This window comes from Crinia signifera, chromosome 2 (assembly GCF_055691185.1).
Source record: "Crinia signifera chromosome 2, ASM5569118v1, whole genome shotgun sequence".
Taxonomy (NCBI): domain Eukaryota; kingdom Metazoa; phylum Chordata; class Amphibia; order Anura; family Myobatrachidae; genus Crinia; species Crinia signifera.
In genome coordinates, this window is record NC_139218.1 from 110,107,831 (window position 1) to 110,238,860 (window position 131,030).

At 45.6% G+C, this 131,030-nt stretch overlaps 1 long non-coding RNA gene across 1 annotated transcript; it reads right to left on the reverse strand.

The window, feature by feature from the left end:
- Positions 1 to 46,621: 46,621 nt before the first annotated feature.
- Positions 46,622 to 115,162, reverse strand: LOC146058812 (uncharacterized). The gene is made up of 3 exons (XR_014469971.1): positions 115,117 to 115,162; positions 48,102 to 48,320; positions 46,622 to 46,770 (listed from the first exon to the last, which is right to left on the reverse strand). It is a non-coding gene; the product is annotated as an uncharacterized LOC146058812 (long non-coding RNA).
- Positions 115,163 to 131,030: the final 15,868 nt, after the last annotated feature.

A 131,030-nucleotide genomic window follows, 5' to 3' on the forward strand; every position in this document is an offset into this window, starting at 1 on the left:
GCATAATTTATTTCTGAGAACATAATATGGCCAACATGTGTGCAGTGGCACCAAGGAGGGTGGTACTACTTACCCAGGCCTGAGCTGAATGGCGGGGCCTTGGTCAATAGCGCAACAAGCAATGAGAGAGACAGAATTGCCCAGCAGCAGTTTCTCTTTACAGCCCAGAACTTGCTGCTTTGTGCTGGTCCACAGAGGGTCTGCGGAGGCTGCGGCAGCAAGTGATCTGTGTGGGGCCGGATCTGTCACCTAGCCAAGGGGAACAAAGCCACCTTTTTTCCAGGGAGCAGCCCAACAACATACTTTTTAAAAACATTTTTTGAAAAGGGACAACTGGCTATACGTATCTGCCCAAATTGGTCATGCTCCAGTACCAATCCTATCCCATTCTCAGTGGCAAAATAGTAAAATATTCTTTACACAGTATAGCTGAGTGAAAGTGCAAAGTAATAAACTGATATTTCTGTTATTTAATTTTTATAACGTATTTTAATATACTGGGCAGATTAAGCTCTGAAAAAGGATTTAGCTTTTTTTGTATATCGTGTGTGTCATTATGCTAATAATAGGCCAGATGGAAGAAAAAAATTAAGGTACAAAAGGGTCATGCTGTAATACTGTGTAAATATATATATATATACACACATAATTTTTGCATATTTACAGCGTTTGATAAATATCACCTGATATGAACAAACTTTTTGTTTGTTACAATATGAATTGCTTTATCACCCCCAGGACAGACTTCTGCTTCCAAAGAAGACCAACAGGTGCAGTCTGTCCATATAATCTCCTGAATATTTAACTGGCAAGAAATCACTTTTCAAAAGAGGTAAACAGCTGCAAGTGCTCATGATTTTGAAATTATGGTCAACAAAGCCAGTGATGCAGTCATCTAAAAGGTGTTGGAAATAGCTTTGTATCACAAAAACACTATTTTTCAAAGCAGAAAAAATTATAACAAGAATAAACCAAACTCATTCTGTATAAATTATTTAGCCACAATTGCTTTCACAGCCAGGGGTGTAAATACAACTTTGTGGGCCCCATAGCAAAATCCTGAAAGCCCCCCCCCCCCCCCCCCCTGTCACTACAAGGATGGGGGGGTCAGAAGAAACAGTGGGTAGAGTGAGAGATAAAGGGTGTCGGGAAAGCGAGTAGAGAAAGAGAAAGGGAGGAGTGTGGGCAGGAGAGAGGAAGGAGGAGAGACAGGGGGAGAGGGAAAGGGTGTCAGGGAGAGAGAGAGAGAGAGACAGACAGAGCCAAGTGTATAGGGAGGGGAGAGAAAGAAAGTGTGAGACTGTTAGAGAGGGAGAGGGAGGAATGAGGGAGAGGGGAAAGAGGTGGGTAGAAGAGAGATAGAGGAGAAAGAGACAAGGGGCATAGAGAGATAAAGAGATGTGAGACAGCGGAGGAGTGAGAGAGGGTTGAGAGAAGGGGGCAGGGGGAAGAGAGCTGGGGGTGGGTTAGAGAGAACATGGAGGGGAAAAAGCAGAAGATACAAAAGGGAATGGTGAGCGTCCGGATTCCCCCTGACAGTGGCAGGTCTGCAAATGCACTCACCAGATGCTCTTTTCACTGGTGCTGGGCTCCGCTACTCTTCTGTGCTGGGCTGAACCGCTTCCCAGCACAGCGGTCCCTCACTCCCCTTCTCCCTTCCGACTCTGAGGCGTGCTTAACTACGGCAGTGCTTTCTGGGCTGCAGCGGCGCCGGGATTTAGTGCCCCGGAAGGCATTGCCTTTAATGCTCACCGGGCGGCGCTTGTTAGACGCACTGCTCCCTGGGCAGCGCCATGAGTTTTACTTCTCCCAAGTGACGCCGGGCTCCATTGCTGCTGGGGCGGCACCGGGCTCCACAAATACCCAGGCGGTGCCGGGTTCCACTACTCCTCGGGCGGCACTGGCTCTGATCTCCAGTGCTGCCCGGACCCTCTGAATTGTGTACAAGAGGGCATCGCGGCAACTGCCCGCACTGCAATATGAAAAAGAAAACTGATCAAGGGGGATAGCCCGCTGGGGCCCCGGGCCCCCCCAAGCCCCGGGCCCCCATAGCAATTGCATCCCCTGCACCCTCTATAGTTACGCCACTGTTCACAGCTATAGATATCGTTCAGCTCATTAGGTTATTCAGCAGCGATTTTCTGCACAGGTATGTTTAATAAATGATTTAAAGGGGCTCTGCGCATACGACCCGAAAATATGAAGGAGAAATACAACAAATTTACTAAGCTGTTGTATTTTTCTCATTTGATTTTTCTGCCGAATGCATTCATATCCGTTGATATTCATACCGGATCGTATATGTATTTGGCTGCAGTATATAGGCTGCCAAATAAGTATGAAGTGGCAGCATTGCACAGATTAGTGTGATGCTGTCCAGTTTTAAAAATACAACGAAAAAATAATAATAAAAAAAAAACGCTGTCGGTTCCCCCTCATGGGAAAAAAACGGTCCTGGTTTTAGAAATTGAGGTGCCAAAAATGTTGGAGTCCCCCTGGATTTCTAAAACCAACCAAGGGACGGTCCTGGTTCCCAAAATACAATGGACAAAATGAGTAGGGGTCCCCCCGTATTTTGTCAACAAGCACTGGGCCCAAACAGTCAGCAGGGTAATGCCACAGCCAGGGGAAAATATTTATACTAGTTCCCCCAGCCAAAGCTTTAAACCACTTTAATGTTTAGCCCAGGCAGGGACCCTGGGGAGTGGGGACCCCCAAATGAATGGGTTTCCCCCTCCCGGATACCCCATGCCTGGGCTGAAGCTCGTTGCTGTCCCCGGTGCACCTAGGCAGTGGGCATCGGTCTAATGTTTTGGTTTAAAAATCTGATATTAAACTACAAGTCCCAGCAAGCCTGCACCACATGCAGGGACTTGGAGAACCAGAAGTCCCAGTATGCAGGGTATTAAAGAGCCCGCTGTTAATTGTACTTCTATAACATAACAAATAGTTAAATAAAAGACAAAGACATATAAGAGTTATACAACTTTAATACATTCTACAATCATTCACACTATACGCACCTATGGATTCCATCGCTGGCCCGCCCCCTTGTCCAGTAGAAATCTACTCAGTACTTGTGGAAGGAAATTATTAAATTATTACCAAGGCCTCTGGTGTAGATTCAGTCCTCTTCGTTCCATAGTATATATATCCCGGGACATAAAATTAAAAACCGGCACACTCGTAACCTTCGGATGGGACAAACCATGGATGTTTGTTTACATTTACAGCTCCGCCCCCGCACTGGGGGTTTGGCACGCCCCCAGCCAATCAGGAGCAGTCACTGGGGAAACTCCACTCCTGATTAGCTGTGGGTGGGGGGGACAAGTACCAGTAGGTGAGACTGTGAATGAAATGCACTGCAAACCCAGGTTCAGCATACACATAGGTGACCTGTGAATGACCTGTCTGAGCTGGATTGGAACCATGTCTTGAAACCCGAGTCAGATATGGGTCTTTGGTGGAAAAGTATTATAATACCAATCACCCAGGTCTAAAGCATAGGCGTGCATGCAGGGTGTTCCAGGTGTGCACAGACACTGGCACTCCCGGCGACTTGCACTCCCGGCGACTCCCGGCGACTTGCAAGGTGTACCCCCAGCATCTATGGTGCTTCAGTTGCGCCAGATCATGAGCCAATCAGAGCTCGTTGGGCAGCCGTGCTTGTCTGCCTGTCAATAATCTTGTGAACGGCCAGCAATGAAATGGCATCGCTAGCTTTATTCGTGGGAGGACCTCGCGCATGTGCAGTCCTGTGACTGGTCTGAATATGGCCCATTGAGTAATGTAATATCAGTATGCAAGATAATTTGAACATATCCAGTAGAAATATACAAATGTAGATGATTGTTGTTTCCTATTTCCAATAGATGTCTTATGACTGGATATCTTATCTCAGATTACATCGCAGAGAATGATCTCATACTAAAGACTTATTAGTGAATTATTGGCAAACTGACTGTAATGAAAAATAAGAGCTGGACATTTCTGTTCTTGACCATCAGTCATGTAATCATTAGATTTATAATTTCTCTTAGACTCATTTATTGAAGACATTTTTTCAGATACATGATTGGACAGACTGACGGAATAATCATTTTATCGGACAAATAAGAGACTTTGAATTCAGAAACAGAGTAGAAGCAATTGTATTATAAGTTGTATTATAAAAAATAAATGTCAGTGTTCACCGTTAGACAAATGTGCATGGCGAGACAGCAATATGGAAGCAGTCTGCTATCTTAAAAGGACATTGATGACTACCTCAAGTTTACATTTAACTGAAAAGCCCACAGTCTTTGTATATTTTATACAGTCAGGTCAATATATTTAACTTTGCGTACCATTAGAATATAAATAAGAAGATAAGAACTGTGCGATTCAGAATTTCTCAAAGCCCTACATCTGTATTTACGGAATTGGGATGGAGATGAATTATTCAGTTTCTGCCAATTTACTGGACCCAGTGCCGGTGCAAGGCGCCGGAGCGCCCCAGGCGGGGGGGGGGGCGCCCCGGCGCTCACCCGCTCCACGGGTATAATTACTCACCCCCCTTCAGGAGGAGCTCGGGTCTAGCTCAGCGGGCGGGAGGGAGAGCTGGAGTTCTGGCTTAGCGGGCAGGAGGGAGGCCTCGCAGTTCAGTCCCGGCGCAGTGTGACTGACATCTTCCTCCACCCGCACCGTGTACAGCCGCTCAGCCGGGCAGCGCTGAGCACTTGGCTCACCCTCAGACGCTGCCCGGCTGAGCGGCTGTACGCGGTGCGGATAGAGGAAAATGTCAGTTAACATGCACCGGGGTCCGGGACTGAACTGCACACAGCGCAGCGAGCCCTCCCTCCTGCCCGCTAAGCCAGACCTCCCTCCTGCCCTGCTCCCAACTACCGCCCCCCAGTGGCCGGTGCCCTAGGCAAATGCCTAACACTGCCTAGTGGTGGCGCCGGCCCTGACTGGACCCTTGCCCTATGGCCAACCATGGTCACCGGACTTATAGAATATGGAAGGAGATTAAGATGCAGGGACATTAATCAAGATAAGGACAGAGCTATGTGTGTATATATATATATATATATATATATATATATATATATATAGGCAGGTAAACGGACCAGCACTCTCCTCAAGTTTCCTTAAATGTGGCTGCGTGCCTTTGTCAGGATACATACACAGCAGGGTTTCTCCTCCTCAAAGAAAAGTTGAAACGACACGTCACTGCAGCAGATGAACAATTCTTTATTAGGGCCTCAACGGCTCGTTTCGGGGCATCAGCCCCTTTCTCAAGAGGCAAACAGAATAGCTTACAAGCAGCAAGATGACACAGTATCACACATGGCTTTACCTTTTAAATGTTTCAAACAGGCGCCAAATCAGTAGCTTTCACGTGGAAATCGACACAGCTGCGCTCCGTCAGGCACCAGCCGATGACGCGTACGGCTCCCACCCGCCGCGTCATCACCATAGTAACCCGACAAGCGTCCCGGCATGACACTGACAGCGCGGCTCCCACCCGCGCTGCCATAGCAACAGGACGCTGCTCAGCTGATTGCCGCACACAATGAAATATCCTGTGTGAGCAATCGGCTGTCAGTTCTATGCAGCCAGACCGACCTCAGCAGCTCACACCTGCTTAGTCAAGCCCCTGCCATCAAACTCACAGCCTATGCTCAAAACACAGTGATGCGCCTGTACAATAAATACATTCATATTATATTTCATCAAAATGTAGAATATTTAATATTTTGTATCACATATATCCATGAATAGAGAATGGTTCTTTGCTGTACATTTATTCATCAAAAAATCGAACTGTGAAATACAATGAAAAAAATATGTCATAAACCCACAGATATTAATTGAATGGTTGAATCACAAAAACTGGACCGGTACGCTTATATCGCACCAAGTGGCTCTCACTCACCAGGGTAGATAGTAGCTAATACCAGAGCAACAAATGGATACCATTCAATCACAACATCATGGGCACCAGTACATCCATATAAATCAAAAAACCGTATTGTGAACAGAAAAAACCCCCAAAGTGATAAAATAATTATTCAAAAAATGCAGGTCACTTTTTCTTCAGTCTGCGACCTGAAGTACAAAAAGTTAAAAACAACATTAAGAAAAACATTCAGAGAAATTAGGAACATGAATGCCATAAAGTTATAATAAGGACAACAGTATGGTTCCTAGATCACCAATCTACATGAACGTACTCCATACAATACGTTCATTCAAGCCATTTGGGGCCACCGTATTTAATCGGTGGATCCAAGTGGCTTCCAGTTTTAATAATTTTTTAATTCTATCTCCTCCCCTGTTTGACATGGGGACTTGGTCAATAACTTGGTATCTAAGAGATGCCAAAGTGTGTTGACACTCCTTGAAATGGATAGCCACCGGTTGGTCAGCCTTTTTCCCGGCCAGTGCCAATTTAATGGCCGACCGGTGCATGGCCATTCTTTCTTTAAATTTGCGAGATGTCATGCCTATATAAAATAAGCCACAAGGGCATACAATTCTGTAAACCACGAACTGCGAATCACAGCATAAAACATACCTGATATGGTGATTTTTAGAAGAGTGAGGATCTTTGAATTCACTCCCCACTATCATAAAGTTGCATGTAGTGCATCGAGGGCACTTATAGCAACCAGTTTTTTTATAAGATGTATTGGGTTGTTCATTAACCCCATATCCGGTGATATCTGTGTGAACTAGAATGTCACGAAGATTGCGCCCCCTAGTGTAGCAAGTTAAAGGGCGAACATTTCTAAATATAGGTAGATTGGCATCAGTAGCAACTATGGGCCACAATGCTTTACTTGCAATGGGCACCACAGAACTCGATGTATCAAATTTGGTGATGAAAGGAAAAACAGAGGCAGGGGACTTTGTCACAGGCTTAAGTAAATCATTACGACATAGTCGCAAAGCTTTAGTTTTAGCTGTCATAAGTTGTTTAAGAGAATATCCTCTGTTGCGAAATTTATCAATGATGATGTTAAGTTCATCCTGCATTTTTACAGGGTCACTACATATCCGCACCGCTCTCACCATCTGCGAATATGGGAGACCCCTGCGCAATGCAGGAGGGTGGTGGCTGCTGGCATGTAACAGGGTATTACGATCTGTAATTTTCCTATAAAGCTCAGTACTAATTTTCCTGTTATTCAAATTGACAGTTACATCCAAAAACTCAATGGATGATTGGCTGGATTTATGGGTAAATTTTATGGGCGTTTCCGCCTCATTAATTTCACCCATCATGTCGTTAAATAACTGTGCTCCACCATTCCAAAACATAAATAAATCATCGATGTATCTACAGAACGTCCGGATGTGCTGGCTGTATCGATGTTCAAAGAAAAACTCGCGCTCAAATTTGAACATGAAAATGTTGGCATAAGCCGGAGCTACCGCCGCTCCCATAGCACACCCGGACGTCTGCAGATACATCCCTCCATCAAATAAAAAATAATTCTTCGTGAGCACCAGCTCAAGCAATTTAAGGTACAGATTGATGTTAAACTCAAATCCCTCTAAATCGATCAAAAATTCTTGCATGGCGAGTAGACCCTGCTGGTGAGGGATGGACGTGTACAAACTGCACACGTCCATCACACACATGAGGGTGTGATCGCAGATGTCATCCGCACTAGCCAACCGATTAAGGAAATTTGTGGTATCCTTCAGGAATGATTGCTGGGAAGGAAGGTAGGGCTGGACCAACATGTCCAGGAGCTGGGAGATGGGTTGATATAGACTCCCCCTGGCAGAGATAATTGGTCTGCCAGGAGGGTCTACCTGGTTTTTATGCAACTTAGGTAGAGAATATAGCGCCGGGATCACCGGGTTGGCTACCTTCAGCGCTGTTGCACATTTAGCATCAAGGACCCCCTCCAAAACAGCCCCATCAATAACAGCAAATAATTCTTTCTGAAACATTTTAGTAGGATCACAGGTTAGTTTTTTATACACTTTATCATCACTCAATTGCTTATATAGCTCTTTGCGATAATCAGACACATTTTGTATAACTATCCCGCCCCCCTTATCGGCGGGGCGGATAGTTATAGACTTGTCCTTGCTGAGTGACTTTAAAGCACTCTGTTCGGCCCTGGACAAATTACAGTGTACCGGGTGTTCAGCAGCATTAAACCTGGTCATAGAGTCATTCAGCAAGCGGACATAAGTCTTGATAGAAGCATTAGTACTAGGTGGATCAAATTTAGAAAGATGTTGGCTTCTGATAAATGCTCCTGTGATACTATTGTCAGGGGGTAATACAGAGCCCTGGAAATGTTCCCGCAGCCGTAGATTCCTACCCAGTTTGTAAGTGTTACATTGCCATTCAAAACTGTCATGGGGATTGGTGGGGATAAAGGATAATCCCTTACCTAGGATTTTTTCTTCAATCGTAGTGAGCGGACGATCCGACAAATTAAACACTAGGTCCTCTTTGAACCTCCGGCTCTTGAAGATCCTTTGGTTTTGTCCGCTGCGGCGGGTTCTTTTATCCCGCGACCGGCTCTTTTGCGGGTGGTTACCCCTAAAGGGGGACGACCTGTGGAGGGGTCATCTGATTCTGGCCAGCCGAAGTCGCTGTCACTGTATGAAGAGTGTCGATACTGGTCAGGTCTCTCTCTGCGATTCCGCCAGTTTCCATTGTTGCGCTGTTTGAAGTTGCGTCTGGAAGAGCTCATTCCAGAGACCCAGCGATACACCGTGTTGTCTTCGTAGTCCTGTTGGACAGTGTGCAGCTTGGTCTTTTTAAACTTTAATAACTCCAATTTATAATTTTCACATTGGGTTTCAAGCTTCTGCCACAGTTTCTCGTGCTCTTTCCCTGTGAGCACATTCTCATGTATGTTAGTAAAGGCCTCCAATTTGTCACGGGTGGATTTAAGTTCACGCCCAGCTTGCTCTATCACTAGAAGCATTAGATCTAGCCCACACTTATTGAGTACGGCTACCCACCGTCTACAAAAATCGGGGCTGGATCGGCCTATTGTGGGAACATTGTGGCATCGAAACCCACGGGGAATCATTTTGTCCCGGAAATAGTCAGAAAGTGACTGTCCATGTAATAAGAAATCAATTTCTTTTTTACGCATCTTCAATAAACGGAAATAAATATCTTCAGTATTAGGGCTGGAATCACAGATAGATTCGCCAAACAGCATTTGAGCAGCATCTTCAGCAGTGAAGGATAAAGTCTCACCTTTAGGCAGATTCAGGTTCCCAGAAGAGAAGGTGCTTTCCATTCCTCTATCTGTTTGTGAACTTTCCATCATGCGTTGTAGCTATTAGAGTCCCAATTCAAATTCTGGGATGGTATAGAACAATAATCAAGTAGGGGTGCCTTGTCCCTGGTCAGAAGGCAGAAGTCTTCTTAGATACAGGCAGGTAAACGGACCAGCACTCTCCTCAAGTTTCCTTAAATGTGGCTGCGTGCCTTTGTCAGGATACATACACAGCAGGGTTTCTCCTACTCAAAGAAAAGTTGAAACGACACGTCACTGCAGCAGATGAACAATTCTTTATTAGGGCCTCAACGGCTCGTTTCGGGGCATCAGCCCCTTTCTCAAGAGGCAAACAGAATAGCTTACAAGCAGCAAGATGACACAGTATCACACATGGCTTTACCTTTTAAATGTTTCAAACAGGCGCCAAATCAGTAGCTTTCACGTGGAAATCGACACAGCTGCGCTCCGTCAGGCACCAGCCGATGACGTGTACGGCTCCCACCCGCCGCGTCATCACCATAGTAACCCGACAAGCGTCCCGGCATGACACTGACAGCGCGGCTCCCACCCGCGCTGCCATAGCAACAGGACGCTGCTCAGCTGATTGCCGCACACAATGAAATATCCTGTGTGAGCAATCGGCTGTCAGTTCTATGCAGCCAGACCGACCTCAGCAGCTCACACCTGCTTAGTCAAGCCCCTGCCATCAAACTCACAGCCTATGCTCAAAACACAGTGATGCGCCTGTACAATAAATACATTCATATTATATTTCATCAAAATGTAGAATATTTAATATTTTGTATCACATATATCCATGAATAGAGAATGGTTCTTTGCTGTACATTTATTCATCAAAAAATCGAACTGTGAAATACAATGAAAAAAATATGTCATAAACCCACAGATATTAATTGAATGGTTGAATCAAAAAAACTGGACCGGTACGCTTATATCGCACCAAGTGGCTCTCACTCACCAGGGTAGATAGTAGCTAATACCAGAGCAACAAATGGATACCATTCAATCACAACATCATGGGCACCAGTACATCCATATAAATCATCCATTTCAAGGAGTGTCAACACACTTTGGCATCTCTTAGATACCAAGTTATTGACCAAGTCCCCATGTCAAACAGGGGAGGAGATAGAATTAAAAAAATATTAAAACTGGAAGCCACTTGGATCCACCGATTAAATACGGTGGCCCCAAATGGCTTGAATGAACATATTGTATGGAGTACGTTCATGTAGATTGGTGATCTAGGAACCATACTGTTGTCCTTATTATAACTGTATGGCATTCATGTTCCTAATTTCTCTGAATGTTTTTCTTAATGTTGTTTTTAACTTTTTGTACTTCAGGTCGCAGACTGAAGAAAAAGTGACCTGCATTTTTTGAATAATTATTTTATCACTTTGGGGGTTTTTTCTGTTCACAATACGGTTTTTTGATTTATATGGATGTACTGGTGCCCATGATGTTGTGATTGAATGGTATCCATTTGTTGCTCTGGTATTAGCTACTATCTACCCTGGTGAGTGAGAGCCACTTGGTGCGATATAAGCGTACCGGTCCAGTTTTTGTGATTCAACCATTCAATTAATATCTGTGGGTTTATGACATATTTTTTTCATTGTATTTCACAGTTCGATTTTTTGATGAATAAATGTACAGCAAAGAACCATTCTCTATTCATGGATATATGTGATACAAAATATTAAATATTCTACATTTTGATGAAATATAATATGAATGTATTTATTGTACAGGCGCATCACTGTGTTTTGAGCATAGGCTGTGAGTTTGATGGCAGGGGCTTGACTAAGCAGGTGTGAGCTGCTGAGGTCGGTCTGGCTGCATAGAACTGACAGCCGATTGCTCACACAGGATATTTCATTGTGTGCGGCAATCAGCTGAGCAGCGTCCTGTTGCTATGGCAGCGCGGGTGGGAGCCGCGCTGTCAGTGTCATGCCGGGACGCTTGTCGGGTTACTATGGTGATGACGCGGCGGGTGGGAGCCGTACGCGTCATCGGCTGGTGCCTGACGGAGCGCAGCTGTGTCGATTTCCACGTGAAAGCTACTGATTTGGCGCCTGTTTGAAACATTTAAAAGGTAAAGCCATGTGTGATACTGTGTCATCTTGCTGCTTGTAAGCTATTCTGTTTCTCCATAATTCTTAGTGATAGATTCAATCTTTTTTTCTTTTATTGCTGGATGTTATAAACAAAATATGAGAACATGAAAAGCTTCTGCTGTAAGAATTCTTGCTGCCCTATTTGAATTAGAAAATTGTTAATAAAAAAAAAAACTTGGTTAAATAGAACAATAGTCTTAATATTGTGGTTATGTTCAACTAAATATGGGAAAGTCAGTCATCAAAACCAGTTTTATTATATTTGCATTCTTGTGAATTCATTCAAAAGAACATATGAGAAAGGGGGCCTTGGACAGCACCCTTATCCCCTTGAGTGGTTGATTTTGCTGAAGCAGGACAAACCTACCAGGGCAGGTTTGTCCTGCCCCGGCAATACTCACCATTCAAGGGCAGGCACTGCAGTGGCCAGTCCCGACTCCCCACCAGCTCCAGTTCCGGAGCTCCCCTACCGCTGCACCCACCGCAATTCGCACCAGTGACCAGACAGCAGGCCCCAAACTCTCGAACACTTCGAAGTCCCTCTCACCCCCGAGCCGACTCAAACCTCCATGAGTGGGGCCTGCCGCCTGGTCACTGCTGCAGTGTGAATGGTGGCGGGGGCAGCAGCAGGGAAGCTCCAAACTAAGCTACGCCACTGCATAGGAGGTTATTCAGACCTGGTTGCAGCAGGTGATTTAGCAGAGCCCTGCGATCGGATATCCCCCACCCAGACCGAGTATAAACCTGCGAAAATAACGCCATCGCTTAATAGCTGCAAATCTATACACAACTCACTCACCATTGTATGATTTTCCCAGTTTGTGCATAATCCAGAACTTACTCTGCCTGTGCGATAGAAACGTGCCGAGCCTGGAGCTGATGTCATACACCCTCCCAGGAAACACTTGGGCACGCCTGCGTTTTCACTGACACTCCCAGAAAAATGGCTGGCTACCACCTCCAAACGTTGACTTCCTGTCAATCTACCTACAAACGTCTTGCGATCAGAAAAGACCCTGGATTTTTTCGCTGTTTGGCCTTGTGCATGCATGCTACGTTCCGTACACATGCATAGTCTATCGTTACTTGGCTGCCTTGTGAAATCGCAGGGCAGCGATCAGATCTGAATAGCCCCCATAGTCTGCATATCTGGTCATCAGGTCCAATGGCATAATCCGTTATATTTATCGGGGTACTTATTTCCTAGCACGGCGTCCGTCGCAGGTGATCGCATACCTTAACTTAAGGTATGCAATGGACGCGACCGACGCGATTTCAGGGCTATTTCTAGCCTTTTCCCCGACAATTAAAAAATCACGTCCATCGCATGCCTTAAGTTAAGGCATGCGATTGATGCGATGGACACGATTTTACATAGGGAACAATGTTAAATGGGCCAATGGACCAGATTTTTCATTGTATACCCATCCTTATGGGTATTTTACATGTGAAATGCACCCCCCCCCCATTGTTAACACCACCCCACGATGAACGCCAACCCGAAGCGTGGCGAGCGCAGCGAGCCCACGAGGGGCGGTGGTACGTGTCCTCCGACCTTTTCATACCCCCACTATCCACGTCGGCGTGGAGTTGATTATATATAGTGTGGCGAGCGCATCGAGCCACCGAGCCTGAAGCGTGGCGAGCGCAGCGAGCCCCACGAGGGGACGCGTAATACCGGTGAAGTAAGGTGTGTCCCCTCGCGGGGCTCGCTGCGCTCGCCACACTATATAAAATCAACTCCACGCCGAAGTAGATAGTGGGGGTATGAAAAGGTCGGAGGACGCGTACCGCCGCCCCTCGCGGCCTCGCTGCGCTCGCCACGCTTCGGGTTCACGTTGATCGTGGTGTGGCGTTAACAATGGGGGGGCATACCATGAAAAATGGGGTATGGGGGGCATTTAACATTGGGCCCAATGTAAAATCGGGTCTCAGGGACCATTTTACATTGGTTCCAATTTAAAAATCGCATCGATCGCATCGATCACATCACATGCGATTTGGTTGCATGCGATGCGATCAACGCGATTTTTTAGGACCCGATGGATACAATCAAAATCGCAGGCGCCGTGCTAGGAAATAAGTACCATTATCGGTATAATTATCGGCTGACCTAACGTCTCTATTGGACAGATCTGTCTTTGATGTGACACAGAGCAGGTGTTAGCAAAATAAATGGCAAGTTTCTGGCTTGGATAAGGAAAGTACAAAGACGCCAGGTCTGTTGATCTACCATCAGTTATATAATGCACATATATTTACATAAAGTGCTGCATGTGTATGTATTAATGTATCACTGCATTCTTCCCATTACAAATAATTAGCTACTAACACAAACTTGCAATGCATAGAATTGTTGAAAATGTTTAAATTTGGAATCTGCATTATGAACATTTTGATCATAAAAGAATTACAATCAAACAGAAAGTGCCAGGATTTGGATGCTCAGCTGTCTCCACTGTTATTACAGATGGTGTCACAGTGAGTCTGCGGCATTACATAATCATCATGGTCATGTTACAGTGTCTACCCTAGTGTAGTAGGGACATTAGCGCTCGCAGGACAACATGACATTCCTCCAGCAGCATCTAGCATTTTATTGCCACTGCAGTTGCTTTTGTCAGTTTCCTTAAAAAAATACTTGTTGTATATAGCAAATATTGGGGGTTATTCAGTAAGGGTTTTAAAAGCAAAATCTTTCTCTAATGGGCAAACCCATGAGCACTGTAGTAGGTGAACCCGCATGAACTCATCAGTTCCTGAGCCTCTAACTAAATATGACATCATCATAAACTGGGTTCCTGAACCTGTTCTGGGCCAAAATGTGCGTTCCATAAGATAAATCAGGCTTGCCTACCCTCCCGGAATGGCTGGGAGGCTCCCGGAATTCGGGTTCCCCTCCTGCCCCCCCTTCTCACCCCAGGATGGTGGGCGAGTCTCCCGCATCAGCCACGCTGTCCCCGCAGCCCCCCTACCCCGCTGTCCCCGCCCCCTGTCATGCTGCAGTCTGGTTTCCTCTCCGGGCTTCTTCCAGAGAGGAAAATGAAAAAGTAGGCAAGTATGAGATCAATTTTATTTTAAAGTCACCTGTGAGTGCCTTTGTTTCTAAATACAATACATACATCTCTCTCTCTCTCTCTCTCTCTCTCTCTCTCTCTCTCTCTCTCTCTCTCTCTCTCTCTATTTTTTTATTTAATCAATCCACCCACAGACCCGGAGTTCCTGGACCTATATTCCTGAAAAATAGTACTTAGTAGTTATGCCCCATACACACTGAGCGAGTGAGTCTCCGTGCTGAGAATTTCAGTGTTGCTCAGATCGCTCAGCACACATTGATGCACCAGCGATGTTTGCTGAGCGATCTGTCACGGACAGTGTTTTCTGGAGAGAGAACATTGGCAAAGACTAGGGTTATACTGCATGCAGTATAAACCTATTCAGACAAACTTGCTTCACCATCGCGGGGGCCATGCACACAATCGAACAAAATAACTAGCCCAAATTTAACTCTTTATGTACATGTTACTTCTGCCCCACCTGCAGTGCACATGGTTTTGCCCATTTTGAGACCAAATTTAATCTGCAATCAGGTATGAATTAGGCCCCATGACCTGATCTAACTGCACTATGGGGCTCATTTAGACTAAATCGCAGGCCGGTGAATTTGCAGCCTGGTGATTATCGGAGGACCGCGCATGCACAGGGTCAGTAGTGCGTACACCTGAACCCTCCATGTGCTCACATCTATCTAAATGTCTGATAGACAAGGATTAGTCTGTGGCTAAAGGGGGTGTTAGGGTTAGGCACTAGGGTGGGTGCCAAGGACATGCAGTCAAGGGAGGCAGTGTTTCCCCTGTCATAAATAAATTAACATAAGGTGTGCAGTCGGTGGGGGGGGGGGGGGGGGGGGTCTGTGTGCAGTGGCTCTCTGTACACAGCCACCACCTCACATCACTGGTGGCTGTTAGACTGTGGAAGAGGATAGTTAGGCTGCGGGAGGGTATGGTTAGGCTGTTGGGGCAGTTAGGGTAAGGCACTAGTAGACTTAGGGGGGTATTCAATCACCGGTGACCATCTACCCACGGGGGAGATGGCCGCTTGGCCCTATTCAATTCTGTCTTCCCCCCGACAGCATTGAGCAGGGTATCTCGACAGAACGAGTCCAACTTCACAAGTTGTCGGGCTGCAGATCTCCTCTTCCCAGCCGCAACTTGCGGCCACGCCCCCTTCTCATCCCACTGCAGGTGGGACATTGAATCCCGCCTGCGTGTTCTCGGTCGAGCTGACCGAGAATGCGACAGGGTCACGGCGGTCGAGCAAGCTCAACCACCGTGACCTCCAGATTGAATACCCCCTTTAGTCTGCAGGATGGTAGGTTTAGGCTGTAGTGGGGTCAGAGTTGTGGGAGGGGAGGGATAGGCTGTAGGAGTGTGGAGGTAGGGTTAGGCACTTGTGGGGTTTCGCCATGTAAGGGAAGAGTTTAGGGTTAGGCCATGGGATGGGAGGATTGGGCTGGGGGGGGGGGGGGGTAAGGGTTAGGCACTAGGGGAGTTAGGCTGTGGGATGATAAGGTTTGGTTACTTTAGAGGATGGTGTGAGAAGTGGAAAGACCCAACAGCTCTTTGCATCTCTGTGCCAGGCACAGCAGGTGGTTTGCCCTTTTATCTTCCACTTGCTGACTGACTGCCTTTCATTTCTTACCAAATCTCTCACTTTTTGAGTCTCTCATCCTATTAAATTTTACCCCAGGTATTTATGTTATACCCCATAGTAGGGTGTTACTTCATAATGTGCCCCATAGTAGTAACCTAGTTCATGTTTTGCCCCATTGTAGTATCCTAGTTAATATCATGTACCCTTAGTAGTAATCAAGTGATTTCTGTGCCCATAGTAGTGCCCTAGTACGTTATGTCCCATAGTTGTGCCCTAGTTTATATTTTGCTCTATAGTAGTGACCTAGTTCCTATTGTGGCCCATAAAAGTGCCCTAGTACATGTTATGCCCCATAGTATTGCCCTAGGTGATATTCATGCATTACTAAAAGTTATACATGAGTTAAACAAATAGAAACAGTAGGATAACAGAAAAGAGTGGGTTACCAAGAGCAGATGTATATAATTTAAATCTGCTGCTGTCCTTTAATAAGGGAGTACTCCACCCCTTAGAAAAACAAAGCAAAACAAGAAAAAAGAACAGCACTAATCCAGAGATATGTGAGAAAAATGTTTTACTTAAAATTATATCTTTTTACAAACATTACATTTAGAACATTCACTGGCCAGTAATATAAAATACACGAATTACATTTAATAATAATTCCTTATTTATTGTTTATTGGTGCTTTATCTGAAAATGCAGCCCTTCAGGGTTCCTCCACGGGACGGTTTATTGGGTAGCAGGTGGTGGGCGGCTGTATGGTTAGTGCGAGCGGCAAGGTAACAGTGCTTTGGGTAGCAAGGTAACAGTTCTTTAATGCGTTTCTCCGCCTTAATTGTTGGCGGCTTCCTCAGAAAGATGTCAGTAGGATAACAGTCTACAAAAATTCTGTAAATCTACTTTGCAGAAATAACTTTATGGCTTCCCTCTAGTTTAAACTCCTGGACAAAACTTGGTGGGTACCCTTTATGTACATTGCCAGGAGATTACACTTCCTCGATAATTGTTTTTAGTCTTTGCCCTATGGCTCCTGTACTCCATCCTCGACACTCTTCCCAGCTGGTCCTTGGCAAACTGGCTGTTGTAATCCAGGGCTCTGTTACCTGACCACAGGATGACTTAACTTTGTCTGCACCTCTATTGCCCACACAAGAGACGCGACTTGCGGCATTGACATGAATCCACACTCTCTTTCTACAAGGCTACACCCTTTCCTGTGCTGCTTGTCTGAACAGAAGTTTAGACTACTAAACCTATCCATTAAACAAACCCTAATATCCTAACCCAAACCACTAGATCAACCCTAATACCCTATCCCTAATACCCTAAACCTATCCGATAAATGAACCCTAATACCCTATCCCTAATACTCTAACCCTATCCGATAAATGAACCCTAATACCCTATCCCTAATACCCTAACTCTATCTGATAAATGAACCCTAATACCCTATCCCTAATACCCTAACCGATAAACGAACCCTAATATCCTAACCCAAAGCACTAAATCAACCCTAATACCCTATCCCCAATACCCTAACCCTATCCAATAAACAAACCCTAATACCCTATCCCTAATACCCTAACTACTAAACAAACCCTAAAATCCTAACCCAAAGCACTAAATCAACCCTAATACCCTATCCCCAATACCCTTACCCTATCCGATAAACGAACCCTAATACCCTATCCCTAATACCCTAACTACTAAACGAACCCTAAAATCCTAACCCAAAGCACTAAATCAACCCTAATACTCTATCCCTAATACCCTAAACCTATCCGATAAATGAACCCTAATACCCTATCCCTAATACTCTAACCCTATCCAATAAATTAACCCTAATGCCCTATCCCTAATACCCTAACTACTAAATGAACCCTAAAATCCTAACCCAAAGCACTAAATCATCCCTAATACCCTATCCCTAATACCCTAAACCTATCCGATAAATGAACCCTAATACCCTATCCCTAATACTCTAACCCTATCCGATAAATGAACCCTAATACCCTATCCCTAATACCCTAACTCTATCTGATAAATGAACCCTAATACCCTATCCCTAATACCCTAACCGATAAACGAACCCTAATATCCTAACCCAAAGCACTAAATCAACCCTAATACCCTATCCCCAATACCCTAACCCTATCCAATAAACAAACCCTAATACCCTATCCCTAATACCCTAACTACTAAACAAACCCTAAAATCCTAACCCAAAGCACTAAATCAACCCTAATACCCTATCCCCAATACCCTTACCCTATCCGATAAACGAACCCTAATACCCTATCCCTAATACCCTAACTACTAAACGAACCCTAAAATCCTAACCCAAAGCACTAAATCAACCCTAATACTCTATCCCTAATACCCTAAACCTATCCGATAAATGAACCCTAATACCCTATCCCTAATACTCTAACCCTATCCAATAAATTAACCCTAATGCCCTATCCCTAATACCCTAACTACTAAACGAACCCTAAAATCCTAACCCAAAGCACTAAATCATCCCTAATACCCTATCCCTAATACCCTAAACCTATCCGATAAATGAACCCTAATACCCTATCCGATAAATGAACCCTAATACCCTATCCCTAATACTCTAACCCTAACCGATAAAGGAACCCTAATATCCTAACCCAAAGCACTAAATCAACCCTAATACCCTCTCCCTAATACCCTAACTCTATCCGATAAACGAACCCTAATATCCTAACCAAAACTAATAAATGAACCCTAATGCCCTATCCCTAATACCCTAACCCTATCCTTAAAACAAAGCCTAATACCCTAACCCAAACCATTAAACCAACCTCAATACCCTTTCCCTAATACTCTAACCCTGGAGAACAGACTGGATGGGCTTTTGGTTCTTATCTGTGCCAAATTCTGTGTTTCTGTATTTAGCACTTCACAAGCTGTCTGCCTCAAACTGTGCATAGCGCTTAAACTTCAGCTATAGCCAACACAGAGATACACCTTTCGGTACTTGTTTCCTATCTGGGCGCCCGTCGTGGTGATCGCGGGTACATTTATGTCTGGCCGCGACGCGACCGACGCGATGCCCACGATTTCCCATTGAAACCCATGTTAAACATGGAAATCGTGTCGGTCGCGTCGCGGCCAGACATAAATGTACCCGCGATCACCACGACGCGATGCTCCCGATTTACCATAGGATTCAATGTTAAAAGGCCCGATGGACCCGATTTTACTGTTAAATGGCTCAATGGACCCGATTTGGCCATAGGAATCAATGTTAAATGGGCCACATAGCCCATTAACCCTTAAATGTCCCCCCAAATTTTTAACGCCACCCCACGATCCACGCCAACCCGAAGCGTGGCGAGCGCAGCGAGCCCGCGAGGGGCGGCGGTACGCGTCCTCCGACCTTTTCATGCCCTACTATCCACTAGGGCGTGGAGTGAGAATAGAATAGTGTGGCGAGCGCAGCGAGCCACCGAGCCCGCGGATACCTTCACAGTTATACGCGTCCCCTCGCGGGCTTCCCAGGTGTCCATGGCGACGCGGACACCTGGGAAGCCCGCGAGGGGACGCGTATAACTGTGAAGGTATCCGCGTCCCCTCGCGGGGCTCGCTGCGCTCGCCACGCTTCGGGCTCGGTGGCTCGCTGCGCTCGCCACACTATTCTATTCTCACTCCACGCCCTAGTGGATAGTAGGGCATGAAAAGGTCGGAGGACGCGTACCGCCGCCCCTCGCGGGCTCGCTGCGCTCGCCACGCTTCGGGTTCGCGTTGATGGCGGGGTGGCGTCAACTACTTTTGGGGGGACATTTTTATGTTCAGGGGTGTTTTTGCCCCATTTCCCATTGTTCCCTATGATAATTTGGGGAAATTGATCCATTTTACATTGTTTCCTATGGTAAATCGCGGTCATCGCGGGTAAATTGAGGCATTTAACATTGTTCTCTATGGGAAAATCGCGGGCATCGCGTCTGGCACATCGCACCCGGTTTTTTTATCGGCCGCGATGCCCGCGATGGCCCCGATTTTACCCCCGATGACCGCGATTATGATCGTGGGCGCCCAGATAGGAAACAAGTACCCACCTTTCACATCACTATGCCGGGTCTGGGGATTTCACATTAAACCCAGGTCATCCATTATACAGAGCAAATTAACCCCTCTTATGCCTAGTTACATATTATGCCAACCTATATAAGTGCCACTTACCCTTATGCTCATTGCTAGGAGATTCATTCTCAATGCCAGGGGCTTCATGCTTGATGCAAGGGGCTTCATGTTCGATGCCAAGGGGATTTCATGCTCGTTGCCACTGGGGATTACATGCTTGTTGATACAGGGGATAACATGCTCTGCCAAGGGGGTTTCATGCTTGTTGCTATGGAGGATTACAGGTCCGCGGTGACAGCCGCCAGCCCAACAGAAATGCAGCACCGGCACTGTGTTCACTACTGCTGCCTGCCGTGCACACTTGCCTGGCACTGCCAGTCGGTGGGTGACTAGTTGGGGACTCTGGAGCTTTAAAGCAGGGGACTTTCCTATTGGCTCCTGAGGTGCGGGAATAGGAGCGATGGGGAGGGAGCACCAAGATAGCTGTCATCAGCCAGGAGGTGGCAGCCGCAGGCTCCCCCATAACGAGGTGGGGTCCTCCAAGGCCACAGGAGTGATGCGGCAATGACTCCGGGAGCTGCCATGGAGCTGAGCGGCCGGCCAGGCGGAGAAATGGAGGCCCCGGCTCCATTAACGAGGTAGGCCGCAACCGGGTCCCCCGGCACTATACAGCCGGGCATCGCACAGCTCTTGCTGCCTGGCTGTTATTTCTTTAAAATGTGTGCGCGGCCGGCGGTCTAATGGGTAGTCCGGTGCACCCCCGGACCACCCCTTAGATTCGCCTATGTTAGTAAGTTCTAACTTATTTTCCATACAAGTAATCTGGAACAGCTGCTCAGAAAAGTAACACTATGTTGCTATGTCTAAAGATTACATTTATGTTTAGTAAAGGATGTTCTTATTAAATGAGCTGACAGATGCTCATGAACCACAGAAATCATCACCACTGCCTAAAGCAGAGAGGCCATGACTGTTATATTGTACGCTTAAATAGAACTATTAGCCTCAGTTCATTGGCCTTAATGACAGGATGTCCAGAAACAGGTGGAATGAGCCAGGAGCTTAGGAGGTGCTTCCTTTGTAGTAGAAATTTCCACTTCAAGGTCACTAATAATTGTGGAAACTTCACTCTGCACTATGAGTAAACATATTTTAGTCTCCATAATCAAAAAGTCCCGCCTGCTTATTTCTATAAATAAGCACATAGAGTAGAGACTTTATAAAGTAACCTTGCAATATAATCTATCCACACATTCCATAAACAAGGCATCTGATAGTTATCTGAGCATATCGAATAAAAATATATTGTGGCTGGTTCATACGGATCTCTGTTCACGGACGTAAATGGCAAGGTTTTAAATAAATAGTTTTGCATAGCGTACATTTTTTTTTTTTATTTGTATGTGCGACCTAGTTTGAGTAAGACAGGACTTGGCTGGATCTGTCTTTCTGTCACATGGGGAGTGTCGTGAGCATGGTCTTTAAACGTTAGGCTAACCTGTTTCCGAAGTATCTCTTGCACCTAGCATGGAGCTTGGGGACATGCCAATACTAATGATGGCGCTTGCAGTGGCCGGCGTAACACCAATGGGCAGCACCGAGTCCTGCTTGCGCATGCACAGACACAAGCATTAGTTAAATGAATACTCGTAGTAGCAGGAGGTAGCAAAGCTGAATTAAGGCCTCAAAGGTCCTAAGGAAAGGTTCTGGTTTGGGGACAGCAACTAAGCTCTACCTACAAAAATATTTTAGGGTCATGTTTATTAAATATAGGGTATTGGGGTTTAAGCCCAATAATTATAGTTTCCTTTTGTCAGTTATCACAGCTATACAACATTTTGTGCTGCCCAAATTTATTAAAAATCATATCCTATGACCAGCTTTTCTTTGACCCTGTAGTGAGCAGCTATTGCCAGAGAGGGACCCTTTGTTCCCCATTCTCACACCGCACCTGCACAACCCTTACGTCTGGACTCCCCTTTCCGTTCATGCCCCCCCTCCAGCTGGATACAATACCCCACTCATAGTCATGCCATCAGGGCCGCTGCTGATGCCAGTGGCCCTCCCTCCGGGCCTGCCTGCTTTTTTTAAGGCACTCCCAGAAAATGCTGGGGTGCCACCCATAAACACTGGCTGGCTGTCAATCAGCCATTCACAAGCAATCACTAACTGTAGCTGCAAGGAGGGCTCACTCATGCACACTGTGAATCGTGCGGTTGCACGATCCTATGATGATTGGCAGGGCTGCTAATTCAGTTCTGAATCGGCCCCAAAGAGGGACAGAAAAAGTGACATAAACTTAAGTGACACAGTTGCAAATTAAAAACATGGCTTCTGGCACACCCAGTGCACGAATACAAAGTTCCCAGACGGGTGGAGATTCGCTCAACTGTGTTATTACTAAGGGGATGTAACTACACTTGCACATACCATTACCTAGTAACGTAACTCCCCCCCCATAAAAATATCTTGGTGGTCCTATTTGTTGCAGTATAGTTTGCACACACAGATAAGAGATGCAATACATAAAATCCTAATCTGTATTAGCGTGCTTACAAATTAATAAAAACGAAAGCTATACAAACTATCGAAGTAAGTATGAGCATGTGTTTTGGGGATTACTCCCTGTTTTACTTCTCCCATCTACAAGCATTGCAGATGTACTGTGTGGGGGACATAACTCAGTTTACAGGCTGTATGGACTATGGCCCGATTCAGGTCCTGTCGCAGGGCTGCAAATTCTCAGCCCTGCCTATTATCAAATGATTGTGTTGTGTGTGTGCACGGTACGCTGTACCGTATGAACTAATCGCGGGCTGATAGCAAGTTGACTGACAGCCGGGGGGACGTTTGTAGGAGCTGGAGACATATACAGTACCTCAAGGGCCTTGCCCCTTTTAGATTAATTTGGCCCAATATGCGGCTGTCTGGTACTACTTGCTGTGGCCATTGGCTGCCCACGTATAGCCTCTGCAGCTGCATCTCTTTAAACTCTCCACCGTCTTAATCAAAATAATCTCTTTCTCCTTCTTCTAGCCAGGGTTGAACTGGTTAAGGGGGTGGCCCCACTTGAAGAGAATCCTGACCTTTACTATGGGAGGGCAGGCCCCAGGATGGGGATATCCACATATTAACCCAAATAATGGGTGGCGCAGAAGGAGTGTAACTCGAAAGGCACAAATAATAAAAAAAATATTGGAGTGCAAAGCCCTTAACCTCCTCCTCTATTGGCCAGGATACCATCTCTACAGAGTAAGTATTTTAACATCTCCCCTTAACCTTAATCTCCCTTCCTGTAGCATAACACTAATCTCCCTCATACAGCAGCCTAACCCAACCTTGTCATAGGCTAACTCTAACCAACCCCATGCAGTCTAACCCTCACGTATAGTACATTCAGGATGTTGGCTGGTGGAATTCCAGCTGCAGTATTCTGACAGGAGTCCAACAACCTGAGTGCTGGGACTCCAACTACATCCCGTTCAGAAGAGTATATCGGGCTCCTAACAAAATATAAAATACTGAAGAGAGAAACATAACTAAATACACCTTAATGGGCATACATTAATAGTGATGATGAAATATTTATACAATGTGGCTTGCCAGTAGAAAAGTTCATTATTTAAAATAAAAACTAATGTCGTAAAGCATAAATTATTAATTTATTTAAACACCATCAAAACATCTCAAATGGCCATATAAACTCCACATACTATTAGAATAGTGTATTATTAAAGAGTTAAGAGGCATATCCAGTCCCAATAAGTAATTGATGAATGGGCTGGGCTAAACCTTTAAATAATGATTAAAACACAATCACAGCATGCAAACAGAGGACAATGTATTAAGATCAGCAGGCTTTGATGAATAGCAATGCGGCTGGTTACAAATGGGACTGGAAACGTTTTCTGTCCGAGAATGCGGCTTATTTACAGAGCTGCTGAGTTCTCTGGATTCGTTTTTTCCAATGGTGAAGTGCTTCATATTTGGCTGCCGAGTTTACCGGGAGCCAAATACGTGCGACCTTGAACAATTACACAGATCTGACACTTCTATGTGTAAAAGTAAAAGGAAGGGTTAAAATTAAAGGAAAAAACAGTGTAGGGTCCCCCCTCATAAGCATAACTAGCCCCGGGCTCTTTGAAACATTGCTGGTTCCAGAAATACTGTAGAGCGGCAAAATTATGAAGGGGCTCTTGGATTGGTCCTGGTTCTAAACATCCGAGGGGCAAAAGATGTAGGGGTTCCCCGTATTTTTAAAACCAGCACTGGGCTCCACCAGTCAGTAAGGTAATGCCACAGGGACCCTTATATATAGGTCCCGCTTCTGTGGTATTAACACTCCCAACTGGTAGAGATGATAGTCCATGAAGTGTAAAAATTTTAAATAATAGTGGGTTGGCTGTGTAAGTAAAAGTCCCAGCAAGCTTCCCCCGGATGATGGTATTTGTGAACCACGAGTACCAGCATGCAGAACATTAAAGGGCCTACTGGCACTTGTAGTTCTACAGTCGAACGAATACTTGTCCTGTAGAAATCCAATGGGGTACCTGTGGAAAAAAATACCTAAATCTAGTGTAGATCGGTCCTCTTCGGTCCATTTAGGCATCCAGGGGTTTAAAAAAACTGCTGGTCACTGGGTGACTTATGTCACTGCATGACCCAGTAGCCAATCGGGGAGTACCACTGTTCTATGTGGAATTTATATGGCCATGTTTTTATGATGTTTTATTAGGCAAAATATTTATTCTTTAGAACAGTGGGTTTTCAAACTGTGGGTCCCGACCTTCTCAGCATGGGGTCCCCACTCCATGTTGCTAATCATCAAGCTGATGATTTTTCTAATCTCAGTCAGTGATTCAAGGAGTCTGAAAAATCTGTTAAATTGTCTGTTACTTCAGACTCCTCCCATCATTTTGTGCCTCCACAATGCTGCCATGTATGTGCTGTCTGCTGACTACACGTGTGACGTGATGACCTTCTGCAGTCACATGCTGGGGTCCTGTCATTATTTGTATTGTCTGATGGGGACCCAGAGTAAAATAGGTTGAGGACCCCTGCTTAAGAACATTGATTTTTAACATTAAAGAATTAACTTTTTTTACTGACCAAGTCACATTGTGTAGTTTCGATCATCACTTTAATAAATACCCAGTGCGGTGTAATTACCCACAGAGCTGTTCCTCTCTTCACTACCATAGGTGAATCTAGGGGGTGGTCCGGGGGTGCACATGACCACCCATTAGCCCATTTTGTAGCTGAGGGATGGGGCTTTCCAACGAGTCCAGCTCCGTGTCTCTAGCCCCCTGGGAACCGGAGATACTGCCAGGCAAAGCTGGAACGTTTTCCCTATAGGATAACATGAGACCCGCTAATTCCAACCCCCACCCAGTTCAACAGCTGCCAGTTCCCCCTTCGGCATCACTGAAGCTCGAGGTTGATCTCAGTCAAACCCAAATCACTGGGCCTTCAATCTGATACCAGGCTGGATCCATATGGGTTAATTGGTTCCAGGGATATTGAGGTTAAACCGTTTTTTTAATTTCTTAAATGTAATTTCATGACTGTTTATGTTCTTTGAGGGCAGATTTCTCTGGAACCAAACAACCCAGTTTCACGGGACCAAAATCATTCGACGCCAACTCAACAGTTCAATATGATACTGGTCTCATGTAAATGGGTCAGTTGGTTCCGAAGATATAGCTGGTTGGTTAAAGGGGGGTAGGGAGAGGGGAGTGGTTTTCTCTCCCCCTTACACCAGAAAATGCAGGGACTAGGCTGGTGTATAAGGGGTCAGCCTGGGAATGTCCCTGCATGATCCTGGGACCATATTCCCAGGTAAATCCCTGCATTTTCTGTTGTGAAAGGGGTATTATTTCAAACAGCCATGACCTGCAGTGCTCTGAATACAGCCGGGCAGCCCCCTGCTCTCTGCCCAGCTGTCAATTACTGTCACCCCTGCAGCTTCCGCTCCATTTCTTCTCCCCGCTTTCACCTCAGCCCGCCCCCCCCCCCCCTTTAATCATGTGCCAGCGCCCGGCGTGCTCCCCCGACGTCATGCACAACAACAGCGCGCACAATATTTAAAAAGGCCACTCAGCTAGAGGGGACACCAGGAGGGGAGTGGGAGCGTGCTTTGCGCTGCGCTCTGCTTCTCTCCCCATAGAAGCAGCTGCACCGCTCTCCATCTCTCCCTGCAGCAGCAGCGAAGGCTCATATAAAAATTGACAGTAAGTGGCACCTTTGGGGACATTGCTTAAGGGACGCTACAAGTGGCGGTGTGTGGGGGCATTACGCATAATGTGTGGCTTAATGTGTAAGGGGCATTAAGGTGTGCAGCATCATGCATAAGCGGCATTATGTGTGCAGCATCATGTGTAAGGGACATTATGTGTGCAGCATCATGTGTAATGGGTACTATGGTGAGCGGCATCATGTGTAATGGGTACTATGGTGTGCGGCATCATGTGTAATGGGTACTATGGTGTGCGGCATCATGTGTAATGGGTACTATGGTGTGCGGCATCATGTGTAATGGGTACTATGGTGCCATCAAGCAAGAACCCCCTAACAATAAGCACGTACAGTAGGTAAGCAGCACTTATGTGGCAAATATGTAATGGGCATTACGGTTTGTTATATAGTATGTAATGGGCATCATGATGTGTGGCACAATGTGTAATGGGCATTATGGTGTGTGGCCTTATGTGTAATTGGCATTACGGCGTGTGGCTTTATGTGTAATGGGTATTACGGAGTTTGCTAAAATGTGTAAAGGTCCCCATGCTATTATGTCTAGATCTGGGACCACCCATTACCATAATTCTACATTCGCCTATGTTCACTACCTGTGCTTGTGCTGCCCTTTTAGATGCTTTTTCCAATGGGGAAATTGGTACCAGATCTAACTTACAGGAAAAACAAATGGATATTCACTAGGAATAAACAGGCGCTTTGACAGAGGCTGTATCGCTAAAAAAGCAGCTGCTCAAATGTGGGGGTAGTCACACCCCACTCGAAAAACACCAAAGGGGACAAGCACAAGGCAAGTCGAGCAGCGCTTATAATGAATGACAATACCAGATGATTGGAAATGTGTATCAAATTTTTACTAACATAAAAGTATACCTGAGGATACAATAATTACATTAAAAGCAATACAATAAATGAAAAAATGAAAAATAAAAAATGGGGTAATAAAAAACGTTTATAAACAATTGCCAAGCATTTGTGGATGGATTTTAGTGTGGAGAGGTTGTTTGGGGGTTACCACTTGAAATAACAAGGTATGTGCACATTACCAGATGGTGAATCCAAATACTCCTCTAGTTGAATAAAAGGTGGTGTCCTCTCGATTGTCACGGCGCTGTTAGCTGCCGCTGGAGGAAGACTGGAGTTTCCGCTCACTGAGCTATTTCTGCGTTCTCAGGCAAATGCCTTGCGTTTTTATGGGGACGCCCATAAATGCTGGGTGTTCCTCTGCTGCCGCCACCTTCCCTCCCCTCACAGTGTGAATGCTTTGGCGAGTGTGATACTCACCGATGGCGTTCCCATAGGGGGGGTTGTGTATGCAGATATTCGCTCATGAGCCGACCCCCACCATCGAAAATACGGGATACGGTCGGTTGGTTGACTTAAAGATGGTCCACCGTCATTAGGTTGACACCACTGGGTCGACATACTGCAAGGCCGACAGGGGTCTAGGTCGACATGGGCCAAGGTCGACACAAGCATTAGGTCGACAAGGTCTAGGTCAACAGTCAAAAGGTCGACATGGGGTGTTTACACTGTTTTTTGAGCCAACATGTGCTGACAGGCGGTATTTCATGCCCTGCCATCCACTACCGCATGGTGGGAGAATAAAATAGTGTGCTGAGCGCAGCGAGGCACCGTGCCCAAAGCATGGCAAGCTCAGCGGTGGACTTAATCCTGTGTCTATGTCGACTGTGTCGACATTCGGGTAAAAAAAAACAGTGAAAACCCCCATGTCGACATTTTGACTGTAGACCTAGCCCATGTCGACCTAATGCTTGTGTCAATTAATGACATGTCGACCATGACCCATGTCGATCTAGACCCTGTCCACCTTGCAATATGTCGACCCAGTGGTGTCGACCTAATGACTGTCGACCATCTTTAGGTCGACCCAATGATCCATGCCTGAAAATACCGCCAGCTCCGTCCCTGCATGTGATAATTACTAAAACCCCTGCGATGTATTCAAATATCTTAATGCGAATTTGGGCAAATGTATCCCATCCCATCCGCATCGGTGATGCACATTGTGATAAATATGACCCGTTGTCACAAGTTTGCTCATCTCTACAATGTACACTAGCTATTGGACTATTAATTTTAATTAAGCATGTTTTAGTTACTGCACTTTTACTCATGCTACTGTAAGTGACACCAGGAAATATCAGCAATACAAGAGACTGATCCCACACAGCCAAGGAAATTTGTTTTGCTAATTAATGTAATGAAGTCTACATTATTGACCTTGAGCTGAAAATTCTAATTAGATTTTTCCTCTATCCACTTAAGTAATCGCTCCTCTCTGATACTGTTCCAATATCCAGAAAAACGTTAAATGATATTAATCTTATTTTGTGGGCGAAAATTCATTTTAGGGTGAATGGATTTTGAAACGTGGAGCCAAGTTTTTTTTGTTTTCATTAATTAAAGACTCTCAGAAGCTAAATTAGAAGTCCAGTAAAAGATGAAAGTGATCTTCTCCAAATGAAGTGTTTAGAGCATTGTACGGTCTGTGCCAAAAAGAGACTCATACTTTTGTTAATGTGAAAAAAGTGTGTAATCTATCCCTCACACCTGTTTTTTTTTACCAAGCTTTGTGAACCATCACCACTGACGCAGAGAAGGAGGACTTTCAAAAGACAACCTTAAGCTTAAAAAATAAATGGTGATATGTGCACAAACAAGTAACATGCTCACGCCTATGCAGAGGCGGAAGTATCGAGTGCAGGCCGAGGTGCAAAAATATGCTCTCCCCCTTTGTATACTTCAAATTTCAAGTATAAGAAATATAAATATTTACCATAAAGCTGTGAACATCTTCCCTTCCCCATAAAATTTATTTTTCTTCAACTTCAACAATTCAACCCGGGTCATTAGAAGGGTTAAACCCGGGTTACCCTGTGTTTAATGGGCGATCCAAGTTTTTGTGAAAGGGTCAGACCCGGGATCAAAATTCCTGGTACTATTTGGGATAGCAATCTGAATGAGCCCCTTAGACACACTGCGCCAGGATCACTCACACCGTAACTCCCATTACACAGTGCCTCACACTGTAATGCCCATTACACTTTATGACACACACATAATGCCCATTACACATTATGCCACACATGTAATGCACATTACACATTATGCCACACACCATAATGCCCATTACATATTATTACCCCAGTAAAGACCCCTACACATAATTCCTCCAGTAGTGTCTCTTACATATTGCCCACATTAGTGCCCTTACTGAATTTCCACATTAGTGTATGAGCGCTCACGCCACAGCCCTGTGTGGTGTGTGCGCAGCTCATTCCAGCACCGACATATATTGGAAATGGTGCATGCCCGTGAGTCAATTGGAACTCGTGGCCTGGCAGCCAATTGCTAACTGTGGCTGCTCGTCCATGAGCTCTGATAGGCTGAAGGGCAGACTACATTTCAACAGTCCCTCGGCGTTCAACAGCCAAGGATGGCGGTGGGTGGTGAGTGGTCATGCGCTGTACCCCCATAGGACCCAGTGCTCTAGGCTGCAGATCAGCCCATTGGTTTATTAGGCCTTGGCCCCCTTCCTGTAGTTTATTATTTAACAGGGGTGCTGGATGGGGTCCCGACAGAGGCCCTTATTCTGGTTGGTGCGGTGTTTGCCGCTTGCGGTCGTACCGCCGATGTTTTTCGTCTGCGCATGTGCAGAGGTCACTCTGCGCATGTGCAAACGGTTCCGCCGTACGATTTTTTTAGACGCCGCACAGGGGGCGGAGAGGGGCGTGAGGGGCTACTTAGCCTCATTACCCTATGCATACGCCCCGCGTTTCATGGGCGTTCCCATGCAAACGCTGGGCGTATGCATGGTAATAAAGCCGTGACGCATGTGTAGGGGGCGGGCATCTGACATCGCCGGATGTCAGCTGCCCGCCCCCATACATGATTTCATACGGACAAGTGTCCGTGTGGTCTAGGGTGGCGGGAGCTGGTGGAGCGTGCGGCCCTGCATTCGATGGTAGGCGACCATCGAATGCAGGGGCTGCTCCCAAGATGGAGGAGGCGTATCCCCGTCCACTTTCATGCGGACCGCCACATATCCGCGTGCGGACGGAGGTGGCGATCCGTATGGAAGGCGGGGATTCGCCTGCACGGTCCTGGCCGCATATTCTGATCTGGCCGCACAGATCAGAATAAGGGCCAGAGTCGGGATCTCGACAGGCATTTACCCGACGTCGGGATCCCGACTGTCACAACACCGACAGCCGGGTTCCCGACGGCCACCTGCTATTATCCCTCGTGGGGGTCCACGACCCCCATTTAGGCAGATTAGAATAGGTGGCAAGTGCAGTGATACACCATGCTGGCAGTGTGGCGAGCGCAGCGAGCCTGCAAGGGGCTTTGCTGCGCTCATCATGCTGTCAGAGTCTGGGCAGTCGGGATCCCGACTGTCGGACCCCTATACCACACCCATTTGACAGCCCCTCCCTGTAGTATAATTATTACAATTTTGGCAGCTTTGTAGATATTTTATTTATTATTTCTGTTATAATTTTCAGTTATTCCTGTGCCCCGCCCCCTGTTATATTTTCCATTATTTCTGCACCCCCCCCCCCCATTATTTTTACTTTTGCAGCCCCCCTCCCCAAAATTAACTTTCCTTTGCTGCATCCATGTCCAAAATTGTTCATCATCCAGCTGGCCGTATTACCTATGACCCACGCTGCACATTTAAAAAAAGAAAGGAAACTCCCCGGGTACACTGCACTGTCTGCACAAGCGGTATTTCAGCCCCTGTTCCTATACCCTTCATCTGTCACAATTTTACAGAAACAGTCCTGGGGCCGAATGTAATGTGGTGCAAAACCATGCATTTTAAATGAAAGCCCCTTTATTAAAAAACCTCTGAGTTCTTCCAGCATCCCACGCGGTTGCCGGACTCGCACCACAATACATCCAGCTCGTGGTTTCCAAGGAAACATTGTTGGGGGTGTGGGCAAGCAAACAGTGTATGAGCCAGAACATGACCCAGGGCCACTTTGGGGGAGACACTGCAAGACAGATGGCCCCACAATGTATCGGTGCCCAGTTGATCTTAGTCTCGCTGGATTTTGTCATAAGACAAAAGTGCGGTGGTGTGCTGGATTTTGGCTGAATCTGGGTGTAGCTTTGGATCATAAGGGGTGTGACATACTTTGTTAACTGCAGTATGCTGGCTGCTTTAAGTAGTGACCGTCAAATGATTTAGCCCCCATACGAATGTACACGCCGCGGGTATTCACTCACCCGGCGGGCAGCATTAGTTGGCTTGCTGAACAGCGAATTTGCACTCCTTAGTGAATCAACCAGAATCAGGCCCCAAATGTGCTTTGTGAATGAACCTGAATCAGGAAAATAGTATATAAGAAAACAAACCTATAATATTGCAATGTTGTTCAGCATTGCAGGAGTGTCAGCTTTTTTTTTTTTTATCCTGAGCTACACCTTATTTGTATTAAGACTCTCCAAGTCGGACACGAGAGTCACTTTCCAGCCACACAGATTGCATGGTTTTATAACACTTATCAACAAATGGGAGGGCTCAAGATCCCCATCAGACTTCAAAGCCAGGGTCATAACTATTGGTGCCTTTTCTCAGGGTGCAGGAGCCAGCAAAATTGCTGCACTAGGCCCAGCTAGCAGAATGACAGGAATGGAACCTGCAGGCTGAACAGCCAATCCGAGCATTCTGAGGATGTCCTGGGCAGTGCTGCATTTGTAAGTGCTGACAGCCCCACTCCATCTGCGTTACATCAAGATGTAATGCACTGTAGGGGGTTAAGCCAGCACAAGGTGCTCTACTGTCCTGTTACAGCAGTAATTTTATTGTTAAATATCAGTATTGTCTTAATTTGTTAGCTCGGAGAACTATACATTGGGTTTGAAAATGACAGTTAGGAGCTGCTTGGCTGGTAGATTATCACTCTTTACTTTTAAAGCTTGGTGCATCTGGCCCATGGTCTCATGGCAAGCCCACATGTACTATAATCTGGGGGTGCAGCCTCACAGGATGGGGGCAGGGTTCAAGGGTAGCCAACACTAAATTGCTCCAGGGGCATGGCCAGCATTCTTGGAGGAGATGAGCAGATGTCCACAGAGACACTGGCTGCACTGCTCCTCTTCAGTGACTGGAGCTGGCCAATACCCGAGAATGTCACTGTGCATATCATGGTGCATGAAATGGCATTTTAATATCATCCCCTGGAAGGGTGACTATAAGGTTTGTGATACACCCATGTATGTGATGCATCTGGCTAATGTTACTAACTGCACATTTTTTTATGACATTTTAACAAACAGCTGACTGGAATCTACATTATGCAATAGCATGTCACTGTATGTTACAGCATGCCTTCTACATGATGCATTATAAATGTCCAGCGGCTTAAACAAATATTTCAACAGTTACAGCTTCATAGCCGATGTTTGGCTTCAACTCGTGGAACATTGGCAGATAAAATATATAATGAGGTGCTATTGTACAAAATGCCGATGTTTACATAGTTGACTGATTTTTTTTTTTGCAACTGCAAATGCACAACAAAAATTCTGACATCTCTTACGGCGCATGCCGTACACATGAAGATGCTATTTTTACCAAGTTAGTTGTTATTAGAAATGGATTAGTGCCCAAGTGCAGTGCATGGGAAGTGGCTAAAAGTGCACCCAAAAACTGTGCATCTCATGGCCTTGTAATAGGAACATTGCCCAGGTGTCAGTGAAAGTGTCTGCATTCAGAGTTCCACAGACATGCCCATAGTAAGCCAGTCACATGGAGAAAGTGCACTTGCCATAGCCTTGTAGTATGGATTATGCAAGTGATGGTGATGTCTAAAGAATCACTGGTGTGATTCAGTGAGAGATGGAGAGATCTTGACAGTGGGAGTCTCAGTCCCCGCGCAGGCTACTACACCAAGGGAAGTGTGGGTCTTGCATTTTCATACACATGAAGAAGCAATTCTGGCAGCAGACGCAAGACCGAATGCAGCTGTTTCCATCTCTGAGGCCCTTTGTGTGGCCCCCCAGCAAAAAAAAAACTGAAAAAAATGAATGGCAGAACAAAACAATTTGGTCTACTATTTATATATTGACCTCACTATTTGTTGGCCAAACACAATTTCTATACAGTTATATACTGAACAGTAAGACGACTTAAGACGGCTTCTTTTCTGGTTAGACAAACAGTAATTTAGACCAATTTCTTTGCAATAACAAATAAAAATTCAGACTAGAATACCAACTTTGTGGACCGGCTTATGTTATCACAGAATATGTCATTATGTGTACAGTTAAATCACCATGCTTTTGCTGCAAAAATCAATAACACACCTTTAATAAACGTTATTGCTAGATGAAAGAGCTGACATTGCATTGTAGCACAGGATAGTTATAATGATCGATGATGTAATTAAAATCCTTGTTTTCTAAGCCACAGAGCACAGTGATGGACACTGCAGACAAAACTCATTGAGAGAAATTGGGCAACTTTAACACTTTGAGCACTTTTTGCACATCACTTTTAGAGATGTTGGCACTCAAAGGGTTAAAATGGCCTCATTATGTTCATTGGGTAATGATGAAACCACTGCCATGCTAGGAACTCTCTGACTCTTAACCAAGCTCCTATCTAGTAGAGAGGGTCCCTATGTTTCTATATCGGGAGGAAGTTTAAAAATTATATATCTGAAGTTTTGGAGAATGAGAAAACAATAAAATCATGCCCAATTATGTATCATAAGTTCTAATATGGGGCTTTATTCAGACCTGATTGTCACAAACCTGCTTGTTTTGTTGCTCTGACAGCAGCCTCTACACAGTTTGGATCATTGCAGTCTGCTCTCATGCTGTCAATCATGGTGTGAGAGGCTGTGCTCAGCTTTTCCCTGATTGTGCACCTGAGGAGAATTCAGTATATATCTGACTGAATCCTGAATCCACGCATTTCATTACTGATTACCTTCCGCCCTGTCAACCAGTCAATACAAGGCAGGGGGAATAAATATCCTACCTAAGACTCAGGAGTTGCCTTCAGCAACCGTTGCTTTTACGTGCAGTTACCAGGCATCCTGTATGGTGATTCCAGGTTCCAGTGTAATCGGGGAGCTACTTGTGTCCAGTCGCAGTGTGCTAGTTTGCCACTATTCGGACTTCAGCTACATTCCATCTTTTGCTGTGTACAGTCTCCAACAAGTCCCAGCTCCAGTTCACCCTCGTCTTCTTTGTGCTAACCTGACTTCTCTGGATTCCTGCCATTTGTATCACCCAGTGACATTACCTACCGATACTCCAGAATCAGGTCCAGTCCATTCCGGTATTCCTGGATCCAGCATTATTGCCAAAGAGACATTCCTGAGATGTCTCACATTGGGGCAGATGTATTAAGCCTGGCGAAGAGATAAACTGGAGATAAAGTGGAAAGAGATAACGCATCAGCCAATCAGCTGTGTTTGAAATATGACAGTTGGGATCTGATTGGCTGCTGCATTATCTCCTTCCACTTTATCTCTTCACCAAGCTTAATACATCTGCCCCAATATTTGTTATATTTCACTAAGCAATAGTTAGTCTCCAAGTCAATCGTTCGCAACTGAGTCCTCAAAACCGTTACCCGTGACACTGATCAGATGGCTGCGAATTGACAGACTGGCCGATAATAGAACAACTATCAAGAAAAGGAAATGGTGCACTGTACTGGGTGCTCTTCCTTTGGACAACCTGGATGGGGAAAAAACACACAGATAAGAAAAATACTTCCCTTACTTCCCCGTGTGTCTGATGGTTCCTTTCATGCGTTTTTTCATATTTTTCCTCCTATATGGGTAAAGAAAAATGATACAATTTGTAGTAAGGCTGTGATAAAAGAGGATAAGATTGCGAGTAAATGAGGGGCGTACCCAACTCACAAGAGACACAGCTTTAAACAGGTGTATCAAGGTATCTTTAACATCAACATCAACACCCAGATGTTTAAATGATGTTCATCGTGGTATCTTTTTTTATCATAGGATGATTTATTAGGTTTAAAATACAATGGGATAAAAACAGCTGAGAGCTTGAGTGTGGGCTATGTTAAATGTATCATAAACCAGGGTAAACAAATCCAAATAATGTCCCATGGTAATTATCCACAAATGAACTTACCCATTACTCAAGTCTTCCTATGTATATGGACACACTACATCTGGATCAACATGTTCTCTTCCACTGGATTCTAGATTATTGTGAAGGTGCCAATACACGGTGCTTTTTTTGGCGCAATGCGATTCGCACTCCCACGCACAGCACATCACACACAAAAAGTCTGTGCACTCCGTGCTTTTAGTACTAGAGTGCATCGTATCTATAACAAAAAGCACGGTGCTGTAGCACATTGCATTGTATCTAGTACAAAAAGCATACAATCTAGTACTAAAAGCACGGAGCTCATCGCACCGTGTATGGCACCTTCACTTCAAAGAAGTTTTATAAGGTGTTTCCGGTTCATACTTCCGGTCAGGTTATCGGATGCTGGGAGTGTTCAGTAAAAGGTCTTCAAAATATTTTCTTAATGTTCTAAGGACCTTATTCTGGTCCATGTGCACCACTGCAGATTCACAACAGTGCGCAATGTTTCTTTACTGCGCATGCACATTTGTGCACATGGGTGTGAGTGGCCATGGTGAACAGAGTGTCAGCTGCCACCATGTTCCCCTCCAGAACATACGCAAAGCTAAGACACCTGAGAGTGTCTTAGTTTTACGTGTTCCTTCCACACCATTCGATATGAGTTTAGCCCCATAGGTGGCAAAACACCCATTTGCAGCCTTGCAGGCGATTTCAATTTGAGACGATGGGCGGTGGCATGTACGAGCGGTGGGCGGGCTAAAAATGAAATAAATAAGTCCTGTGCAAGAAAGGTATTATGAACATAGTCCGTGTTGTTATATGCCCCTAGCCGGAAGTTTGGGCACGGCCCGACTCCACGTGGAATCCATGATTTCTGGGTAGGATGCCAGAAGTATTAAGATGAAGCACTAGGTCCTCCTTTGATGGAGCTGTCATCTGGTTGTTTCTCTTGGTAACTCAATGTTTTAATCACCTATATCTATCCAAAATCACAGTAGAAAATGCGGGTAGTGTTCAGATGTTTTACAAGAGCCGTCACTCAGTTGTTCCTCCCAGTAACCCAATGTCCTCAAATTATCAATATTCATAATAAACTTCTATAATAGGTCTCTTTTTTCTTTTATAATTATAAAATATAGTAGTGATGTTTTTTTTTTTTCTAACCTTGCACAGCAATTTGCAGCCTTGTACAGGATGGGATTTAACTCTGACTGCTTGGCAATTACCTGATCACTGCTCTGCAAATTAGCAGCCCAGCAATCAGGTCTGAATAACCCCCATGGCCAGGGCTTACAAAAGGCAAATATGTTCTGCGGCTAGGGCCGATCCTACCATCACGCTGAGTATGCAGCTGAGTAAGGTGCCAGAGTAATCAGAGCACTGACAGCATCTACTATGGCGCCACACTCAGCTGCCGCTAACTGCAACAGGACAGCCACCAGCCAAGCACAATTGAAAGCCATGAAAGCCAGGCACAGAGCAGTGGGCTGCCCAGCTGTATTCAGACTCAGAGCAGGCGGCAGCTATTTTGAAATCTTCTGCTGGCTTGCGAGTCAATCAGAGCTCATGGTCCGACAGCCACCACTGCCGCTCCTGATGGGCTGTTGGACTGCGAGCTCCGATCGGCTCGCTAGCCAGCGAGAGATTTCAAAATGGAACCGCTCTGAGTCTGAATACAGCTGGGGAGCCCACAGCTCACTGCTGGCCTCTCGTGGGGTGCCCGGCTGCCAGCTGTCCTGTTACAGCAAGCTGCATCATTTCATTCCCCTTGGGCAATGAGCATTTCACTCCACTTTGACATTGAACATGTAATCCCTCTTGGCAATGAGCACTTCACTCCCCCTTGGCAATGAGCATTTAACTCCCCCTTGGCAACGAGCATTTAAGTCCCCTTTGGCAATGAGCATTTAACTCTCCTGTGGCAAACCCCTAGAATTGAGCAAGAACCCCTAGCCATGAGCATGTAGGTAAGTGGCACTTATGTGGCATGATATGTAATGGGCAACACTGTGCGTGGTATAATGTGTAATGAGCATCATAGTATGTGGCATAATGTGTAACAGGCATCACAGAGTGTGGCACAATGTGTAATGGCCATTATGGTGCGTGGCACAATGTGTAATGGGCATTGCGGTGTGTGGCACAATGTGTATTGTGCAGTGTGTCTAAAGAGCTCTAGCTGACGCAGTGTGTCTATGGGGCACAACTGTGTGGTCTAATGTGAATTGGTACTATTATGTGGCAATGCCCTAATTTTTTGCTGTCCATATTTTTGCTAATTGATACTCCACCCACATTGTAGCTCCACCCCTAATGAAGTCGCTAAAATCTATATTTGCTTACCTAAACAACTGCCGCTCCACCCAAAGGGAATTGAACCCATGACTTCATTGCTGTGAGGCAGTGATGCTAACCATTACACCGTCTGTCTGGCAGTGGTATTGGAGCTGCCATGCTGTATCTGACACGATAGTGCATTACAGTAAATGACTTCTCTCCGCAGCCCTTGATACCTGGCAGCAAGGGCTGCTGAGAACAGTAGTTTATTTTACGTTTCTTCAGAGAAAGTGGCACAACAGTCACAACAGCATAGCCGGCTATGAGATTATCCCATTCAGCACGTTGTGACTGTTGTGGGGTATGTCTAAGCCTGCAACTAAGGCTTGGTACACAGTTTATAGATTTCTGCAATTACATTTGGTGGACATTCTGAGCAGCTATGGGGTTGCTCCGGGGTCTGATCTTGCAACTCATGGTATCTTTGTACACATGTAGCAAAGGGTGGCTTAGAAGTTCAATGGTGAGGCTGATGTTCAACTAATAGTGTGCATTTGTGCGCACTACAGCGTATTAGAGCAGCAGCTAGTGGGAGTCTCAGAAGACAGCCCATTAACTGCAGCATTACCCTAAATTCAATGTAGCATCTGTAAATAAAGTTGCTGCTGCTACTAAATACCGAGCCTAATTCAGCTTCAGTTGTAGTTTTGCAAATTGAATCAATCGATAGCTTGCAGGGGACAGCCCATCACAGGCAGTGGTGTAGCTTGGTACCACGGTGCCCGGAGCAAGGGCATGTTTTGCGCCCCCCCCCCCCCTCTACTCTGCTAGTAAAACGCACAGATGGGGGTTAAGGATTAGTCCTGCCCGTTGAACCTCTGGGTACCTTTGGAGATAGGGCCACACTGGCCAACTCACGTGCCCTGGGCTGGTGTCTGGGGTGGTCTGAGACCTTCCTATTCAGTGCCACCGGATGCTGGGGGCCATCACTGGTCGCTGCCTGATGTGGGGGGGTCAGTTGCTGTAGCCAGGTAGGTACTGGCTCCCTGACGCTCTGGCTGTTGCCCAGGTGACACTGTGTACCAGGGCCAGTTGCTGGGTGCGAGGCCTGGGCTCTCATTCTCTCCTGTGGCCACCAGGACTTGCGGATCAAGGATGACACATTGGCCATGGAGAGGAGAAGTGCCTGGTCCCTGGAGAGGAAGCCCGAGGTCAGGGGTCAGTGCGACGAGGAGGAGGAGAGTGAAGCTGCATGGCGAGGGGCAGGAGGAGGAAGAGCAGCCAGCAGTGTTGCCAGCAGCGCGTGGGAGCAGAGCAGAGAGAGGACGGAGCGGAGATTGACAGCTCCAGTCCCCGGCACCCGGGCCGACAGCAGCGCCCGATACCCGGCAGCGCATGGGAGCAGAGAGAGGATGGAGAGGCCCACATTAGGAGAGGAAGTGATAGCCTGGGGTCGGGGGTCAGCGCGACGAGGAGGAGAAGGAGAGTGAAGCTGCGTGGCGATGGGGCAGGAGGAGGAAAAGCAGCCAGCAGCGTTGCCAGCAGCGCGTGGGAGCAGAGAGGACGGAGCGGAGATTGACAGCTCCAGTCCCCGGCACCCGACAGCAGCGCCCGATACCCGGCAGCCAGGTGCCGTGGGCTGGTGCGATGATGCGGCTGCCGGGTATCGGGCGCTGCTGTCGGGTGCCGGGGACTGGAGCTGTCAATCTCCGCTCCGTCCTCTCTGCTCCCACGCGCTGCTGGCAACGCTGCTGGCTGCTTTTCCTCCTCCTGCCCCATCGCCACGCAGCTTCACTCTCCTTCTCCTCCACAACGGGATCTACGGCCGGGCACAGAGGGGAGCGGGCGAGCAGGGCGGGGAGCCGGCGGCAGAGCTCCGGCGCCAGGTGACATGTCTGCGCCCGGAGCTGGTGCTCCGCCGGCTCCGCCCTAGCTACGCCTCTGATCACAGGGTATGGCCACCCACATGCTAGGCAACTTCCAGTAATGCAACCGCATAGGGTTGTCAATGGTGTGCCGTGTGCAGGCCAATTTGAGGCATGTCAACACAGTGCCTCAACACAGTCCTTCAACTCTTCACTCTTCTCTCTTCCTTAGAGGATTAAGGGGCCAGTGGCTGCCTTTATGAGTAATGAGTTTTCCCCTGGACATGTCTGACTTTTCTCAAAATGACCAGTGAAAACAGTACTGGTCTGGGCTGCATCAGGGAGTATGATCGGCCCCCTTGTCTTTAAGAATCTGCTTCTTACTTTAGAAAGGTGAAGCTAAACTCCAGACATCCTTTTGTTCCACCACAACAGTGCCTGGAAAGTATGAAGCTGGTCTCATCCATAGTTGCCTACCCTCCTGCATTCTTCAGGAGACTCCCTGAAATTGCAGAAATCTCCCTCTCTCCCTCATTAGTCTAGCAACCTAGCTCATTAAACCTAGCCCACATTACACTGTTACATTTTGGGGGAAAAAGGAATGAGAGATAGATACATTTACATTGAATCATCGATTCAGCACCATTTCCCAGCACTTTAGCAAGTACAGTATAGTATCTCTTACTAACTACTTTGGGGATCATCTACATTTGGATCTAAGTCATTTTAAAAGATTCCTCTCAGATGTAACAGTACACACTCACGCTTCTAGGTGCCCCGTTCTCAATCTTTTTCACAATCTCTCCATACAACACGCCCTTTGGGTGGAGCATGACACGCCCCCTCAATGGGGCGCCGAGCAAAATTCTATTACCAAATATAATCTCCCTAAAACTCGTTTTCAAATGTAGGCCTCATCTCACACCACACGTGGTGACAGCTTGAAGATGTAAGGTAGTGAGGGGTGGGGGGGTTCAACTTCATTAATATATAAGGAGAGCAGGGTACACAATATAAATATATAAAAGGGGGCACTAGGAGCACAACTTAAACATATATATATATATATACATACAAAATGTAAATCCAGACTGCGCACAGCCTCAAGCTTCAGAAAATAGGAGTGCGTCCTTGGGTCAGGATGTAGTGCAGCTCTCTCCAAATAAAGCCAGACCTTAGCTTTAATTATCCCAATCACATGTAGAAAGAAATTGGAGAAAAAGCGCAGATATGAGCAAAAAAGTGTAAAACAAATTTTACTAAAAGTGCAGGCTCACATACATCATAGATAACAGCAAACAGCTTGCCACAGTGATATCCAACATGGTGCACCAACGACTTGAATAGCCGGGACCAGCCTTTTCGCCGCCGCCAGGGCCTCCATGGTCAGGAACTCCAAAAGCACAGCGTTGTAAGTTTAGGCCACGCCCAACGCGTTTCGTCATCTGAGGACTTCGACACCCCCTGACAAAGTCCTCAGATGACGAAACGCGTTGGGCGTGGCCTAAACTGACAACGCTGTGCTGTTGAAGTTCCTGACCACGGAGGCCCTGGCGGCGGCGAAAAGGCTGGTCCCGGCTATTCAAGTCGTTGGTGCACCGTGTTGGATATCACTGTGGCAAGCTGTTTGCTGTTATCTATGATGTATGTGAGCCTGCATTTTTAGTAAAATTTGTTTTACACTTTGCTCATATCTGCGCTTTTTCTCCAATTTCTTTCTACATATATATATATATATATATATATGTTATATATATATACATAATATATATATAGGCAGCATTTCCTACCTGATTCTGCTGTGCCGGTTGTATTGTATTGACTATGCTGCTCCAACTTAATTTTGTTGAATTTTTCATTAAAATCCACAGCTGGTTTTTATCTTATTATTAAAACTGGAGAGTGCTTCCCAATTTTTTCTATATATTCTGGACTGCATTGTTCTGGATGACACCCCAGTGGTTGTGTACTTTTGGATGTGAGTGCGATCATTCCCCCTGTATATATATATATATATATATATATATATATATATATATATATATATATATATATATATATACACACAATAATACAATTGGCCAAAAAATCGTTCTAGCGTGTGGGGGCCTTAAAGAACGATTTTTTGTCCGATTGTCCGATTTCCGACCGATTGGTTGATATCGGCCGATCGGTCGGAAATTGGACAATCGGACAAAAAATCGTTCTAGTGTGTGGGGGCCTTAAAGAACGATTTTTTGTCCGATTGTCCGATTTCCGACCGATTGGTTGATATCGGCCGATCGGTCGGAAATTGGACAATCGGACAAAAAATCGTTCTAGTGTGTGGGGGCCTTTATAAAGAAATAAATTGTATATATAATTTTGTTGTTGGATATTCAATTTGATAATAAAATTATTACATTTTTTGTGGAATCCCCTTTCTACATGTAGTATGGGTGTGGATTATTAGGTCAACAGTGTCTAGGTCGACAATCATTAGGTAGACAATGAAGGTCGACAGGTAAAAGGTCAACAGATAAAAAAGATTGACATGCACACAGTCGGCATTGACAATAGGTCAGCACGAGAATGGTCAACGCAGGAAAAGGTTGTCATGTGTTTTCCAGTGTATTTTGGGGGTGCTTATGTTTACATCTGTCAACATAGACCACCAATTAGTGTAACGCATACCTTGGCATGGTTCACTTCGCTCGCTATGCTTCAGGCATGGTGCCTCTCTTCAATCGGATAGTAAAGTTCTGTGAAATGAAAACATTGTGAAAAATGCATGTATCAGCCATTGCCATGTTGTCCTATTGTTTGTGTTCACCTTTTGTCGTTGTCCATATAGCACATGTCAACCTTCCGACCTTTTGCCTGGCGACCAAAATCGGTCGATCTAATCACTGTCCACCGAATCACTGTCAAACTAACAACCGGATTTATTTCGTACATGGACCTGACTCCCCATCCGTAGCCACTGGCCTTGGGGAGGAGGCAAAGGCACAGTGAAGATGGTGACCAATTTAGTTACAGATGGGGACCGGAGTCAGGGGAACACATGGGGAAGATGGTTAAAGAACCATACAGAGCAGGGGTGATGGTCCGAGGAATTTGGCCCTTATTCTGGTTGGTGCGGCCGGAGCCGCATATGCGGCTCCAACGCACCAGGCGAATCCCCGCCTTCCATACGGATCGCCACGGCCGTCCGTACGCGGATATGTGGCGATCCGCATGAAATTGGACGGGGATACGCCTCCTCCATGGTGGGAGCAGCCCCTGCATTCGATGGTCGCCGAACATCGAATGCAGGGCCGCACGCTCCACCAGGTCCCGCAACACAAGACCACACGGACACTTGTCCGTGTGAAATCTTGTATGGGGGCGGGCAGCTGACATCCGGCGATGTCAGATGCCCGCCCCGTACCCACGCGTCACGGCCTCATTACCATGCATACGCCCCGCGTTTGCATGGGAACGCCCATGAAACGCTGGGCGTATGCATAGGGTAATGAGGATAAGTAGACCCTCACGCCCCTCTACGCCCCCTGTGCGGCGTATAGAGAATCCTTGCGGCGAAATCGCCTGCACATGCGCAGAGTGACCTCTGCACATGCGCAGAAGATAAACATCGGCGGCCCGTACGCAAGCGGGAATTTCCGCACCGATCAGAATAAGGGCCATTGTTAGGTGGTGGTCAGAGGCACGGTTTATCAAAGTATGGCTTTTACCACATATTGCTTATTAAAGTTTACTGCTGCTTTTAAATGGGGACATTTTCTGATATTTTAATAAAAAGATATAATACGGATATATTTGTTTAGATAGTAATACAATCGCACAATTCAGACACATTAATCGCATTCTTATAAATACGAATGTCCCTGTTAAGTAAACATATGTCAAAAAGCAGCATTAGCCTGTTACAATTCTATCCGCAGCTTCACTCTTTATATAATTGGCCTGATCTGAGTACACTTCTGTAATTATGCAGTACTTGTACTGAAAGATTTAAGCTTTCCTCCTCTTTCATAACATCTTCTCAGTGACACATACTGTACAGGATCTCTCCAGAACTGTGCGGTATCTTTGGAATTAGTTACTGTCATTTCTCATCAGGTTTGCTCTTAGATTTCCGACATTTAACTACTGCTGTAAAAAGACATTGAGGCAGATTTATGGCTCAGTGAAGTGATGAAGTGTCCGGTTTTTATCACTGGCCAATCAGCTGCTACTTGTGAAGTTACAGGCTTGGTTTGAAAAATGACAGGTAGAAACTGATTGGCCGGTGATAAAAACCAGACACTTCATCACTTCACCGGGGTTAATAAATCTACCCCAGAATTCTTAAAAAAACAACAACAAAAAAAAACAATATTAACCAGGGCAAGAACACAGCAGTTGGCCCATCATTACTCAATATAATATGACATTGTATGTTTTTACACAACAGAGCTTCTACCATTATCTGTAATAATTATACAGTACTGTGTCTGCCACTGATCTTTATTAAAACAAAAATAGTATGCCATCCACAGCAGCATAGCAATAGACGTGTCAACAATAACAAAGGTATTTAAATACCCTTGGGACACACTGTTGTGACAACAATATGTTATGCTGCCTAGTTTTGTTTCTATGTCTTTTTATAAATACAGAGCAACAACCATAATCAGTTCAACTGTCTCGTTAACACCCTGTTAATCCCTAATGCAGTAAAAAAAACTTAACACTAAAGGTGCCCACACACTAGAGATCTGCGATCGTAAGATGTACGCATAAATTAGCCTTGAAATCTTTTTTCCATCCTGGACAAAAGATTTCAGGCAAGCGCACATCTTTACCAAAGATTTTTCTTAAGATCCCGTGTGCGTTCCTATGGATCTTTTGTTAAATCTTCTGATCTTTTGTGCAGCACGTAATATCAGAAGATTCAGCTAAAGATCCACGGGAGCGCGCATCGGATCAAAACTGGCCGATTTTCGACCGATTATCGGTAAACATCGGACGATGTATCGGCCGATTTATCAGAAATTGGCCAATTGGCCCAAAACTCATTCTAGTGTGTGGGCACCTTAACTTATCTAAAAAAATGATGCAGATAGACATGTTGCTTTTTTAAAAAAAAGTTTTTCTTTTCATTAAAAAAAGTGGGGTACACACCACGACGACCCGCTCACGATGCACATTGTGAGCGGGTCCGATCCTATGGCGACCCGCGCCCGGCTGTATGGTCGTTCTTCAGATCCTACCTGCTGCAGGTAGGATCTGAATAACGACCGACTGACCTGCGGGACTGCGCATCGGATCGGTATCGGTCCACACCAGGACAGAAAAGGGCCCAATCACCACACAATCTACATCCAATTGGTCGGAATTGGATCTAGATTGATGGGATCGGGCCCTAGTCGTCCTGGTGTGTACAGGCATAAGAAGGAAAAGACAGTTGTCAAATTGCAAAAACACCAAAATACTATCCTCCACCAAAACTTGCAGGGTCATTTGCCCCTCTCAATGGTAAGCTGGTTTGCCATCAGAAATTTTGAGCCTATGACTGAAAAATAGACAGCCTAACCCCACCCTTAAAAGAAAAAAAAAATGTAATAATAATACTAGTAATAATATAAAGTAAAACAGGTCACCACATTGTTATCTTTTGAGAATGTCAATATTGGGTCCATTCATTCTATGCATTAAAATATAGGGCCTTATTCTGCATGGTGCGGTCTTCTTTCAGAGGGAGCTTTTTAGCCATCGGCGCATGCGTAGGCAATGCAATGCGCATGTGCAATGTAGTGTCTCCGCACTCGTTCTTTCCAATACCGTCTAGAAATGTGCACCGAACTCCCTCGGGAAATATGGGCGTAACATGGGCGTCATGTGGGCGTACACAAGGGCGCGGTTTCAAAGTGGGCAAAACAGGGTGTAAATCTGGGCGTACACGTAGGAGTGCACGAACAGTGGTAGGCATGCATTCGGACAGGACACCGAGTGCAAGCAAACCAACACGGCAGAAATCTGCGGAGTCCATAAGCAAGTTTCAGTTTTCGGAGAGCACTGGTTCATGCGCTAGGCATTCGGATCACCCAATTACTATGCCCGCACCTTAAGCACTCGCAGCTGACCACAATACAATCCACTCCTCTTGTCATTGTGTTTATAACTGTAGTTATTTGACATTTAGGGGGAAATTTACTAATATGAAAAACCTAGTTTTTCGTATTAGTATTTCCCCTACGACTGCATACGACTGTTTCAGTCGTATACACAGTCGTGTTCCGGAGGGGAATGTACAAAGCAGTCAGATACGACTGCTTTGTAACCCTCCGATGGTGTAACGATTCGTATTAGCTGGCCATATATATGGCCGCTAATACGAATTAGTGTAGGCAGTCTGCACGGATCAGTCAGATCCGTGCAGGCTGCAAGGTGTAAAAAAAAAAAAAAAATTTAAGAAATAAAAAAAAAAACGGCGTGGGGTCCCCCCCCACAGCTGTAACCAGCACTAGGCTGAAAGAGCCGGGGCCGGTAATTTAAAATCAGGGAACGCGACAAATAGGGGTTCCCCGATTTTTAACAACCAGCCCCAGGCTCCAGGTCCGGGGCTGGTTCCCAAAATACGGGGGACAAAATGACTAGGGGTCCCCCCGTATTTTAAGAACAAGCCCCAGGCCAAACCAGCCAGCAGGGTAATGCCACAGCCGGGGGACACTTATTATATAAGGTCCCGCGGCCAAAACATTAACCCTACCGACCAGTCAGCCTGGCCAGGGGCCCTGGGGGAGTGCGTCCTCCCGAATGCCGCTATTGGCCGCCTTGCGGCCTAGCGGCTTCTGATTGGCCGCTAGACCGCAAGGCGGCCAATAGCGGCATTCGGGAGGCGGAGCCGCACGATGTACACAAACACTTTGGTGCTTTGTTCGCGTACTCGGATTGTTTTTTTGCAAAGACCCCTTACCTGGACTACGTCGCCCTGGGACAGGTGAGTATAGTTTCCTTCCACAGCTTCCACCATGGATTTCGTCAGACTCCGGACGCCGACGCCATCGCCGACAGGGATGCCGACATGGATCCAGAAGACGACACAGGACCAGAAGACCAGGACATCAGGAGCAGGGCTACCTACGGGATGAAGATAGGTAAGTATCAGTATGTAAGGGCTTTGGATGTATTAAATTTATTTTAAGTGTGTGTCAGTGTGTTTTATTTTACTATTTTTTTACTGTGGAACTACAAGTGCCAGCGGGCCCTTTAATGGCCCACAGGCTGGAACTTGTGGTTCTCCAAGTCCCAGCTTGCGGGGGAGGCTTGCTGGGACTCATAGTTCACCAGTATTAAACAATAGTTTATTCTTTTTTTTACACCACTATCAGCCCGGTGACCACAGCCCAGAGTCACCGGGGACAGCACCAGGCTTCAGCCTGGTCAGGTAAGCCCTGGAGGGGGGGACCCCTTCATTGGGGGGGTCCCCACTCCCCCAGGGCCCCTGGCCAGGCTGACTGGTCGGTAGGGTTAATGTTTTGGCCACGGGACCTTATATCATAAGTGTCCCCCAGCTGTGGCTTTACCCTGCTGGCTGGTTTGGCCTGGGGCTGGTTCTTAAAATACGGGGGACCCCTAGTCATTTTGTCCCCCGTATTTTGGGAACCAGCCCCGGACCTGGAGCCTGGGGCTGGTTGTTAAAAATCGGGGAACCCCTATTTGTCGGGTTCCCTGATTTTTAATTACCGGCCCCGGCTCCTTCAGCCTGGTGCTGGTTACAGCTGTGGCCCCCCCACGCTGGTTTTTTATTTTATTTAATTTTTCTATTTTTTTTACACTGCAGCCTGCACGGATCTGACTGATCCGTGCAGGCTAAAGCCAAATACGACAGGAACATCAGGGTGTATTTTCCTGTCGTATTTTGGTGCCTGTTTTACACCAAGTAGCAGCCGTATTATCAGTACGGCTGCTTAGTAAATCAGGAACCACCATTCTTTTGAATGGTGATTTCTGTCGTGTCCTATTGATGGTGTAGACATTCGTATTTGTAAAAACAAATACGAATGTCCCATCATTAGGAATACGAATTGTTGTATTTTCGGGATTGTAAATCCCGAAAATACAAATGTGTAAAAAATAGGTGTATTTCTGCCTACGAATACACCTATTTTTTACGAATCCATTTGGGTAAATTTCCCCCTTATTGTGTGTTAATCACAATTTGCACATTTTTAAAGATTGCATTTGACGTGCAATTAATATATAGTATGCATACATAAAACATAGGTAAAGGGGCAGCAATGAAGTAATACCACTTAACATGATGTAAGGGTTAATCTAAAGTGCAAGTAATGTGTTTAATTATCAATTAGGAATTAATTGATTACATTTAAAATTAATCTATGTGTTATGAGGTTGCCTAATTGGATAAGTGTGTCATGTTGCAGAAGCATGAGTTTCGAATAGATTACCGAGGATTGCGGAAATACACCAACTCGGTGAGTACGGTCAGCTTCCTGTCCGTTCAGACGCTGTAAGACCAAGCAGAATCTTTGTGTTCCCACCACACACGGACGTTTAAATGTAGTCCGAAGACACTCCCTCTTCTTAGCCAGTCCGTCCGAAGGGATGCGGTCGACCTGTGGGCGTGTGTTCTTAGAATGTCCGCCGTGCGTGGCGTTCAGTCATTTCTGAAAGAAGACGGAACGGACCGCAATAACCAGATTAAGGCCCCATAGTGTAATTGAGTAAGACACAGTGGGAGTCAGATAGGTCGATAGTCAATAGCTTGACATCATATAGTCAACATGCATATGGTTGACGTGGTCAAAATGCCAACACAAGTAAACGCTCGCCCTGGCTATGGTCAACATATGGAAAGGTCGACATGAGTTTTTGAGGATTTTCTTTCATGCTTTGAACTTTGTCTATACGACGTTACCATCCACGTGGACTATGATTGTGAAAGGTAAAGTGTGCCAAGTGCAGTGGTGACGCGGAAAACTAATTGGGGGTCCACGTGCTCAGGTGTCAACATTGACACAAAAAAAATTACCTTTTTATATGTCAAACTTTTCCATGTTGACCTTTATCATTGTCAACCTTGTGAAGATAAGTTAAAGAACCACATGTGGACACTGCACAACGTTCTTATTATGCAGTATAAGGGAACAGCAGTTTATTGATGACCAATAGATAGTGCACAAGGTACTGTACTGTCCCCCGTCCCGATGCTGGCCCTGTGTGTAGGGTAATGCTTTTAATAGCTTCAATGTAAGGTAGTTTTGTAAATGATAATAGTATCGGGTAGTGCTGTAGTAACTATATATATTCTATTGAAGTTTTTTTGTTGAGCGGGTATTTCTGGATAAAAATTTGCATGAAAATTATACAGGGTTTCTATATTTAGAAATAGAGAAGAGGACACACTGTGCAGTACAAAGCATGATGTTATACAAACATTAATACTTCTACAGTTGTTTATTTTGCACCACCTACACTGATAATTTCCATTTAAGCATAACATGCCATATATACAGTATGTATGGTAATGATAAAATAACCATCTAGGCTTTTAGTTGCCTCAAAAAGCAGTAAAGATTATGGGCAGTATTCAATGTGAATACTGGCGACGTGCAGCGAAACCTGTTTAGGATTCGCTGCACATTCGCCACTGCTCGCTGCGTTCCAGAGCCTCGCCGGCTCCGGTATTCAACGAGTCAGGGGCTCGCTGCCCCTGACCGGCGAATTTGAGCTCCTGCGGCGGACGCCGCAGGGAGCCTGAGGACGGCGGCAGGCAGGGAGATGGAAGTCTCCCTGCCTGCCCCAGATTTTTTTACACCAATTGTAAAAAACAAAACACTTTATTTTAAAAGTTCACCTTCCACTTCACCATAAAAAGATAGCGATTGCTACTCGGTGAATCATGGTGAAAAAAAACCTTGAAATGTATTCGCCATCTGGTCATTGAATAGGGTGATTCACCGTTTTAGTCAGAAATTCACCTTACAGCACAAAATCGCCATAAAAACCTGGCGAATCAGCCTCATTGAATACCGCCCTATATTGGGAGAGGGGCATTTTTCCAGGACAAGACTGTGGTTGTACTTATATAATGTAGTCTCATTTGATATTTGTTTTTATCCATATGTTCTGTCTGTTGTATAAAATATGCTAAAATGCCACTTCAGGTTGGAAATATCCAATACAGTACATACTGTAGTTTAGTTCAGTAGTAATATGGCACAAATGTTGGGAGCCACAGTGAGTGGTGTAAATGGTACTTGATCATAACAGTTCATCCTTATACGAAAGACAAAAATGCACAGGGCATATAATCAAAAAATAAGATCTTCTATTTTCCTGCTAATGTGGAAAATACATTTATTGCCAGATTTCGCAAGTACATACCTACAGGAAACCTGGAGTTCTGAATCTATATAATAAGTTGAAGAGTCTGTGTGCGTGTGTGTGTGCGTGTCCGTCGCATTGCGGACACACCGTGGCACTCAGAGACACCAAATTCAGCAACAAGATACCTCTGGACCCGGTGGTGTGCACCTCGAAGCCGTTTTTGGGAAATTTCACTTAGAAATTTAAAAAACACCAAGTTTCCTTCATTGATGTTCTGGGGAAAAGATCGACGATCTGGAAAACTGTTGCGAAGGAACAACTCCACACCTGATTTCATTGCTGTCATTGAGTATGAATGAATGACACATTCTAACATTATGGTGAAGGCTTTAAACAATTAGGAAATAATTGAGGATATACATAGACCACACATAACACACACACACGTACACACACAAACATTGTACACGCACACACACACACACACACACACAGTACACCACATACACACACATAGCACACAACACACACATTTATACGTAGAGCACCTCACACACCTACACATTGGACAGATACACACACACAACACACCACATGCAGTACAATACAAATCCATACACACTACAACACACACCCAAAAACAGTACAACAAACACACAGAACACACCCACTTAAACATTGCCAGGATACGCACAGCACACTACACACACACACACACACAGATTTATACATAGCACACCTTACGCACTTACACATAGGGCAGATACACACAACACACACACACATAACATACCTCTAACAGCACAACACACACCCACATTCACCACATACACCCAAAAAACAGTACAACACACACACTTAAACATTGCACAGATACACAAAGACCCAACACACACATACTGTATATACGTAGCACACCTCACACACTTACGCATTGGACAGATACATACAATACAAAACACACAACCACATACACTACAACACACACACACACAAAAACAGTACAACACACACAAACACACAGAACACATAAAAAATAATTTGCCGTTTATTTAACCGTCTGTACCGGCAAATAAAAACTGTACCTAATGTACCGTTTCTACTTTGTTCCCCATATCCGTCTCTCCAGTCCTCCAGCCTGTCACTGAGCTCCCCGGCCAGTTGCACTGAGAAATCTTTGTCCTGGCCAATGCACCCATTGTTCAATACAAAGTGGGTACACTGCACTCACCCTGTTAGTCAGTTGGATATCAGGCACTGCTCTGCCTTAAGGGTTTCCCAGACTCTTTTGGTTCATAGATATGTTTGGTCAATAGGCATGAGCGCTGCATGCATTTGTTTGAATGTTATGAGTGTAAGAAGTTAAAGAATAAGACTGAAATGAAGATTTGTCACGTTATAGTGTACAATTTACTCAATAATTGTGAAAAAAAATATGTGTACATAGAAGTACAATCAAGAAATGAAAATAGGATTAAAAAATAAATTCGGATTCAAACTGATAATTGTTTGGATGGTGGTGGGTTGCGAAACAAATCTAGGTGGAGGGGGTATGGATATTGTGGGCATAATTGGTGTTTGGTACACCTACAGGGGGTCCCCAGTCGATGAGAGATTTTCACTACAGTGTCACCGTAGGGGGATTTCCAATTGGTGTTCAGGTGGTCTTTTAGGGACCCCTTTACAATCCCGTTGGTCTCTTCTCCTGGAGCCTACGGTCTCCCTCAGTGATTGACTATCATTAAGGGAGACCGTAAGCTCAAGGAGAAGAGACCTACAGGATTGTAAAGGGTCCCTAAAAGACCACCTGGACCCCAATTGGGAATCCCCCTATGGTGACACTGTGACTGTGACACTAGTGAAAATCCCATCAATTGAGGGCCCCCTGTAGGTGTAACAAACACCAATTATGCCCACAATATCTATACCCCCACCTATAGATTTGTTTCACAACCCACCCCATCCAAACAATTATCAGTTTGAATCAGAACTTATTTTTTAATCCTACTTTCATTTCTTGATTGTACTTCTATGTACACTTACATTTTTTTCATGATTTAATGAGTAAATTGTACTCTTTGTAACATGGCAATTATTTTTCTCAGTCTTATTCTTCAACTTCTTACACTCAAACCTTATCAATGCACCCATTTATGATTGTGATGGCTGGATCAGTGGATTGGCCCGGTGGGTGTAGGGAAGAATTTGGCCCATTGCATTTTTGTGCATTACAGTGGTGCGGGTGGTGTGCGTTGAGTCATGACATCATGTGGCCAGGCCCGCGGACCTGCTCCCACACTCAGAGGCTGCCCCACTGTTTGGTATGCCAGATGCCCGGTGCATGTGCTTTACAGATCCCCAGACCTCAGAGACTGCTGCAGGCAGGTTCGGTGAGGGGAGTGGCAGGGAGAAGTGAATTTTTAATTAATTAACGCGTGGTAAGTAACGCCCACCCCGGTCCCCACGCACTCAGCGCCTGTAATTACACACCCTAGAAACTGTACCATTGAAAGTATAGAAATGGATGTGTGGCCACGTCCCTTTCTGATTTTGTACCAATTTCTGACCCTCAGATGTTGGAGGATATGTCATACAGTAGGTGCTACATCTCAGGATTGGATGTGGAATTCATCAACACATACAAGTTATCATCAGGAGTGTTGTGTTTCAAACAACAACACCACACCTGATTTCATTGCCGTCATTGAGTATCAATGCAAACACATTCTAACATTATGATGGAATCTATAACAAATTACATTCTTAGGTCTTTGGCACAGCATGCTGTAAGATGACATTTTTCAGCAATTTTGGAAATAAAGAAACCCCAAGGTTTTCCCGGGCAACGCCGGGCGGGTCAGCTAGTCATATGAATATTTGTAAGACTAGAAAGAGAAAGCCTTGTTTTTGTTATACTTTACTGATGTTTAGTTTACTGCAGTGATATGCGGTGGTGGCTGTGTACAGACAAGCACTGGGGGAAATTTGCTAAGAATACGATTCTTCGTATTCGTATTCTTAATACGAATGAATACGACTGCTTTGTAATCCCTGATGTCGTATTCATTCGTATTGGCGGCCGTATATACGGCCGCTAATACAAATTCGTATAGGCAGTCTGCACGGATCAGTCAGATCCGTGCAGGCTGCAGTGTGTAAAAAAAAATAGAAAAAAAAAATAGAAAAAAAAAATAGAAAAAAAAATAAATACATTTAAAAAAGGTGTGGGGTCCCCCCCCCACGGCCGTAACCAGCACCAGGCTGAAAGATCCGGGGCTGGTATTAAAAATCATGAAACTGGGCAAATAGGGCTTCGCCGATTTTTTTAAAACCAGCCCCAGGCTCCAGAGCTGGGGCTGGTTCCCAAAATATGGGGGACAAAATGACTAGGGGTCCCCCATATTTTAAGAACCAGGCCCAACCAGCCAGCAGGGTAATGCCACAGCCGGGTGGAGACTTTTTTAACAAGGCCCCCCCGGCCCGACCAGTCAGCCTGGCCAGGGGTCCTGGGAGAGTGGGGATCCCTACAATTTTTTTTTCAGCCTGGTACCCACAGCCCACCCCTGGAGGGGCCAGGACTTACCTGGCCAGGCTGAAGCCTGGTACCCACAGCCCAGGGGTAACGGGCACAGTACCAGGCTTCGAAATGTGGCGAGAGAAGCGAGTCTGCGAGGGTAAACATTTCAACTAATGTAGCATTTGCATCGTTCAACATGACCTTTGACCCTGTTGACCAGTGGCGGAACTTATGAGTGGTTGGCTCAGGTGCAAAAATATAAATTGGGCCTCTCTCCTTCACTCCAACCCCAGTTCACAATATGCCACACAGCCGTAGGTGGTAGCAGTGGGCTGCAATGCACCTGATGCATCAATGGTAGTTCCGTCTCTGCTGTTGAACATGTGCATGTTAACCATATGGGGTCAACCTGCTGACCCAATACTGGTCGACCTACGGATCTATACCCACAACAAACACCCCTTTTGGGTTAATACAATTTTTTTTTTTTTCACGTCCACTTCACATTCCTTGGAGTTATTCTGCAACATCTTTGGGAATTGCAAGAATGTGAGATGGGACCTGCCGTTGAACGTGGATACTGTCACCTGGGTCCCCGTCATTTTCATGGAAAAGAGGCATGTGGAAACACATGCTTCTCCTCAGTCCAAACTGGATTGTGTGCGGTTTGTTATTTTGGTACTTATATGTTAGTTGGGCGCCCACTATATTAAGTACGCTCATACCCCCCACTATCCATGTCGGCATAGAGTTGATTTTATATAGTGTGGCGAGCACAGCGAGCCACCGAGCCTGAAGCGTGGCGTGCGTGGCGCGCCCCGCGAGGGGACGCGTAAAACTAAGCAAATAGCTTAGTGGGCGCCCAACTAACATATAAGTACCGTTATTTTTTTTAACCATATATGTTAGTGTGCAGGAAATATTTATTAGTTATACTGTCACCCTGTGTTTGTATTGTCTTTATTGCAATATTTCTTATACAGATGGAACTACAGGTACCAATGGGCTCTTTTACACCCCACATTATGGTACTTGTGGTTCTCCAAGTACGCACATGCGGGGAGGCATGCTGGGACCTGTTGTTACACATGTAAAAGACAGTATTAAGTATTTCTATTACACTTAAGAGGCTTTCAACATGGCACCCACAGCCCAGGGACTAGCCCAAGTCTTCATAGTTACATAGTAGTTATGGCTGAAAAAAGACTTGCGTCCATCGAGTTCAACCTTGGTTTTAGTGAGTATCTATTAGCTTATCCCTTGTTATACGTAGTGTATTCTGATGTCTTTAAAGACAGATTATGATTAGTGTTTGTACCCCTGGATGTTTTTAACCAATAGAGGTTTGTCCAATCTTATATTAAACATATTTATTGTGTCAGCCAACACCACCTCACCCAGAAGAGAGTTCCATAGTTTTGGTGCCCTGACCGTAAATAATGTTTTCCTTCTAAGGGAACGAAATCTACTTTCCTCTAATCTAAACTCATGACCACATGTCCTACAGTCCTTCCTTATAGTAAAAAGGACGCCTGACAGTTCCTTATATTGGCCCCTGATACATTTGTACATGTTATGCATGTCCCCCCTTAAGCATCTCTTCTCTAGCGTAAACAATCCCAATATGTTCAATCTGTCCTCATAGCTTAAATTCTCCATTCGCTTAATTAGCTTTGTCGCTCTTCTTTCGATTTCCAGTTCTATGATGTCCTTTTTATAGTGTGGTTCCCAGAATTGTACTCCGTATTCTAGATGTGCTCTAACCAATGCTTTATACAGTGGCATAATTATTTTTGAGTCCTGAGTTTCCATACCTCTTTTTATACATGCCAGTATCCTTATTTGTTTATATGCAACATTGAGCACTACACCCAGTTTGTTATCAATTTTGACCCCTAGGTCCAATCTGAGTTCCAAATTACCCGATGCCTCCCTGCTTAGGTTATAGATAGCACATTGGTTCTGTCTCCCGAGATGCAAAAATTTGCATATATCTACATTGAACCTCATTTTCCACTTTTTTGCCCCCTCATCTAATTTATTAAGATCACTCTGATGCGTGGCGACATCCTCTGTTTATCTAATTACTCTGCTCAGTTTTGGGTCATCTGCAAAGATGGAAACTTTGCTGAGTATTCCCACCCCAATATTGTTAATAAATATGTTAAATAAAACGAGCCCAAGTACCGACCCCTGTGGCACTCCGCTTAGTACTGGTATCATATTTGATACTGCGCCGTTCACAACCACTCTCTGTTCTCTATTACACAGCCAGTTTCCTACCCATCTACAAATTCTTACCCCTAGTCCCAGTTCCTACATTTTATTTATCAACCTCTTATGTGGTACTGTATCAAAAGCCTTAGCAAAATCTAGAAAGACCCCGTTTACAGCTTTTCCATTATCAAGGTTGTTGCTGATATCCTCACAGAAGCCTAGCAAATTTGTTTGCCATGAGCGATTTTTCACAAACCCATGTTGAGTAATACTAATTAAGTTATGAATATGTAAATATTTTTGGATACCATCCCTTAAAAATCCCTCAAATAATTTACCCACTATTGATGTTAAGCTCACAGGTCTGTAATTTGCTGGGGCATCCCTTTTTCCTTTTTTAAATGTTGGTACAAGCTCTACTATTCTCCAGTCTTTTGGTACCTTACCCGATGAAAGTGAGTTCTCAAATACGTAATACAGAGGGATCGCAAATTCCTCCCTTAATTCCATTAGTACCCTAGGATGAATCCCATCTGGGCCTGGCGATTTGTTTGTTTTGAATTTGCTGAGCCGCAATTTTATCTAATCTGTCGTGAAAGGAATATTAAGGTCTAGTTTGGTCATCCCGTTTGTGGTACCTGTAAGCTTCTCTGTCTGCTCTCCCCTAGTCCTTGAGTGCCCTGGAGGGAGGGGCCCTTTTATTGAGGGGTCCACACTCTCCATGAACCCTGGCCAGGGCTGACTAGTTGAGGGGTAATGATTCAGCCATGAGAACCAACATTAAAGTGTCCCCAGGCTTTCGCAATACCTTCTTGGCGCATAGAGCCTGGTGCTAGTTTAAAAAATACAGGGGACCCTTACGTCCTTTTTCCACTGTATTTATTGGAACCAAGACTGGTCCAGGAGCCCAGTGCTAGTCAAAAAAATACAGAAGGACCTGCATTTTTACAACCAGGATAAGTTCAAAGAGCTAATTGTCTAATTGTTCTTTACTAAAATCACCAGAATTTGTATAAAATGTGTGTTCTACTCTTTAAAACTGAAACCTATTACATTTGTGATTTCGTTACAAAATCGTAGCTTTTAAAAGTGCAAATTGATTACATTTTTAAGGCACATCAAAAATCGCTATTACATTTGGCCCTGTGTCTCTAGGTGTGCGCTCATACACAAGAGAATCCATAAACTCCCATCTTAGTAAATTTACTACACTGTGTTATAATAAATTCTTGGATGACTTTTGGCTCATATAAATCATAAGAGATAGGTCCCAGGCTAACTGCATCTATTTCACACCTCACTATTCTGCATTTAAATGTTTTTATTACATTGACACGGTATGTCATCTAGAAATGCCCTTTCCCAACTGGAAAGTACAAATGAACACTGTAAATCATTATCCTGGACATGCCAGGGATCCTGTGTATGGAACGCCACTGTTAATACTGTATGTCCACTCCATTGTGATTAATGCATACTAATTTACACATATGGACACCCGAAGAGGCTGTTTTCTTGACATGTAAATCAATGAGCTTCTTTACAAAATAAGGTACAGATACAGACGGGCAGAAGATACAGACGGGCAGAAGTACATGTGAAGGTGTCATAAAAGCACATACTGGGTGGGTTTGAAATGTGTGGTTTGTCAATAACTGTTTTGTAATAACAAAAATAGCATTCCCATTTTAAGGCTTTTGGAATGAATTCTATGCAAGATTCATTTCTGCAGAAGGGAAAGGATTTCTGAAATATTTTGTGTGTTTATTATAGGTATTGCATAATATTCTAAGTATTTCAAGAATGCAGTTTCACTACAGAAACAACATTTTTTTTAGTTTAGAAAATTTATTACAGTGTATTAAAAAAAGCTCCCATTTCAAATACCTATATGATATTCTATCTGATTTAAACAAACATTTTATTCTAAAACTATTTCCCTGAATGATTTCTAACTATTTGCCTTAATTAATGCAAATATATATATATATATATATATCAATATATATATATATATATATATATATATACTGTGTGTGTGTATATATATATATATATATATATATATATATTATATATATATATATATATATAGATAATCCAAATCTGCCGGCACTCAATGATAAGAATAAGGATAAATGAACAGCGGGCCCCGGTGCCCAATGAAAGATCAATGCACAAACTCCAAAATAATGGCACTCCAGAGGCAAAGGTACAGCATATGAAAAAAGCGTGTATTAAAACATCAAGCTTTCGGGGTTTGATCCCCTTCGTCAGGATACACTACAGCTGTAGTGTATCCTGACGAAGGGGATCAAACCCCGAAAGCTTGATGTTTTAATACACGCTTTTTTCATATGCTGTACCTTTGCCTCTGGAGTGCCATTATTTTGGAGTTTGTATATATATATATATATATATATATATATATATATATATATATATATATATATATGGAGTAAAATTGTAAAGTGGCGCCCCTTGCATTGACCATAACAATTAGTGCAAGTAAGCCTTAAACAACTTGAGCCAAGATGAATAAATCATCATCCGCTCTGTGGATAAGGGGGGTGGAATAGTTATTCAAGACCTTGATGCTTTTAAATCCGAAATCTACAGACAACTAGAGGATCCAGGGGTTTACAGAGCACTGGAGAATGATTCCACACAGCTCTTCAATTGAGAACTGGACATTGTACTGGAAAATGCTGTCATGGATGGCACGATAACTCAGTATACTCGTTAAGCTTTATTTCAAACACATCCAGTGGCTCCGGTGTTATACACCTTACCCAAAATCCATAAAACCCCTGTTGTTCCCCCTGGATATCCAATAATATCGGCGCATGACTCTATCTACTACACGGATTCAATTTATTGGGACTCCTACCTACAGCCAGTTATTCAAGCTCAGCCGACCTACCTAAAGGTCTGATCCTCAAAGTACAAGACCTACCTCAACCTCTGCCCAATTGCTTCTTGTGTACCCTGGATGTGGTCTCCCTGTATTAGTGCATACCACATGACGCTGGACTGCAAGCTACCCGTAACCTTATCATGGACAATGAACTGTACCAGGGTCCCAACATTGATCTGTTTATGACATTGTTAGAATTTACCTTGTAAAGGAACTATTTCTTATTTGATAAGAAATGGTACCTTCTATTACAGGGGTGTGCCATGGGTTCTTGCGTGGCACCAGCATTTGCCAATGCATTCATGTTCTCCATAGAACGGGATGCTTTCTTTAGTGATCCTGAAATTGCTGGGAATATTTTATTTTTTACACGTTTCATCGATGACCTCCTGTTAATTTGGTCATGGAGGAGTCGATTTTCCATGATCTCATGGTGAGAATTAACAGTACAGCTAGCTCCATAAAATTCACCTACAACCTGACCAACACATCAGTTCATTATCTAGACGTAGCAATCTCAATAGTCGACCAAAAAAATCAGTACCCGCTTGTACAAGAAACCCACCGATCTCAGTGTCACCCTCCATTCCAAAAGCCAACATCCCATTGCTACAATCAAGGGTCTCCTTTTTTCCCCAATTTCTCAAAACCCACGCATAACGGATGATTTGGCTCAAACTGAAGCTGAAATTGACGGCATGATTACTAACTTCTTATCAAGAGTTTACAATTACGACAAACTGCTTTTACAGTGTGAGTACAAATGGATACACAAACTGAAAACATAACTCTAATTAATAGTTATATCTTCCTACCATGACGTGTTGCTTTAAGTCTGCTCCAGTTCTTCATATTTTTTGTTGATGCATTTACCTGCAGCTGTTTAAAGCATAACTAACCACGCTCAGTCTCACCAGATGTAATATGAGACAGGCAGCATTATGAATATTGACATTTCCTGTTATACCGCTGTTTATGTATTTCTAGATACACGTTTTACTTTTGTTTATGTTTTGTGTTTTTGGTGTTTGCTAGGTGACATAGACGAGCCTTCCTGCCTCTAGGAAGCACGGTAGCGTGCATGTCGCAGATGTGTGACGTCACGGCCGGCACTGAACCATGGGCGGTCCTGGATCACGCTGGACTCGTTCCCAGGGGTGGGTGGCGTGGATGTGCACCGGAGCACTCAGGTATTTATATTGTATGACTACAGTGTGTGGAGAAATAAAAATTTTCATCTCATCTACACTTATGGCCAGAGGTGAACAGGGACGTGAAGGGTGTTCTTATGTAGGACATTTTCAGGACCGTTTTTAAGTTATTGCATCAAATTTAGATCTAGATTTATGATGGCAAACAACATTTAGGGGCATATCATTTCCCACTAGTACAGGGAAGCTGTACATACTCAGAAGTTGTGAGTACCAAGATTCAAAAAGCAATTGATAATCTGACCAAAACAGGTAAATGGAGCTGGAGAGATGGAATGAGTTAATGGGTATGGGGGAGATTCTCTAAACTAAAAATGCGGAAAAACCCCGTTATCGGACAAAAGATCTCTGAGATACTGTATGACTCCCACCTCTTGTCTACTAAATTTCTATCCAAGTGGAATGCCTTTTTAGACTCATTAGACCCTGTTCTAAAAACTCAGATTATATCTACAATTTTTTCAAGGTAGATTCACAGTCTTTAGCCAAGTCAATGGTCACCCCCCATAAACGACCCATCGCCATATATCGCCTCACAAACACCCACTCTTGACACTCATTCCTATACACTCGGTACTCTTCTCCTCCCCGCCCCATACCCTCCTTGCCCTCTCTGTTCTTGTCTCGTGTTTTATATGTCATCCCTAAAATTGTTGTATTTGCAATCCATTTAAATAAGAATAATATAACTTATCTCGTATTGATATTGTTACGCTAATGTTAGGTCACCATGACCATATTGTTCTCTTAATTACAAGTTATTGTTTACAGGTCCAGACTAGTGGTGGACATTATTTTGTATAATTACATTTCCTCGTACTATGGGGGGAATTTACTAAAGGAAATTTGTAAAAAAATAGGTGTAAAAATAGGTGTATTTGTATCCAGAAATACACTTATTTTTGACATTTACTATCCCTAAAATACGGCAATTCGTATTTGTATTGATGTTCTATCAATACTAATACGAATTGCCGTATTTTCGGGATAGTATATGTCAAAAATAAGTGTATTTCTGGATACAAATACACCTATTTTTTACAAATTTCCTTTAGTAAATTTCCCCCTATTTGTCTACTAGTATTACTGTGCTTTTTAAGCAATTATTTATCTCAAAATATAATAAAAAAAAAAATTGAAAGAAAAAACCCTGTTGTCAGGGTTTTTACCGCATTTTGGGATGCGCCGGGTTACCCACCGACCCACCACCACCCGCATCGTCCCCCACCACCCCGCATCGACCCCCCCCTCACCTGTGTCCAGGCAGCACAGTGCTGTGCTGCTCGGACCTGTGACCTCCTCTTCCCTTCACTATGATCCTATTCCGGGTGCAGGGAGGAGGAGAGCCCGGCACAGCAGCAGCAGCGCCGGGTAAGGGAGGAAGGGGTGAGCCGCTGGGTCCCGATGCGACCCGCTGTTTCTCACCGCAAAGGACAGCTCTTAACGAAAGAGCATAAGTGATAATTATGTAGGCGATGGGGGGTGATGTGCGGTGGTAAGGGGGCGCGGATATTAGAGCATCCCCCCTATGGCTGAGAAAAGTGTATGAAGGAGCTGATGCTTAAATTGTTGTAATTTCCATGAAGTGTTTTTTTTTTTGTTAGACTGAGGGAGGTAATGAATATAAATGCGAAGAGTTAATGTTTAAACATTATAGGAGTCAGTTATGTTAAATGGTGCTGTTATGGTCACCTTGAAGGTGTTAATAACTTTTCTTTGTATCATATGGCGGTGGTCATAACATTTCTCTCTTTAATGGATGAGGCCACAAAAGGTCACAACAATGGTCTCCGTATTGTCTGACAGTGACAACAATGGCATGTATTCTTTGTAAATAAAAATGCTGTCAGTATTCTATGGCACTCTCAGAAATGGCAGGATTTGTTTCAGTGCTCTCAGTATTCTAAACCAGTCACAAAAATGTGTGATTATTGTATGGCAGTCACAAAAATGCACGCAGAATTGTCTGGCAGTCACCGAAATTTACATGCGCTCACATAAATAATCTTAGAATTGTGGTAAGCGCATATGCAGCAACATGGCTTTCTCTCAATTGATACACCCCTGTGTAATTAGCACAATGTGATTTTGAGGAAAATATGCCCCTACATTCACTGACACCCAGAGATATATTTACTAAAGGTCGATTTTGGTCAAGGCTGGGTGATTTTTGTACAATATAAAACTAATCTTAATCGATGTTGGACTTCCAGAGCTAGAACACACATGTATTAACATTTAAAATAATAATAAGTTTAAATCTTTGTTATTGGATTGGAATTTGCCATGAGAATGTTTTTGTTCCATATACTAGTATCAGATCTTTCTAAAAACTTTATTCGGGATCAGATCTCTGGGACTCATGATTCTTTCTCTCAGTCTGCAGTGAGTGAATCATGAGCTTCATCATCCATTTCGTATATATATATATATATATATATATATATATATATATATATATATATATATATATATATAGTATTGTGTGTAGACCGCACTCACACTTAGTTCAAAACAACACGGGGTGCCAGACAAAGGGTGCAAGTATTAAGCCTGCATCCAATTACAGTCCAAGAGGTATCCACACCTAGTCCAGGTTGTGGAATGTCAGGCACTCGCCTAATAAATCGTCCAGAATAATCTGTGTAAAATCCATATAAAGGAGTTTTATTCCAATAAATTTAGCAGATTTTAATTTACATGCAGTAGGACATTGCCCCGACGTTTCGGTCCTGTGTGGACCTTTCTCAAGGAGCTTAGTCAAAAAAAGTACATCGCAAGCAGCTGCTCCGGGTACCTTAGGGTTTTACCACCCCAACAACGCTTTATATGGATTTTACACAGATTATTCTGGACGATTTATTAGGCGAGTGCCTGACATTCCACAACCTGGACTAGGTGTGGATACCTCTTGGACTATATATATATATATATAGGGATATTGGAAGTCCAGACTGCGCACAGCCACTTTAAGATAATCGTGTGTCCTGAACAGTGTGTATTTGCAGCTTTCTCCAATGAGCCTGACCACGGCTCAGTTGTCCTGCAGCATATACAAGAAAATGGAGAGGAAGCGCACACATGAGCAAGGTATTAAAGCGTATTTACTAAAAAGTATAAGCTCACATACATCGAAGTGAACAGCAAACAGCTTGCCAATCACTTTATCCACCACCGTATACCGCTAACCGGAAGGACCGGGACCAGTCTTTATCACTGTCGGTAACTTCTGTTGGCAGGATCTTCAAAGCACTGCATTGTGAATTAGGCCACGCCCAACGCGTTTCGTCATCAGAGGACTTCGTAGTTTACCCCATGCACCCCTTCCCCATTAAAATGTAATTTTTGATCTGTCTAGTTATAATCTTAGCGGAAGTGCGAGTGGTCTCCGGACCCACCAGTCTGTACGGCTGTGGGGCGCAGTGTGTGATGTCCAGCACTGTGACCTCTGAGACACCAGTACATAGGATGATTACACGGCGGCTTAGTGCCGAGTACCGTGTTCTCATGCATACCTGGCAGCTATACTTTACCCGGCCGCCTGTTTGGCTCCTGACTACATGCTGATACTAATCAGACGTGATATCAGAGTCTACAGAACTATGCTTGCCATTGTGCATTTGTGTCTACTGGTGCAATATACCAGAGACACAAAACCCATCTTCAAGATTCATATACTCATGGGTTGGGGATCGTAGTTGAGACCTACATGAACAGGGATTATAGTGGCCTTATCAGCCCACATAATTGGTTCAAGGGTGTTACCTCAAATTTTAAGGGTAACCCAGATAATACCGCAAACTGATTATTAAACATAATTTGGTTGGTTAAATACATCCAACTAGACAGCATTTCTAAAATCACCATTAAAGTGACCAATATAACATACTGGAATTGTGGGGTCCCACCTACGTCGCGAGGATAGTGATAGCCTATTTTATTACATGTTTATGTCCTTATGTTTATCTGTCTTTTATTTTGCTAAATTGTATCAATGTTTTAATAAAAGTTATGTTTTAATATTTAACACTCCCTGGTGCCCCACACTGAGACATTTCTTTGTCTTTCCAATTTCTCTGAACCAGTATAAGGCCCATAGTGATAAAGGGATATTTTCTAAGCGATCTGACATAATTTGTCTAGATCACTTAAAAATTAAACACACATCGCTGTGTGTAGGGCCCATAGCCATAGCGATGCGCGGCTCCGTGCATCACTTTTGCCAGGAGATGTAAAGGCCCCCATTCATTAGTCCGACTTGTCCTAGGGACAAGTCGGACCTGCTTTCACCCTGCAGCTCCCCGGGAGGGGGACACACGATTAGGCACTTGATGTGCCAAGGTTTGCATATGATAAATCGCATGGATTTATCATATGCAGTCCCCGGTGAGCTGCGGGAGGAGGGAGCCATGCGGGGGACATCAGCGGGCGGGGGATGCTGGCTAATAGAGAGCCGAGCAAGGGGAGGTTGTATAGGGAGCCGGGCAGGAGGAGGCTGTTGTGGTGGGGTGACAGCAGGAGCAGGGCGCCGGGCAGGGAGGATGACGCATGCTGGCTGCCTGGCAGCGGCGGGAGCCAGCCCGGGAGGAACAGATAACTTGAAGGAAAAAAAAGCCCATACAGATGACTAGCAAGCCATTGATTGGCTGAGACCTCTCTCAGCCAATCAGCGATTGGCTGAGAGAGGTCTCAGCCAATCAATGGCTTGCTAGTCATCTGTATGGGCTTTTTTTTTTCAAGTTATCTGTTCCTCCCAGGCCAGCTCCCGCCGCTGCCCAGCAGCCAGTGTGTGTCATCCTCCCTGCCTGGCGCCCTGCTCCCGCTGTCAACCCACCACAACAGCTTCAAGTGCCTCCTGCCTGGCTCCCTATGCAGCCTCCCCTTGCTCGGCTCTCTATAGCCGGCATCTCTCACCCGCTTTAATCCCCCGCACGGCTCCGGTGCTGGGCTGCACATAAGATTTAGCAAATCTTATGTGCAGCCCATCCGACCTCGATCCGATGTGCACTGGACCGCGCATCGGATCGGAGGGGGTGTCTGCAAGTGCGATTTGGGCCGATTTCACGACCCGATTCATCTGAATCGGGTGAAATCGTGCCCAAATCGCATAGTGTATGGGGGCCTTAAGACCAGCCTGTTGGATAAATCTAGTCAGATCACTTAGCAAGAGAGACTGCACATTTCCCGTGTTTTGTGTAGTGTTGTGTAGCAATCAGCAATTTGTGTTAGTTTACTGAATTTAAATCTCACATGCTTGCTTAATCGGTTTGATTAATCACTGATGCACATCACTGATACTTTCTGAGTGATCTAGATTCACGGACACTCAAGGGGAATCTCTCATGCTGAAACTCCCTTGCGAACGCTCAGGCACAAATCTCAGTTTAGGGATATTTGTTTGTGGAGATGTTATTATTTTATTTGAATAATCTGTGCTTATTGTTACATGGATTGTATTGTGCTGCTATCTCAGTCATTTGCATTACCTCTCTTTCCATTGTTCATTTTATTGGGAATTATATTTGCCTGCGGAAATGAATCATGTTTTGTGACTTTTATTACCTGCTTGTTATGCATGTTATACATCTTGGCAGCTGGGATCCAGTTGGCATTACTTTTATGTATATTTTTGAGATTTTTGCTTGTGGCAAAGATGCCATTTGACTTCAATAACCTGTGCTCAGCAGAACATTTGTATCATGGAATCTGATTTGAAATAGTTGCAATTGTTTCTGTTTACATTCATATTCTCATGTTCCACATTTTCATTTTTTTTATACATTCATTTAGTATCCATTCAACTATGCAAGGGATTAATATTGTTATTTATTAACATTTTCTTATATAGCTCAGCAAATTCGGTTGCACTTTACAAGTGGAAACAGTGATACAACAAACTGGGTTAAACTGTTAAAAAGGTAGATGGGCCCTGCTCGCAACCGTAGGGATGTGCACCTGCAAGAGTAAACACATGCTGCCCTTTTTTTTTTTCTGAGGTGGCTACAGCCCCTAATCTGTAGTGCCAACCAAGCAGTGCTGGGTGGAAACACAGAACACATATACTGTAGACATGCTTGTTATCATGCATGTATTATATGTGCTGGATCAGTCCCCCGGCGATCTCCAGCGCTGATTGCATCAGGTACCTAGAACCACCCGGGAATCAGTATAAACCAGCGCAGTGTTAAGCACTCCACCGGACTCCTATTGTCAAGTGGGCGGGCTTCACACTGTAATAGCTTATACTGATTCCTGAGCAGCGCTGGCGATTCCCAGGGGAACCACCCAGCACGTATGTTAGATGCATGATAATATGCATGTATATATGGGCTGTGATCCCCCCTTGCACTCCTTGGTTGGTGCTGCAGCCGCCTCTGGCTGCAACTGTATGTAGTAATGTCTTTTTTTCAACCTCACCAACTACAGATGGAGATTATATCGCCATGTGCCATTCCCCTCCAGCAATCTGACAGAATGGGGCGTGTGCGCACAAGACGCTCATGTGCCCCATTCTGTTGGATGCCCTGACTGTCTCCCTAAAGTGGAGACAGGAAGGGTAGCACCCTGTCCCCGCTCCCTGCCGCCTTGATGATGGGGACACCCAAGGGAGTGGGTCGTTCACGTGTCCCTGTCCACTGGCCCGCACATTGCCACGTACAGGATATATATATATATATATATATATATATATATATATATATATATATATATATATATATAAGAAAACCGTGTATCCTTAAGGTACAGACAGGGCAGCACTCCGTTCATCAAGTGAAAAAAGATAGTTCCTTATTTATTCAAAATTTTCAAAATATGGTTTCAGGCCACCAGCATGACAATAAGCATAGTCAACAGCGTTTTGATTAGGAATAGTGGGAGTTAGATACATTCACCCATCCATAGTTTGGCTGTAACGGCTGTGTGGCTGTGGTCGCAGTCGACGAATCCGTTTCGGCACAACTTGCCTTCCTCCAGACTGACTCACAAATGCACTTGCCAACAAGCCTTTTTAAAGCCACCATATGTGAAAGTGAGTTGTATCACCTGTGCAGGTAACGTATGCAGGCCAATCAGTTAGGGTCAATCAGAACAGCGTTCCTTCCCCGGATCTCCTTATATGGGCATAGCAGTTCTATATTGCTTAAGACTCAATCAAGTGAGTACAAGTACATATACATAGATAAGACCTAAGTGCTAAGTGTTTACATACCTCAGTCAACGTGTGGTTAGTAGCGGGGGTCTGGGGGCGAGCGAGAGCCGCCGGATGATCTTAGCACATCGCGCCAAGGTCTCCGGTCTCTGTATGCTCAGCCACATTCGCGTCTCAGCTCCATAGCAACACCAGCGTGCGCCGCACTTCGTGCAGCGTCACTGGCCCGCGTCGTGGAGTGCAACGTGACCCGCACCGCTTCAATGCTTACACACGGACTTCCGGCATTGAATGACACGCACAGGTCTATGTGTGAAGCGCATAAGCTAGCTGAGTAACCGGCGGTACCTGGGATCCATAGTGTCTGTCTAAGATCGTACCCATATAATTTGGCCTGCATAGTTATTGGTACATCACTCTAAGAAAAGTGATAATCAGGTCATATACAATATCAACAAAAAATAAGCGAAAAAGGATATGAATGAAAAAACAAAAAGAACGAAAAAGAATAGAACACAGCACACATATATACATTATGCGCTTCACACATAGACCTGTGCGTGTCATTCAATGCCGGAAGTCCGTGTGTAAGCATTGAAGCAGTGCGGGTCACGTTGCGCTCCACGACGCGGGCCAGTGACGCTGCACGAAGTGCGGCGCACGCTGGTGTTGCTATGGAGCTGAGACGCGAATGTGGCTGAGCATACAGAGACCGGAGACCTTGGCGCGATGTGCTAAGATCATCCGGCGGCTCTCGCTCGCCCCCAGACCCCCGCTACTAACCACACGTTGACTGAGGTATGTAAACACTTAGCACTTAGGTCTTATCTATGTATATGTACTTGTACTCACTTGATTGAGTCTTAAGCAATATAGAACTGCTATGCCCATATAAGGAGATCCGGGGAAGGAACGCTGTTCTGATTGACCCTAACTGATTGGCCTGCATACGTTACCTGCACAGGTGATACAACTCACTTTCACATATGGTGGCTTTAAAAAGGCTTGTTGGCAAGTGCATTTGTGAGTCAGTCTGGAGGAAGGCAAGTTGTGCCGAAACGGATTCGTCGACTGCGACCACAGCCACACAGCCGTTACAGCCAAACTATTAATGGGTGAATGTATCTAACTCCCACTATTCCTAATCAAAACGCTGTTGACTATGCTTATTGTCATGCTGGTGGCCTGAAACCATATTTTGAAAATTTTGAATAAATAAGGAACTATCTTTTTTCACTTGATGAACGGAGTGCTGCCCTGTCTGTACCTTAAGGATACACGGTTTTCTTATATACTTCTTTTTTGGTCCGGCACCCATACCATATCTACCTATGTTTAGTGTGCGAGTTGCATATGTTTTCATATATATATATATATATATATATATATATATATATATATATATTGTTTGAACCACTTTTTGTGGAACCTGGTTCAGCTGCAAAATTTGCCAAATGTACCACAAGGTGAATTGTAAACCCATCAGTGGAAAATGTCTGGTGTTCCCTTTCCTTTGATGCCCTAAGACAATACACTATACAAAATTGTAAGAATTAAACAAACAACAACCATACGGGGCACCCTCTTTTCAATATATTGTGTATTACTTGCTGTATTAATACTGTTGAATAGATCCCATTCTGTCAACATGAAGGAACAACATAACAGTAATGTCGGTGTTGGTGGTTGTGCGCGGTTGAATGGAGAAACACCTCTATTGTTCTGTTGGGCCAGTAGCGCACGCAGGGGGGGTTTCTGAGTACCCAGAAACCCCCCTAGGAGTCTAAGGGCCCTAGGCTGAAAGCTGAGGGTCCCCTCTTTCCATGGGTACAAGAATTTTAAAAATCGGCTCTTGGGAACCAGAGATATCTGACTTCAAAGCAGTGGTCCCCATCCAAGCCTGTTAATTGCTCTTCCCAGTCAGATATTTCAGGTTCTGTCTGACTTACAGTTGTTCTGGTATATTCCAAAAGCTGGGACTCTCCCACTTTGATAGACACTAGTACATGGGTCTTCAACCTGTGGCCCTCCAGATGTTGTGAAACTACATGTTCCAACATGCATTGCCACATTTTTTCCTATAAGAGCATGCCAAAAAATCTCAGGGCATGCTGGGACATGTAGTTCCACAACATCTGGAGGGCCACAGGTTGAAGACCTGTGCACTAGTAGCTTGTCTCTACTCTCTCCCAGAACCAGAGAAATCAGCCTTCCAGCAGCTGGTTACTGCTCCAGCTCCACACACCTGGTATGTAGTTTTATATACTCTTTTGTGGATTGCTCTGCCTCCTGAACTCTGATCTCCTAGTCCCCAGTACCATTCGGTAGGTGGAATTCTCTAGTTTCCATTAAAATCTAAGAAATCTATTTACGGGAACTGGAGATATCTGCAGTCAAGCAAGCTATCCTCCCACCAGAAAATGATGAATAATAAGCCCACTCCACTATACACCCCTCCTCTGCATATTAAACATCCTCTACCACACTGGAAGTTATGTATCAGGGCCCCTACATTCAGCCCAATGCCCCCTTCTCCCACCATCTGTGCAGTAAAGGGGTAATTAGTGGAAATTACTGATCCAGGCCCTACATGCTGAGCGGTTGATATAATACCCCCTACCACCCGTGGGACATCAGAGCTTCCCCCACCCCTACCACTGGAGGATCGGTAGGGGCCCCAATACATTGCTATGCCCAGGGGCCTACACTGCTGTTAATGCCCCTGTATGTATGTATATATATATATATATATATATATATATATATATATATATATGTATGTATATGTATGTATATATATATATATATATATATATATATATATATTCATTTTTTTTTTTATTATTATTATTATTTATATACATTTGGTCTATCTATAATACTTTAACTGACCCGGCATATACTGGGTCACCTAAGTGTCCATCCCCGTGCTTTGCTCCGCCCCTCTGGAAACCCCCTTCTGAAAATCCTGCGTTTGCCACTGTGTTGGGCTCCATCTAGTTGCCACTGGCATGCAAAACACTTGAGGTGAGGAGCATTAGGCTTATTATTAAATAGGATATGACATGCATGACCTGCTTTTTCTCTGATGGTACTGAATGGTATGTGGTATAACCACCTTTACTAATATAAGGGGTAATTTAGATGGGGTTGCTATTGCGCTATCATCTGCAAAGTACCGATGTTTGGTACTTTGTTCTATCATAGGACCCATTATGCATGTGCGCAATTGGGTCCTGTGACATCACAAGCAACCCAGCACCAGACTGTCGGTGATTAATACTATTGCGGTGGTGGTAACATATTCTATTTGGAAAAATGGTTGCATGCCAATTATTTTCCGTAAGGGAGTAAGGAATAGAAGGATTTCCGTATTTGAACTGAGATTTCCTAGCCTCTGTAAAGGGCAACTTGTATGTCCCCATGGGTGCCTCAAGCCACTCCATGAAGGGTGCTGATGCTCGGATCCCCACTGCAACAGGAGGCGTCTGCTTGTAAAAGAAGCCCCCCTGCTGTATTACCTTTATATTTTTTACTAGTTACTAGTTCTGGAAACATAAATAAATCAGTGAAACATTTCACAAATCAATAAAATAAACATCTCAAGTATGGAAGCTATTATAAATCATGCTCTATCAATACATTAGATAAGTACTGGTACCTATTCTGAGTACCAATCTCTTATCATATTGTAATATAATGCATAATGCATCAGCCATTGGATTGTCATTCTAAGGATGGCATTCCAAATATGCAGAGTTATAACTGGAGTTTAACCCCTTCCCGACATTTGACGTATATATACGTCATGGACTGGATGTACTTCCCGACACATGACGTATATATACGTCATGGCTTTAAACTGTCCCCGCGTCTATAGACGCGGTGACAGTTTGGAAATGTCTGCTGTCCCTGACAGCAGACATCCCCCCTCGCTGCCCAGGGGGGGCAGGGATGCCCCCCCCGGTCGGCGATCGCTGTGATTGGCTGTTCAAATGTGAACAGTCAATCACAGCGTTTCCTGTGTTACCGGCGGCTAAGCCGCTCGGTAACACAGTGATCGGTGGTGATCGGTGCTGTTAAGTACAGCACCGATCACCACCGATCGCCAGCCCCCCCTCTCACCCACCCGGCAGCTCACCCGGCAGCTCACCCGGCAGTCCCTCCTTCCGGCAGCCGCAGCGCACGCAGCGCTCCCCCCCTCCCACCCCCCGCCAGCCGCAGAACAAATAAAATAAATAAAATAACTTGTAATGTACTGAATTATATATATATATATATGTGTGTATATATATATATATGTGTGTATATATATATATATATACATATATATATGTGTATATATATATACACATATATATATATATATATACATATATACACTTATATATATGTGTATATATATATATATATACATATATATATATATATATATATATATATATATATATAGACAGATAGATAGAAAGATATTCCCGACATATGACGTATATATACGTCATGGTCGGGAGGTACTTCCCGACCGAAGACGTATATATACGTCATGGTTTTAAACTGTCACCGCGTCTATAGACGCGGTGACAGTTTGGAGATGTCTGCTGTCCCTGACAGCAGACATCCCCCCTCGCGGCGATCGCTGCGATTGGCTGTTCAAATGTGAACAGCCAATTGCAGCGTTTTCTGTGTTACCGACGGCTAAGCCGCTCGGTAACACAGTGATCGGTGGTGATCGGTGCTGTTAAGTACAGCACCGATCACCACCGATCGCCAGCCCCCCCCCTCCCACCCGGCAGCCCCCCCTCCCTCCCACCCACCCACTCGGCTGCCGCAGCGTCAGCACCCCTCCCACCCCCCCACCAGCCGCAGCACCAGCCCCCCTCCCAAAGCTGGTGAGCAAAATGGGGTCACATGTGGGGGGGTTCCACTGTATTGGTGCTTCGGGGGTCTTGCTAATGCGACATAGCACCCACCATTCATTCCACCACCAAATATCACTCCTTCCCTTCTGAGTCCTGCCATGCACCCAAATGGTATTTTCTGGTCACATATGAGGCATTGCCGTACTCGGGAGAAATTGGGGCACAGATTTTGGGGTGCTTTGTCTCCTTCATTCCTTGTGAAAATGAAAAATTTTGAGCCAGAACTGCATTTTTGTGTAAAAAATTACATTTTTTTACACAAAAATGCAGATCTGGCTCAAAATTTTTAATTTTCACAAGGAATGAAGGAGACAAAGCACCCCAAAATCTGTGCCCCAATTTCTCCCGAGTATGGCAATGCCTCACATGTGACCAAAAAATACCAGTTGGGTGCATGGCAGGACTCAGAAGGGAAGGAGTGATATTTGGATTTTGCAGCACAGATTCTGGTTGAATGACCCCTGAAGCACCCATACAGTGGAACCCCCCCCACAAGTGACCCCATTTTGCAAACTACACCCTTTAGGGAATTCATCTAGGGGTGTAGTTTGCAAAATGGGGTCACTTGTGGGGGAGGTTCCTAACTTTTAGCATCTTATGGTGCCTATAAACCTACATGGTGCCTAAAAAATAATCTCATAAAAAGGAGGCTCCAAAATCAAGTAGGTGCTCCTTCTATTATGAAGCCTGTGGTTTGGTCAACGTGCACACTAGGGCCACATATAGGATATTTATGAAAACAAAAGAATTGGGGGAATCAATTTTTAGTCACATTTCTCTAGTAAAATCTACTGTGTTCCTTAGAAAAATGTATTAAAATTGAAAATCTGCAAAAAAAATGAAGTTTTGAAGTTTTGAAATTTCACCTACACTTTGTTTTAATTCCTGTGAAACACCTAAAGGGTTAACAAACTTCCAAAATGCTGTTTTGAATACTGTGAGGGGTGCAGTTTTTGAAATGGCATCATTTATGGGGGTGTCTCACATACAAGTCCCTCAAAGTCACATCAGAACTGAACTGGTCCCTAAAAAAATCAGTGTTTGAAATTTTCTTGAAAATTTGAGAATTTGCTATTCATATTTTAAGCCTCCTAGTGTCCAAAAAAATGAAAATGAGGTTGAAATAATGATGGCAACATAAAGTATACATATGGTCTATGTTAGTTATTAACTATTTTGAGTGGTAAGATTATTTGTCTCACAAGCAGAAAATTTAACTTTTTGCAAATTGCTAAATTTTCCATTTTTTTACGACATTTTGGTATTTTTCACAAAAAAACACATCTGTATCGACGAAAATTTACCACTAACTTGAAGTACAATGTGTCACGAGAAAACAATCTCAAAATCACTGGGATAAGTAAAAGCAAAAAAAAGTTATCCCCACTTAAGTGATACATGTCAGATTTGAAAAAAAGGGCTCTGTCAGGAAGGCAAAAACTGGCTGTGTCAGGGAGGGGTTAAATCCCATCTTTCCTTTCTTCATAGGTAAAACCAACTTCACCTTTTATAAATTAGATTTTCCTTTTTCTCTGAATACACTTTTCGAACTCCAAGAAAGTTTGTCTTTCTGCGACTTGGATCCTGTTTTCAATGCAGCATCCCCTTGTTAATTAGACTGCTAAACTTCTAAACCTTAACACTTGCTCAATAAGAGGTGTGTCACTCAGGTGCCAAAAGGGAGGGGTAATTCTGACTAGAAAAAAGAGTGAGAAATATCTACATCAGTGATTTTCAACCTTTTTTACCTTGCAGCACACTAAATAAGATTTTAAAATTGCCAAGGCACACCATGAGATTCCCACAGGGCAAAACACATAGGCCCCCACAGGGAAAAAACAAACCTATTGGCCCCATATAAAAAACAATCACACTGGTCCCCACAGGTAACAGAAATAAAATACATTGGCCCTTTACATGAAAAGAAAAGACCAGTAAATAACAGTTGAACTGGTGGTGGCTATAAAGTGGTTTGGGCATCTCTAGATCTGGGGGCACACTTGAGAACAGCTCAAGGCACACTAGTGTGCCATGGCATAGTGGTTGAAAAACACTGATCTAGATAATAATCAGATAATACAGAGATCTTGGTTGCATATATCTGCAGATATAGGGCTAAGCCCCCAGGCTGTACATCAAGGCGTCTCTGTGTCACTGAGGTCCTTAATACTGGGTATGGGTCGGGGGTGTGGGCCCCCAACATGCCGGCACAGGCTGACTATTCCAGGGCAGCACACAAATGAAAATTAGGGTACTTGTGTAGTTTCACGGCGCCATGTTGGCGCCGTGAAACTACACAAGTACCGAAATTAGTAGGGGTTAATAAGAAGCCCATAAATGCTTTGTAAGGAAGTGAAGGTGTGATTAAAATAAATACAATATGATTGGGAAAACATAAGTGTTAATAAAGTGTTAGGGTGTGTTAACCTGGAGCAGGGGGCTGGTCTGCAGGGGGGCTGGACAGCATCCTCTCCCTATCATGATGACACCCCCCCTCCGTGCTGAAACTCCCCACTTACCAACCCCAATGGATCGGCTCCTGCTGCGCTACCGGTCTTCAGGGCTTCCTTCCAATGTCATCCCATTGCTGTAAAGGGATCTGCAGCATGGCAGAGAAAGCCTCTGCTTTGTCTACCCTTTTTTACATTATTTTAGTAAAAATAATGTTAATAAATGGGCCTTTAAACCTCTGTATTATTTTCAAACTATATATTAAGCGCCTTGCATCCATATCTCTTACATATTTAGCCAGATCTGTCAATCACCTGTGTGTATTACGCTGGGAGGAGTTAAAGCCCTCCGGTTAGCGTTATACACACAGGGTGATTGACAGACTGCCTTAGAATTATTCTGCCCCCCGCCCAGCGTTATACAAACATACGCCCAGCTTTATAACACCGCTGACTGAGCTTCAGTAACACTGACTGGAGCGGGATTTGGCTGCCCCTCTGAATCCCCGGTCCTCAGTACTGCCAGTTACAAATGTCTCCAGTAGCGCTGTTACATATCATGTTCCCAATACTGCCAGTTACAAATGTCCCCAGTAGCACTGTTACAGTACATATCATGTCCCCAGTAGTGCCAGTTACAGATGTCCCCAGTTGTGCTGTTACAGATGTCCATAGTAGTGCCAGTAACATATCATATTCATAGTTGTGCCAGTAACAGATGCCCCCAGTAGTGTAGTTACAGATGTCCACAGTAGTGCCAGTAACAGATGTCCCCAGTAGTGCCAGTTACAGATGTCTCAGTAGTGCCAGTTACAGATGCCCCCAGTAGTGCCAGTTACATATCATGCCCCCAGCAGTGCCAGTTACAGATGTCCTCAGTAACACTTTTACATATCATGTCCCCAGTAGTGCCAGTTACAGATGTCCCCAGTAATGCTGTTACATATCATGTCCCCAGAAGTGCCAGTTACATATCATGTCCCCAGTAACGCTGTTACATATCATGTCCCCAGTACTGCCAGTTACAAATGTCTCCAGTAGTGCTGATAAAGATGTCCCCAGTAGTGCCAGTTACATATCATGTCCACAGTAGTGCCAGTAACAGATGTCCCCAGTAGTGCCAGTTACAGATGTCTTACTAGTGCCAGTTACAGATGCCCCAGTAGTTCTTTTATCAAAAATATATATATATTTTGGAAACTATGGTTTTGGAATAATTTGGATAATGGATATCTGGATAAGGGAAAATTTCCGGGCATACCACTTTGCAGTAGGTGCGCGCCAGTGGTGCCTCCAGTGGAGCACCACTGGCGCACTACCTTTAGGGGTCAACCCCCCTCCTGTAGCCCCCCTACCCCTCCGCTCTGGCGATCATACGCCAGAGCTACCCTGCCGCCAGCCGCCATTCACTATTTGCATCAGTGACGTAGGCGGCAGGCGCGGGGATGGCCGGCGCAGCTCAGGGGGGACTCAGGAGTGCTCAGGAGTTCAGGCACCCGAGTCCTCCCGAGCCGTCGCGAACATCCCCAAGCCTCCCGCCTCTGTCACTGCTGACTGTGACTGGCAGCTGGGACAGCGGCGGCAGGGAAGCTCCGGCATACAAACGCCGGAGCGGAGATGAATGGGGAACCTTTCTGCATCCTGTGGTGGGTTTTGCTGGGGCAGGACAAATGCCCTGGTAGGTTTGTCCTGCCTCAGTAAAACCCACCACTCAAGGGGTTAATTGTGAATAGTTTATATACATTGAGGTCACGTTTCTTATGCTTAAAACAGGTTGTCCTAATTATCTTAGTTTAGTCAGTAACTTAACAGATGTCACTGCTTCTACTGTTTCAAAGCAGACGTAAGCTTTAGCTCCGCAGATATAATTGAGATGCATTATGCACTGCTAGGGAGAAACTTACATTGCCTGTGTAATGGCTCCTTTATCTAATATCATGCAGATCCTGCTGAACAGTCTAAAGTGACAATGTTTCAAGGTCTCAATGTCTTTGTTCTTGAAGTGATAATATCTTTTCCCCATATTCTCATTTTACAAAGATTATTATTTTATTACTGTGTGGAAACAGTGGTTCTATCCAGAGGGCTATTCGCGTGGGTATTACAATTGATATGCACACATCTTATATTTTTCAGAAACAACACATGCAGTATATTGTACTTAAGGAAATAATACTGGTAATGATAACAAATTAAACATTATTAAAGGGTAATATGCAGGGCTTAAAGTGGTCCTGGAGAGGTGGTGGAACTCATTTCCCCTGCCCCCCCCCCCCCCCCAACATACCACATTAGGTGAGCCGGGGCCAGTTCCAGGGTGCAAATACAAACGCCCTCATATTACACCACATATTAGTGCTCCTTACTATGTTATGATACACAGTAGTGCCCCCTATTTATATTATGTCACTTAGTAGTGTCTCTTGTTCATGTTACGTTACACAGTAGTACTCCTCAACAATGTATGGGATGTAGTAGTGTCACTTAGTACACAATGCCCACTGTCGTATTGCCCCTTACACATAATGCCCACAACAATAGTACCTTGTGATGGCATGACATCACATACACTGTGCCAGAAAAGGAAGCTGCTGGGACAGGCTTTGGGTTGGAATTGCTGTGCAGGGTTGTGGTGGAGGGGGAACTTAGCTCCCCCTACTATTAGACGTGGTAGAACTCAGTTCCACCTTGTTACCACCCACTTTAATCCCTGCTTTTCATACATCCCATGAACAGCAGGCAAATGAGTGGATAGTAGTTGGTAGAGTCACCAGACAGTACCACCTTGCTTGCAACTTTTTGGCCTATTTTGCTACACCTGCTCTGTTCCTAAAATGGCTCTTTAGGGGGATATTACGTATATGCAATACATATATGGCATATATGTATGTATATTACATATATGCATTACATATATGGCACTACATTGGTAATTAAGTATATGGGACTATGGGGGGCATTACATATATGGCACTATGGGGGGCATAATGTATATGAACTATGGGGGCATTAGGTAAATGGCACTATGGGGGCAGTATGTATATGGCACTAGGGAGGGGCAATATGTATAAGGTACTATGGGTGGGCATTCTATAATGCACTCTGGCTGAGCATTATGTATAGTATATTGCACTATGGGGCACTGCATAAATGGAAGACAGACACAAAATTTATAGTCGCACCATATAGTATATAATTACACTTTACTATGATATATATTATATATACATAACTACATCCTTTATTTTTCCATACCCCCACTAAAATTTCCACTTCGAGCACTGATATAGGCATACCTCCCAACTGTCCCATTTTTGGAATGGTCTTGCATCCCTCCGAGGGCTGGCAGTGTCCTGTGGTGGAGGAGGGGGCAGTTGGGAGTCCCATCTACCACATGCTTTTCTGCCTAGCAGAGCAGCGGTGAATAGACGTGTGCGCATGCCCACAGCAGCAAAATGCTGGAGTGGCTTCGCGATCGCGGACATCACCGCAAAGCTATGCCCCCTTTCTCTTAAGCCAAGCACCTTTTTGGACCAGTGCATGGCAGGCTGTGCAGGAGTCCTGACAAGGGAGATATGAATGTTGGGAGGTATGTATAGGGCCTAATTCATAATTGATTGTTGTGTCAATTTGAAAACAAGCTTGGAAGAAATTATGCCTTCATTTTATTTCTCGACTGTCGCCTACAATACCACCCATTCCTGGCCACCCAGGCTGCAGACTAATCAGGCATATTTGCCATGGCTTGTTGTCTTCATTTGTTTCTGCTGTCGCTATGTGACCAGGACTTCACCTCACTTCCACCAAGTGTTCCTGTTCTTTAAGCAACAGGGATGCCGGGAAGCTAAAAATAACGCCAGGGCTGCTGACAGCCATTAGTGTGTGCATGCAGCTCTACAGAAGTAGACAATATCTAATTTCCTCGCTGCTGCTTCTAATTGGCTGTGGTGTCCTTTAAAAAGTTAGTCAGTTTCAGCCTTGGAGTCAACTGCTGGTCCATGTCTGAGTTGCCTGCACCCTGTGCTCATCCTGTTTATACTCTGCCCATCTGCTGAATATCCTTCCTATCAGCCATTCCGAGAGTAATCTGCCTGTCCTGTTTCTAGTCTGCCTCCTTCGTGTATATTCTCAGTCAATTTGCTAGTGGTTGTCATCTGTACTGTTCCACATATCCACAAAAATGGAGAAAGAGAAAAGGGTTGCAAGTGTTGGACGCACACATTGGTATACAGTAATTTTATTAATATTTAACTTTAATTAGTTTTGATTAAAAAAAATCGCTTTGTTTCCTATTTGTTTCATGAAAACTTGAGGGGAGAAATATAATAGTGAAATATAAGGGTTAAAATGACATACATACACAACACATATATGTGCTCTGGAAAAAAGAAAGAATGTTGATAGTGTTAAAATCACTGGCTCTTGGTCTACAGAAAGTCTCTACACAAGTATAAGCCATGAAAGAGGTATCACAGCGGCAAGGTATTTTCTCCACATGGACTCCAACCAAGATTTTAACAATTTCCTCATACACGCGCTAGAATTCATACTCACCAAGAATTTTTTTTACTTGTAATGAATCCCAGGTTAGAGGAACAGCGATGGGGACGGCTTGTGCCCCCACATACACTAACCTCTACCTGAGATGGTAGGATAAATAGATGGTCTTTTAAGAGGCATATGAGGCATACACAGAAAATATATTGATGTACTGTACCTACGGTACATAGATGATATATTAATTGTGTGGGAAGGACCGAGAAAAGAGTTGGAAAATGTTATCTCCCTACTAAACTCAAATGACCTCAACTTAAAATTAACATATGAGGTGAGTAGGACAACAATGAAGTTTGTGGACCTTACAAATAGAATCAATGAACATTGTACCTTAACTACAGTCATATACAGAACAAATACATCAACAAACAGCATCCTACACACTCAACAAGTGCACACTTACCAGCAACAATAAGAGCAATCCCAAAGGGAGAACTCATACAAACCAAACAGAATTGCTCAGATCCAGAGATATACAGGAATAGAGAGAGAGAGAGAGAGAGAGAATTAGAGAGCAGACTTTTAAATAGAGGATACAGTCATAGACTGATTAAGAAATCAATTGAAGAAGTAGAGAAAATCCCATGAGAATCTCTATTACAGCCTCGAATACAAATACAAAAAGAGGAACCAGTGAGGTATATAGGAACAGTCAATAAAAATTGGAGAGAGATAACAAACATCTTCCAACAACAGTGGCCAATTATAAATACCAACCATGATCTGAAACATATCATACCATCCGAAGTACAAACAAGCTGGCGAAGAGCCAAAAGTATTAAAGGGTCGAGTGGTTCAGAGCCATCTATCACAACTAAATGTGGAAGGTGCAAAGCTTGCCGCAACATGGAGACAACAAAGTCCTTCCAAGATAGATATGGAAAGGAATGGACACTTCTGGAATATATTACATGTACTGCAATAGGGGTAATTTACCATCTCAAATGCCCCTGCAATAAGATCTATATTGGAAAAACAACTAAAAGTCAGACTACTGGAACAGGCAGGGACTATACATAATGCTCAATGAGACAGGAACAACTTTTTGTGTATACGTATTTGGTTGTCTAGGACTGCACCGCCGCAAACACAAACTATATGGAATATTGTGGAACCATAAGCCTATATCATAGGGCATAATATGTGAGTGTGCAGATTCTTTTATTTTTTTCTGTTCCACATATCACCTCACAGTGCTGTCTCTGTGTTGCTGAGATCCAGACCTGCTTATGATCTTAGTCGTGTATTCCAGTCCAGCCCTCTACTCTCCTGCTCACCAATCCGCTGTCTCTAGGCCATTGTGATAGCCCCTACTGCCCCTGGCAGCCACCAAAGCATGAAGGTCTTTAGTAGTCTCACACGATTGTACTAGTTCCATAACACTAGGAAAGGAGGGAAAGAACTGCTGCAGACAGTCAGTCACAGCTGTCAAATGCTTTCTTTATTGAGCATAAACTGGAGCTGCAGCTCTAAACTCAGGGGTAGATGTATGAAGCAGTGATAATGGAGACGTGATAAAGTGCATGGTAGTTTATCACCAGCCAATCAGCTCCTAGGTGGGATGCTCTAAAACAGGAATACGGTAAAAACGCCGTTATCTGGGTTTTTAACTGCATTTCTGTATGCTCTAACTCCCCTCCACAGGGTCAGTGCTGCAGAGGCGATTGCCAGCAAAAGTGTATAATAGAGCATACCGCCCCATGTCTCAAAAAACAGTGGTGGGTTGCCTATATTTCTGGAGCATGACAAAGTCTGCAACTGGGCCCTCATATTTACTAACACCAGTAATTCAGGTGCAGTGGCCATTTTTCCACAAATTTTGGTCTTTAGAGCACCCCAGCATTAAGTTGTCTGGGTTGCCCAAAGCCTATTTACACCTCTAACTCCGGTTACTACAAATGGAATATTAGCGGTGGCATAATGCAATCATATGCACCCTGATCCCAGCTAAACAACCAGGGTGAGTTAAAATGTATGTTTCATTAAACATGTAGAGAGTACAAAAATACATGGTACTCTGCACCCCATATGTATGTTTCTCATTTAACCAGTAACGTGGCTTAGTACTGGTCTTTTTTGTGGTAAGGGGAATATGGTCTCATTAGTCTTATACATTACTTTGTATTTCTGGTTATTCTGGTTCACTCGCAAAGGCAAAAACCTTCTCAAATGGACCATGTGCACTGCAGGTGGGGCAGATGTAACTTGTGCAGAGAGAATTAGATTTGGGTGGGGTTTTACTTAAAAGTGATATCTATATTGCAGTGTAAAAATAAAGCAGCCAGTATTTTCCCTACACATAAACAAAATAACTCACCCAAATCTAAATCTCTCTGCACATGTTACATCTGCCCCACCTGCACTGCACATGGTTTTATCCATTTGAGAAGGAATTTGCCTAATTTGCCCTAGAATAAGGGCCACAATAAGTACCTCCAAGCACAATGTTGTGAAACCGTAAAATAAAATGTAAGATCTGTTTAAATAATCCTTATTTTGAAAGGAAAAGAATTGAGCAGTTTTAAATTTTTACATATTCTACAGATACCGTATGCTGTAGTCAGGGTATTAAAAAATAAACTATATTAAAATGTAAATTTTAATATTTTGTCTGAGTCCCAAAAGCTCAGAACCGTTGGGAAAATATGGAAACATAAGTTTCCCTGACTAATAAAATATTAATTCTCACATGGAATACTAACATTCCCACTGCTCCCAGAACACATGCAGCACTACTATGCTATTCACCTGTTGACCTTGGTGTATATTGGGCAGAATTCTTTTTATTGCATGCCATGCACAGTAATACACATTCATTTGCAATAAAACTATCCTCTCTCTGATCGTTTAGCCACTGACCAGGTAAAGTAGCTGCTAGAAAGCACAGCACTTAGTTAATGTAATGTAACACTTTCCGGTCAGATTATTCCTGGGTTGTGGTTATACCATTTGCTTCTGTTAATGGTAGATTGCTCTAAATACATTTCCTAATGAGTAGTTTGCAGGTAGCTATTGCAGTCTCCACTGTTTCCTTTATGTAATATTTCAATGTATATTCATTTAAATAAAACTCAGTCTGCCATATTGATTTGTGTCCCTTGCAGGGCCGCCGACAGGGGGGTGCTGTGGGTACAGCTGTCCCGGGCCCTGGCAGCTCATTTTGCCCACCGCAACCCCCCTACCCCCGACTGCCTCCGCTGTGCTGCTTGTGCTGCACTCAGTCCAGGTCCCGAAGCACAGGCTTCTTCAATGCAGGACGCTGGCGGCCAATTAAAAGGCTGCACCGGCTTTTGAGCCAATCAGAGCTCATGTACCGTTAGCCAATCAGAGTGGCTGCTGGTACACAAGGTCTGATTGACTCACCAGCTGGTGCTGCATTTTAATTGTCCACCGGTGTCCTGCATTTAAGAAGCCTGTGCTTCGGGATCTGCTGCGTTCAGCAGGAGGGGATGAGGGACTCGGAGCAGGAGTTAGGCGGTAAGTGAAGGGAGAGGAGATGAGGGGGGGAGGGGGCCCGGACTGGAAATCAGTATCGGGCCCCAAAATTCCTAGTGGCCGCCCTGGCTGCGGCACTTATGTCAGTGTGTGTAAGCGGCGGCCGGGGGAGCTGCGTATCTCGACAGGCCGTCCCCAGGCAGCTTCTGCCACTGCAGTTGGAGGCCTCCTCTCTTCTCCCCTCCCGAGTCCCAGTGGCGCCGCGGCTGCAAAAATTATTGTTAGGGGGGGTGTTTATGTGCCAGCCGCCCACAGCAATTGAAAGCTGGGCGGCTGACTGCGGGACAAGTGGCTGATTCTGGGGCCCCTCTGAACGTCGGGGCCCGGGTCAGCTGTCCCCTTTGACCCTCCCTGTCGCCGGGCCTGACCGCAGCAGCACCTGCTCATTTCAGTGAGTGTGTGTAAGTGGCGGCCGGGGGAGCTGCGTGTCCTGACAGGCCGTCCCCAGGCAGCTTCCGCCACTGCAGTTGGAGGCCTCCTCTCTTCTCCCCTCCCGAGTCCCCGCGGTGCTGCGGGCCGGTACAGGAGGCAAACAGAATAGCGGCAGGATGGGAGGACAGGAGCTGAACAGAACGGCAGATGCTGCTGCCGCTCCCACCCGCCTCCATCGGGAGCAACCCGGAAGCTCCACCTCCATGAGAGCTCCTCGGGCTGCAGCAGAGCAGACAGCAATGAACACAATTGTGACAGCACACCACAGATAGCAAAGGTAATTTTGCTGTGGGTAGGGGGTATTGCTGGGGCTGAAGAGGCTACAGTCAAGGTGCAAGGTGTTTTTTTATTGAAGGGGTGCTGAAGTGGGACTTTGAAGGTATTGGGGAGCACTGAAGTTGGATGGACATTGAAGGTGCGGGGCGGGGGGGGGGGGGGTTGGGGTTTGACACAAGGAAAACAGGTGTTTTTCTTTTATGGGGGGAGTCAGAGAAGGTTAAAGGGGCCCCAGCGATATTGGTGTATTGGGCCCCAAGATTTCTGTTGCCATCCCTGCAGGCATGTGTATCAGTCTAGATTTGGGGCTCATTATAGAACAGCTTGTACATCAGCAAGGATTGTTATCCCTTACCAATAGAGTATAAATAAACACAATGTGGAATGTAAAGCACGCACAAAGAATTCAAGATCCAGAGGTTTCTCTGAAATGAGAAACCTATTTTTTTTTTTAGAAATCAGGTACACACAATGGGGAAAATGGGGCTGTAGATATATCTTAGCGTGTTTTCCAAACTATAATGCTGCAATTTATTAAAGTAAAAACCAAATAAAACACCATTGTATCAAAATGACAGTTTACAGCCCAGCCCACATTGGTAATTTTTCTATCCTTGTATCGATACAAACAGTATTGGTTAACAGACGTTACTAATGCGGTAACTGCCGCTGGGCCCTACGAAAGAAAGGGGCCCCACACAGGGTCAGTCTGAAGCACTGATTACAAAGAATAGGTACCCAGTGGCAACTTTTCTCAGTGCAGAACACAGAGCAGCTTCTTCTGAGTACCCTGAGATTTATGGCTCACTGTGGCATTCAGGACATGCACTGGAAAATTATATTTTAGTATAAGGTCTCTGTGTGGCTTACTGGGAGCCATGTGTGGCATACTGGTTGGACATTGGGACATAATATTGTTATGGGGGGCTCTGTGTGCCATAATCTTGGGGCAATGTGTGGCACAGGAAGTGAGGTGGCACTGAGATATAATAATATGTTGGCTTCTGTTTCACACTGGTCAATTATAAGAATCTGTTTAAGCATAAGCTGTGAGTACAGCTGTACAATTCACGTTACTGCTGAATAAACCACCCCACTGTTTAAGTACTGGGCTTTTCATTGACTCAGGGCACTTGCTGGTGTGTACCAGGCACAGAAGCTAAAGTAACAAACGCATCAAGGGTGAAATGTCATAGGGAATCAGAAAGTGAGAGATTTGGTAAGAAATCTCCAGGCTTTTTTAAAGCAGCAATCATTTACATCGAAAAAAAAAACACTTTGAGTTTGCAGTGTAAATGATTGCCGCTTTAAGAAAACTGGAGATTTCTTACTAAATCTCTCACTTTCTGATTCTCTCATCCTATTACATTTCCTCCCAAATGTCTTGAACACTCAGCATACACAGACACCATTAGACACCTGCAAACACACAGTGAAGACAGCACAGAGAGTTTCCAGGACAATCTGTCAGCACAGAAAGCTAATCAAAGCACAGGTTATGGTGATAGTCCAAACCCAGATCATGAAGAGAGCCACGAGAGAGTATGAATGGTGTAGTCTTAGGCATATGTAACATAGGGCCTTATTCTGATCGGTGCGGCCCGATCAGAATATGCGGCCGCAACCGTGCAGGCGAATCCCCGCCTTCCATACGGATCGCCACCTGCCGTCCGTACGCGGATATGTGGCGATCCGCATGAAATTGGACGGGGATACGCCTCCTCCGTCTTGGGAGCAGCCCCTGCATTCGATGGTCGCCGAACATCGAATGCAGGGCCGCACGCTCCACCAGGTCCCGCAACACAAGACCACACGGACACTTGTCCATGTGAAATCATGTATGGGGGCGGGCAGCTGACATCCGGCGATGTCAGATGCCTGCCCCGTACCCACGCGTCACGGCCTCATTACCATGCATACGCCCCGCGTTTGCATGGGAACGCCCATGAAACGCGGGGCGTATGCATAGGGTAATGAGGCTAAGTAGCCCCTCACGCCCCTCTACGCCCCCTGTGCGGCGTATAAAGAATCCGTGCGGCGAAATCGCCTGCACATGCGCAGAGTGACCTCTGCACATGCGCAGACGATCAACATCGGCGGTCCGTCCGCATGCGGGAATATCCACACCGATCAGAATAAGGCCCATAATGACAAACAAGTGAATGCAGCTATATCCATGGCTACATTGATAGCAACTAACATTTATAGGAGTACAAGTAGATGATGTAGAGATCACTACAGCAATGCTGCAAAATCTGATGCCTTAGTTTGCTTATTAGCAGTGTCATTAGGAGAAAACAAACACAAGTTAACCAAAGATTGGTTTAGAGCAAAGCGACTACATTACTGCACTACATACTAGAAGTTAAGAAAATTCAAGTACAAGTGCTACAGTATACATAGCCAAAGGTGACAAGTATTGGTTGTCTGCTTCAGAGTTTGCTACTTCAGTGTTTTTAGGCCTTGAGTAAGATGTTATTATTACAAGCATTTCATAGGGTCAAAGGCTTTTCACAATTACTTTAAGTCTATGCAAATAGTTAATGTTTGCAGCGTTGACCCTTCTTTTCCAAGACCTCTACAATTTGCCCTGGCATGCTGCTAATCAACTTCTGGGCCACATACTGACTAATGGACACCCATTCTTGTCTAATCAATGCTTGCAGTTTGTCAGAGTTTATGGGTTTTTGTTTGTCCACAGGTTCTCAATGGGATTAAGGTCTGGGGAGTTCCCTGGCCATGGACCCAAAATGTTCATTTTTTTGTTCCCTGAGCCACTTAGTTATCACTTTTGTCTAATGAGGAGGTGCTCCATTGTTCTTAGGCAAAATTGTGAGTGAGCCCACTTCCTTTGCTGAGAAGCAACCCCGCATATGACTGGTCTCTGGATACGTTACTGTTGGCATGAGACTGATGGTAGCATTCACCTTTCCTTCTCCCGACAAGTGTTTTTCCAGATGAACAATCTGAAATGTGATTTATCAGAGAAAATTACTTTACCCCAGTCCTCAGCAGCCCAATCCCTGACCTTTAGCAGAATAGCAGTCAGTCCCCGATGTTTTTTTCTGGAGACTAGTGGTTTCTTTGCTGCCCTTGTTGACAACACACCATCTCCTAAAAACTTCACCTCAATGTGTACAGATGCACTCACACCTGCCTTCTGTAATTCCCGAGCAAGCTCCGCACTAGTGGTGCCCTGATCCTGCAGCTAAATCCACCTTAGGAGACAGTCCTGGTATTCTTGGGTGCTCTAAAATCTTCTTCACAACAATTAAACCTCCCTCTTTGAAATTGAGTTGCAATTTTACTAGCAGCAATATCCCTGTGAATCATATGTAAAGAAGCAGCACAAATTTTTAGAAAGGCTTACATTTGAATTGCAGAACATGTATGTGTTACTGGATACACCATAAGCTGAAGACATATCTGTGCCAAAATTACCAACTGGACATTCAACCACACAAAAGAACCCTTGCAAGAACAAACATTGGAAAACCACTAAAAAAAATTGCTTTCAGTAAGGTTCAAGACATTCAGAGTGAGGAAGACATTGACATGAGTGACAGTATTTCATCAGAGCGCTCGTAGGGTTTTAACTTTCCCCACTGACTGATGCCGGGCACAGCGGGCATCAACATCATGGCACCGCATCCCTGGCACCGGAGTCCCTATCCAGGGGTCAAGGGGTAAGCGGCTGGAGGCTGGACAGCTCACTATTGCAGCAGCTGGCTGTGGGGTCCTATTATTATTATACGGGGAGCAGACTGTGGTTTCCTTTTATTATACAGGGGGAGCAGCCTTTGGGGTCCTGTTGTTGTTATTATTGTTGTACAGGGGAGCAGCTTCTAGGGTCCTGTTATTATTATTATACAGGGGGAGCAATCTGTGAAGTCCTGTTATTATTATTATTATTATTATTATTAATATTATTATTATTATTATACAGGGGGTGCAGCCTGTGGTGTCCTTTTATTATACAGGGGGAGCAGCCTGTGGTGTCCTTTTATTATACAGGAGGAGCAGCCTGTGGGGTCATGTTGTGGTTATACAGTTGGAGCAGCCTGTGGGGTCCTGTTATTATTATTAACTAGCAAGGTCAGTCCCCCTTGGCAACGAGCAAGGACAGTCCCTCTTGGCAACGAGCATGAAGCCCCTGACATAGAGTATGAAGTTCCTAGCAATAAGCATGTAGGTAAGGGGCACTTATGTGACAAATGTGTAATGGGCATTACGGTTTAATATTGTATGTAATGGGCATTACGGTTTGTTATGTAGTATGTAATTATGGCATGTGGCTTTATGTGTAATGGGTTTTACAAAGTTTGCTAAAATGTGCAATGGCATTACGGTGTGTGGTATAATGTTAGGCCGAAACATGTCCTTGCTCCAGGCATTGTGGAACCAAACTACACCACTGCCTAGGGGGGGGGGGGGTTGGCAGAGTGCGACAGGGCAAAACAGTGGGTGACAAAAAGAGGGTGACAGGGGCAGCAGTGGGGCCCTTAGGCCTCAGGTGTCCTGATGCACTGCGCTTGCTGCACCAAATGGTAGTTCTGCCTCTGCAGTCTGTACATTTCACAATTCTACTGAATAAAAAAAAAAAACATTGGTTAGGTAGAATAAATACTCAGCGCTGGAGTTCCTGCCCTGCTATGTCTTGTATATTAGTCCATCAGACAAGTCCCTGCTGCTGCTTCCATTCAATTATTGCTAATTAAATGATAGAAGGATTTAAAGGAAAAAAACAGAAAAGACAGCACAGTGTTGTTTGTTGGATGAAAACATTCCTTAAGATTTAAAAAAAAAAGACAAATAACAATTATAAACATATATAATAATGTGGTGATAATAAAATAATAATAATAATAGACACAACAATAATACAGGACATGTGTGACACCCCAGAAGACTATGTCACTTTGTTTAGTCCCAACACTTACATTGGTGGCCAGCGTCACCTAAATTATGCTGACACTACAGGGGGTTGCTAAGCAACCGCCCTGCAATCTATATACAGAATGTAGGAGGGTGACTTTGGGACCCTGCAGTTACCTGAGGTGCACAGACCCAGCCTGGAGGAAAAGGTGCCCTGTGATTGGTGCCAAGAGAGGAGCGCGAACAGGAGGAGGAGGAGTGTGCGGCGGCGCGAAACAGAGGACGGCGTGCAGGGAAGAAGAAGCCGTGCAGTGCAGCTTCCAGCCCACGTCCTGCAGCAGAGACCGGCGCGGAGGAGAAGACTCGGCGGGGATAGAAGAGGACGACGTGATCCTGCGGCATCCAGCAACAGCGCGGGCGGCGTACGTCACCTGCACCCGGCTGTTGAGAAGGGAGAAGACCAGCGCGCGTCACCCTGCGCCCGGCGGCAAGAGGAGAGACGGGTGACGCGAGTCAGAAGCGTCCACCCGCCCAGCGGAGACCCGACAGCAGCCTGCAGCTTCTCCCGGAGCCCCACAGAGGACCCCCGAACGGCAGGTGCCGCACCAAAACGTAAGTGCTGCCCAGCAGCCAGGCCTGCACCCTAACCTCCAGCCCACCTGAGCCCTCACCAAAGAAAGTGCTGCCCAGCAGCCCGGCCTGCACCCCAACCTCCGGCCAACCTCAGCCCGCACCAGCCTGAAAGGAGACCTGCCACCCTGATCCACCCTTGCAGCCAGCACTCCACTGAGGACCCCTCTACCAGGCCCTTATTAGCCCCAGGAGACAGAAGATTGCCCCCTTGTAAGTCACAGCCTTACACCCAGAGCTCACTGAGCGTATCCCCATAGCCCACTGGGGCATCAGGAGAGACTCTCTTAATAAAGTTATGGACTAGCCGACCCTGCAGTGAGACCCCAATGCACCTTTGTTGATAGCCTCTGCACTGAGGAGTAAACTTGCTGAAAAGTTGATTGTGGTCCCAGCTCAGGAGACTATTAAGCTTACAGCGCCATCTTGTGGCGCAACTAGGAACTGCCTTGCCATCAGGAGAAAAAGGGACGTCACAATCATTATTCCCTCTGTTCCGGAATTCTGCCCCTTTAAGGTTGTCCCCTTCGCCCCCTTGAAGGACTGTTACCTCACGTGTCTTAAACCTTGCACAGGATTACCTGAGGCCTCCAACGGACCTTAAACCCCTATGCATAGGTGCTGTCGCCAAGACAGTTTAGTATAAGTATCTGGGTACCCAGTCACGTGACCGTGTTTACAGTATAGTCTTAATGTGTAGTCCTAAATGTTATTTTGATTGATGTGCTGCAGTAATTTGTTATAACCTGTTATTGTCATATCTTGCCGTCACGGTGAATGTATTGATTTAGCATTACCTGCCTTAGATATGTTAATTGACTAGGGAACTGATTAGATCGTTATTTGTGCCTTGTTCTATAACCCCGCCTCTGACAAATTGCACTTTGCTATTCTGATTACTATTGTGGGTGAACCCGCTGGTTATCCGCTCAGGTATTACCGTTGCTGTTAATAAATACTCTTGAACCGCTATTTTAGTCTCATTTCTGTCTTGGCTGAGGCTCAGGCCGAAAGGACACGTCGCGCTCAAGACTCCCGAGGTCAAGGTAAAGGGTTACTGGCCGTCTTCTCCGGTGTACCACATCTAAGCTTGGCGTCTACGAACAGGATCGGCGAGATGTCGGAGCCTGGAACCCCCCCAGTACCAACACCGAGACGGAGGTTACCCCCAATACCACCAGAAGAAGAGGACCCACCGGGAGCGATGGCGGCACCAATCACAATGCCGTACTATTTCGGGGCTGCGTGGGTACCTACATACTCCGGAGACCCACGCACCCAAGGCACAAGTACCCTGAAAGAATTCAAGGACAGAATGGAGGCAACGTTCAAGTTGTATCGACTAAACGAAGGCCAGAAGAAAGAGATCCTACTAGCACAACTGAAAGGCTCCGCGCGGAGAGAGGTCAAGGCATGGCCAGAAGACGACAAAACGACTGTGAAGAAAATATTCAAGAAACTTGCGGATATGTTCGACTCCAAAACAATACCGGTGGTGAAAAACAGGCTGTATTCCAGAAGACAGAAACACGGGGAGACGCTGCGCGACTTCGCGCTGGCCTTACAAGAAGCCATGAAGGCTGCACAAGCGGTCGACTCCAGGGAGATACAGCAAGCTGACGAAATGCTCATAGACCTCTTCATTGAAGGGGCAAGAGAAGAAGCCACCCGTACTCAACTCCGCATGTGGCGAAAACAAAAAGAGGACTGTAGCTTCGCCGAGTTCAAGGAGTCGGCACTGAAGGTGCTAGGACAAAACCGAAATACAGATTTTGAAGAGGACGTGACAACAGAAGACGACGACGTGGGAGATCACTCCGAAGTCGTACCTTACAGAGTGGCGAAGAAGAAGAAGGGGACAGTCCTCCAAGAGGTGCAAACCCCAACGGTACCCGACCCCCTTAGTGCCATCAATGACAAACTGACCGAGCTGACTCTAGGTCTGGCGCGAATGGGGCAACGCTTAGATCAGAGTGAAACCCGACACAGGGACTGGCGTCCACAGCGAGAGAGGAGAGATCGGCCTCGGTGGAGTGTACCCAGAGAGTCGGGAAGACGCTCAACCGACCGATTCGATGAAGACGGAAGGCCGATTTGCCGTGGATGCCGTCAAAGCGGACATATCGAAAGGAACTGCCCACAGGGTGATTTAAACGAAGTACCCCCGAGGAGGAGGACCGACCCTCGGGAAGACAACCGTTATTAGGTCCACCGAAACAAGAATGGTGGCCCCGCTTCGTGGGAGAATGCCCGCACGTGACCATTACCATCAATGGCGTAGCAGTGGAAGCACTCCTGGACACAGGCTCCCAAGTCTCCACCATTAAACTAGAAGAGTTTGACCGCCATTGGATGCGGGAAGACATTGTCATGCCCCCCACGACGTGGCTTCACCTGTTAGCCAGTAATGGCCAGCCAATCAATTACCAGGGCTACTGGGAGGCAGACGTAAAGATCGGTCAAGCCACCTTGAAGAGACAAGGCTACTTGGTGACTACAACATCATGTGAGCACCTCCCCCCAGTAATCCTGGGAATGAACATTCTCAAACATTGCCCAGAAGAAATGGTTGAAGCCCTCCAGAGGGAAATGAAGAGAGCGGAACCCCACGAACAGAGGACTATGCAGCATACACTGCGGGTCCTACAGGGCCAACAGAAGTTTACGGACGCAAGAGGAGAAGTCGGCAAAGCCCGCATCACCGATCGACAACCGGTCCTACTGCTGCCGAACTCTGAACATGTCATCTGGTGCAAGGCCAGAATTGGGCCAGGAGGAGGAGCGTACGACGCCGTTCTAGAGCCGTACGAACACGACAGTCAGCCACCTTTCGCCGTAGCCCGAACATTGGCCCGAGTCCAGAATGGGAGAGTGCCAGTCCGGGTAGTCAACCCACACAACCACCCAGTCAGGTTGCACCGACATTGCCCTATCGCCAGAATCTTTCATGTCGACTTCCAAGACGTCGTGGGGCATAATGTGACGTCTGCAACTGACAGCGGGAAGGAAGAAGAGGGACCGGCGAATGCGGACGATGGGAAGGCATGGTGGAAAGAGATCCAGATTGGAGGCCCGGAGACCACCAGACAAGAACAAGAGGGCATCCTCGAGGTAGTCCGGAGGAATGCGGTGGCGTTCAGCCAGAGCCCATCCGACTTTGGAAGAGCCAGAGACGTGTGCCACCACATCTCCACGGGAACGAGTCACCCCATTAAGGAGAGACATCGGCCTATCCCCCCTGCCATGTACCAGCCGGTGGGGAAAATGATTGATGAGATGCGAGAAGCTGGGGTAGTGCGTGAAAGCCACAGTCCGTGGGCCTCTCCGATAGTCATCGTAAAGAAGAAGGACGGCAGCCTGCGATTTTGCGTTGACTATCGCAAGCTCAATGCGGTGACACACAAGGACGCCTACCCTCTGCCCCGCATAGAAGAGTCCTTAACGGCGTTGAAGACAGCCGCCTTCTTTTCCACGCTAGACCTCATGAGCGGGTACTGGCAAGTCCCCATGGCCCCCGAAGATATACCAAAGACCGCGTTCACAACGCCAATGGGGCTGTTCGAGTTTGAGAGGATGCCTTTCGGGTTATGTAACGCACCCGCAACGTTCCAGAGATTGATGGAACACTGCCTCGGACACCACAACTTCGAGATGATCCTGTTGTACCTGGACGATGTCATCATCTTCTCCCGAACGTATGAAGAACATCTCAAGCACTTGGAGGAAGTGTTCCGGTTGCTCGCCAAATCTGGGCTGAAGCTCAAGCCAGCGAAGTGCCATCTCCTCAAACCCGAAGTGGCTTATCTGGGACACATCGTTGGTGCCCAAGGCGTCCGACCAGACCCGGAAAAGATCGAAGTTGTCCACAATTGGCCGGTACCCCGCACAGTGCGAGAAGTGAGAAGTTTCCTGGGGTTCGCCGGCTATTACCGCCGATTCGTAGAAGGGTTTGCCAGTCTCTCAGCCCCGCTCCATGAACTACTGAGAGGGAAGTCTGGCCAGGAGAGAAAGGGGCCCACCCCAGTGGACTGGAGGGAAGAACACCAGCGGGCATTCGACCAACTGAAAGCTTCATTAACGAGTGCACCTCTACTGGCCTATCCGGATTATGAGCAACCCTTTCTTGTGTACACCGACGCCAGCCACCAAGGGCTGGGAGCAGTCCTGTCTCAAGTACAAGATGGCAAAGAACGAGTGATCGCATACGCCAGTAGGGGGCTCCGCAAAACTGAGCGCAACTGCGAGAACTACAGTACCTTCCGGCTGGAGTTGCTTGCCCTCATCTGGGCAGTAACGGAAAAATTTAAAAATTATTTGGCAGCAACCCCCTTCGTGATCAAGACAGACAACAACCCCCTGGCGCACTTGAACACCGCACAGTTAGGGGCTATGGAACAACGCTGGGTATCCCGTCTTGCTAACTTCCGATACACAGTAGCATACAGGAGCGGCAAGGAAAATGGGAACGCCGATGCCCTGTCCCGCCTTCCAGTTACTGACGTTCCCGAGGAAAGCGGAGACGTGGCCGAGGAACTTGAGACCCCCCTGTTCCAGACCATGATCTACTCAGAGCCCTTGTCAATCGCAGCGAACAGCCACCATGACCCGCCAGCTTTTGAGACGCCCGAAGTTGATTGGTCAGAAGTACAGCGCAAGAGCCCTGTGATCCGAGACCTTGCCCGATTGCTCAGACAGCGTCGGGGGCTGTCCAGAGAACAGAGACTGACGGCTGACCCAGAACTGGTGAAGTTGGTGCGGCATCGAGAACGGTTGCAGGAGCGCCGGGGCATGCTCGTTCGTGTAAGCCTTCATCCCGGGACCCAACAGACCATCACCCAGATAGTGGTCCCGAGACAGCAGGCTCCGAAGATCTTACAGGCCTACCACCACGACTCCGGACACTTCGGCACCCAGAAGACTGAGGCGGTGTTGAGGACCAGATTCTTTTGGATCGGGATGAGAGAAGATGTAGAGCGGTGGTGCCGCGAATGTGTCCCCTGTAGTCTCAAAAGACACCCCGCCGTGGGAGAAAAAGATCCCCTGCACCCCATCAAAAGCAGTTACCCGCTAGAACTGGTGGCGCTCGACCACGTCAAGCTGGAGCCCAGTGCGAGCGGACACGTGTACGCCCTGACCATGACCGATCATTACACGAAGTTCCTCGTAGTGGTCCCGGTCCGAGACTTGACCGCGAAGACAACCGTTGAGATGTTCTGGAAACACTTTGTACAGCCGTACGGATACCCAGAGAGAATCCTGACCGATCAGGGGCCCGCCTTCAACTCCCAGTTGTTTCGCGAACTCTGCTCCACATACGGCTGCAAGAAGGTACAAACTACGGCATACCACCCACAGGGGAACGGCCAATGTGAGAGGGCCAACAGAACCATCCTAGGCATGCTCCGAAGCCTGTCCACAGAACAGCGTACTCACTGGCCACGTCTCTTGGCCGAACTCACATACCTCTACAACAACGTAGAACACTGTTCTACGGGATTCACTCCCTATTACCTCCTGTTTGGCCGACACGGGAAGCTGCCTAGAGATATGGACCTGTCACCTGTTGGGACCCGCTGCCCCCAAGCACAGCAGGATTGGGTCCGGGACCACCAACAGAGAATGGAAGATGCCAGAGGGATTGTACAGCGACAGATGGAGGCCGCCCACCTCAGACAAAAGAACGACTATGATGCTGGAGCCCGACCAACCCTGCTCCAAGTCGGAGATAAAGTGTGGAAGAGAAAGCACCATCGCTCCAGCAAACTAGACACCATGTGGGAACCTACCCCGTATACAGTACTCCGCATCCCTGACAGTGATGTGTACACTTATCAAATTCAGCGCGGTCCTGAAGGGCCTGTCCTCACTGTGTCTAGGAACCAATTGAAACTGTGCATCGGGGAACCCCCGCCAACAAAAGAAGACTCTTCCGACGAAGAACCTATTGGCCCTGCTGAGCCCATTCCCCTTCATGATCCGATCGAACTGTTGCTGTTCACAAGTGGTTCTACCCCAGGAATTCCAGTACAGACCGCACGTCACGGAAGTCCTGTAAGGCCAGTAACCGAAGAACAAGCCGACCCTGCTGACATCCCTGCCGTCCACCGTACTCCGGTCAGAGAAGTCAGAAGATCCGAGCGGTGTACGAGAGGGATACTTCCCGTCCGCTACCGAATGTAAATCATATTTCATAGCAAATTTATTAAGTGCCTGATGTATATAAAACTGTGTACAGTGATGATGTATGTGACAGTTGATGCTACCCATGGCCCATCTGAAAGAACATTTAGGGCCTTATCTTCTTGTAATTATGTTCGGGACTTTATCCAAGACTCTTGCTAGTTCTTAAATGGATGCCCGGGGACTGGCATCGTTCGAGTAAGGGGACATGTGACACCCCAGAAGACTATGTCACTTTGTTTAGTCCCAACACTTACATTGGTGGCCAGCGTCACCTAAATTATGCTGACACTACAGGGGGTTGCTAAGCAACCGCCCTGCAATCTATATACAGAATGTAGGAGGGTGACTTTGGGACCCTGCAGTTACCTGAGGTGCACAGACCCAGCCTGGAGGAAAAGGTGCCCTGTGATTGGTGCCAAGAGAGGAGCGCGAACAGGAGGAGGAGGAGTGTGCGGCGGCGCGAAACAGAGGACGGCGTGCAGGGAAGAAGAAGCCGTGCAGTGCAGCTTCCAGCCCACGTCCTGCAGCAGAGACCGGCGCGGAGGAGAAGACTCGGCGGGGATAGAAGAGGACGGCGTGATCCTGCGGCATCCAGCAACAGCGCGGGCGGCGTACGTCACCTGCACCCGGCTGTTGAGAAGGGAGAAGACCAGCGCGCGTCACCCTGCGCCCGGCGGCAAGAGGAGAGACGGGTGACGCGAGTCAGAAGCGTCCACCCGCCCAGCGGAGACCCGACAGCAGCCTGCAGCTTCTCCCGGAGCCCCACAGAGGACCCCCGAACGGCAGGTGCCGCACCAAAACGTAAGTGCTGCCCAGCAGCCAGGCCTGCACCCTAACCTCCAGCCCACCTGAGCCCTCACCAAAGAAAGTGCTGCCCAGCAGCCCGGCCTGCACCCCAACCTCCGGCCAACCTCAGCCCGCACCAGCCTGAAAGGAGACCTGCCACCCTGATCCACCCTTGCAGCCAGCACTCCACTGAGGACCCCTCTACCAGGCCCTTATTAGCCCCAGGAGACAGAAGATTGCCCCCTTGTAAGTCACAGCCTTACACCCAGAGCTCACTGAGCGTATCCCCATAGCCCACTGGGGCATCAGGAGAGACTCTCTTAATAAAGTTATGGACTAGCCGACCCTGCAGTGAGACCCCAATGCACCTTTGTTGATAGCCTCTGCACTGAGGAGTAAACTTGCTGAAAAGTTGATTGTGGTCCCAGCTCAGGAGACTATTAAGCTTACAGCGCCATCTTGTGGCGCAACTAGGAACTGCCTTGCCATCAGGAGAAAAAGGGACGTCACAATCATTATTCCCTCTGTTCCGGAATTCTGCCCCTTTAAGGTTGTCCCCTTCGCCCCCTTGAAGGACTGTTACCTCACGTGTCTTAAACCTTGCACAGGATTACCTGAGGCCTCCAACGGACCTTAAACCCCTATGCATAGGTGCTGTCGCCAAGACAGTTTAGTATAAGTATCTGGGTACCCAGTCACGTGACCGTGTTTACAGTATAGTCTTAATGTGTAGTCCTAAATGTTATTTTGATTGATGTGCTGCAGTAATTTGTTATAACCTGTTATTGTCATATCTTGCCGTCACGGTGAATGTATTGATTTAGCATTACCTGCCTTAGATATGTTAATTGACTAGGGAACTGATTAGATCGTTATTTGTGCCTTGTTCTATAACGCCGCCTCTGACAAATTGCACTTTGCTATTCTGATTACTATTGTGGGTGAACCCGCTGGTTATCCGCTCAGGTATTACCGTTGCTGTTAATAAATACTCTTGAACCGCTATTTTAGTCTCATTTCTGTCTTGGCTGAGGCTCAGGCCGAAAGGACACGTCGCGCTCAAGACTCCCGAGGTCAAGGTAAAGGGTTACTGGCCGTCTTCTCCGGTGTACCACACATGTAATAAAAGTTAGATGTTCCTGTAAGAATATAGTGATATTAACCCCCTATTGGAAATATTATATAAGGTCTGCAAGTTTAAAAAAATAATAAATAATAAATCATATTATATATTAAGAGACAACCGAGCGTCCCCGGTTCTCTTAATAAGTACCTTAGTAGGTTGAAGTGGGTCCACTGTAACTGGTGCGCTGTTATATATTGCACCTGTAACAACAGTACAGTTGGGAACTTCGCCACATTGTTGCTATTGGCAATCACCAGAAAGATGTATTTGCTGCCAGCTACACTCTGGATCAGTGAGCAAGCCATTCCTCTTCTTTCTGGAATCAGCACTACAAAATATACCAACCTGGGATTTCCTTCCAGTGTCAAACGCAGGATTTTCAGGAGGGGGTTTCCAGAGGGGCAAAGCACGGAGATGGACACTTAGGTGACCCAGTATATGCCGGGTCAGTTAAGGTATTATAGATAGACCAAATGTATATAAATAATGATAATAATATATATATATATATATATATATATATATATATAAATACACACACACACACATATATATATATATATATATATATATATATACACACACATATATATATATATATACACATACAGGGGCGTCAACAGCAGTGTAGACCCCTGGGCATAGCAATGTATTGGGGCACCTACCGATCCTCGAGCGGTAGGGGAAGCTTTGATGTCCCCAGGGTGGTAGGGGGTATTATATCAACCGCTCAGCATGTAGGGCCTGGATCCGTAATTTCCACTAATTACCCCTTTACTGCACAGATGGTGGGAGATGAGGTGGGAGAAGGGGGCATTGGGCTGAATGAAGGGGCCCTGATACATAACTTCCAGGGTGATAGAGGATGTTTAATATGCAGAGGAGGGGTGTATAGTGGAGTGGGCTTATTATTCATAATTTTCTGGTGGGAGGACAGCTTGCTTGACTGCAGATATCTCCAGTTTCCAGAAATAGATTTCTTAGATTTTAATGGAATTAAAAACTAGAGAATCACACCTACCAAATGGTTTTGGGGACTAGGGGATCAGAGTTCAGCAGGCAGAGCAATCTGCCAACGAGGATATAAAACTACATACCAGGTGTGTGGAGCTGGAGCAGTAACCAGCTGCTGGAAGGCTGATATCTCTGGTTCTGGGAAAAGTAGAGAAAAGCTACGAGTGTTCCTCAAAGGGGGAGAGTCCCAGATTTTGGATTATACCCTCAGAAAAACTCTAAGTCAGACAGAACCTGAAATATGTGACTGGGAAGAGCAATTAACAGGCTTGGATGGGGACCACTGCTTTGAAGTCAGATATCTCCGGTTCCCAAGGGCCGATTTTTAAAATTCTTGTACCCATGGAAAGAGGGGACCCTCAGCTTTGAGCCTAGGGCCCCTAGACTCCCTACACCCTTAAGAGCTGGACAGGTGCAATATACAGCGCACCAGTTACAGTGGACCCACTTCAACCTACTAAGGTACTTAATAAGAGAACCGGGGACACTTGGTAATATATATATTGTGATTAGCATCTTTATTCTTTTTAAACTTGCAGACCTAATATAATATTTCCAATAGGAGCAGTTGCGTAACTACATTTAAAGCCCCCCGGCTCCTAATAAAAATTGACGCTCGGAAAATGGCTGCCCCCATAATGCAGACAGTTTTTCAGGATGCTAGAGGGAGGCGGCAGCCTCCTCTACTAACCTTAAAAACTGTCTGCTGTATGGGGGCAGCCATTTTCCGAGTGTCACTTAGCAGCTGTAGCCGGGAGAGCCGGGGCCCCGACAGATCTGCAACGGTGTAAGGAGGGTGTTAATTTTTCAGGGGGGGGGGGGGGGCAGGATCGCCGGCGGTAACTATAGTCCCGCAGACACCCCGCCCCCATTACAGGACTATAGTTATGCCACTGAATAGGGGGTTAATATCACTATATGCTTAAAGGAACATCTAACTTTTATTACATATACTCTATTATTGTTGTGTCTATTAGTATTATTTTATTATAACCACATTATTATATATGTTTATAATTGTTATTTGTCTTTTAAAAAAGTCTTTTACTTTATACAGTAAAAATATTAATAAATAAGGACATTTTTTATCCATTGGTTCAGTAGTTTACTGTTCATTGGTTTAGGGCCAGGGATTAAAGTGAGGGGGAATGGGGTGGAACTGAGTTCCACCACCTCTAATGGCAAGGTGGAATATTTTAACTTCCACTTTGGTCCTGCACTGTAATTCTCACAGAAAAGGCATTCTAGTTTGCAGGGGGATGCCAAAAACCCTACCCCTGGCCCTGTCTATGCCTAATGGGGGGAGGGGGTGTAATTAGGTGGCATAGAGAAATGAGTTCCCCAACCTCTGCATGACCTCTTTTAGCCCTTTGGCATCCTTGGTGTGTACCGTCACTCTGTCATACCACTGGCAGTTATAAACACATATTCCAACAATCATTTCTTATAGAAATAATAAACCAATATTATCATTATACATTTTTTGTCTACAGTATATTTTGGTGCTTCGATGAATATTTCATTTAAAAATAAAAATATCTTTGACTTCAGAAAATAGATTAATTCATTCATTAACTTCTGTTTATTAATTCATTAATCCCTATTACCCCATTGCCTTTTTCCTCTACTTCATCATTAATGTTAATACTTATAAGACCATCAACAAATGTATCACTTTGCTTTTCACATTTTGCTACACAAAAAAGACATTTGTTAAATATGACAAGGGAATGCATGATAAAACAAACAAATATCACCCTTCCATAAAATATATGTGTCCCTAGAGCTCCTAACAACCTAAATGGCATGATTCATTTATTAGGAAGATTGGCACGACATTCCTCTCTAGTATCGGCCCACACACCTCCTTCACTGGCCAACATAAACTATAACGACATTCTGTTCTGCATGGTCACAGTTCTAGGACATTTCCATGGTGATATTTTGAAATGATCACTTAGTTTCACTACTTATCTTTTCTAACCCTTTGGATGATATTCTAATTTCCTTGCTAGTCCTACTATCCACATAATAGAATATTATAAGAAACAGTTTCAGAAATTATTTTAATATGCCAAACTGCACTTTTAGGAAGACAACCAACATGCATAACTGCAATGTACGAGGTGCATAAGTAAAGTAGACATAGGGTGGTGTATTCAATGTCAGCCGCTAATTCCAGGGAAAATAGCAGTCGCCTCCTATTCAATGCTGCCGTTTCCGACAGAATTGAAGGCGGATTTCAACAAAATAGATCCGACTTTAAAACAAGTCGGATCTGTTTTGTCTGAAACAGTCATGGATTGTTGAATTCACGTCCGTTTATCGTCAATCCACGGCCATTTTCACCGAAACGCCAACTTTTCACCACTTCCGCCTATCGAGTTGCAGACGAGCTGATCGAAAACCAGGATTCAGAATGTCGGAATGTTCCGACAGTCGTTATTCCCCAGTGAATATCCCCCATAATCTGACTGTCTGATTGTGAACCGCAGAACCATACTGTATATAAGCAGCACTGCATATGAAAGAATTCAGCATGTTCAATTCACAAAATTGTTATGGTGCTCAAAAGAGGTCACCGGAGAGCCATGATTTTCTATGACTACAATGGTGGTCTGCAAGAGCAGGGGAGTTTAGACCCACTCTGAGCTGCTTTGGGGAGAAAGCACCATCTTGAAGCACTGTGTTTTTTGACAAGTTTGCAGAATTTAAACACTGGAGATGGTCCGTAGATGACGAGGAGCGCTGCTGTCGATTTGTGTCCACCATAACTGAGGACAAGGTTGCTGCCATGTGCTGAAGTGGGCATCAGGGTGACCATGACCCAGTCAGATAAGGAGAGATCACCTCATCGGGATTCATCTGCCTGATACGCCACAAAAAGTTTGGCCTAAGCAAGGTATGGAAGGATTCTTGGGTGACTTTGTGCCCTGGTTTGATGGCAGTCACTCAAACTCTTCCTGGGAGAACATTAGTGGTGATGAGTCCTGGATCTAAAGTTCTGAACCCAAGCCCAAACAGCAGTCAGTCCAGGGGATCCCCAGTTGGAGGTGCACCATTACAGGCATTCCGATGAAAGCACATGGCCAAACAAATAGTGGTCACATAGCTACCATATCACTTGTGCACAGTATGTCGTGACCATACTTAGGTGTCGACCTACTCACTGTCGACCATTAGTGGTCAACCTAGTGATTGTCGACCTAGTCATTGTCGACCATTTACCCCAGACCCGTACTGGATATTACATACAACAAACTAACTTGGAATATCTTTTCTTAATCCTTGAAAAATTAGTTATTGCCGGAAGACTGACATAATGAAATTTGCATTCATTGACTTCACATGTAACCAGTGACTGCTGCAGCACATCGTGCAAGGGGGAGACAGTACGCACACATAAACATGCATGCAGGAATGTACTTTATATAGCATATGTCTTTATATCACATATGTGCTGGCTGCAGGACCCTGTTGATCAGCGAAGCTGTGTCTATCGCAGTCATGGCTGAACTCGGGACGCAGCATTCAGATCTACTCTCCTTCAAAGCCCACCCCCAGACTCCTGTAAATACTACCCAATGGTATCCTGGGGGCGGGCATAGACGGAGAGTGTTAACCAAGAGGAGTTCGGGTGCTGCAGCAGCATGAAATACCAGGGACCTGCAAACAGCACATACTATGTTACATACATCCTGGAACTGCATGTATGTTCCTATGTGCCCCCTGCATGATGTGGTATATGCTGCAGCCCAGCGTCTGCAGCTGACACTACATGTTACAGTTCTGTGTCCTGTAGTAAAAGCTTCCATTTTTAGACCATGGTACAGTACATGTTAATATCATGAATAAAAATGAATTTTTAATGTTATGCCCAGGAGTCAAATTCTATTAGCAGAAATATAAATGTTTAAATAAAGTGTACAAATGTAGATATCAAAAGGTGCAATCTTTAACTAAAAAAACCAGCAAGAAAGTCAAAATGCCTAGAGCCTACACCTTCTCCGGACACACAGCCAATATGCATGCTGCTGTTATCATACTCCCAGAATGCTCCATGCACCGTTCCAATCTGTGCGTAACTGGGGGCATGACATACCAGTGCATACCACCCCCCTTCGAAAACTGTTTGGAGCACATTGTGAAAAGACAGGAAGTGACTACCCCATCACACTCACATGAACAACATTAACTAAAGGCTACAGCCTCTAAACCAACAGGAACCATATTTCACAATATTGCATAAAGGTGTTTGACCACACCTCACGCGAGTAGACCATGCCCTTCCTCAAAAAAAAAAAACATACCTGTACCTGGGTCCACCCTAGCTCCATGCATAAGAGTCTGTGTAAGCATAATCGTGAATACAGCTATACACTTCACACTACTGCTAAATATGAAACCCAACTGTTTAAAAACTGGGTTGTCCATTGACTCAGGGCATCTGTTGGTGTGTACATATACTCTGTCACAGAGGCATAACTCTGAGAGGCAAAGGAGTTATCTGCCGCCGGGCTCATGCTCCCAAGTGGGAACCTCTCCAAGTTTGAATCCGCTAATTGTATGCCATCAATATTGCTTCTGTGGCTGACTAACCTTCCTAGCAGGACCATAGATGTCACACTTTCTTTATTTTAAACATAATATCTATAACATATACACATGCATACATATATTTATATAAGGTGGAGTGTGTGTGTGTGTGTGGGGTGGCATCAATATTTATTTTGCCTAGGGCAACTGGGACAAACTTAAGCCACTGCTCTGTCATACCACCGCCACCTGTTCACTTATCTTCCAATAGCACTGTCATTCCATGAAATCACTGTCCAGATCTGACTTATCCAAGGGACAAACACAACACTTGTATTATATTATTACCATCATACTTTCAGAGAGTTTCATTAAATATAATAATTCATGCAATATACACAAAACGCCTTGAACATTCACTACTTGTCTTTAAGGAGTAAGTACAAAAATATATTTTAAATGGGAACCTTCCATTATATTTGTGCAGCAAAAATAAGAAATCACAACAATATAATTATCTAATGCTCTGTGCTCAGTCAAAGATACCATGAATAATAAAAACATAAGTCAATCAAGATATAAACTATAAATGAAAGACACATAATTGTAATGTATTCTACAGAAAATATGAAGAAATATATACTTGTCTGAATATAATATACACGCTCAGAATGATAAATGAGTTGTCAGTTTAACAGACTGCCCAACATACCTTTAGGATATATGCATCAATTCCATTTCTTTGGTCTTGAGTGCAAAATCGAAGAATATTCAAGGAATAATCAATTCTGCTTCAACAATTGACAGAACTATTGGAAACAACATTCCGCACATTATACTGTAGTTAGCTCAACAGTGCATATTATAGAAGGAAAAAAATAAAATTCAAGGACAGTCCCACTGGACAATAATTGTAAACACAATTCCAGCATAAAAGCGTATATAATTATAGCCAAAATATGTTGTATCAGGTTATTTTCTAAAAATAAATAGGTCAATCATAAAACAGAATAATCGTTTCCATGATTAAATGAAATGCATATTATACCATATATGGGGCGAGAATTATAGCGTGCTATTTTTGGTCAAAAACAACAAAATTGAACGTTTAATGGAGCTGAAGGCTGTTTTAAGCTTGAAGCATTATAAGAGCCCTGACTTAGGGTCAGCAAAAGTTCAGGCAGTGGAAAAAACTCTGCTAGGTTTTTCTGCCTAGTGATAAGGTGGGCAGATGTAGGTAGCCTATCAGGAGTTAAGGGGGAGGGTACATTTCAGCACTACATAAGCTCTAGGGACCATGTGACCTCCACCTTCTTACCTTTGGAAGTGCTGGTTCCTGTGGGTCCTGCGCAGATCTGGTGAGTGCTAAAATTCTTCTTTACCTCTCTTTATTTGATTATGTCTAGGCCACGTCGCTCTGCTCCCCCTCCCCGCCGGCTGGTGGATGCTGCCAGGCCCCTTGCGGGGTACCGGCGGCCCAGGGTTAGAGTAGTGGCCGTGGAGGACATGGGGGAGGCTTTGCCTGCCCTCTCAGGGAATGCAGGGGGTGACGCGGTGGTTATAGTAGCCCCCCCGCCGACCTCTCCTTCCCCGGCGCCGTCCGCGGTGTTGGGGCAGGGCAGCGAGCGGGCAGGGAGTGGAGAGAACTTGGGGCTTCAGTCGGCGGCACCGGAGGTGCTAGCGGAGGGGACTGTCCCAGCGGGGAGCGTAGCGGCGGGCGGGGTACAGGCCGCAGCGCTGGTTAGTGCGCGGCCTGGTCGCGAGGTGAGTGACGCGCCGGATGACGCGGCGGCGCTCACAGCTCGCGGGGATGTGCGGGAAGTGCAGGCCTCGGCTCTGGTGAGCGCGAGGCCTGACACGGCGTCACAGGCGGCGGGGAACTCCTCAGAGCCTGCCGAGGCTGGGGGGTCCCCCGCTCTGCAAGGGGGCATGCAAGCGCCGGGTGTGGGGGCTGGAAGTGAAGCGTTGACTTCCCTTGCGGGGAGCAACGCAAACGGGCAGGATATTATAATGGCTGTGGGGAGAGAGGCTGTTGGGGGGGGCAGTAATGGTGAAGGTGGTGGGGGGGTTGGGAGCGTTCAGGCAGCTCCTGCGGTGACAGGAGCGGGAGGATTCCCTATGGGGGATTATGTGCCTGCAGGTAACATGAATGTGGGTCCTGTGATAGGGGGGCTGAGTAGCCTCAGACCCCAATACAGAGTGGGGATGGGGACAAGTGTTGTGGGTCTCCCCAATGCTGGGGTTAGCCAGGGAAATTTTGGTGAGCCAGGATTGAGGTTTGGTGGCTACAATGCCATGGTGGGGGAGAGGGGTGGTGCAACAGCGCCACCTGCAGGGGTAGGGATGGGAGGAAATGTTTTTTATCCCAGTAGTTCTGTGGTCACATCAGGGCAGATGCAGGGACCTGCAGTAAGTGTTTACCCGGGATTTTCTTCAGGGGGTAGTATTATGTCAGCAGCAACTTGGCAGGGGCCCCATTCCCTACCGATGCCTCAGGTTTCCCCCATGTTGGGTTGGCAGGGACAGTGGGCCCCGCATAGCTCCCCATATTGGCAGTCCCACATGGGGGGTAGTGGTCAAGGGGGGTTGCCCCAGGGGGGCCCCTTTAGGCCTGTTTTTCCCGCGGGTTATGGCTTTCAGCAGAGAGCGGGGTATCATTCGGGGTCTATGGCCCAGCCTATGTGGGGATCTATGGTTTCGCAGGGGTATAGCTCACCCAGTTCAGCGGGCAGTGTTTGGGACCAAGGGTCAAGTTATGCAGGTTTTTGGCAGCCGCAGATGGGGCAGGGTTACGGGTTTCCCCCGGGAGCGGGGGGGGTTGGGGGGTTTCCCCAAACATCAGGGGGATATGGTAACCAGATCAGGCCTGCGCATCAGCAGCGGATCCCGCTTTCAAGTGCTTTTGAGGTTGTCCCTCCGGCCATGGCGGAGGCTTCGGCTTCCGTTGTGGCCGAAGGGGGCAGTGTTGTTTCTTCCCCCCCCCCCCCGTCTCTTGTTGTGTCTTCACAGGCGAGTGTGGGTGCACGGACGGCAATGGCAGCCAGGAGGCGAAGTCGAGAAGTCCGAACAGAGCCAAGGACAGCCCCTGAAACGTCTGCAGCAGTTTCCGGGTCGGCCGTTGCGGCTGACGAAGCTCCGGGGACATCAGGCACGGGTGAGTGTGCGGTTCATACATCTTGTGATTCTACAGATAGTGACACCAGTAGTGTGGGGTCGGATTCCCCTCGGCGCCCGCGTAAGTTAGCCAGGATGATTGCACGCCAGGTTGCTAAGGTTACCACAAAGGACAAGCCTTTGGGTACAAGCGCTGCTCCTCCTCCTGCGGAGCCACCCCTGTTCACCGAGATGGTTCACTGTGCGAACACAGCGGTCACCAGGGGCATCCGTAAGAGGATGAAAGAAAAGATTAGAAAGGGGAAATACGTGGATATTTTTACTCTGACGGATGACATGAAGCAGGCCTTTGAGAAGGCAAAAAAGGCAGACGGAATAGGAGAAAATGCCTTTAGAAATTTTCACCAGTGGCTCAAGGGGTTTTTAGTTTTTGCAGCTTGTTATGCCGAGACCAGGGTTGGGGAATACCCCAATCTTATAAAATATTTGTTTTTGGTACACGAGATGTACTTGAAAACAAAGGGGTATTCCTGGCGGGAGTATGACGAAAAGTTTCGTCGAAAACAGGATGGTAACGCGGTGTTGCCCATGGGGTTCAAAGATGTTGAGGTCTGGCTGGAGGTCACTCAGCAGACAAGGCCTCTGGGGGAAGGTGCGGGAAAAAAGGTGGCAGCGGCGCCAACTCAGTCCCCCAAGGTAGCGGGCAAAGGCAAGTGTTTTGCTTATAATGAGGGGAAGTGCAACAGGGGGGCGAATTGTCGTTTTCGCCACTCCTGCAGAGTTTGCGGGTCCGGTCACCCAGCAAAGGATTGCACCGCAGCCCCAGCGGGTAGGGCCGGTGATGCCAGTGAAGCCGCTGGAGGTCACAAGTAAGGCTCCTTCGCCTATAGTGGTGGCTGAGTTAGTCCGGTGGCTCAGGAGCTACCCGGATCGTGAGGCTGCCAGTTTTTTGTTGAATGGTTTTCGTTGGGGTTTTCAGTTGCCAATTGAGGGTTCAGTACATGTTGTTGCGGTTAGGAATTTAAAATCGGCCAGGGATTTTCCTCTCATTGTCCGACAGAAAGTGGATGCGGAAATAGCGTTAGGGCGTATGTGCGGGCCATATGCGGTACCGCCAATACAGGGTTTGTGCATTTCTCCGGTGGGTGTTGTACCAAAGAGCACCCCGGGAAAGTTCAGGTTGATCCAACACCTATCTCACCCCCATGGGGGGTCGGTTAATGATGCCATACCGGAAGAGCTGTGTAGGGTTAGGTACCAGTTATTCGAGGAGGCCTTGCAGTTAGTGAGAGGCTGTGGCCGTAATGCGTTGCTAGCAAAGGTAGATGTCGAAGCTGCTTTTAGGTTGTTACCAATACACCCGGATTCCTTGCGGTTCCTGGGTTTCAAGTTAGGTAGTGAGTTTTTTGTGGATAGATGTCTACCTATGGGGTGCTCGGTTTCTTGCGCGTATTTTGAAAGGTTTAGTTGTTTTTTGCATTGGTGCATTCAGTCGGTTTCAGGGCATCAGGGTATTGCTCATTACCTTGATGACTTCCTTTTGGTGGGTCAGGGTGGGAGCAAAGTTTGCGAGAAGTTATTGGAGGTCACTGAGAGGGTTTTTAGAGCGCTAGGGGTGCCCATAGCGGAAGGGAAAACGGAAGGCCCAACACATTGCCTCAGTTATCTGGGAATCGAAATCGATTCCCAGGCGGGATGCTGCCGTCTACCGGCGGACAAGGTACAGAAGCTTTTGGGTCTCATTGAGGATTGCCTGGGTAAGCGGAAAGTGCGGTTAAAACAGGTTCAGTCCTTATTGGGATCTTTCAACTTTGCGTGCAGAATCATACCCATGGGTCGTGTGTTTTGTCGCAAATTGGAACGTGCAACAGCTGGGGTTGCTCGGCTCCATCATTCGGTTTACCTATCCAGAGAAATCAGGGAGGATTTAAAGGTTTGGTCCTCTTTTTTGGTTTCTTTCAACAGGGTAGTGTTGTGGCCTGCACCTCCTTGCTACAACAGTGCGTTGCAGTTATTTACGGATGCGTCAGGCAGTTGTGGGTTTGGGGCCTTTTTCAGGTTGGAATGGTGTGTTGCGGGATGGCCAAAGTCCTGGGTGGATAGGGGCTTTACTAGGAACCTTCTGTTGTTGGAGCTGTTTCCCATTGTGGTGTCCCTGGTGTTGTGGGCCCGTGAATTGGCCGATAGGCAGGTAGTTTTTCGGTGCGACAACATGGGGGTGGTGCACGCAATAAACAATCAGAGGAGTTCATGCCCGTTCACCTTGCGGTTGCTCAGGCATCTAGTATTGCAGTGTCTTCAATTTAATATTAATTTCTCTGCCAGGCATGTGCCTGGCATAGAGAATAACATTGCGGATGCATTGTCCCGTTTCCAATGGGTTAGGTTCCGGGAGTTGGTACCCGGGGCTTCTCCAGTGGGTTTGACATGCCCGCCTTATGTCTGGCAGATCATCGAACCGGGTTAGTGGGGCTGGCCAGGAACGCTCTGGCTCCTTCCACACAAAGGGCATATGATGCAGCATGGAGGGATTGGCAGGCTTTCCTGGGTAGGTATGGTCGGGAAGGTGAGTCCATGGAAGACAGGTTGGGTGTTTTTGTGTGGGAGCACTACGAAGCGGGTAGGGCTAAAGGGGCCATGTCGATTGCCCTTGCGGGCATAGCCTTTCATTCTAAGCTGCGGGGTCAGGAGGACCCCACTCGGTCCTTTGTGTTGGCTAAGGCCATGAAAGGGTGGGCCAGGGTCAACCCGGCAACAAAGGACGCAAGGCGTCCCATTGATTTGGCACTGCTGAAAGATCTGGTTAAGGTATTAGCGGATGTTGGGGAATCTCCATTTGAGGTGTTGCTTTTTAGGACCGCTTTTGTGTTTGCATTTTTCGGGGCATTTAGAGTCAGCGAATTGGTGGCTAAGAACAAAGCGGGCAAAGAGGCTGGTTTGCTGGTGGGCAACGTCAAAATAGGTAGTGGCAGCGTGTTATGCAGGTTGGCTAAGTCCAAAACAGATCAACTGGGGAAGGGGCGCTGGGTCACATTGCAGGCGCAATGCGTTAAGGATATCTGCCCGCTCAGCTTGGCGCAAGCTTACTTAGGAATCCGCCCTGCGGGGATTCAAGGGCAGTTTTTGTTGCATGCAGATGGGAGTTCAATGTCAAAGTTTCAATTTGCTGCGGTTTTAAAACAGTGTTTAGAGGTACTGGGACTAAGGCCCCAGGAGTATGGGATCCATTCCTTTCGGATTGGGTCGGCTACACAGGCGGCGGCGTCCGGATCGTCGGTAAGTGAGATCCGGGCGCTAGGCCGGTGGAAGTCAAATGCATACAAGTCTTATGTTCGTTTAGATAAGTTGTAGATGCGCCTGTTGCGCCAACCCTAAAACGAAGTTTACTGTCGGTTTTGGAACGGCAGCGTTCCGGAATCGATGGTGTGAAGGTTGTTTTTACTTTTTCCTCCACGGGGGCCTTAATTCAATTGGCAAAACTGGTCCACGGGAGGTTTTTTAAGTTTTCTCCTTCACATGGGTTGATTATGTATCAAGTTGTGTTTTTTTTCAAGATTAAGATACTGATGTTAGGGAATCTCCTTATTTTTTCAGTTCCAACGGATTCATCAGGACAAATATGGCTCATCGGCCATTCTTTTATTTATTGGGCCGGTAGGCATCCAATGGCAAGAAGGTCACACGATTATCTTGGTGATAGGCAGGTCAGGTGGATAGGAGTCCGGGGTCTGCGTTGGGTCGAGTTCCTGAAAGTGCTCATGAGGCATGAGAGGAACTGGGGCAGGCCTGAGTGGCTGGTCATTCATCTTGGGGGTAATGATCTGGGTATTACCAAAGGGATTGACTTGATTCTAAGCATCAAGTCGGATCTGGTGGCGTTGAGGGCACACTGGCCTAATGTTAAGGTGGTGTGGTCGGAGATAATTCCCAGGTTTCATTGGCGGGGTGCAGTTAGGATCTCCGCCATTGAAAAGGCTCGCAAGAAGGTGAACTCCGCAATAGGGGTTTTTGTGAGAGCCATGGGGGGAATTGTCGTCAAACATCCTTCACTGGTCTTAGACAGTGTGAGGTTTTATCGTGAGGATGGGGTGCATCTTTCCCCTGCGGGAAATTGCATCTTCTTGGAGGATATTTTTAGAGTTTGGGCGTGAGTATGCAGGTTAATGGCTTTTCGGGTTTTATAATGGGGATGGCGGTGGAGGTTGCTTTAAGGCAACCTTTGTTGTGGCGGAAAGTCGCTACCAGCCAGCGGTCAAAGGGGGGCATAAGCGGTCATCGTGGGACACCACCCCTTTCGTAGGACGGCGAGTGGTCCTCGCCATGCGGGTGGACAAGGGGCGTTCCCCTGCGGGACCGCCCATTTTTTGCTCTGCCAGGTTAGGGGGTGGTGAGATCCTCACGATGCAGGTTGTGCCAGTTAGGAGGCGGTGGTGAACCCCTCCTTAAGTTTAAGTCACATATTTCAAGTTGACTGGGCTGGCGTGTGGTAGCGACTAAGAATTTTTGCCATCCTCCATCTTTTAGTTTAACGTTAGGGACTTGATCTTTAAGATCCCAAAAATTCCAAATTTAAAATTCTAGTTTAGCTTAACAAGGTCTTCAATAAATAATTCCTTTGACCTTTTTAAACGTAATTCTGGTGTCTGAGTCTTTATTTTGTCTGCGTGATTTATTTGCGTCAGTCTCAATTATTTTAAGTAGAGGTTTTTGTAATTATGGTTAAGTAAAGGTTAATTAAGTCATGGGCTACTTAATGGAGCTGAAGGCTGTTTTAAGCTTGAAGCATTATAAGAGCCCTGACTTAGGGTCAGCAAAAGTTCAGGCAGTGGAAAAAACTCTGCTAGGTTTTTCTGCCTAGTGATAAGGTGGGCAGATGTAGGTAGCCTATCAGGAGTTAAGGGGGAGGGTACATTTCAGCACTACATAAGCTCTAGGGACCATGTGACCTCCACCTTCTTACCTTTGGAAGCCCTCCCGCCCTCCCTATTTTAGTACCCAGCGGTGGGATGGTTATCCCTCAGAGTGCTGGTACGCTTGGTCTTTTTTAAGCATTTTGTGGTGGCTTTTCAGCCAAAATGGCGGAAAGTCGCTACCAGCCAGCGGTCAAAGGGGGGCATAAGCGGTCATCGTGGGACACCACCCCTTTCGTAGGACGGCGAGTGGTCCTCGCCATGCGGGTGGACAAGGGGCGTTCCCCTGCGGGACCGCCCATTTTTTGCTCTGCCAGGTTAGGGGGTGGTGAGATCCTCACGATGCAGGTTGTGCCAGTTAGGAGGCGGTGGTGAACCCCTCCTTAAGTTTAAGTCACATATTTCAAGTTGACTGGGCTGGCGTGTGGTAGCGACTAAGAATTTTTGCCATCCTCCATCTTTTAGTTTAACGTTAGGGACTTGATCTTTAAGATCCCAAAAATTCCAAATTTAAAATTCTAGTTTAGCTTAACAAGGTCTTCAATAAATAATTCCTTTGACCTTTTTAAACGTAATTCTGGTGTCTGAGTCTTTATTTTGTCTGCGTGATTTATTTGCGTCAGTCTCAATTATTTTAAGTAGAGGTTTTTGTAATTATGGTTAAGTAAAGGTTAATTAAGTCATGGGCTACTTAATGCAAAACGCACATATCAAAGAGTGCAATGTGTGGTAAAAATCACACGTTTTGGCATGAACAAAGAAATCGCACATTCAAAATCGTATTTCTTATAGAAATATTTTGAGCCTGAAACATGGCGAGCGAACACGGTACACTTAAACAGTGTCCATGTCGACTTGTGTTGACAGACACCAAAAAACATCATGTCATGAGACATGAGAAACTCATGTCAACCCAATGCTTGTGTCGACCTAATGACCATGTTGACCTAATGGATGTTGACCTATTTCATGTGTCGTCCTAGTGGCTGTTGACCTATAGTGGTTGACCCAATGACCCTTACCCTGTCCCCTTAAAACAAACAGAAAGCAGAATACAATAAAGTTATAGATGCAATTTTCAAAATGAACAATAAAATGTAAGCGTCACAAAATACCAGTCACTAGACTTATACTGTGTGAGTATTAAGTTTAGCAAACAAGTTTAATAAAGCAATAAAGTAGACAAATATAGCAAATTGCTGAGAAAGGATGTAAAGGGCTGATACTTAGGTTTCATGGGAAAATCTGAGAGAGAAAATAGCTGCAGTTTATTGATTGTATCAGTTTGAGAACCATCACTAGTCCCACAATAGAAATAAACCATGTGAGGTTTGAACATAAAAGAAACATAAAATACAAATAACGGCTTTAGAATTCTTAGACATAAAATAACATCTTTTTTTATAGCTTTTTGTCTATCCAGCATACAACAAATTATTATTGTAATGCAAATCTTGTTGTATATAGAACAATATCAATTTAATGCATATACCTATAACAGTTTGATTTGTCAATTTGTAGTTCTCACTCATAGGGGGTTATTCTGGTTGATTCGAAAGGCTGCGAATTCGCAGCCTTGCAAGTCCTCCAAACCCTGCTTTGCGAATGGTGGCACTGCGAATGGATTTTTAACATAAACATCCAGTGGCGGGGAGGCGCAGAGAAAGTTTGGGCGCTGGGGGTCTGCGGGGCTATAGTTACCCGCTGCTATCTGCTGGTACCTGCCTGCCGTGCCGTCACAGTCCCGTCTCTCCCAGCGTTGGCTCATGCTTCTATAATGAAAACTGACACTTAGAAAATGGCTGCCCCCATACTGCAGACAGTTTTCTGTCTGCATTATGGGGGTAGCCATTTTCTAAGAGTCACTTAGAGTCACTAAGAGTCACTTTTCATTATAGCAGCAGGAGCCAGCGCTGGGAGAGATGGGACCGTGACCGCAGATGCGGCCGGGCAGGTATGGGAATGGGGGGGGGGGGGGGGGGCGCCGAGGGGAGGGGGAGGCGAAGGATCAGTGGGAGGGGCGGGGGCACAAAATAGGTAGTTACGCCACTGTAAACATCCATCTGCAGGCTGCGGGGAAATACCCACATCTATCGATGGTCGCTGGGCTCCTGCTCCCAAGGTCACTCTCAGGTCACTTATATATGCGTGCACTTTCGGACTGAAATTGGCAGGCAGCTGATATCCGGTGTTGCCAGCTGCCCATCCCCAGCGCCCATGTCACCTGGTGATTACCTTGGCAGCAAGCACGTATGAACATGCGCACAAATGCGGCTTGAGTGTACGGACCTGAATAAGGACCATAGGCTATATTGGAAATGGGGTCTTTAAGCCTTTATCTGAGATTCCATAAAAATAAATGAGCTAAACCTTATAGCACATAATAAAAATAAGAATCAATGTCAAAATTAAAATTAACTTTTTAACCCCTTCCTGACAGAGCCTGTTTTTGCCTTCCTGACAGAGCCCTTTTTTTCAATTCTGACATGTCTCACTTAAGTGGGGATAACTTTTTTTTGCTTTTACTTATCCCAGTGATTTTGAGATTGTTTTTTCGTGACACATTGTACTTCAAGTTAGTGGTAAATTTTCGTCGATACAGTCTGTGTTTTTTTGTGAAAAATACCAAAATATCGTGAAAAAATGGAAAATTTTGCGATTTGCAAAATGTTAAATTTTCTGCTTGTGAGACAAATAATCTTACCACTCAAAATAGTGAATAACTAACATAGACCATATGTCTACTTTATGTTTCCATCATTATTTCAACCTCATTTTCATTTTTTTGGACACTAGGAGGCTTAAAATATGAATAGCAAATTCTCAAATTTTCAAGAAAATTTCAAACACTGATTTTTTTAGGGACCAGGTCAGTTATGATGTGACTTTGAGGGACTTGTATGTGAGACACCCCCATAAATGATGCCATTTCAAAAACTGCACCCCTCACAGTATTCAAAACAGCATTTTGGAAGTTTGTTAACCCTTTAGGTGTTTCACAGGAATTAAAACAAAGTGTAGGTGAAATTTCAAAATTTCATTTTTTTTTCGGATTTTCAATTTTAATACATTTTTCTAAGGAACACAGTAGATTTTACTAGAGAAATGTGACTAAAAATTGATTCCCCCAATTCTTTGGTTTTCATAAATATCCTATATGTGGCCCTAGTATGCACGGTGACCAAACCACAGGCTTCATAATAGAAGGAGCACCTACTTGATTTTGGAGCCTCCTTTTTATGAGATTATTTTTTAGGCACCATGTAGGTTTCTAGGCACCATAAAATGCTAAAAGTTAGGTACCCCCCCACAAGTGACCCCATTTTGCAAACTACACCCTTCAGGGAATTCATCAAGGGGTATAGTGTACATTTCAAACCCCCAGGGGTTTCACCAATTGTGGTACAACTGGGCAGTGAAAATGAAAAAAATAAATTTTTCATTTTCACAGCTCAGTTGTATCAAAATTGGTGAAACCCCGGGGGGTTTGAAATGTACACTATACCCCTTGATGAATTCCCTGAAGGGTGTAGTTTGCAAAATGGGGTCACTTGTGGGGGGGTTCCACTGTATGGGTGTTTCGGGGGTCATTCAACCAGAATCTGTGCTGCAAAATCCAAAAATCACTCCTTCCCTTCTGAGTCCTGCCATGCACCCAACTGGTATTTTTTGGTCACATGTGAGGCATTGCCGTACTCGGGAGAAATTGGGGCACAGATTTTGGGGTGCTTTTTCTCCTTCATACCTTGTGAAAATTAAAAATTTTGAGCCAGAACTGCATTTTTCTGTAAAAAAATGTAATTTTTTACAGAAAAATGCAGTTCTGGCTCAAAATTTTTAATTTTCACAAGGAATGAAGGAGACAAAGCACCCCAAAATCTGTGCCCCAATTTCTCCCGAGTACGGCAATGCCTCACATGTGACCAAAAAATACCAGTTGGGTGCATGGCAGGACTCAGAAGGGAAGGAGTGATTTTTGGTGGTGGAATGAATGGTGGGTGCTATGTCGCATTAGCAAGACCCCCGAAGCACCAATACAGTGGAACCCCCCCACAAGTGACCCCATTTTGGTCACCAGCTTTGGGATGGGGGCTGGCGCTGCGGCTGGCGGGGGGGTGGGAGCGGTGCTGGCGCTGCGGCAGCCGGGTGGGTGGGAGGGAGGGGGGCTGCCGGGTGGGGGGGGGGGGGGCTGGCGATCGGTGGTGATCGGTGCTGTACAGCACCGATCACTGTGTTACCGAGCGGCTTAGCCGCCGGTAACACAGAAAACGCTGCAATTGGCTGTTCACATTTGAACAGCCAATCGCAGCGATCGCCGCGAGGGGGGATGTCTGCTGTCAGGGACAGCAGACATCTCCAAACTGTCACCGCGTCTATAGACGCGGTGACAGTAAAACCATGACGTATATATACGTCTTCGGTCGGAAGTACCTCCCGACCATGACGTATATATACGTCATATGTCGGGAATATCTATGTATATATATGTGTGTGTGTGTGTGTGTATGTATATGTATATATGTGTATATATGTGTGTATATATATATATATGTATATATATATATATATACACACATATATATATATGTGTGTGTGTATATATATATATATATATATATATATATAAACGTGGTGAAAAACGGCGTCACTCCAGAGGACTTTTAAATCTTTTTATAGGTGCAGGTAATATCAATATACATGCGACATCGCTGCTAGTGCAGTCGACGTTTCAATGTCATATAGACATTTTCCTCAAGACACGATGTGCATGAACAAGTACAACAGAACAAATGAAATGACAGTGTATATATAACTTACATATCCAGCAGCGTCCGTCCGGCTGCCGGGTGCACGCCTTCCAGCCCACTGCGTGGGGATGAATCAGCATGCGTGACGTGTGCTTCCTGTCCCCGTTGCCGGGAGACACACTAAACAAACGCCCCCAGCAGCCGGACGTCATCCTGTGGATGACAACAAATACAAAAGCATGAATGAAACAACAGTGTAGCGGTGATTACATAACTATAATAGACCGCTCAATCATCAAAGCGCTGACACTGAGATGCAGACAGCGCTGAAGACTGCACGGGCTCAACACATTACTATAGATGAATAGAAAACACGCTATGGATCAAAATAAAACACTCCAATTGAACCTCTCATTCAGTCCCAGAGGTTTACATGTGTTCAATTTATAAATCCAACGGGATTCAAGTTTGAGCAAAGCTCCGTCCCGATCCCCACCACGTCTGAATGGTGGCACATGATCAATTAGTATAAATTGTAAGTCCTTGACTGTGTGACCCGCCTCCAGAAAATGCCGGGCGACCGGCTGATCCGCGCATTTATTTTTGATGGCATTATTAATAGAAGATCTATGTAGTGCCATCCGATCCCTTATATTACGGATGGTCTTGCCAACGTAATATAGCTTGCACGGGCAGAATGACAAATAAATAACGTGGGTTGTTGTACACGTGAGAACGTGTTTAATCTGGAATTTGATATTATTAACCGGATGATTAAACGTGGTGCATGTAACCAGATTTTTGCACGTTGTGCAACTCAAACAACGGTAGCATCCTGGTTTTTTGGTGAGAAAATTGGATGCTGGAGAAGGGACATCAAAGCCTGTGATGTCAGTGTGAACCACACTATCTTTAATATTTCGGCCCCTGGTGTAACAGGCCATGGGTCGTTTGTTCTTCAAACCCGGTAGTGTGCTGTCCATTTTTACAATAGGCCATAAAGCAGTTGTTGCCCTCTGAACCACTGGGCTGGAAAGAGTAAACTGTTGTTTCCAAGGTAGCGTGTTCTGTTGGTCCCTAATCTTAGGTAGCAACAGTGTCTCCCGTGGAATGGCCAGAACTTCAACCTGGAGTTGCCTTAGTTCTTTCAGACCATAACCTCTGGATACAAATTTATCCACTACTTTGTTAGTGCTCTCTATGGCCATCTGTTGTGTGCTAGATATTCTGGCAACTCTCATTAGTTGCGATTTTGGAAGCCCTTTCTTCAAGGGCTTGGGGTGATGGCTGGACCCCAACAACAGCGTGTTTCGGTCGGTGGGTTTAGAGTAGACCGTAGTCTGTAATGTGCCACCTTGTACCATCACCTGAACGTCCAGATATTCAATTCTTTCCAGCTGGATATTATAGGTGTACTTTATCGGGCTGCTGCTATTGTTAATGGCTTGTACATGTTCTTCTAATACATTGATGGGACCGTTCCACAGGCAAAACAGGTCGTCGATGAACCGACAATAAAGTAGTATATGTTTAGCGATATGTTCCACTTGCAGAAACTTTTCTCGTTCCTCAGCGAACATGTAGATATTCGCGAGGCTGGGGGCAACCGGGCTCCCCATAGCACACCCCGACTTCTGTTGGTACATTTCTCCATTAAATAAGAAGTAATTTCTTTGCAGGGTAAGTGACAACAGTTGTAAAAAAAGGGTATGATCCAGCTCCTGGATATTGTTGGTTCTCAAAAAATCGGCTACCGCTGCCACCCCTGATGTTTGTGGGATGGCAGTGTACAAACTGCAGACATCCAAGGTCACTAAAACTGTACCCTGCGGTATGGAGTTGATTTGTTGCAGTCGGAGTAGAAAATCTGTGGTGTCTTTAACATAAGTGGGTTGGAGTTGAACATAAGGCTGTAAAATAATGTCCAGAAATTTTGAAATGGGTTGAAACAGTGAATTGTTGGCCGAAATGATGGGCCTGCCCGGTGGTTTTATGGGATTTTTATGTAATTTTGGAACTGTGTAAATGACCGGGATTACTGGAAACTGTTGAGTGAGTGCTTTTAATAGATCTTTGTGTAGTAGGTTCTGCTGGCAAGCCTCAGTTAATATGCCATCAATTTCTCTTTTGTAGAGATTGGTGGGATCCCTTGGTAATTTATCATAAACCTCCGAATTACTGAGTTGCTGCAGGATTTCCTCTTTATAGTCGACAAGATTCTGGACGACTATAGCTCCGCCCTTGTCTGCCGACCTGATGACAATATGTCGGTACCCTGACAGGTCTTTGAGGGCTGCTCTCTCTTCTCTAGACAAGTTATATCGGGTGGTGGGGTGTGCTATGGGAGCCCGGTTGCCCCCAGCCTCGCGAATATCTACATGTTCGCTGAGGAACGAGAAAAGTTTCTGCAAGTGGAACATATCGCTAAACATATACTACTTTATTGTCGGTTCATCGACGACCTGTTTTGCCTGTGGAACGGTCCCATCAATGTATTAGAAGAACATGTACAAGCCATTAACAATAGCAGCAGCCCGATAAAGTACACCTATAATATCCAGCTGGAAAGAATTGAATATCTGGACGTTCAGGTGATGGTACAAGGTGGCACATTACAGACTACGGTCTACTCTAAACCCACCGACCGAAACACGCTGTTGTTGGGGTCCAGCCATCACCCCAAGCCCTTGAAGAAAGGGCTTCCAAAATCGCAACTAATGAGAGTTGCCAGAATATCTAGCACACAACAGATGGCCATAGAGAGCACTAACAAAGTAGTGGATAAATTTGTATCCAGAGGTTATGGTCTGAAAGAACTAAGGCAACTCCAGGTTGAAGTTCTGGCCATTCCACGGGAGACACTGTTGCTACCTAAGATTAGGGACCAACAGAACACGCTACCTTGGAAACAACAGTTTACTCTTTCCAGCCCAGTGGTTCAGAGGGCAACAACTGCTTTATGGCCTATTGTAAAAATGGACAGCACACTACCGGGTTTGAAGAACAAACGACCCATGGCCTGTTACACCAGGGGCCGAAATATTAAAGATAGTGTGGTTCACACTGACATCACAGGCTTTGATGTCCCTTCTCCAGCATCCAATTTTCTCACCAAAAAACCAGGATGCTACCGTTGTTTGAGTTGCACAACGTGCAAAAATCTGGTTACATGCACCACGTTTAATCATCCGGTTAATAATATCAAATTCCAGATTAAACACGTTCTCACGTGTACAACAACCCACGTTATTTATTTGTCATTCTGCCCGTGCAAGCTATATTACGTTGGCAAGACCATCCGTAATATAAGGGATCGGATGGCACTACATAGATCTTCTATTAATAATGCCATCAAAAATAAATGCGCGGATCAGCCGGTCGCCCGGCATTTTCTGGAGGCGGGTCACACAGTCAAGGACTTACAATTTATACTAATTGATCATGTGCCACCATTCAGACGTGGTGGGGATCGGGACGGAGCTTTGCTCAAACTTGAATCCCGTTGGATTTATAAATTGAACACATGTAAACCTCTGGGACTGAATGAGAGGTTCAATTGGAGTGTTTTATTTTGATCCATAGCGTGTTTTCTATTCATCTATAGTAATGTGTTGAGCCCGTGCAGTCTTCAGCGCTGTCTGCATCTCAGTGTCAGCGCTTTGATGATTGAGCGGTCTATTATAGTTATGTAATCACCGCTACACTGTTGTTTCATTCATGCTTTTGTATTTGTTGTCATCCACAGGATGACGTCCGGCTGCTGGGGGCGTTTGTTTAGTGTGTCTCCCGGCAACGGGGACAGGAAGCACACGTCACGCATGCTGATTCATCCCCACGCAGTGGGCTGGAAGGCGTGCACCCGGCAGCCGGACGGACGCTGCTGGATATGTAAGTTATATATACACTGTCATTTCATTTGTTCTGTTGTACTTGTTCATGCACATCGTGTCTTGAGGAAAATGTCTATATGACATTGAAACGTCGACTGCACTAGCAGCGATGTCGCATGTATATTGATATTACCTGCACCTATAAAAAGATTTAAAAGTCCTCTGGAGTGACGCCGTTTTTCACCACGTTTGCATATTCTGTGGATGGCACCCGGGGCAGCTGATTGAAAGTTATTGGGAGTGCCGGCTTTAAACCTACCCTATATATATATATATATATATATATGTATACACACATATATATACACACACACATATACACATGTGTATATATATATATATATATATATATATATATAAAATTCAGCTGATTTGATTTATTTTTATTTTTAGCAGCTCATGCTGCTGCTGCTGCTGCTGTGGGTACGGGGGTGGGGGGGGGGTAGCGCACGCTGCGTGCGCTCCGGCTGCGACTGCCGGGTGCTGCTGCCCTGGACGGTGAGCTGCCAGGGGGGTGGGAGGGGGTGTCTGCGGATCGGTGGTGATCGGTGCTGCACCGATCACCACCGATTTCTGTGTTACCGAGCGGCATAGCCGCCGGTAACACAGAAATAGCTGTGATTGGCTGTTCACATTTGAACAGCCAATCACAGCGATCGCCGACCGGGGGGGGCACCCCTGCCCCCCCTGGGCGACGAGGGGGGATGTCTGCTGTCAGGGACAGCAGACATCACCTAACTGTCACTGCGTCTCTAGACGCAGTGACAGTTAGAAGCCATGACGTACATGTACGTCAAATGTCGGGAAGTACTTCCCGACCATGACGTACATGTACGTCAAATGTCGGGAAGGGGTTAAAGGTAGAGGCTATGGGAGAAATGCGTTACTACAAAGGTAAATTGGAATGTGTTCAGAGATAGATTAAGGGGGTAATTCAGACCTGATCGCACGGCCGTGAATTTGCAGCAGCCAGCGTTAAAGTAGATGCTGCCCGGGTACAATGAAATCCTGCCTAGCTAATTAATGTGTTATGTATATATGTAGTGTGATGTATATGGCTGCAAATCTATTTGGGAATATGTTCAAATCCTGTCATAAGCAGCTCATCATCGATTGATTTCTACACTGGTCACCACTAACCACAGGCTCAGAGTAGCCAAAAACATACTGTGGCTGTGGCTGACATCACACACGCGCCCCTAAAAACTTGGGTCACACCTACATTTTCCCTGCCACATCTAGTGTTTTTCCTGGCACGTCTAGAATTTTTCTTGGCACTCCCATGAAAAGGCCAGTTACCACCCACAGATGCCTACTTCCTGTGGATCACCGTGCATACAGCCAGTGAGCCAGTGATAAAAAAAAAGTAGCAGACTTTTTTTACAGGATGGCCTCGCGCGTGCGTATTACAGGCCATATGCATGTGTAGTCTATTGATAATTGCCTACTGTATGTATTTGTGGCCATGCGGTCAGGTCTGAATTATGCCCTAAGTTAGGGAAGGAGAACGTACTGCTGTACTGTGCAGTGTTAGAGACTGAAGAGCCGATTTATCACCATCAGCATCTGAGGATGTGAAAATATTGTCTAAATCTGCAATGCAATAATTGAGTACCCCGACATAGGTGTATTTATTAACACATTCAGGGAGAGAGCTTTTGAGAAAGCTCTATTCCTGTAGATTACAATAGAAAAGAATCAACTTTATTGGCCATGTGTGCTTGCGCACACTAGGAATTTTTTGTGGATTACAGTGAAGCATCAAGCAAGGATGAAGGCGGGGGGGGGGGGGGTGTTGCTGCGCCGCCCACCTCTGGCCGGGTGTCGCCGTAACCTGCACCAGGGGAGGCAGCGCCAGGTTCCTCCCATCTCCTCCCTCCAATCACCTCCTCCACTCTTAGCAGATGACTTTAAAACAAGTGACACAGTACAGCTTTGTGCTGGACAGGGGGCAAAGAGAGTCCCTTAGCTAGGAGAAAAACCAGGAGGAGGGCATGTGATCAAGCAGAGAAGACTGCTGCTGCCGCCAGGTAAAAGGGCCAGCAAACTGGGTCCCCTCCATCATTCCAGGGCCCGGGTAATTAATTAGTACCCACTTCTCCCCTCTCGGGAACACTGTGTGGCATTGCCACTTACTATGTGTATATAGATTCCATTGCACTCAAGCTTCATATAGATCTATACCACACTGGCGCTATACAATGCCCAGCATACCATGTACTCATTGATGTAATGGGCATATCTCTGCACCCTGTACCTGCTGCATTATTTTTAACCCTGTGTTATCATACCTCCCAACTGTCCCAATTTTTCGTGGGACAGTCCCAAGTCCCACCTACGGGCAGCAGTGTCCCACATAGAGGTATTCAGTTGGGCAAACCCCTGTCACTGGCTGCTCTGCTTAGCAGAGCTATGATGATTATATGCCATGTGCATGTGCACAGCGTCTAAACACTGAGACAGAGGGGCTGGGGGCATGTACGCAGAGCGCTGGCCATGCCCCCATAATGAAGTCAAATAGGTTGGGGATCACTTTCGTAATGGCCCATTTCTTAGAGACCACACCCCTTTTTGGGAGTGTGTTCCTTTCTCTGCCTCTGGTGGGCCACACAATGCAGCAGGGGATAAGAACACTGACACGTTTATGTAAAGCACACTGGGGCCGATGTATTAAGCCTGGTGAAGTGAGAAAGCGGTGTTAAAGTGTAAACTAATAACGCACCAGACAATCAGCTGTGTTAGGATTTGATTGGCTGGTGCAATTATCACCTTCCACTTTATCACCATGCCAGGCTTAATAAATTTGTGTCGTAAATGATGACACACTAAAAGCGGGATGTTTTATGTATCCAAATTGGATTGCGATACCTCCTGCTGCTATTTGCCTGTATTACAGCATTTTTAGCCTCCAGGTAAACTGTCATCAGGTTGTATTGCCGATATGAAACTTGCAGCATGCTCAGCATGTTGGCAGTGACCATCTTGACATTCGTCGTGTCTACCCAGATGAACTGTCAACAAACCGTCTCTGTTGGTCTAGTGAGTACTTGTCTTCTCCCTGCACCAGTGGTGACTCCTACATCATCTAACTGGTCCCAGCAGCCATGTGACAGTCATTTCTGAGGGTGTACATGAAGCTGTGGTGTTATTGTGGGTATTTCTCCCCTGTCCTAAACCCTAATCCTTTACATTAACCCTCCCTAACCTTAATGTTTACTGCATCCTAACCCTACCACTCCCACCTGCAGCCTTACCTAGAAATAATAGATCACAAATGGATATGGTTAAGTATTATACATATTCTAGTGACGCCTCCAGAAAGGAAAGTGAATAAGTGGAAAAATAAATAATATCAAGGGTATAACTACCATAGGTGCATGGAGTGCAGCCGCTATGGCACGCAGAGCTAGAAGGGGCCACCTCTCCTGTCAAAGTTACATGTATTACAGTATATGCATTATTCACCATTGCTTGGTAAATAGGTGGCCATTTAACTTTTGCTTGGGGACTACTATCTATCTAGTTATTTCTCTGGACCTGCTCATTGTAGTGGGCCACAATATAAATACAAGTATGGCGCCCCACTAGAGACATTACTCGGTGTGGTGACACCTGGTCCACCCTCTGCATTAACACCTGTAGCCCCCACCGCACTGGAGGCATTGCCATATGAAAAGGGTGTGTGGCCTATTTGAAAAGTGTACGGCCTTGCAGGGATCCTGTCAGCAAAGACCATCCCCGGAGATACTGTCTGCCCCTGGAGATGGGGCTGTCTGCAGATTTGTATCTGTGACAGGAGCTGAGTGCTATAGCAGAATATCCCGATGCTGCACCTGTCGTCTGTCACTTTGGTGTCAGCCCTTATTATGTTTGTAATAATTTTTCTTGTGCCCTGAAATGTTTCTTAAGCTGTATACAGTATACACACTATATGATGTGTGCAGCAGCAGGACCCGGCGATGCTGACAACTTAATTATAGCCCTCGTTAGTAATATTTTCTGACCAGTACCAGATTAAGGTCCACATGAGCCTGGAGCTGAAATTTATTAAGGGCCTACTGTGGGTCGCCGCTGGGTGTGTGATCAACGCTGGAAAGGGTGAGGTGCAGAGCCGAATTTCCCATTAGGCACGTGAGGCACCGGCCTAGGGGCGGCACATGTTTGGGGGCGGCACTTGGATGCCTGTGATAGTACTGTCAGCCCAAAATGTACCAATAACTGCTAAATATCCACTGTACTGTACTATATTCCATCTTAAATAGAGTGTAAATGGATAGGACATGCAGATACTGCCCCTATAAACTATCCTACTTAGTAAACATTATTGTTGTGCCTAGGGGCGCCCTCCCCCCTAAATCCACCCCTGGTGAGGTGGTGGTGTTCTGCATCACTGCACTTCCTCCTCACATTACATCTCTTTACTATACCAGAAGCTATAAGCGATGAAAGGGGGGGGGGGGGGGGGGTAGAAGCGATATTGTGTTAATGAGACGCAGTTCAGGCAGCTGCATGACATCACACACAGCCGCTGGTAGCCGAAAAATGCTGGCGCTGCACCTGCCTTCACAGCCTAGCTGCGAAGGCAAAGGGCTATCTTTATGTTATCGGTCACAGTGATTTCTGCAATGCGATCACAATTAGATTGTGAGTGCATCACAGGCCACTACTTTTCATGCTGGGGACCTTTCCCTGTGATGGGCATCCCCCAGTATACGAGAGACTGCAGTTTTCTTTTTCCGCAACCTGAACCTGAATTGGGCCCAATATCCCTGCACTACATCACTATTCTACATTTCCACACTGCATGCCTGCACTATACCTCCCCAAACTACTTACCACAGTACATCACTATGCAGCCTACCCACACTACATCACTGCATTACATGCCTGCACTATACCTCCCCAAAATTCCTACCACAGTACATCACTATGCAGCCTACCCACACTACAGCACTGCATTACATGCCTGCACTATACCTCCCCAAACTACCTACAACAGTACATCACTATGCAGCCTACCCACACTACAGCACTGCATTACATGCCTGCACTATACCTCCCCAAACTACCTACCACAGTACATCACTATGCAGCCTACCCACACTACAGCACTGCATTACATGCCTGCACTATACCTCCCCAAACTACCTACCACAATACATCACTATGTAGCCTAACCACACTACAGCACTGCATTACATGCCTGCACTATACCTCCCCAAACTACCTACCACAGTACATCACTATGCAGCCTACCCACACTACAGCACTGCATTACATGCCTGCACTATACCTCCCCAAACTACCTACCACAATACATCACTATGTAGCCTACCCACACTACAGCACTGCATTACATGCCTGCACTATACCTCCCCAAACTACCTACCACAATACATCACTATGTAGCCTACCCACACTACAGCACTGTATTACATGCCTGCACTATACCTACCCAAACTACCTACCACAGTACATCACTATGTAGCCTACCCACACTACAGCACTGCATTACATGCCTGCACTATACCTACCCAAACTACCCACCACAGTACATCACTATGTAGCCTACCCACACTACAGCACTGCATTACATGCCTGCACTATGCCTCCCCAAACTACCTACCACAGTACATAGCTATGCAGCCTACCCACACTACAGCACTGCATTACATGCCTGCACTATACCTCTCCAAACTACCTACCACAGTACATCACTATGTAGCCTACCCACACTACAGCACTGCATTACATGCCTGCACTATACCTCCCCAAACTACCTACCACAGTACATCACTATGCAGCCTACCCACACTACAGCACTGCATTCCATGTCTGCACTATGGGGGTTATTCTGGTTAATTCACTTGGATGCGAATTCACACCCTTGCGAGTCAACCAGAACCCGCCCCACAAATGGTGGTATGCCTGCCCCCCCCCCCCCCCCCTTCCCCCACGGCATGTGTTTGCTCGCAGGGCCTGCGAATGGATGTTTAACATAAACCCCACACTACTCTCAGTTCCGCTGGCCCTGTATGCTGCTTAGGATGACGGTGACGATGCGCGGGAGTTAGCAAAATAGTAGGTACAAACTATACGATGTGCCCCATATGTTGCTCTGATCTGCTGCATAATGTATACCCAGCTTTACTGGGTATATATTATATTATTATTAGTATAGAACCATAAACTGAAAATATAATGTGTATAGATATAAAGTTTTATTTGCCAATGTACAAGTGTCCTTATTTGGAATGTATACAATGAAGACGATGGGAGCAATTCAATTAGGCCAAAGTTTGTATTCATAAAGGAAAAACTTATATATTGTAAGCTTGCCCTATAGATTGTAAGCTTGCAGCAGGGCCCTCTAACCCCCAAGTCTGTCTGTTACCCAGTTTGTCTTATCACTTTCTACTATTGTAAAGCGCAACAGAATCTGCTGCGCTATATAAGAAACTGTAAATAAATAAATAAATAACTTGCATTCATTGAGCTTACATACATACTTACACAAATTCACCTACTCATTATGGCCTCAGCGACCAGGTCCTGAAGCTGGAGGAAAAGGAGAAGGAGAGTAATTACTGACTAATTAAGCTAATTGGAAACTTCCAACTGAATAATTAGTCCTCGGAGGTTTATTACATTTCACTCCCTCAATTGAATTCCCCTCTATTAGGTAAACCTAATTTTTTTACATCTGAATAATCTAAATCTTATCATAGATCCAAAACACATACATCAGTTTAAAATGAAATAGCAGCTATTAATGTAATTTTTTCACCCTTAAAAGGTATTTTTTTTGTCATTTTCGATAACAGGCTCTTTAATATAAATAATATTCTTACAACTCTCACTGCTGATGCATACCAATTAACAGGAGCTGTGAGATGAATTAACCATATCAATTAATTGCTTTAATGGTACTTACTCATCTTTGCAGCCACAGCTTACACTATGGAACTTACATAGCATAACCTGCACCACCCTGGGTCCACGCCACCCACCTGACTCCACACCACCATCTATTACCTATAGTTAAGTTGTGGCGAGCAAAGCGGAGCAGAAAGAGGGGACAATGGTGCTATTCTGAAAGCGGCTAACGTAACTGGCATAAGCTGTGGCCGCAAAGATGAGGAAGTACCGCTTTAACCCCTTCAGTGGTGTTTTTTTTTTTTGGGAGCGCTCCCCACTGGGCGAGTTTTTTATGGGGAGCGCTCCCTTTAAAAAAAAACACCACTACCCCCCTGGGTCCGGGCAGCGCCGCTGAACTGTCAATCAGCGGCTGCCCGGACCTACGCCCCCCCCCACCGCATCGCTGTCCCCGGCAGCCGGCTTGTCATATGCCGGCGCCGGGGACTTCTATTAAAAACCCAGAGGGGAGAGGGAGGGAGGAGGAGGCGACGCCGCAGAGGGGAGGGAGCCGGGCAGCGCGACACTGCCTGAGATCAGAGTGAACTTAGCAGCACTGCCCGACTCCAAACAGCGGCAATCCCGAGAATTTTCCGGGCTTGCCAGACTGGGCACTGAGGCACAGCCCGGAAAATTTTCGGGATTGCCACTGAAGAGGTTAATATTTCAGATTGTTTTTCTGAGTTAATGCAGAAAGACAAATGTACAGTATGTAGTGAATTGCTGCAATATTTAGTTGCTACCACCAGTAAAAATATAACATTTTCAGAAATTTTCTGTTTGTATACAGCTGACCTTACTACCGAGTAAAGGGATTGGCTCCATATCATGTTCATCTGTAGACTATTTATTGGTAATGAAGTCTTTCTTCATTAATAAAAGTGGTTATAAAAGAGAGAATTAAGGAGATTGATAGAAAATCACTTCTTAATCAGAAGAAAAAATACAGGGGTAAAAATGAAGAGGATAGTTTTAAGTGTTCATTTTGTTATGGACTATACGTCCCAACATCATCAAATTAAAGGGATTTAAAAAAAACATTTGGGATTATTGAAATTATCCTATTATTGGGCTCGAGATATCAGATTACCCCAATTTAATCTTCAGAAGAGCCCCAAACCTAAAAACATAGTTGGTTAAAGGTTTGTGCTCCAGCTCACCCCAAAATACAACCATTACATCTAAGGGTTTTTATCTATGTGGATCCTGTATAGTATGTAAATATGTACCCAACAATTTTGGTAATAAAGCTCTGGAGGTGGAAATACAGATGGGGCCGGGCTCACGCACGTCTCAGTTTCCGTCGGCGGGGCGACGGGAACCCTGTCCGTCTCCGCTTCAGGGAGACGGACAGGGTTAGGGGGGTTGCGGGGAGGCGGTGAGGACCCCGGGTGACCGCCGACAAGCCGGCGGTGACCCGGGGAAAGTGCCGTCGGAAGGGGACGCGCGCGCATCTCGTGCGCGCGCGTCCCCTTTCGCTGTACAGATGGCGGGTGGCGGGGGATGGCGGCTGGCGTCGCCATCGCCATCCCCTGCAATGATGAGACCTGCCCCATCTGTAAAAGGGAAAAAGTGGAAAATTGTCGATTTTCTAACGTCAATCCTCAAGTGTTATTTACGCCATTGAGTGCAGCTGTCATACATTTTATTTTGTCAGAACTAGTAGACCCCTGAAAGTTAGGATGGGGGAAGACTTGAGGAATGTCAAAAAAGGCCTTGAGAACCATGCACTATCAATGCACTTAAAAGTGTGTCATAATTGTGATGTTAGATGTATTTTACATTTTTATGCATTAAAGAAAATGACTCCAGACGTTACAGAAGGGGATATTGCTGCTAAACTCGCTAGATACGAGATGAATATGATTTTTCATTTTGATACCCTTGTCCCATCTGGATTAAATAAGGACTTTGAATTAAAATGGTTCTTGTAATTTTCTTATGCTTAGTCCCGAATATTTTTAACTACTGTATGAATTTTTTAACATTCTTGAAATTAATATATTGTTTTTTTTTATTTGAGGTGAATGGCACGAACTATGTGATGTATATATGGAAATGACTCCATTCCCCTAGTATCAACCCGCTTTTAAAACAAACCCGGCAGCGGGAGGTGTGAACCCCAAACAAAGGCTCCAGATGACATGCACACGTTACTTCCGCTCCAGGGACCAGAAGTGCTTCACCGGTGGAACGCAGATCGTCACTTCCGACTTACGGGACCGGAAGTAGGAGCCGCGAAAATCACATATGAATGCGGTGTGTCAGCAATATAGTTTAAAACAAGGAGGAAAAATCCAGGATTTGATAAAGGACATAAACAAGTTTAGATAATTAGTTAATCCATTTCTGGAAATAGGCTTTACAGTGCTCTGGAAGGGGAGCGGTATAAATAAAGGCAAGTACAGTAAGCCTTTCTCTATCTCAAGCCTTGAGAAAGATAGATCTTCTATTGAAAACGGTCGGCCATCTGGGGGAAGCTACGTAGAGGATTCAACTCTGGAGAATAAGAGAAAAACGGACATACCAGGGATGCCTGTCTGCTACATCTTTATGCCCTTTTTGTTTGCAAATCTTTTGTGGACCTTCTTATTTGGTGAGCATCCTGCTGCAATGTTTACCCCTTTTTATTGTATTGTTGTTCTGGAATAAAAAACTGTGTTACACTATTACCAGTTTTTCTGATTTCCATATTGCCATCCTATGGGAAGTCGAGTACCTGAATGCCTGTGGACGGTGAAGCAAATGTCCCTCCCTATACACTAAACAGTATGTCTACCTATTGTAGACCATCTTAAATGGTACGGGTCCAGATATCCTGGGCAAAATTAAAACATTTGGAATTTAAAGCCAAGAAAAATTGACAGTACTTCACTATTTGCATTTCTGATTGTCTTTTTCTTGGGTTTCATCCTTCTGAGGAGGATATATGAAGGTGGAAATAATATAGAACATCACCATCAGCGCCTGGGAACAATATAATTTTATCTTGTGGTTTGGTATTGTATTGATGTATAAGGTGTTACATTGTTTAGAAGTGTATCCAAGCAGCTCTTTAGTCACCCTTGCTTTGTATATTTATTGGTCAGTATCAGTGTATTAGCCCCTCACATTGATGAGTAAAAGATCTGTTCCACTATTCACATCATAAGTCAAATATCCAACTTCCCATACTAATGGTGCCCACACATGGTGAGATGTGTGCTACAGATGGAGCGCAGCCCCCGCCACGCCCCATTCCGACAGAGCTCCCTGTCGGTCCCCGCCGCCGATTAAGCCTATACAATGTGTGCTATGTGATTTAGACACACACCCTGTGATTTTGTACTACATCAGATTTTGACTACACTTCAATAGTACAGTATGTAGTAAAATAGCATGCGGTGTAGTACAAAAACACCTACATGCACATAGGGGGAGATTCTCTAAGAATCTCCGCCCCCCCTTCGCCGCCCATTGCAATTATAATTATCGTATATGCACTAACATATGCGATAATTATGGTAAAGGACAGCTCTTGCGTTAAGAGCTGTCCTTTGTGGTGAGAGTCGCCGGGTCCCAGCAGGTCCCGGCGGCTCCCCCCTCCCTCCCACACCCGGCGCTGCTGCTACGCCGGGCTCTCCTCCTCCCTGCACCTGGAAGAGGATCAGTGCAGGGAGGAGGTCACAGGTCCGGGCAGCACAGCTCTGTGCTGCCCGGACACAGGTGAGGGGGCAATGCGGGGCGGCGGGGGGTCGGCGCGGGGCGGCGGAGGGTTGGGGTAGAAGCCCATTGGCTTCTATGGGGCATCGCCAGATTTTTCTGGCGATGCCCCCCACCGCGGTAACCCGGCGGGGGATGCTTACAGCATCCCAAAATGCGGTAAAAACCCCGATAACGGGGTTTTTACCGCATTTCTAGTTTAGAGAATCTCCCCCATAGTATTTTGCCTTGCCATATTAACTACGCAGGAATGCGCATTGCATCACAAGGGAAAATAAACTTTGTGTGGTTTGAAATAGACGCAATTTGATTTTAATTTAAAAAATATCAAATCACACGAGATAATCGCATGGAAGATTTAGTTAATTGATGAGGCCTACACATGTAGCGATTTAGGGGCATTTACTAAGCAATTTCACTAGAACGCTCCGTGTGTAGGGGCCATTGTGATAGCGATTCACGGCCCAGCGATTAATATCCAGCATGCTGGATAAATCTATATTCGCCAATGTTAGGGCCAGTGTTCTCACCGGAGAACACCAGCCACGACAGATTGCTCAGCACACAGCACTGACACATCGCTGTGTGCTAAGCGATCTTGTTAAGCGTTCCAAGCGATCTAGCATCGCTCAGAATGCTTTAGCATCTCCCTGCATGCCGTTAAACCCTAATGTCAATGTCGGCATGTTCTCGACCGAACAGAAAAACAATGCCAGTGTGCACAACCCTTGAATTCACCCCATAGAGGTGGGTAGCAGCATTATCCTTTTATTAAATTTTTGGGTACTTATGTAGTATCTGGACGCCCGATTATCGCATCGCATCCGACCAAATCGCATGCAATGCGATGCGATGGACCCGATTTTCCATAGGATTCTATGGGAAAAAGGGTCCTTTTCATTTCCCCACTATCCAACTACGCATGGAGTTGGATATAAACCTGTGGCGAGCGCAGCGAGCCACCGAGCCCGAAGTGTGGCGAGCGCAGCGAGCCCCGCGAGGGGATGCGGATTTGTTAAAAAGTATTCCGCATCCCCTCGCGGGGCTCGCTGCGCTCACCACGCTTCGGGCTCAGTGGCGCGCTACGCTCGCCACAGGTTTATATCCAACTCCATGCGTAGTTGGATAGTGGGGAAATGAAAAGGACCCTTTTTCCCATAGAATCCTATGTTAAAATGGACTCAGTCCATTTTAACATTGAATCCTATGGAAAAATCGGGTCCATCGCATCGCGTCACATGCGATGGACCCGATTTTTTAATCGGGCGTCCAGATACTACATAAGTACCAATTTTTGTATCATATAATTAATCAGAACAATCACATTAGATCAGTGGTGGGCAACAGACGGCCCGCGAGCCGCTTAGGTCAGGCCCGCCACTCTGACATATATAAGTATGACAAGCGGCCCGACTATAGCCGCTTGTCATTGACATTCCATATGCTTGCATAATGTTTATGCTGCCGCCGCCGCTAA